This window comes from Schistocerca piceifrons, chromosome 8, assembly GCF_021461385.2.
Source record: "Schistocerca piceifrons isolate TAMUIC-IGC-003096 chromosome 8, iqSchPice1.1, whole genome shotgun sequence".
NCBI classification, from domain to species: Eukaryota; Metazoa; Arthropoda; class Insecta; order Orthoptera; family Acrididae; genus Schistocerca; species Schistocerca piceifrons.
Genome location: NC_060145.1, coordinates 24,619,811 through 24,763,989, shown reverse-complemented (window position 1 = coordinate 24,763,989; position 144,179 = coordinate 24,619,811). Strand labels below are relative to the sequence as shown.

The window sequence follows — 144,179 nt, the reverse complement described above, 5'->3', positions numbered from 1 at the left end:
GGGCAGATGTGGACTCTGACCACAATCTATTGGTTATGACCTGTAGATTAAAACTGAACAAACTGCAAAAAAGTGGGAATTTAAGGAGATGGGACCTGGATAAACTGAAAGAACCAGAGGTTGTACAGAGTTTCAGGGAGAGCATAAGGGAACAATTGACAGCAATGGGGGAAAGAAATACAGTAGAAGAAGAATGGGTAACTTTGAGGGATAAAGTAGCGAAGGCAGCAGAGGATCAAGTAGGTAAAAAGATGAGGGCTGGTAGAAATCCTTGGGTAACAGAAGAAATATTGAATTTAATTGATGAAAGGAGAAAATATAAAAATGCAGTAAATGAAGCAGGCAAAAAGGAATACAAACGTCTCAAAAATGAGATCGACAGGAAGTGCAAAATGGCTAAGCAGGGATGGCTAGAGGACAAATGTAAGGATGTAGAGGCCTATCTGACTAGGGGTAAGATAGATACTGCCTACAGGAAAATTAAAGAGACCTTAGGAGATAAGAGAAAGACTTGTATGAATATCAAGAGCTCTGATGGAAACCCAGTTCTAAGCAAAGAAGGGAAAGCAGAAAGTTGGATGGAGTATATAGAGGGTCTATGCAAGGGCGATGTACTTGAGGACAATATTATGGAAATGGAAGAGGATGTAGATGAAGATGAAATGGGAGATATGATACTGCGTGAAGAGTTTGACAGAGCACTGAAAGACCTGAGTCGAAACAAGGCCCCCGGAGTAGACAACATTCCATTGGAACTACTGACGGCCTTGGGAGAGCCAGTCCTGACAAAACGCTACCATCTGGTGAGCAAGATGTATGAAACATGCGAAATACCCTCAGACTTCAAGAAGAATATAACAATTCCAATCCCAAAGAAAGCAGGTGTTGACAGATGTGAAAATTACCGAACTATCAGTTTAATAAGTCACAGCTGCAAAATACTAACACGAATTCTTTACAGACGAATGGAAAAACTGGTAGAAGCCGACCTCAGCGGAGATCAGTTTGGATTCCGTAGAAATGTTGGAACATGTGAGGCAATACTGACCCTACAACTTATCATAGAAGCTAGATTAAGGAAGGGCAAATCTACGTTTCTAGCATTTGCAGACTTAGAGAAAGCTTTTGACAATGTTGACTGGAATACTCACTTTCAAATTCTGAAGGTGGCAGGGGTAAAATACAGGGAGCGAAAGGCTATTTACAATTTGTACAGAAACCAGATGGTAGTTATAAGAGTCGAGGGACACAAAAGGGAAGCAGTGGTTGCAAAGGGAGTGAGACAGGGTTGTAGCCTCTCCCCGATGTTATTCAATCTGTATATTGAGCAAGCAGTGAAAGAAACGAAAGAAAAATTCAGAGTAGGTATTAAAATCCATGGAGAAGAAATAAAAACTTTGAGGTTTGCCGATGATATCGTAATTCTGTCAGAGACAGCAAAGGACTTGGAAGAGCAGTTGAATGGAATGGATAGTGTCTTGAAAGGAGGATATAAGATGAACATCAACAAAAGCAAAATGAGGATAATGGAATGTAGTCGAATTAATTCGGGTGATGCTGAGGGAATTAGATTAGGAAATGAGACACTTAAAGTAGTAAAGGAGTTTTGCTATTTGGGGAGCAAAATAACTGATGATGGTCGAAGTAGGGAGGATATAAAATGTACACTGGCAATGGCAAGGAAAGCGTTTCTGAAGAAGAGAAATTTGTTAACATCGAGTATAGATTTAAGTGTCAGGAAGTCATTTCTGAAAGTATTTGTATGGAGTGTAGCCATGTATGGAAGTGAAACATGGACGATAAATAGTTTGGACAAGAAAGGAATAGAAGCTTTCGAAATGTGGTGCTACAGAAGAATGCTGAAGATTAGATGGGTAGATCACATAACTAATGAGGAAGTATTGAATAGGATTGGGGAGAAGAGAAGTTTGTGGCACAACTTGACCAGAAGAAGGGATCGGTTGGTAGGCCATGTTCTGAGGCATCAAGGGATCACCAATTTAGCATTGGAGGGCAGCGTAGAGGGTAAAAATCGTAGAGGGAGACCAAGAGATGAATACACTAAGCAGATTCAGAAGGATGTAGGTTGCAGTAGGCACTGGGAGATGAAAAAGCTTGCACAGGATAGAGTAGCATGGAGAGCTGCATCAAACCAGTCTCAGGACTGAAGACCACAACAACAACATGGCTCTAAGCACTATGGGACTTAACATCTGAGGTCATCAGTCCCCTAAACTACTTAAAACTAACTAACCTAAGGACGTCACACACATCCATGCCCGAGGCAGGATTCAACCTGCGACCGCAGCGGTCCCGCGGATCCAGACTGTAGCTCCTAGAACCGCTCGGCCACCGCGGTCGGCCGTAAGTACTGTACTCTTCAGTTATTAGCGAGCAAGTTGGCGCAGTGGGAAGGCACTGGGCTCCTATTTTAGGGATGACTAAAACTAAACTAAACTCCGCCCGAACAGGCCATGATGGTCCTACGGTACCGACCGGCCGCCGTGTCATCCTCAACCCACAGGCGTCACTGGATGGGGATATGGAGGGGCATCTGGTCAGCGCACCGCTCTCCCGGCCGTTTTGTCAGTTTACTCAATCAAGTAGCTCCTCAGTTTGCCTCACAAGGGCTGAGTGCACCACGCTTGCCAACAGCACTCGGCAGACCGGATGGTCACCCATCCAAGTGCTAGCCCAGCCCGACAGCGATTAACTTCGGTGATCTGACGGGAACCGGTGTTACCACTGTGGCAAGGTTGTTGGCTGTATTTTACGGATGACAGCAGGCCAAATATCCACGTTTAGATTTTCCCCAAGCCGCTTAAGGCATTTTCTGTATGACTCTACTGAATGAGCATGGCTGGTTTATCTGCGCTTGTACTCCGGCTCAAATGGCTTCGTCGTCGACGGGGAGGTGAAGCCTAACGTTCGTCCTTTCCTACTGTTATAAAAGATTTTAGTTTTCTGAGGAGACTGAGAAATCATGAAAGCTTGACGAACACATGAGTGGTGTGCACTTCCCAAGTTAATTTCCTGACGATGACGAAGACCATAAGTTTACAGTTCCTGAGTCATCCAGAGCTCCAGTGTCACAGAGTATACATGTCGCCTTCTCTGCTTTATGTTTTCGTTTATTGTCGTCTTATTCGTACCAAACCAACCTCCAAACCGAGGTTAGTCGACTTGGAGGTATGCCGGTTAGAATCTTGGAATTGGAAAATTTTCGCTGTCAGTATTTGGCCAAAAAGGAGAGGAGAGGTAGTGACTTTAAAGGGTCCCACACGTGCTATCTAAATTTTTGATTCGGACAACGTTCCCAGCGCAGGACGCTGTCCCAGAAACAAATTAAAACAGTTCCAATACCCCATTTCCGACCAATGATTTTTGGGAGTTTCCCTTGGCTGTCAGGTTCGTATCGGATCTAGTAAGCCCTTCCCATTTATTCCAAATTGCGACCCCTCTCTGCCTTACCATCAGCTCTTTTGGTAATTGGCTGAATAGAACTACTATTCTTTAATGAACTGAGTCTCAAACAGTCCGCTCCACTCCTTAGAGTAGTGAAGAAAAAGATACAAGAGAAAAAAATGTACACACACTCGCCAAGTCATCCACACAACACAGAAATACAATTGACACTAACAAGTTGGAGCAAGGCAACAGCAAATCACTTCCACTAGGGCTTACCTAGAGCGGATGCATGATTCCAGCGTCTGCACCCCTGAGCTCGTTTCCTGTGTACGCAACATTTATTAATTTACTATTCACGTTAAGCGACTTCTTCAGCAAATCACCTAGGATATGTGCTGGTTATACATCTACATCGAACACCGTAAGCCATGGGGGGGGTGTACTTCTGGTACCACTACTTGATCCCCCGTGCCCTGTTACACTCGCGGATGGCGCGTGGGAAGAATTATTGTCGCCAAGCCTCAGTATTAGCTCTGATTTCTTGTACTTTCTAGTTGTGGTCATTTTGCGAGATGTATGTGGGAGGAGGTGTATGTTATCTGACTCTACCCAGAAAGTATTCTCTCGAAATTTCAATATTAAACCCCACCGCGATGCACAACGCCTCTCTTGTAATGTCTGCCCCTGGCGTTTGTCAAGCATCTCTGTAGCGCTCTCGCGCCGACTAAACTATCTCGTGACGAAACGCACCACTCTCCTATTTGTCCTACCTGGTAAGGATCTCGTATCGATGAACATTACTCAAGAATCAATTGAGCAAGCGCCTTATAAGCTACTCCTTCGCGGAGGAGCTACATTTCCTTAAGATTCTACCTATGAACCTATTTTTCCAACTATATGCTTTTTGTGGTCATTCCACTTAAGGACGCTCTGGAGAGTTACTCCTAGATATTTTACGGAAGACACTGTTTCTTTTCCTACACATCCCCAATATGTTACATTTCTTCACGTTCAGGGTCAACTGTCAGAGCACGCACCATTCATCAGCCCTCTGCCGGTCATTCTGCATTTTGAGATTATCTTCTGGCGTTCCTAATTTGTTACAGACAACAGCAATATCTGCGAACAGACTGAAAGAGCTTCCGACGCTTTCCATTAGATGATTTACATACTTAGTAAACAGCAAAGGTCCTATTGGAGTGCTCAGTAAATTAACGTAAATCTGTCGATTTTTTCCGTTAAGGCCGTGTTGTTGAATTCTGTCTGTAAGGATGTCTTGAATCCATTCGCAAATTTGGTCCGATACTTGGCAAACTCGTATTTGTTCACTAATCGACGGTGCGGGGCAATGACTTTCTGAAAGTCAAGGAACACGGCATCAACCTGAGGGTCGTCGTCTACAGCGCTATTGATCTCATGGAGGAACAGAGTGAGCTGAGTTTCGCGTATCTCTGTTTGCAGATCTACCTGAATGTCACTCTTTCCACTAGAGAACAATGTTATATCATCTGCAATGTACGGGATGTGTCCAGTTTAGCTTAAGGCATAAAAAAAATAGGCGCTAGAATAGATCATGGAGGCACATCCTGTGACAACTCAAGTTTGTATGAGACTGTGGAGGTACAGGGAAGTGGTAGTGTTCGGTTGAGCTGTTAGAGAGCATAAAAATTTAACATTTTATTTAATACCATTTTCAGTTTACAGCAAACCTCAAATCACCCTCCAGAATGACAAATAAAAACAAATATTTAGTGACATAGCGAGGCTTACTCAGTCAAAGAAGAATGCAAAAGTGATTACAAGAATGATTAAAATCTAAGATGATATGATGAGGTCCCATACTCCAAGGAGCGTAGGGAGACGATGCGGGATACCCGCACCGCCGACTAGGCAAAGTCCTTGCGGAGGTGGTTTGCCGCCATTGCCTTCCTCCGACCTTAATAGGGATGAATGATGTTGATAAAGACGACACAACACCCACTCATATCGACCCCTCCGGGAATCGAACCCGGGACCCCGTGCGCGGGAAGCGAGAACGCTGCCGCAATACCACGAGCTGCTATGATCATATAATAAGCCCCGAAAGATGAAAGGGATAGTAACCACAATATTAAAAATGAGACGATTAATTTATTCCGGGCAAGGCCTAGGAATAAAAACAATTCAGAGAGACTGTACAAGATTCATAAGAAGCTCAAAGCAAACGGAACCAGAAGGCTAAATAAAAATCACACTCTAAAAGAGACACAAAATACGCAAATAAGTTACTCTTGTTGATCGTGCCCATAGGCCATTCCAAATTACAGAATGACAAGAAGCAGAAGTGTCAGTAAGACTAATTTACCCCCAAACGACTTTATTACACAGATTACATCGATGATTTCATCCGTAAATAGAAATATTAAAAAAAGGTAGGAAGATTTTTGTGTTTAGCAAAAGTGGCAAAAAGCAGATTTCAGAGTACTTGACGGCTCAACACCAAAGTTTTGTCTCAATTACAGATAGTGTTGAGAATCAATGGACAAAGTTCAAATCCATCGTACAATGTGCATTAGATGAGTATGTGCCAAGCAAGATCGTAAGAGATGGAAAAGAGCCACCGTGGTACAACAACAAAATTAGGAAACTACTGCGAAAGCAAAGAGAGCTTCACTGCAAGTTTAAAAGCAGCCAAAACCTCTCAGACAAACAGAAGCTAAACGATGTCAAAGTTAGCGTAAGGAGGGCTATGCGTGAAACGTTCAGTGAATTCGAAAGTAAAATTCTATGTACCGACTTGACAGAAAATCCTAGGAAGTTCTGGTCTTACGTTAAATCAGTAAGTGGCTCGAAACAGCATATCCAGACACTCTGGGATGATGATGTCATTGAAACAGAGGATGACACGCGTAAAGCGGAAATACTAAACACCTTTTTCCAAAGCTGTTTCACAGAGGAAGACCGGACTGCAGTTCCTTCTGTAAATCCTCGCACAAACGAAAAAATGGCTGACATCGAAATAAGTGTCCAAGGAATAGAAAAGTAACTGGAATCACCCAACAGAGGAAAGTCCACTGGACCTGATTGGATACCAATTCGATTCTACACAGAGTACGCGAAAGAACTTGTCCCCCTTCTAACAGCCGTGTACCGCAAGTCTCTAGAGGAACGGAAAGTTCCAAATGATTGGAGAAGAGCACAGGTAGTCCCAGTCTTCAAGAAGGGTCGTCGAGAAGATGCGCAAAACTATAGACCAATATCTCTGGCATCGATCTGTTGTAGAATTTTAGAACATATTTTTTGCTAGCGTATCATGTCGTTTCTGGAAACCCAGAATCTACTCTGTAGGAATCAACATGGATTCCGGAAACAGCGATCGTGTGAGACCCAACTCGCTTTATTTGTTTATGAAACCCAGAAAATATTAGATACAGGCTCCCAGGTAGATGCAAGTTTCCTTGACTTCTGGAAGGCGTTCGATACAGTTCCGAACTGTCGCCTGATAAACAAAGTAAGAACCTACGGAATATCAGACCAGCTGTGTGGCTGGATTGAAGAGTTTTTAGCATACTGAACACAGCATGTTGTTCTCAATGGAGAGACGTCTACAGACGTTAAAGTAACCTCTGGCATGCCACAGGGGAGTGTTATGGGACCATTGCTTTTCACAATATATATAAATGACCTAGTAGATAGTGTCGGAAGTTCCATGCCGCCTTTCGCGAATGATGCTGTAGTATACAGAGAAGTTGCAGCATTAGAAAATTGCAGCGAAATGCAGAAAGATCTGCAGCGGATAGGCACGTGGTGCAGGGAATGGCAACTGACCTCTTAACACAGACAAATGTAATGTATGGCGAATACATAGAAAGAAGGAACCTTTATTGTATGATTATATGATAGTGGAACAAACATTGGTAGCAGTTACTTCTGTAAAATATCTGGAAGTATGAGTGTGGAACAATTTGAAGTGGAATGATCATATAAAATTAATTGTTGGTAAGGCGGGTGCCAGGTTGAGATTCATTGGGAGAGTCCTTAGAAAATGTAATCCATCAACAAAGGAGGTGGCTTACAAAACACTCGTTCGACCTATACTTGAGTATTGCTCATCAGTGTGGGATCCATACCAGGGCAGGTTGACGGAGCAGATAGAGAAGATCGAAAGAAGAGCAGCGCGTTTCGTCACAGAGTTATTCGGTAAGCGTGATAGCGTTACGGAGATGTTTAGCAAACTCAAGTGGCAGACTCTGCAAGAGAGGCGCTGTGTTTCGTGGTGTAGCTTGCTGTCCAGGTTTCGAGAGGGTGCGTTTCTGGATGAGGTATCGAATATATTGCTTTCCCCTACTTATACCTCCCGAGGAGCTCACGAATGTAAAATTAGAGAGATTCGAGCGCGCACGGAGGCTTTCCGGCAGCCGTTCTTCCCGCGAACCATATGCGACTGGAACAGGAACGAGAGGTAATGACAGTGGCATGTAAAGTGCCCTCCGCCACACACCATTGGGTGGCTTGTGGAGTATAAATGTAGATGTAGATGTAGATTTCCGGATTGGTCGCCTTAAACGAAACATCATTCTCCTGTTTTAGAAGAGCAATGCTGATTGGCAGACAATATTCCTGACGCCTTGAGCTGAAGGAGTAATGGAAGAGACCGAAAGATATACCCCTTCACGTCTGGCGTGGAGAGGGGCCGTTCCATTGTCGCTCTTGGAGCGTGTGCGCTCGTACATGTTCTCAAAGAGCGAGGAACAAGTCTCTCCTCAGTACTTCACTGGGAGAGCACCTCTGTCAAGAGTGAATCGGAGTGCGACTCTATATTGAGTCCTTGTGATTAAGCGTTGTTCACTGTATTGGCCGACACACTTATTGTGCGGTCTGAACGGACAGAGTTATAGATAAATGCCTGCGAGCGAATTTTTGAGTGGCATCGCGGTGGACTGGTTATCTGACCGGTGTACCACGCCAATAGTTAGACTAGGGGCGAATAGGAGTCCTTGACTTCATAAAGGCGTAGGGAGAGTTTGAGTGGCGAAGGTCAATCCAGATAGAACAAGAGTTATTTTATTTGGCAGCAGCGAGCGACGCAGGCAGCAGTGATCGCAGCTTACGGTATTGTGTGCTACAGCTATTGCGAGCCCATATTTCCTCCACAACAGTACACTTCACTGCATTTCACATGCGACAGCCTCGACCGTACCTAGGAACATTCTAACGGATAATTACTCAAGTTGAGTAGGCGCGGCTCTCAGCCATTCTGCTAAGTCAATAACAATCTTAAACTTTGTATAGAAATTTCATTAGCGAATCCTATCCTTAAGAGGTAATTTCACATTCCGAAAAGAACCCGGAAATAACTTGTTCAGTTCATAACTAAAAGTGCCATTGTGATTTCTCAGAATTTTTGCAAAAAAATAATAATTTTCGTTAGTTTCATGTTTTTCGTACACTAACTAGCACTACTCCAGTACCCAAGTATCCCACTAGTTACGTAAGAAAATTTGTGAATTTTTGTGTCTCTTCCTTACAGCGGACGACTCCAGAAGATATTTATTGCTGAAAGTTTTTCAGGCATTTCTCTTTAGAACGTTAGGAGCGTCTGTCTGACTTCTGTAGTAGTGTGGGGGTGGAAATTGCATCTTGCAGGAGCCACATGGTAAAGGGTACATCTCAGATTAATCCGTTGCGCAGAATGACAGAATAGCACCCAGACGTTCACCACAGAACCTAGTACAGTGCAATATCGGTAGTGAAGTGGGTACACTTAAAAGCACGCCGGAGCCAAGGGAGTGCTGTACATAAAACACACACCTAAATAGCTCAAAACACTGTCCCAGTTGGTGCTCTCCAGCAACATCAAGGAACAGACTGTTATACACAGAAACATCACCGAACGTCGCGTACTCCTAGCCTTCGGACAGCACACTCGTGTTATCGGCCGCCGTTCTGCCGGCGGTTGCACTGGTGCCTCTGTAAGTCCGTCCTGTTCGGTTGCTGTCTTCCAGTCACAGCGGGCCTTCCTCGGAGAAGGGTACTGGCGCTGCACTGCTGCTATCGGAGAGAGAAATGCGTCAGCCTTGGCGCCACCGTGTAACTTCGCGACATTGTACGAGGTGCGTTCAATAAGTAATGCAACATATTTTTTTTCTGAAAACAAGTTGGTTGGCTTTGTTCAGGATTCCAGTACACCGTATTACACTGGGGTGACAAATGTCGTGGGATACCTCCTAAAATCGTGTCGGGCCTCCTTTTGCACGGCGTTGTGCGACAACCCGACGTGGCGTGGACTCAACAAGACGTTGGAAGGCACTGCGAAAATACTGAGTCATGTCGCCTCAGTAGCCGTCCATAAGCGTGAAGTGTTGCAGATGTAGGATGTTGTGCACGAGCTGACCTCTCGATTGTGCTCCATAAATGTTCGGTGGGATCACGTCAGGAAATCTAGTTCCATCGTCGGTTGGGAACAAATAGTCTCCAAGTAGCCAAAAACAACAATTTCGAGTCAATGGTCTGTTCAGTTGGACCAGAGGATGCAGTCCATTCTATGTAAACACAGTGTCACCATTATGGAGCCACCACCAGCTTGCACAGTGTCTTGTCGACAACCTGGTCCATGACGTCGTGGGGTCTGCTCCACACTCGACCCGTACCATCAGCTCTTACCAAATGAAATCGGGACGCATCTGACCAGGCGGCCGTTTTCCAGTCGTCTATAGTCCACCCTATGTGATCACGGGCCCATGAGAGCCGCTGCAGGCAATGTAGTGCTGTTAGCAAAGGCCCTCGCGTCGATCGTCTACTGCCATAGCCCATTAAGGCCAGATTTCGCGGTACTGTCCCAACGGATGCGTTCGTCATACGTCCCACATCGATTTCTGTGGTTATTTCACGCTGTGTTGCTTGTCTGGTAGCACTGACAACTATCCGCAAACGTCGTCGCCCATGTGTTATGCAATGTGTTGTCCGTGGTAAGAGGATTTGGTATTATCGGCACACTCTTGACACTATGGATTTCGGAATATTGAATTCCCTAACGATTTCCGGAACGGAATGCCCCGTGTGTCTAGCTCCAAGTACTATTCCGTGTTCAGAGTCTGTTAGTTCCCATCGTGCACCCACAATCACGTAGTAAACCTTTCCAGATGAATCACCTGAGTACTACACTGCCCCTTTATACGTTGTATACGTAATACTTCCGTCATCCGTATACGTTCAATAATGTACCCCAAGGCTTTTGCCACCTCAGTATATTCCCCGCTCTTTTGGCTACAAAATCGACTTTTCGACATAATATCCGTTGAATGTGATGTCCTTACGCCACCTCACTACGACGGCCTGTATACCCGCATGTTATCACCCTATTGGTCGACGTTGGAGCCAACGTCTTGCTGTATATAGGGCCAAACAGGTGGAAGTCGAAAGGTGCGATATCGGGGCTGTAGGCGAGGAACATACATTTTTGAATATCCCAACTGATGGATGAGTGTGTCAGCAGTACAAGCAGAGACGCCCAGTTGTGCAGCGAGGTGTCTGCTTGTGATCCGTTGACCACCTCGAATGAGAGTGTCCGCACGTTCCAACACTGCTGGAGTCACGGCTGTGGCTGTGCACAGCCGGCCGGCATGCAGGAGATGGGACAGGTTTGCGCGACCTCGTTGCCATGATGACTGACACCTCGCCCAACGGCTCACCGCGCTTTTGTACACTGTCGTGTCTCTGTAGACATTCTGCAAGCGCCTATGCGATGTCCTGGTTTGCTGCCAAAAGAAACTCAGTGACAGCTCTCTGCTTCGGATGCACCTCCGTCACGGACACCATTTTGAAGGCTACGTATAGTGCCAGCACCTAATGGAACTTCATCAAGCGGTGGGGATTGAAGAAGGGATACGAGGTGTGACTATAAAGTAATGAGACTGATGTGAAAAAACTGTTGCTTACCGTTTTAGTGAGGTTTAGTGTTGTCTCCTTCGAAGAAGTTCACTTCTGATTGCACACACTTTTCCCAGCGCTTCTGCCATTGAAGGTAACATTCTTGGAATTCATCTTCTGTAATATCCTCCAAGACCCTCGTCACAGTTTTTTGTACATATTGTGTTGTTTGAAAACGGTGCCCCTTGACCGCCGTTTTGACTCTTGAAAATAGAAAAAAGTCGCACAGAGCGATATCTGGTGAATAAGGTGGCTGTGGTAGTACTGAAATTTGTTTTGAGGTTAAACATTGCTGTACTGACAGAGCTGTATGGGATGGCGCATTATCGTGATGCAGAATCCAATTATCAGCAATGTTGGCACGTACATGAAGAACTCTTCCTAAAATTTCTTTGTAGTAATATTGGTTAACTGTTTGTCCCGGAGCCACCCACTCTTTATGAACAATTCCCTTGGAATCAAAGAAGCGCACAAGCATGCATTTCACTTTTGACTTTGACATGCGAGCTTTTTTTGGTCTGGGTGATCCCTTTGAGCACCATTGCGAACTTTGGCGTTTTGTCTCTGGATCGTACTGAAAAAAACGACTTTCATCACCAGTGATAACACGGCTCAACAGTTCTGGATTGATTTCCATTTTCTCTACCAGATCGGCTGCCACATTTTTCCGTCTTTCTCACTGTTGTGGTTTGACATTTTTGGGGACCATTTTTGCACAAATCTTTCTCATACCAAGATCTTCAGTTATTATTAGACGAACCGTCTCTCGATTGACGTTCAGTTCTTCTGCAATCATTTTTACGGATAATCTTCGATCAGATCGTGTGAGTTCACGCACCCTGGCCAAGTTGACATCTGTCCGTGAGGTTGATGGTCGTCCACTGCGGTCTTCATCTTCAACATTCGTTCTGCCTTCACTAAACATTTTATGTCAACAAAAAACTTGAGCTCTTGACATAACCTGCTCTCCTTCTGAAGCTTACCGTAAGTTGTCGTCGCGTTTTCGCCCAATTTAACGCAAAAATAAATGGCATACCATTGCGCAATATTATGCCGTGAAGAGAGACACAAACACGTGTTAACTTATTACAGCACAACTCACGACTGAGCCGGCCGGGATGGCCGAGCGGTTCTAGGCGCTACAGTCTGGGACCGCGCGACTGCTTCCGTCGCAGGTTCGAATCCTGCCTCGGGCATGGATGTGTGTGATGTCCTTAGGTTAGTTAGGTTTAAATAGTTCTAAGTTCTAGGGGACTGATGACCTCAGCTGTTGAGTCCCACAGTGCTCAGAGCCATTTGAACTCACGACTGAGCAGTTGCATCGATGTGCCACTTGGACTAGAAGCAGCTTATAGACCAGGGTCAAAGATATTGTGCCTACGCAAGCCTGCAGGGTTGCCACATCTTGCAAAGAAAATCAGTCTCATTACTTTATTGTCGCACCTCGTATTCCACTATGTTCTGCAACAAGTTCCGTATTTTTTTATCTGAAATTGGCAGAGAAAAAATGTGTTGCATTACTTTGTGACTGGAAGACAGCAACCGAACAGGACGGACTTACAGAGGCACCAGTGAAACCGTCGGCAGAACGGCGGCCGGCAACACGAGTGTGCTGTCCGAAGGCTAGGGGTACGCGACGTTCGGTGATGTTTCTGTGTATAACAGTCTGTTCCTTGATGTTGTTGGAGAGCACGAACTGAGACAGTCTTTTGAGCTATTTAGGTGTGTGTTTTATATACAACACTCCCTTGGCTCCGGTGTGCTGTTAAGTGTACCCACTGCACTGCCGATATTGTACTGTACTGGGTGTGTTCAATAAGTAATGCGACACTTTGTTTTCCTCGGTCAATTTCAGTTGAAAAAAATGTGTAATTTGTTATAGAACATTGTGGAATATTTGCGCTTCAGCCTCTATAGTTTCATGAAGGAGGCGGCGCTGTACACAGCCTTCAAAATGGTGGCTGTAACGGAGGTACTTTCCAACCAGGGAGATGTCCTTGAGTTTCTTTTGGCGGGAAACCAGAGCGTCGCAGATATTCGTAGATGCTTGCAGAATGTCTACGGAGACCTGGCATGGTGGATCGCCGGGTGAGGCGCCTGTCATCATCCCAACAAGGTCGCGCAAACTTGTCCGATCTCACGCGTACCAGCTGGCCGCATGCAGCTGTTACTCCTGCAGCATTATTATGTGTGGCGTCCGCCCCGGTAGCTGAGTGGTCAGCGTGACAGTCAATCCTAAGGGCCCGGGTTCGATTCCCGGCTGGGTCGGAGATTTTCTCCGCTCAGGGACTGGGTGTTGTGTTGTCCTAATCATCATCATTTCATCCCCATCGACGCGCAGGTCGCCGAAGTGGCGTCAAATCGAAAGACCTGCACCAGGCGAACGGTCTACCCGACGGGAGGCCCTAGCCACACGACATTTCCATTATGTGTGACCACTCTCATTCGATGAAATGATAATTAAATCAAGACCCTAACCTGTCGACAGGCGTTGATATACATCAACAGGGACCGTTGAAAATTTGTGCCCCTACCGGGACTCGAACCCGGGATCTCCTGCTTACATGACAGACGCTCTATCCATCTGAGCCACCGAGAGCACAGAGGATAGTGCGACTGCAACAATTTATCCCTTGCACGCTCCCCGTGAAACCCATATTCCCAACTTAATATCCACACACTACATTCGTAGTGCCCCTGCCCACCACACTCATTACACGCAGCAGATAATCTTAGCGAGTCCCGTAAGAGTTCGGGCAATGCGTGTGCAACCAGCTCAGAAGAAGAAGATCAATGGCCGGTTAGCCGTAACTATATGAGGATGGTGTCTGTTCTTTCGGCTCAGATGGATAGAGCGTCTGCCATGTAAGCACGAGATCCCGGGTTCGAGTCCCGATCGGGGCAAACATTTTCAACTGTCCCTGTTGACAGTTGTCGACAGCTTAGGGTCTTGATTTAATTATCATTTCATTCTAAGAGAGCTGCTGCATGGGGGCTTAACTAAATAAAATGCAAATATTTTTAGTAGCTGTAAGTCCGATTACGCTGTTTCGTAAACGGTTGGCCCTGACTAGTTTTTGTCCGCAATCTGACTGCATGGAACAACAACAAAGAATGAAATGAAAATTTTCGTTAATACAATTAATTAATTAAGTCCCCAGCAACTATAAAACCTACGAAGCCAACAAAGCACAAGTGTAGCTGTTCTGTGTGTGGAAGTGTGATTCAACGTACACATCTGGCACGGTTCTTCTTCACTAAGACAAGAAATTTTAAATATCATTTATACTGAAGTAATTAAAAAAAATAGAAATACTGTAATTGCGTAAGGAAACCCAGAATTACACTCTAATACAAGAACACACGCCAGATGCTTTGTTGACTGAACCTGTAATGACGCATTATTTAAGACATTGAGATAATAAAAAGAAAAGGAAAAGTTTTTTTCTTTTACCTTCATATATTGACGAAAAGCACTCTAATCATTACAATATATCTCCACACCGACTCGCTAGTACCACATCTCAACAAGAACTGACTACTATGACCTCTCGACAAGCACTCTTCACTACCACATCTCAACAAGCACTTTTCACTAGCACATCTCAACAAGCACTGACTACTACGAGTTCTCCCCAAGCACTGCCAGTGGAGGCGGCTGAATAATACTCTTTGGCGCAATCTCTGGCGCTGTGGCTCAGTGTAGCCACCTTTCACTGCATGGTCACCGATGGTATCTGTTCTTTCGCACATGTCCTAAAAAACAGATACCATCTTCATCCCGTGGTGATAGATGGGTTACAGTCAAACACCTCGCTGCATAACTGAACGTCTCTGTTGGTAGAGCTGACACACTCGCCCACCGGTTGGTTTACTCAAAGGTGTTTGACCACTGGGTTCCGCGCCGCCTAACAGAACACCATATACAGCAACTGACGACCATCTGTGCAGAATTGCTTGCACCTTACGAAGTGGTCGACACAATTCTTTGTCGAACATCGTCACAGACGATGGAACATTGGATCGTCACTTCTAGCCGGAAACAAAACGTCAATCCGTGGAGTGACGCCACACATTTCTCGTCCGAAGAAAAAGTTCAATGCCGCCCTCAGCCGGTAAAATAACGAGACGAACTTCTGGCATCTGATAAGATTATTCTGTTTGATGTCCTCCCTCATGGTGCAAAGATCAACTCGGAACTGTACAGTAGTATCCTCAGTAAATCGAAGAAATAACTTCAGCGTTTTCGCCGTCACAAAAATGCAAACGAACTCGTCCTTCTGCATGACAACACAAGGTTCCACAGAAGTCTGTGCACCCGAAAGGAGCTCACCAAACATCACTGGGCTGTTCTTCCTGCTCCACCCTACAGCCCAGATGTCGCACCTATCTACTTCAACCTGTTTGGTCCAATGAATGATGCACTCGGCGGAAAATAGTGCGTAGAAGCTGGGGAGATTATTGATGCAGAAAAACGCTGGCTCCGGCGTTGACTAGTGGAGTGCTAAAATGAAATGAGCACGTGGCATTGTTGGCCGGAAGGCCCCATCCGTGGAAGTTCGGCCGCCTTGTGCGAGCCTATTTCAGTCGACGCCACACTGGGCGAATTGCGCGCAGGGGATGAGGATGAAATGATGACGAAGACAACACAACACCCCGTCCAAGAGCGGAGAAGTCTCGAACCCGGTCGAGAATCGAACCTGGGCCTGCTGCGTGGGAGGCAAGCTCGTAACCAATCAGCTAAGCAGGCGGACAGCGGAGTGGTACTATGCGGACATATAGGTCCCCCAGTAAGGTGGCGTAAGGCCGTCTTATTGAACAGAGATAATGTTGAAAAATAGCGTTCTGTAGTCAGAGGAGTGGGGAGTAATATGCTGTATAGGAATCCTAAATAAAACCAGCCTGCTTAAAAAAAAAAAGTACCGCATTGCTTATTGAACGCCCCTCGCATTTGCAAGAAAGAAATTTTGGAAATTTGTGGTAAGATCTTATGGAACCAAACTGCTGAAGTCTTCGGTCTCTAAGCTTACACACTACTTAAACTAACGTATGCTAAGGAAAACATACACACCCATGTCCGAGGGAAGACTCGAGCCTCCGACGGAGGGAGCCGTGTGGGCCATGACAAGGCGCCTGAGACCTCGCGGCTACACCGCACGGCTGCAACAAAAAACACACGTTAGCACTGGGTGGCGTACATGGGCCGTAACTCCGTGTGGGGTTGACCATTAAAGCACTACACAGCCGTAACTGACTTGTCTGTGTGTGAACGCGGGCTAAAATTATTTCGAACTGTTCATACAGCAGTATTTAGGGAAACAAATTGCATTTATGGGTGGTGATGCGTGTGCACCTACATCTACATCTATATCCATACACCGCAAGCCACCCGACGGTGCGTGGCAGAGGGTACCTTGAGTACCTCTATCGGTTCTCCCTTCTGTTCCAGTTTCGTATTGTTCGTGGAAAGAAAGATTGTCGGCACATCTCTGCGTGGACTCTAATCTCTCTGATTTTATCCTCATAGCCTCTTCGCGAGACATACGTAGGAGGGAGCAATATCCTTCCTGCGTCGTCAGAGAAAGTATGTTCTCGAAACTTCAACAAAAGCCCGTACCAAGCTACTGAGCGTCTCTCCTGCAGAGTCTTCCACTGGAGTTTAACTATCATCTCCGTAACGCTTTCGCGATTACTAAATGATCTTGTAATGAAGCGCGCTGCTCTCCATTGGATATTCTCTATCTCTTCTATCAACCCTATCTGGTACGGATCCCACACTGGTGAGCAGTATTCAAGCAGTGCGCGAACAAGTGTACTTTAACCTACTTCCTTTGTTTTCGGACTGCATTTCCTTAAGATTCTTCCAATGAATCTCAGTCTGGCATCTACTTTACCGACGATCAACTTTATATGCTCATTACATTTTAAATCACTCCTAATGCCTACTCCCAGATAATTTATGCTATTAACTGCTTCCAGTTGCTGACCTGTTATATTGTAGCTAAATGATAAGGGATCTTCCTTTCTATGAATTTGCAGCACATTACACTTGTCTATATTGAGATTCAATTGCCATTCCCCTGCAACATGCGTCAATTCGTTGCAGATCCTCCTGCATTTCAGTACAATCCTCCATTGCTACAACCTCTCGATATACCACAGTATCATCCGCAAAAAACCTCAGTGAACTTCCGATGTCATCCACAAGGTCATTTATGTATATTGTGAATAGCAACGGTCCTACGTGTTCCAAAATTCTACAACCGATCGACGTTAGAGATATAGGTCTATAGTTCCGCACATCTGTTCGACGTCCCTTCTTGAAAACGGGGATGACCTGTGCCCTTTTCCAATCCTTTGGAACGCTACGCTCTTCTAGAGACCTACGGTACACCGCTGCAAGAAGGGGGCAAGTTCCTTCGCGTACTCTGTGTAGAATCGAACTGGTATCCCATCAGGTCCAGCGGCCTTTCCTTTCTTGAGCGATTTTAATTGTTTCTCTATCCCTTTGTCGTCTGTTTCTATATCTACCATTTTGTCATCCGTGCGACAATCTAGAGAAGGAATTACAGTGCAGTCTTCCTTTGTGAAACAGCTTTGAAAAAAGACATTTAGTATTTCGGTCTTTAGTCTGTCATCCTCTGTTTCAGTACCATTTTGGTCGCAGAGTGTCTGGACATTTTGTTTTGATCCAATTACCGCTTTGACATAAGACCAAAATTTCTTAGGATTTTCTGCCAAGAGAGTACATAGAACTCTACTTTCGAATTCATTGAACACCTCTCGCATAGCCCCCCTCACACTACATTTCGCTTCGCGTAATTTTTGTTTGTCAGCAAGGCTTTGGTTATATTTATGTTTGCTGTGAAGTTCCCTTTGCTTCCGCAGGAATTTCCTAACTCGGTTGTTGTACCACGGTGGCTCTTTTCCATCTCTTACGATCTTGCTTGGCACATACTCATCTAATGCACATTGTACGATGGATTTGAACTTTGTCCACTGATTCTCAACACTATCTGTACTTGAGACAAAACTTTGGTGTTGAGCCGTCAAGTGCTCTGAAATCTGCTTTTTGCCACTTTTGCTAAACATAAAAATCTTCCTACCTTTTTTAATATTTCTATTTACGGATGAAATCATCGATGTAATCTGTGTAATAAAGTCGTTTGGGGGTAAATTAGTCTTACTGACACTTCTGTTTCTTGTCATTCTGTAATTTGGAATGGCCTATGGGCACGATCAACAAGACTAACTTACATGCGTATTTTGTGTCTCTTGTAAAGTGTGATTTTTATTTAGCCTTCTGGTTCCGTTTGCTTTGAGCTTCTTATGAATCTTGTACAGTCTCTCTGAATTGTTTTTATTCCTAGGCCTTGCCCGGGATAAATTAATCGTCTCATTTTTAGTATTGTGGTTACTATGCCTTTCACCTTTTGGGGCTTATTATATCATCTTAGCAGCTCGTGGTATTGCGGCAGCGTTCTCGCTTCCCGCGCACGGGGTCCCGGGTTCGATTCCCGGAGGGGTCGATATGAGTGGGTGTTGTGTCGTCTTCATCATCACCATTCATCCCCATTACGGGCGGAGGAAGGCAACGGCAAACCACCTCCATTAGGACCTTGCCTAGTCGGCGGTGCGGGTCTCCCGCATCGTTCCTCTACGCTCCTCAGAGTATGGGAATGGCTCTGAGCACTATGGGACTAAACATCTATGGTCATCAGTCCCCTAGAACTTAGAACTACTTAAACCTAACTAACCTAAGGACATCACACAACACCCAGCCATCACGAGGCAGAGAAAATCCCTGACCCCGCCGGGAATCGAACCCGGGAACCCGGGCGTGGGAACTCAGAGTATGGGTCCTCATCACATCATCTTAGATGTTAATCATTCTTGTAATCACTTTTGCATTCTGCTTTGACTGAGTAAGCCTCGCTATGTCACTAAATATTTGTTTTTATTTGTCATTCTGGAGGGTGATTTGAGGTTTGCTGTAAACTGAAAATGGTGTTAAATAAATGTTAAATTTTTATGCTCTCTAACAGCTCAACCGAACACTACCACTTCCCTGTACCTCCACAGTCTCATACAAAGTTGAGTTGTCACAGGATGTGCCTCCATGATCTATTCTAGCGCCTGTTTTTTTATGCCTTAAGCTAAACTGGACACATCCCGTACATTGCAGATGATATAACATTGTTCTCTAGTGGAAAGAGTGACATTCAGGAAGATCTGCAAACAGAGATATGCGAAACTCAGCTCACTCTGTTCCTCCATGAGATCAATAGCGCTGTAGACGACGACCCTCAGGTTGATGCCGTGTTCGTTGACTTTCAGAAAGTCATTGCCCCGCACTGTCGATTAGTGAACAAATAAGAGCTTGCCAAGTATCGGACTAAATCTGCCAATGGATTCAAGGCATCCTTACAGATAGAATTAAACAACCCGCCCTTAACGGAAAAATCGACAGATTTACGTTAATTTCCTGAGCACTCCAATAGGACCTTTGCTGTTTACTAAGTATGTAAATCATCTAATGGAAAGCGTCGGAAGCTCTTTCAGTCTGTTCGCAGATATTGCTGTCGTCTGTAACACATTAGGAACGCCAGAAGATAATCTCAAAATGCAGAATGACCGGCAGAGGGCTGATGAATGGTGCGTGCTCTGACAGTTGACCCTGAACGTGAATAAATGTAACATATTGCGCATATGTGGGAAAAGAAATCCACTACTGTACAACTACACTATTAATGACAAACTGCTAGAAACAGTGTCTACCGTAAAATATCTAGGAGTAACTCTCCAGAGCGACCTTAAGTGGAATGACCACAAAAAGCATATAGTTGGAAAAATAGGTTCATAGGTAGAATCTTAAGGAAATGTAGCTCCTCCACGAAGGAAGTGGCTTATAAGGCTCTGGTTCAATTGATTCTTGAGTACTGATCATCGATACGGGATCCTTACCAGGTAGGACCAATAGGAGAGCGGCGTGATTCTTTACGAGATTGTTTAGTCGGCGCAAGAGCGCTACAGATCTGCTTGGCAAACGCCAGGCGCAGACATTACAAGAGAGGCGTTGTGCATCGCGGTGGGGTTTAATATTGAAGTTTCGGGAGAACACTTTCCGGGTAGAGTCAGACAACATACACCTCCTCCCACATACATCTCGCGAAATGACCACAACTTGAAAGTACAAGAAATCAGAGCTAATACTGAGGCTTGGCGACAATAATTCTTCCCACGCGCCACCCGCGTGTGTAACAGGGTACGGGGGATCAAGTACTGGTACCAGAAGTACGCCCCCCCCCCCCCCCCCATACGCCGTTAGGTGGCTTACGGTGTTCGATGTAGATGTATAACAAGCACATATCCTAGGTGATTTTCTGAAGAAGTCACTTAACGTGAATAGTAAATTAATAAATGTCGCCAACACAGGAAACGAGCTCAGGGGAGCAGACGCTGGAATCATGCATCCGCTCTAGGTAAGTCCTAGTGGAAGTGATTTGCTGTTGCCTTGCTCCAACCTGTTAGTGTCAATTGTATTTCTGTGTCGTGCGGGTGACTTGGTGACAGTGTGTACTTTTTTTTCTCTTCTATCTTTTTAGTCTCTACTCTAATTGGTTATGAACTGTAGATTAAAACTGAAGAAACTGCAAAAAGGTGGGAATTTAAAGAGATGGGACCTGGATAAACTGACTAAACCAGAGGTTGTACAGAGTTTCAGGGAGAGCATAAGGGAACAATTGACAGCAATGGGGGAAAGAAATACAGTAGAAGAAGAATGGGTAGCTTTGAGGGATAAAGTAGTGAAGGCAGCAGAGGACAAAGTAGGTAAAAAGACAAGGGCTACTAGAAATCCTTGGGTAACAGAAGAAATATTGAACTTAATTGATGAAAGGAGAAAATACAAAAATGCAGTAAAAGAAGCAGGCAAAAAGAAATACAAACGTCTCAAAAATGAGATCGACAGGAAGTGCAAAATGGCTAAGCAGGGATGGCTAGAGGACAAATGTAAGGATGTAGAGGCTTATCTCACCAGGAGTAAGATAGATACTGCCTATAGGAAAATTAAAGAGACCTTTGGGGAAAAGAGAACTACTTGCATGAATAACAAGAGCTCAGATGGAAACCCAGTTCTAAGCAAAGAAGGGAAAGCAGAAAGGTGGAAGGAGTATATAGAGGGTCTATACAAGGGCGATGTCCTTGAGGACAATATTATGGAAATGGAAGAGGATGTAAAGAAAGATGAAATGAGAGATACGATACTGCGTGAAGAGTCTGACAGAACACTGAAGACCTGGATCGAAACAAGGCCCCGGGGGTGGACAACATTCCATTAGCACTACTGACGGCCTTGGGAGAGCCAGTCATTACAAAACACTACCATCTGGTGAGCAACATGTATGAGACAGGCGAAATACCCTCAGACTTCAAGAAGAATATAATGATTCCAATCCCAAAGAAAGCAGGTGTTGACAGATGCGAAAATTACCGAACTATCAGTTTAATAAGTCACGGCTGCAAAATACTAACGCGAATTATTTACAGACGAATGGAAAAACTAGTAGAAACCGACCTCGGGGAAGATCAGTTTGGATTCCGTAGAAATATTGGAACACGTGAGGCAATATTGACCCTACGACTTATCTTAGAAGCTAGATTAAGGAAAGGCAAACCTACATTTCTAGCATTTGTAGACTTAGAGAAAGCTTTTGACAATGTTGACTGGAATACTCTCTTTCAAATTCCGAACGTGGCAGGGGTAAAATACAGGGAGCGAAAGGCTGTATACAATTTGTACAGAAACCAGATGGCAGTTATAAGAGTCGAGGGGCATGAAAGGGAAGCAGTGGTTGAAAAGGGAGTGAGACAGGGTTGTAGCCTCTCTGCGATGTTATTCAATCTGTATAATGAGCAAGCAGTAAAGGAAACAAAAGAAAAATTCGCAGTAGGTATTAGAATCCATGGAGAAGAAATAAAAACTTTGAGATTCACCGATGACATTGTAATTCTGTCAGAGACAGCACAGGACTTGGAAGAGCAGTTGAACGGAATGGACAGTGTCTTGAAAGGAGGGTATAAGATGAACATCAACAAAAGCAAAACGAGGATAATGGAATGTAGTCGAATTAAGTCGGGTGATGCTGAGGGAATTAGATTAGGAAATGAGACACTTAAAGTAGTAAAGGAGTTTTACTATTTGGGGAGCAAAATAACTGATCATGGTCGAAGTAGAGATATAAAATGTAGACTCGCAATGGCAAGGAAAGCGTTTCTGAAGAAGAGAAATATGTTAACTTCGAGTATTGATTTAAGTGTCAGGAAGTCGTTTCTGAAAGTATTTGTATGGAGTGTAGCCATGTATGGAAGTGAAACATGGACGATAAATAGTTTGGACATGAAGAGAATAGAATCTTTCGAAATGTGGTGCTACAGAAGAATGCTGAAGATTAGATGGGTAGATCACATAACTAATGAGGAGGTATTGAATAGGATTGGGGAGAAGAGAAGTTTGTTGCACAACTTGACTAGAAGAAGGGATCGGATGTTAGGACATGTTCTAAGGCATCAAGGGATCACCAATTTAGTATTGGAGGGCAGTGTGGAGCGTAAAAATCGTAGAGGGAGACCAAGAGATGAATACACTAAGCAGATTCAGAAGGATGTCGGTTGCAGTAGGTACTGGGAGATGAAGAAGCTTGCACAGGATAGAGTAACATGGAGAGGTGCATCAAACGAGTTTCAGGACTGAATACCACAACAACAACAACAACAAAGGAGTGGAGCGGACTGTTTGAGAGTCAGTTCATTAAAGAACAATAGGTCTATTCAGCCAATTACCAAAAGAGCTGATGGTAAGGCAGAGAAGGTTCGCAATTTGGAATAAATGGGAAGGGCTTACTAGTTCCGATACGAACCTGACAGCCAAGGGAAACTCCCAAAAATCATTGGTCGGAAATGGGGTATTGGAACTGTTTTAATTTGTTTCTGGGACAGCGTCCTGCGCTGGGAACGTTGTCCGAATCAAAAATTTAGATATCACGTGTGGGACCCTTTAAAGTCACTACCTCTCCTCTCCTTTTTGGCCAAATACTGGCAGCGAAAATTTTCAATTCCAAGATTCGAACCGGCATACCTCCAAGTCGACTAACCTCGGTTTGGAGGTCGGTTTGGTACGAATAAGACGACAATAAACGAAAACATAAAGCAGAGAAGGCGACATGTAAACTCTGTGACACTGGAGCTCTGGATGACTCAGGAACTGTAAACTTATGGTCTTCGTCATCGTCAGGAAATCAATTTGGGAAGTGCACACCACTCATGTGTTCGTCAAGCTTTCATGATTTCTCAGTCTCCTCAGAAAACTAAAATCTTTTATAACAGTAGGAAAGGACGAACGTTAGGTTTCACCTCCCCGTCGACGACGAAGCTATTTGAGCCGGAGTACAAGCGCAGATAAACCAGCCATGCTCATTCAGTAGAGTCATACAGAAAATGCCTTAAGCGGCTTAGGGAAAATCTAAACGTGGATATTTGGCCTGCTGTCATCTGTAAAATACAACGAACGGCCTTGCCACAGTGGTAACACCGGCTCCCGTCAGATAACCGAAGTTAATAGCTGTGGGGCTGGGCTAGCGCTGGGATGGGTGACCATCCGATCTGCCGAGCGCTGTTGGCAAGCGTGGTGCACTCAGCCCTTGTGAGGCAAACTGAGGAGCTACCTGATTGAGAAGTAACGGCTCCGGTCTCGTAAACTGACATACGGCGGGAGCGCGGTGTGCTGACCACAGGCCCCTCCATATCCGCATCCAGTGACGTCTGTGGACTGAGGATGACACGGCGGCCGGCCGGTGCCGTCGGACCATCATGGCCTGTTCGGGCGGAGTTTAGTTTAGTTTTAGTCATCCCTAAAATAGGAGCCCAGTGCCATCCCACTGCGCCAACTTGCTCGCTAATAACTGAAGAGTACAGTACTCCTTACATTATTACGTATTATATTACTGGAATGTCAACTATGAGCTACAGACATTGGGGCACTTTGCAGTTGCACGAACGTGATGTTGCTACACAAAAAGGCAGTGAGGATAATTAGATCTTTTTAACGGCCCATCGTAAACGAGCCAACGCCTTGCCACAGTGGTAACTCCGGACTCCTTCAGATCACCGAAGTTGAGCACTGTCGGGCTGGGCTAGCACTTGGATGGGTGACGGTCCGGGCCTGCCTAGCACTGTTGGCAATCGGGGTGCACTCAGCCCTTGTGAGGCAACTGAAGAGCTACTTGACTGAGAAGTGGCAACTGCCGGGAGTGTGCTGTGCTGACTACGTGCCCCTCCATACCCACATCCACTGATGCCTGTAGGTTATGGATGACACGGCGGTCGGTCGGTATTCCGAGGCGTGTTCAGCCAGAGTTTAGTTTTATTGCAAACCCATCTTTATTAAAAAGAAAAAAGAAAAAGATACGTATCTTGAGTGTTTTCAGCCAATGTGTTTCCACTGTTCCTCTGCGTCACATGCGAAACTGAACCATAATTTGCAGCAAGAGAGATAAAATTCACCACCATAACACTCAAAATAAGGACACTCTACACAGACCAAAACATCTATTAATGAAGACATAAGATGATACTGAAAATGTTTAGTGTATGAACAGACAATATTTTAGTATCATTGGAGATAGCAACTATTGTTAAGATTGAGAAAAATCTTCTCGGTTTTCAAACCGCATCAGTTTGAATACAATACTCAAGCTTTGGACGGCTATCTCTGCCATCGTCATCAGGAGTAAAAATCACTTACCCTCCAGACATTTTGCTAAGATACTAACAGCAACACCGAGCGAGGTGGCGCAGTGGTTATCCCACTGGACTCGCATTCGGAAGGACGACGGTTCAATACCGCGTCCGGCCATCCTGCTTTAGGTTTTCCGTGATTTCCCTAAATCGCTCCAGGCAAATGCCGGGATGGTTCCTTTGAAAGGGCACGGCCGACATCCTTCCCTAATCCCATGTGACCGATAACCTCGCTGTTTGGTCTCTTCCCCCAACCAACCACTAACAGCAACACCAGTGTTGTACACGTATGTTTGCAGAAATCTTTCCAGTGGCAATGCAAGAGGGTGGTGGTAGCCTGCCTCTTAAATTGCCATTTTTGTTATAGATTAGATGATCAGTTTCGAGCTCTTTCATTCCACAAAAATTAAATTTTATAGGTGACACAAAAAACTCATCATATCGCAGAGAATTGGTGGTTACCCATTCAGTAAATGAATTAAAACGCTGTATTCCAGATTCCTCCCCCCCCCCCCCCCCTCCTCCCCGCCATTCTTACCATGCCTTCTCCTTATGGCACCTGTGATTGTATTTTAAGTCTTTCTACAACATCAGGTTTATTGTTGAATTAATATTATGATTTAACGTAAGCCAGACTCAATTCATTTCGTCGTGGACTATTCAGTTACTTACCAATGATAATAAATGGCGACAGTAAGAGACCTCATCAAAGAAATTCATGATATCTGGGTTGTCCTGTTGCAATTTTCTTGGACTCACATATTCCTTGTTACCGTAGGTACAGGAGCTGGACAAAAATATGGAAAAACCGCGAAAAGTCCATGTTGAAATAAATGCAGATGTTTGGTTGTGCTGTTGTATTTGACCACGAACGGCATCTGTGCAATGTCTTCAATAGGTTGTGTCAGTCGTGCTCTGAACAGTTTTCTCTGCAGTTGTCAGTGCGTTATGTAGGAGCTCAGTGAATCTGAACGTAGGTAAATTCTTGATGCCCGTACGGTGGGTGCACCCGCAAACCAGGCTGCGGAACAGTTTGTACGGAGCCACCGCATCAGATTTATACCAGAGACAGGTAATGCACGGAAACATTAGACGATAAGTCACAACGCGGACAAAAGTGTGTGTCAGTAATAATGACAGACGGTCATTGAAGGAGACTGAGACGAAAAATAAGAGGACGACAGCTGCAAATCACTGCAGAACTGAATGTCGTATTCGCGAAGCACCAGAACAACAAGAAGGGAGTTCCATAAGCAGGGAATTTCAGTGTGAGCTGAAATTCCAAGACCACTCATCACTGATATAAACACTCGTAATTGGAAAACGTGGTGCCGAGGCTATTAAATCTGGACTATGGAACTGTGGAAGAGTGTCATTTGATCGGATCAGTCTCGCTTCACACTTTTCCAACTTTTGACCTAGTTTACGTCCCAAGAGTGAAACATGGCTGGGATTCGGTGATCATTTAGGCAGCCATACCGTGGTATTCCACGAGCATCATGGTTACTTCGCAAGGTCGCATTACTGCTAAGGATTGTGTGACGTTTCGGCTGATTAGGTCCATCCCATAGTACAAGGTTTTTTCCTCAATGGCGATATTGTGTTCCAAGACGATAGCTCGCAACGTCCAGGACTGGTTCTGTGAGCAAGAGGACGAATTGTCGCCTCTTCCGTGACCATCACAATCACCAGATCTCAATATTATTCAGCCTTACTAATCTTCGCTACACATTTCCCTCATCGTTGTTTGAACTTGCCACTATTTTGCAGAAAGAGTAGTATAAGATTCCCTTGTAATGCATACAGTAACTGTATTTACCCATTATGTGATGACTGGAAGCTGTCTTGAATGCCAACGGTTTTCCTACACCGTATTAGGCATGGCAATGTTTACGTTTGTGGCGTTTCCATCTTTTTCTCAACGCCCTGTACGACGTGATAAAATCCTGTTCTTATTAAAATAATGCATCTCGCAGATGCACTTACAGTTACCGGTACAATTTTAGTACTGCCGAATCATTACTATTCCAGAGTAATTTTTATACACGGAAAAACATACGAGTAGGTGCCTCTACTCTATGTACGGTATTTCAAATATTCAGTTGTGCTGCGGAGTTAGCTCATCATTGTACAATAAAAATTGCTGAAACAAAACACAATGTTCATTTTATTAATCTAACGGCATAACGTACCATTAAAAGTGTTATTTACATATAAAACTATTTAGAAAAACTAAAGAACCGCCGGCCAGGGTGGCCGAGCGGTTCTAGGCGCTACAGTCTGGAACTGCGCGACCGCTACGGTCGCAGGTACGAATCCTGCCTCGGGCATGGATGTGTGTGATGTCCTTAAGTTTATTTAGGTTTAAGTAGTTCTACGTGACAGATGACCTCAGAAGTTAAGTCCCATACTGCTCAGAGCCAACTAAAGAACCATTGCTTCTTACAGAATAGTAAATCACCTTGTGCTTAGAGTCATACTTCGCCTGAAGTGAATCATTTGTATAAAGAAAGAAATATTCCTTCGAGCTGGATGGTGAAAATCATAATTCTATTGTACACCTGCTATTGCTTATCTGTCTTTCATTCGGTAAGACTAACAGGCAATAACGAACCGTGCGCCTTAAAAGCTAGGAAATGTTCTGTTAGAAGTTACTGGTCCTTAGAGTAATTGTTACAGCTATGCTAACTATTACAAGTAATAAAAATAACCGTTTTCCAAGTGCAGTAGCCGCACAAGGCACCGTAGTATTGTAGTACTTTCTCCCGTCTGTCGTAAGCGTCTTATCAAGTTCCCGAATTCGCCACTGACAGCGCTGACTGCAAGCCACAGATTGCCGTCAGTGTTATTTTATTTTTCGTCGGCAGGAGTTGGTAATTTATCCGAAAACTTAAGGCTGGGTCACGGTGCGTTTGTGAGGTGGTCATTGGCTGCAGTGTTAATGCGTAAATATTTGCGTTGCGAATTTTGTTCTGTTGTTTTCTACTTGGTTGTAAGTGCAAGTTTTTACGCGAATGGTATGCAAACTGTTCAGCCATAGTGCTCTGTCGTCGACATGTGAGAAGGAAAACAAACGTAAATTTTAAATCACAGGTAAGGGGTGTATGTGTGATGGAAGTTGTGCTGAACAACATTGTTGACACCATACGAAGATAGTGTATTGGTCACGTTCCGTGCATGTACAAATGTATCGTGGCTTATGAAATGAATAATAGTTTATGAGGTAATCATTATTCATAAAGCTCACTAGCCTTGACCGTTCAGAGACTTAAGTCTCCGGATACTGTTAATGCTGTCACGTATCTACATTTCAATTGTTTTTTCCCGTCATGTATATCAGCAGAAGGCAGCATATTATTTATGACAGATTCATGCACATACTAGTATTACGTGGTATGAGCAGTATGGAAAGTAAAATCAGATTTCGGTGTTACTCCGTAAGTTTATTGCACCCCCCTGTGTCAGAAATTTCCGTGTTCTGGGAACAAGTACAGGACAGTAACTTTAGGATTCTGCCGCACCCTCTATATGACGTGACATCAGGATTGCTGATATATTTACACGGAGTGTAGCCCGAATGCATGTTGGTTGTCATTGCAAACGCCAGAATGTGGCTAAAATAAGTATAGCAGTAATATTGTTGGTGTTATTGAGTTTAGGGATCAACGTTTTGGTTTAGTTTATGAAGAAATAAAACAGTCGCTTCTATTTTTTTCTGTATTCAGAATGTAACATCGAAATGGCATCGGCAATAGAACAACAACAAGATGATGATGATACGTGTTCTGAGGCGAGCAGCGCAGTACACAATGGTTCAGTGATTTCCACAGTTCCTGATCGTCATGGATTTCTTGGAGGTTCACAGTACACACCTGATCCGTAAGTGTTTCAGATTCCCCGTTGCTAATAATTATTTGTGACTATGCATTATTTAGAAGTAATTTGTACATATATTCAGTCGGTGAACTTTATTTGTTGTCATCTAAGTTATTTACTGTTGTTCATAATCAGGCATCGAACAGCCCGTGTTCAGAACCCAAATAGGAAGGGGAGGGAGGACACTTACACCTATCTTTTGAAGATATTGTAATTTAGTCAGTTATTTTATAATTTGAAAAAATACCTTTATTATTTATGATGAATTCTTCTACCAGGTTCCATAAATGTTTTAAATTTTTCCATTAAAATTAGGCCAAAAATTTAAGTTTTATCAATAGATGTCACTTGCCACGATCAACGGCGCATGCAGCGTTTTCTGCTCATCAATGGCTCTTTAATGTGTTGTGTGTAAAAGTCGACAACAATTAATCTAATTCGCGTTTTGAATTTTTTGTGCTGCTCGTAAAAAAAAAAAGTGCTCCCAGCTGGATAGTACACATTATTGACAATGTCTTGAAATTGCAAGGAATGTGCTAAAAGATGTTTTTCAGGTTCTGGACTTACACATCAGTACTTCTTAAACAAAACCATGTCATTAATATAAGAGAACAACACTTGAAGAATTTTACCTTTTTGAAACTTTAGAGTTGGCATAAAGTATGCCCCCCCCCCCTTTATTAATGTGCATTATGGAAAATGTTTTGGTATTGCTAGGGTTAATGATTCTCTCTTTAAGTACAGATATATGACGAAATTTGCTGATGCTGTTTATTAGCCTAAAATATAGAATAGTATTTCATCATTACTCTTTTATGTTTATAGACAACATACACATTTACAATATGATATTGTATGAGTCCTAGACGTTACAATGGGTACAAGTTTCCTGATGATATCATGAATATTTTTTACAATCGTGAATAATGAACTGTTTACTAATTTTTTCAGCCTATTATTTTAACAGTTTTAGTACTAAAGTCTGTTGATAAGTGAGTAGGTACCCCTGAGAGTTACTGTTTGGCTACACACACACACCCCCAAGAGAAGAATTACGCTATTTATTATCACTAAAATAGGTCATATTTACAAAATATTTAAATTTTACAAGATGAATACATACATAGCATCTGAAAGGTCAACAACATGCAGCACTTTATGCCATAAAAAAATTCATCTTCGCTGTAATAGTTTGTTGTTAGTTAGTTTAGTTACTTATTGCAAAGCTTTATCCCAGTTTGCAGCTGTCCATCTTGCTTTACTTTTTACGTCTTTTGATTTGAGCGTGTAACTACAGCTTTTTGTCTGGTGGGTGATGTGGTTTCTGCTGTCATTTTCCTCACAAATATTGCCATCTCCAAAATGCGTGAGGAAGGCCATACAAGAAGTTTTTGTATTTTTAAACATTGGGTGATGCGAGTTTGTGAACATTGTTAACTTTTTGTTTTATAAACCAACTTTGGCCTGCAATAGTTCACATGTTCATCCCATTTTTAGATTATCATGTATCCTCAGACTGTGGAATTTAATGGTGTCCACAGTTTCAACTTGCTTTTTTAAAGCCGTGTAAATGAATTGAAACTGTGGCTTTTTTCTGCATCTATTATGAGAGTAATTTTGGACAAATTCTGTATATGCGATTCACATACTTCCATTTCACCATGTACCTTATTTGCAGTCTTCCTTCTTATTAGTAGGTTCATCATCATCTTCAAATTTAAGAAGTAAGTGATGTGGACTGGATGACTATAGACCACATAAATCATGAACAGGATTAAACATGTAACATGTTTCCTTCTTGTACATTGACTTACACTTTCTGTTGCTGTTTTGAAGATAGTGCAGTACCCATTTTTGCGTTGTTTCTGTATACTTAAAGTTCCAATTTTGTAGTCATTAACTCCTCATTAACACCTTTGTAAGATCTAATAATACAGACATTATGTGTTCTTTATATATCTGTGAAGTCAGGGCATCATTGGTAAAATGAAAGATACCACTTTTTGTAGATTTAACATTTCTGAAATTCATACTGCGAGATAAAAAATATTTTTTTTCTGTAAGTGTAAAAGTTTCTTACATAATATTTTAGAGAAACCAAAGAACAACAGGAATGCTCTATAACTTTTCAGGTCTTTCTTATCTTCTTTCTTTTACAGGACCCTCATTTCCCCACCACAAATTTTTCAGGAAATATTCTGAAGAAGAGGATTGCAGATGCAATCAGGACATTTGGCTTTCGCAGCTTCACTCTTCTGTGCAATAAAAATCAGCAATGTTATCAGTGATAAATGAAAACTTTGTACTTCTGTTCACACTGTTTCCTTCTTATTCTCCAAAATATTGAACCTACCGATACCATCCATATGCTTTGACCCATGCTAACATCAAAATGGTTATGTAAACCACCTGTAGGAAACCAGTATGCATACAATAACTACATCTGTATCTCTACTCTGCAAACCACTGTGGCAGAACGTGCGTCTCATTTTGACAGCTCCATTTCCGTTCCATTCACATATTGAGCACAAGAATAATTATTGTTTAAATCCCTTTGTTTATGGTGTAATTGATCTACTCTTGTCGATCACAGTCCGTCTGCAAGAGATTGTAGTATATTCCTGGAATCGTCATTTGAAGCCTATTCGTGAAACTTTGTAAGTGAGCTTTTTCAGGGTAGTTTACGTCTATGTTCAAAAGTCAGCCAGTTCAGTTTCTTCAGCATCTCTGTGACCCACTCCTATTGGTCAAACCAACCTTTGACCATTCGTGCTGCCCTCCACTGTATACATTCAGGTATCTCCTGTTAGTCCTATTTGGTGTGCATCCCATATACTAGAGCAATATTCCAGAATGGGTTGCACAAATGATTTCTAAGCAATCTCCTTTGTAAACCTATTGAATTTTTTGCAATATTCTACAAGTAAACCAAAGTCCACCACCTTCTTTACTCAAGACTGTTATTGTCCAATTTCATATCCCTTCAAAGTTTTGCATCCAAGTACACTGTGAGACCAAAAGTATCTGGACACCTGGCTGAAAATCACTTACAAATTCCTGGCGCTCTCCACGGTAACGCTGGAATTCAGTATAGTATTGGCCCACCCTTAGACTTGATAACAGCCTCCTCTCTTGCAGGCATCACTCAGGTGCTGGAAGGTTTCTAAGCCCATTCTTCAACGAGTGCTGCACTGAGGAGAGGTATTGATGTCAGCCAGTGAGGCCTGGTATGAAGTCAGCATTCCAAACCACCCCCAAGGTGTTCTGTAGGATTCAGGTCAGGACTCGGTGCAGGCCAGTCCATTACAGTGATGTTGTTGTCGTGTAACCACTCCGCCACAGACCGTGCATTATGAACAAGTGCTTGATCATGTTAAAAGATGCAATTGCCATCCCCGAATTGCTCTTCAACAGTGGGAAGCAAGAAGGTGCATAAAACATCAGTGTAGGCCTGTGCTGTGATATTGGCATGCAAAACGTCACAGGGTGCAAGCTTCCTCCATGAAAAACATGACCACACCATAACACCACCACCTTCGAATTTTACTGTTGGCACTACACATCCTGGCAGATGATATTCACCATACCCACACCCTGCCATCGGATCACCACATTGTGTACAGTGATTTGTCACTCCACACAACATTTTTCCACTGTTAAATCATCCAATGTTTATGCTCCTTACATCAAGCGAGTCGTCGTTTGGCATTTACCGGCATGATGTGTGACTTACGAGCAGCCGCTCGACCATGAAATCAAAGTTTTCTCACCTCCCACCTGACTGTCATAGTACTTGTAGTGGATCCTGATGCAGTTTGCAAATTCTGTGTGATGGTCTGGATAGATGTCTGCCTATTACACATTACAACCCTCTGTCAGTCAACAGAAGAGGTCGGCCTGTACACTTCTGTGCTGTAGTATCCCTTCACATTTCCATTTTACTACCACATCAGAAACAGTGGACCTAGGGGAGTTTAGGAGTGTGGAAATCTCGCGTATAGGCATATGACGCAAGTGACACCCAATCACCTGACTATGTTCGAAGTCCGTGAGTTCCGCGGAACATCCCATTCTGCTCTCTCACAATGTCTAATGACTACCGATGTTGCTGATATGGAGTACCTGTCTGTAGCTGGTAGCACAGTGCACCTAATATGAAAAACTTATGTTTTTGGATGTGTCCGGATACTTTTGATCACAAAGTGTACCTCATTGTGCTAGAACTCAGATTCAACAACAAATCGATATTGGGTGGTAGTTTTGTGGATCACTTTTACGAACCTTCTTGTAAACTGGTGTGCTTTCTTCCAACTACTGGGCATCCCCCTACCCCTACCCCTCGCCTTCCCCCCCGTCACCACTGCCACTAATACTGATTTCGCATTTCACTCATCTTTTCAGTGGTTTGAGAATTGAATTGGGGTTTCCCTTAAAAAGGAAGATTTTAATTAATGGAGTTAAGCATTTCTGCATTTTGGCTTTGCTACTTTGGTACTACTAACAGCCTTTACATACAACAGAATTTGTGAAAAATCATTTGATAGTATTCTGCTACGGTAGTAATTGAAGGTGCCACACTTCGCTTCCTTGACAGCCAAATGTATTTCATCTCTCTATCTATAGTCTTATACTTCGTTTTACATATGTTATACTGGAGTCAGTTTCTTAGCAATGACCATGGAGGGTCTCTTCCATTATAAACTGTTCTACTGGGTACATACCTGTCCAGTGCATTGCCAACTATTCTTTTAAACTGGAGCCATACTACTTCTACATACTCCTGCTGTGTGCTGAAAGTTTCAAGTTCCTCTTTGGTATATGACACTACTACTTTTTTTTATCTAATTTACTGGACATATATACCTTCCTGCTTCTTTTAGTTCTGTTTTGTACTGTGGTAATCTTTGTTCCATAACCTCATGATCGTCACTGGTACCAGTTTAGATACGGACATCCTTAAAGAGGTCATGTCTGTTTATTGCCAGTAGATCCACTATATTTCCATCCTGAGTGGGGTTCCAAACTATCTGTTCTAGGTACTTTCCAGATAAGGCACTTAGTAATATCTCAAAGTACATCTTAGTTTGCCCACCATTTACAAAACTGTAATTTTTTCCAGTTGATTGTTTGATGTTTAAAGTCTCCACTGCTGATTACAGTAAGATTGGGGAACTTTTAGGTACAAGCGAACTTTTCTCTAAAGTTTTTGGTTAGCCTACATCAAGAGATGAGTTGGTGATAAAAAGATCAAATTATCATTTTATGCCCATCCCTGATACTGAGTCTTGCCCAAACAATCTCACATGTGGCTTCAATTTATATCTCAATGGATTTGAGTTTCTTGTGTAGTGCAACAAGTACACAACCTTTGTTTCTCATTTGCCTATCCTTTTGACATACAATTAAATTTTCCCCAAAAATCTCATTGCTGTGTAATTGCGGTTTCAACCAGCTTCCTGTATCTAGTATTGTGAGCTTCACTGCTTTTCAGGAGCACTTACTTTGGCCTAGGTTGGAGTAGCATGGAGAGCTGCATCAAACCAGTCTTCAGACTGAAAGCCACAACAACAACGAATACTGCATCCCATATGAGCATCTTCTTGAAGTTTCAAAACTTTATAAATGATTTCCCCCATTTGCAGCTTTTTGGCTAATTTGCCTGTGGTTATTTGAAAGTTGGCAATTCACTAAGGGGTCTAAAAGATCTCTGCATGCATTATATGCGTAGTATGACAAAATTAATCCAGAAAATTGACTTGCTCAAATAATGTTCCCCCCCCCCCCCCCCCCCCCTTCCCCAAAAACAAAAAAAGTAAAATAAATTCGAAGATTGTACAGAGCAACAATTTTTGCGACACTTATTTGAAAAGAGGAAAGTTTGCTGGATCAAAAAGAGCTCACTTACGCATCCAGAGGTTAATGCTTGTGAAAAACCGGCTTTATGCGTAATAAGTACTTAGCTTAGGAATTATTTTCATCACATGATCTTTGCAGCAGCCTACATTGGAAATTTCCGCTGTGATGTAATCCAAATAGCTGCACTTACATTAAAGTCGCCTCATAAAATGTTGGAATGGATTCTAGTACTACGACATTTACATCTGAATAGGAACATTGAAGACACCTTTTGGTGCATACATGAGCATTGTCTTTACTTCAGTAGAACCATAATCTCGTTAGATGTAAGTAAATGCATATCAGACAACTTTACACTTAAGACAAACACTTAGGGCATTTTAGATTAAAAAATATCTACTCACCAAGTGGCAGCAGGGGAACACACACACACACACACACACACGCACACAAAAGGATTTAACTTTCACAAGCTTTCGCTTGGTGAGTAGATTTTTTAATCTGTCCATGTACATTATGTTATCAGTAGTTGATTATTTTCTTTGCTATAAGTTAGGGCATTTTATAACTTTCGCTTGATTAACCATATAAGCTGCCATTTTATAAACCAAACATTTCTTTGTTGAGTTGCTTTCAAAATCTACAGCATATGTTGTCATTTGGACCGGGTACTGTGGCGATGCATATAGAACACACACGCAGTGTTTTATTGATTACATTTTCCGGTTCCAAAACTATCTCTGTTACTGTTGTGACTTGGCGAGACAGCCAAGCCACTATGAGGTAGCCGAAAGGCACGCGTTTAAGCCCACGCTGGCTGCCGTGAGGTCTGGAACAGTTAAAGGAGTTGAGTCTAGTAAAAAAAAGTACGTAGCTTCTGGAATACTTAACTTTAATCCATAATTGGTGAACATCGGTCTGACGGTACATGCATCACAAGATAAATAGCAAATGATAGTGGCGCCTTGCTAGGTCGTAGCAAATGACGTAGCTGAAGGCTATGCTAACTATCTTCTCGGCAAATGAGAGTGTAATTTGTCAGTAAACCATCGCTAGCAAAGTCGGCTGTCCAACTGGGGCGAGTGCTAGGAAGTCTCTCTAGACCTGCCGTGTGGCGGCGCTCGGTCTGCAATCACTGACAGTGGCGACACGCGGGTCCGACGTATACTAACGGACCGCAGCCGATTTAAAGGCTACCACCTAGCAAGTGTGGTGTCTGGCGGTGACACCACAGTTACCTTGTTGCAAAAGTTTAGCTAAAGCCCACATTTGGCTTATATATGATGTCAAGGAACATTCACATACATATCTCAGTTTATACTGGAATATAACAACTGTTCTACAGGGACAAGTGCAAAATTGAGAAAGTCTGTTGCTGATGAATGATCATTGAAACCTGGGGACTGTATGACACTGAAATGACGTTCAAGTGTAGCCTGATTAAATTTTTTTGTCAGCGTATTTCTGAAACATTTTCTGTACCTGATCAGATCTACTTTCAAAAGTTACTCATAGAGACTGGAGACGTCTTTTGGGAGCAGAGTTGTTACATTTATCGGCAAGAAAGTTTCTAGATTTACTTAAGGTTTTGTGAGCCTTTGAGTTGTTACACAAGGCTCCATTAGGGAAATAAGTTATATAACGTCCAAGATGTTCATATCACTTGTGAATTCCTCTACTGCTTTACTACCTTCAAATCCTATACCTTTTATTTCTCTAAAGAATTTTATGCTCTTCACAACTGAGTGACTGAACAGAGCTCATCTAATGTTTGTTCATTGATATGATGCCTGACCCAAATGAGTGGAAGTTAACTTGTGAGAAATTTTCAGTCCTGCATATCTGGGGAATTATCATATGGATAAAAATTATAGTTAAACTTCTCATCATGAAAAATTACATCAGTTTTACCACAAAAATATCTGAAAATACCCATTTCTGCTGTTTTTATGTTTGGGTTTGGTATAGTCCAAGTAATTTTATATTTTATGCCACTAATTCCTATAAATATTCAATTTTTTGTGTAATTGACTGTCAGCTGCAATAATTTTTGTTCTTGCTTGCTCTAGCTGGATAATCACCTGAGTTAGTATCTATAAGATGGCAGCACCAGGGTTGTGTTAGAACCCACATCCACAGCTACTGGTTGAATCCATTTATGGAGCAGAGGAGCAAATGTTAACATTAGAGCATGATTTTAAAGTTTATCCTTACAATTACCTTTAATACATTCCCATAGATGAATAAAACCATATATCCTCAGTCAAGCATTATTGAACTACAATAATTTTTCTTGAAGCTTCATCTTTTTCAAAAATCAACTCGCACATGAATTTGTTTTCATATTGTTCTTCCTGAAAATAATTCAAGTTGTTTCCACAGCATGTGTATTAATTGTGTGTGCATTTGAGACTCTGTACTAAATTTCAGAGGTGTGTACCCCAAGAAAGTGGCAACAATTCATGCTTCGAATAATGCCTAACTTTTGGGCAACTTAATTTTTAGGAGTACACTGTTCAGAAGAAATTTGTCATACTTGATTCACTTGTTATTTTTCAGTTAACATTTACTTAAAATTAGGTCAGCCGGGGTTTTATGTTTCTTATTGTATTTCAAATGGTGCTGTGGCATGTTGCATTTTTCATATGTGAGCTACTTTCGCAGTAGATCGATTTTAGTGTAGCTTCTCAGTTTATTTTGTAATTGCACAACTTTTAATTCCTTATACTTTAGTATACTTTCTGATCAGACTATCACTGCATCTGGTACCGATTCATTGCTGCTCATTTCGAGCAGAATAAACACTGGCAGACATCACAGTGTCTTCTAATGTACAATGCCCTCTGCCGTAACTTGTCTTTAGTAAATATTTTACTGGTTATTGTATTTATATAATCGTTGGAGTATATAGTTTGGTAAAATGAGGAATATCTCTTGCTTTGAAAGACCATCATCCTCTAGTGCTGGAGGGACCAGCTTTTCTGAACTACCCCAGATGCAACACATTCTTCACTCCTGTAATCCTTCTTGTCTCACTCTCTGCTAACCGTCTGCAACCACACTTCAACTAGTGCGCGCACGTGTGTGTGTGTGTGTGTGTGTGTGTGTGTGTGTGTGTGTGTGCGTGTGCGTGTGCGTGCGTGCGTGCAAAATTTTCATTCTTTTTTTGTGTGTATACCTGTCCCTTTTTCCCCCCAAGGTAAGTCTTTCCACTCCCGGGATTGGAATGACTCCTTACCCTCCCCCTTAAAACCCACATCCTTTCGTCTTTCCCTTTCCTTCCCTCTTTCCTGATGAAGCAACCGTGGGTTGCAAAAGCTCGAAATTTGTGTGTGTGTTTGTGTTTGTTATTGTCTCTATCAACGTACCAACGCTTTAGTTTGGCAAGTTATAGAATCTTTGCTTTTAGATATATATATGGAGTAAATGAATGAGGCAGATGTAACAAAAAAGACTACCACATATTATTAAGCTGTTGAACTAAGTCCGTCATCCATCGTGGATGAAACCAAACTTGCACACAAGCACAAATCTGACACTCGTGATTACTGTTGTATCTGGACCAGCTGGATCAGGATCAACTGCCCAGATTTTTTTTTCCAACACCTTCTGTATGTTGTGACCAGCAATTTATACTTTCCATATTGTTGTATATGTAAATAATGTTGTAAGTTTGAAGGTTTCGTGTTATCCAACTTTGTAATACAGCACTATACTGTATGTGATGTTGCACATAGATTAATCAGTGTAAAATGTAAAAGTACTTCATAGTGGAAGCCATTATCATTCCCAGTCAGTCATCAACTGATTGAGCATGGACATTTTATTATAGTCTCCTAGTTGTATTATTATCAACAACATCTAGGAAATGTGGTTTGTCCTTGCAACTGAGTAAAAGGCTGTTTGTTTCTGTGCAATAATCATTTTGCTGCTTCTTATTTATGAAGCCTTCTCAGGGGCGTGGATTGAAAGTAAATGAATTTCTACCCTGTGTAAGATGGAAAATAGTTTGTAATTGAAAACAGAGTAACTGTAAGAAAACTGCTTAGTTACTTGACAACTTTGAAATCCATGACAATACAAATTATCTTTCAGTTACCACATGAATTTTCTTACAGTGTACCATAAAATATATTTGCTAAGCTCTGCCAACTTAATAAATAATTACAGTCATTTCAAATAGTGCTCATTTTTTACACTTCTTAGGATGTAGAGAGTCTTAAAAAAAGGGAGTGGTTTTCAAAATGCTCAGTCTTAAAAACTCCTTTTCATGGATGCTATTTTACCAAAATTGCTAACAAGGTTCTTCTGTCACTTTTTCTAAATGACAGGGTTGTTGCCAGTCAATTTTTACCAATATACATCTGGCATCAGATAATGTATTGGCCTTGCAGTGTCACTAGAATGCACCCTCATCTGCTTCCTCATGTTTTCATCTACATCTGCATCTACATGGAAAATCACATTTAAGTGCTTGGCAGAGGGTTCATTGAACTACCTTCACAATTCTCTATTATTCCAATCTCGTATAGCATGTGGAAAGAACGAACACCTATATCTTTCCGTACAAGTTCTGAATTCCCTTATTTTATTGTGGTGATCGTTTCTCCCTATGTAGGTCGGTGTCAATAAAATATTTTCGCATTCAGAGGAGAAAGTTGGTGATCGGAATTTCTTGAGAAGCTTCCGTTGCAAGGAAAAAGCCTTTATTTTAAAGATGTCCAGCCCAAATCCTGTATCATTTCAGTGACACTCTCTCCCATATTTTGCGATAATACAAAACATACTGCCCTTCTTTGAACTTTCCTGATGTACTCCGTCAGTCCTATCTGGTAAGTATCCCACACCGTGCAGCAGTATTCTAAAAGAGGATGGACAAGCATAGTGTAGGCAGTCTCCTTAATATGTCTGTTACATTTTCTAAGTGTCCTGCCAATAAAACGCAGTCTTTGGTTAGCCTTCCCCCCAACATTTTCTGTGTTCCTTCCAATTCAAGTTGTTCGTAATGTATTTAGTTGAATTTACGGCCTTTAGATTTCACTGATTTATCATGTAACTGAAGTTTACCAAATTCCTTTTAGCACTCGTGTGAATGGCCTCGCACTTTTTGTTGTTTAGGGTCAACTGCTAATTTTCAGACCACTCATATATCTTTTCTAAATCGTTTTGCAATTTGTTTTGATCTTCTGATGACTTTATTACTTGGTAAACGAGCGTTGTCTGCAAACAACATAAGATGGCTGCTCAGATTGTCTCCCAAATCGGTTATATAGATAAGGAACAACAAAGGGCCTCTAACACTACCTTTGGGAACACAAGAAATCACTTCTGTTTTACTCAATGACTTCCCGTCAATTATTACAGACTGTGACCTCCCTGACAGGAAAACACAAATCAAGTCACATAACTGAGACAATATTCCATAAGCACGCAATATCACTACAAGCTGTGTGTGCGGTACAATGTCAAAAGCCTTCCAGAAATACGGAATCGATCTGAAATCCCGTGTCAATAGCGCTCAACACTTCATGTGAATAAAGGGCTAGTTGTGTTTCGTATATAAAAGCGAAAGAAAATAAGTTCACAAGACCAAAAATTACTCACTCCTAGAAAAATCATTACAAACATCATTTAATACCCTGTAATTCCGCTCTTGTACTTAATAATCAACTGGAATCAGGTAGGAGGTGAGCCCCCAAGGCCGTGCAGGTGCATCACATCCAGGTTACGCCACTCACTGGGGATATGATCATGTAATTCTAACATGTCTCACTGATTTTTCTATAGGTTGGTTTTGGTGAATTAATCAGGCCACTCGAAATGTAATAGGGTGGGCGAGTGTTCAGATGGCCTCACATTCTTCCATCCCAGTGAACTTTACTTTAGTCATCTTTATGTGCGAGTGTGAGCAATGGCCTCGTGCGGGGTGGCAGACTCCAAATGTTCGTTGCAAGCAGTTCCCACTGCAATGTGCAGTTCCCATTGCAGTGTCCTCGTTTGGGGTGGACCTTCTTTCACTGTCAGGTTTGGAAGTGATTTTGATTCACAAGGCGTGAAATGCATCTCCGGTTCCTCTGTACCAGGATCTTTTTCCAACCAAAATTCTGATGTCATGTTTTGTGGCCTCGTGCATTACGATACGTTGAATAGTCTGGTGCAAAACACCTACCAATCCAGAAACTTCACACACCATATGGCCAAGGGCGTGGTCAAATATGATTACCCCTTTTTGCAGTTCTATCATGTTTACCCACATTTATGTATAATTTCTAGTGAAACATTAATCTGTGATTGCTGCTGCCTTACACTCACACGGAGGAAGCCCACGCCCAGTTGAGCACATGACTCGCTCGCTGTACCACCTGTAAAGGGTTAACGATTCATCTGTGTGTGCCCACTGGTGTATCAAATCTTTTGCCAATGAGTTTATAATGTCAGTATATGCTCCTGGTAGCTCATCCCTCTACTATTAAGGTTCTTAACTCACCTCCAGTAATAAGGCTCACAAACAGCCGACAGTCTGTATTTACCTGACTATAAGATATTTTCCCCCCAAATTTTACATTCCATTTTTACATAGGGCAATAGCTTAATACAGAAGTTGTCTTACACTTACAGATGAATCTGTGATACATTAGGTCCTGCACATGTTTAGTTTGAAGAATTCGTAATGGTGTGAGGAGGAACAGTGTTACCAGGTTGGCTGAGTTCTAGGATGTATGTGAGGAGAGGAATAGTAAGCGAGCAACAGATTTCATCCTGTTGCCACCCATGTGACAGTATACAGCACACCTTGGCTGTTTATGAGCATCTGCCATGCTCACCACTCTTCGGTGAGTCTGTGTTGGCTTCCATGGGGCCTCAACCTTTGCAGCACTTTTTCCCTTCCTTGCAGCATGTCTATCCTCCTGCTATTCTTTTTTCCCCCCTTCCTTGGGGAACATGTCTGGTATATTCTTGGGAATATGTTCTCAAGTTTTAGTAGCCTGATACCAGAACAGCCCCTCCTCTGGTTTTTCTTTCTTTCTTTCTTCATTCTCCATTTACTATCCTTCCTCCACTTTGGCACTTGATGTTCCTTTCTGTTTCTTCTTTCTCCCTGTGCACTCCTGAAGACTGGCCCACGTATCCTATACGTAACAGGTGGCTAGAAAACAAATAATTCCCAACTGTGGGTTGACCGGTAGGGTTCGCACATAGCCCCTGGTACAGGTCAGGCCCAGCGAGGGGTAATTGCATGAGTTGTTACCTCCACAAATCACCAATTGGTCCCTCTGTCAGGAGTTTGGAAGGTGTGACGTGAGGTGTAAACAACCACCCAAGGTAGGTGAGCCTCCGTCTGAGGGGGACCCCCCCATTTGGAAGGAACGCGCCATCGGAGACACCCGCAATCAAGGGAAATTTTTTTGCAATGAGCCAATAACCATCTCAGTGTACATCTACTGCATGTAAATGGAATGAGGCTAAAGATTCCAAGACCCTCCTATCTGCACCTCGGTTCCTCGTGGTGTCATGTACTGAAGGAGGTCAGTCCTTTGCTACAGTTAATCTGTATATTATTCAGAAATACGTTGATGCAATTGCCGGCCCTGTGAAATCCTGCCCTTGTTTACATAATGGCACTTTATTTTTGGAGACCAATTGTGATTCTCAAGCCCAACAACTGCTTGCAGCTTCACTCCTCCATAGCTATCTGTTCGTGTTGAGGCCCATCGAGCACTGAATTCTTTGAATTGTGTATGTACACTAGGCTTCTTGATGATATGAGCGAGAGAGAAATTCAAACTTACCTCTCCAATGAGGGCGTCAATGCAGTCTATCAGATAATGAAAGGGGTTTATGCAGCTTTAGTGCCTGCACAACTCTTGTTATCATGTTTGATAGAGCAGTGCTGCCATCAAAGATCCAAGCAGGGTATGAAGTCATTACGGTCTGACTGTACATTCCAAACTCAAAGTGCTGCTACCAGTGTCAATTTTAGGACCACACTCAAATGTCGTGTCGAAATGTGGCCAAATGTGTTACTAGTGGTAGGGATGCTCATGGAGGATGATCACTCACCTCCTTCTACCTGCTGTATCAATTGCAATGGTGACTATGCAGCTTCCTCTTGAGAATATCTCGTACACCTCGATGAATGGGCCATCCAGGAGATCCAGCTGAAATAAAAAGTGCCTTACCCTTCACTCACAAGTTGTTGGCTAAACGGAAGCCTAGTGTTTTACCATCTGGCACTTACACTACTGTTCTTGCAACACCTCACTCCACAAAGAACATGGACACGCAGACTTGCCATCTCAAATTCAGCACCACAGTTGTAAAATCGCCCAATGTCAAGGTAGCATCTCAGTCTCCTCCTCCTCCAGCTGTGCAACAAGCCACCAAATCCAGTGGCAAAATCGCCTGCTGAACAACTGTCAGACTGGGAAGAACAGAAGGAATATTCCCACAAAGACTTTTCACGTCTGTCCAGCCAACAAACATATGACTCTTCATTTGCCACCTGCAAAGGCTCCAAGAGATCAAAGGCAAACAATCATCTCCTTCGCCGACTCTGAGAGAGATCCTTGTCAACAGTGTTGTCGTGGTACCCTCACCAGATCAGCCTCAGTTTCACCAGTACACACCATCAACCGTTTCTCTGCCCTGGAATCTGCAGGCTGACTCAGTGAGAATGCTGATGCCTCTTGTAGATCTCATGGAACAGTACCGTCCCCTCCAGCCTCTGCGCCCCATAGCAATGAGTCGTTGAAGGATGGCACTCGACAGTCACCCTCGCCCCCTCTCCTGCGGACAGCATTCCATCTCGGGGGGCGGGGGGGGGGGGGGGGGGGGGCGCTCATACTGCTCATCCAGGATGACATTCATAGCCAAACCATCTTGTTGAACAACCAGCTGCAAGTTATTGCAGTTCCCATTGTCCTTCCTCGCTTCACCTTCATATCGTCTCCATCATTCAGTGTCACCAGGGCAGACTTCCTCTTGGCTTATTGAGCAACTCACTCACCTTTTTGCTGCTCTGTGACTTTAATGAACACCATTCCCTTGTGGGTTCATTCAGAACCTGTCAGAGAGGTGCTGTCTTGGCTGCCCTTCTCAATCAACTCAACCTCATTTGCCTTAACACTGGAACACCTACGTTCTTTTCAGACTCCGTGCACACCTATTCCCAATTGGACATCTCACTCTGCACTGCCCAGCTTGCCCATTGTCTCGAGTGGTCCATTATCTGTGACACATACTCGAGCAACAATTTCCCGTGTGCTGCCCATTTGCTGACTCCTACCCCAACTACGTGTAAACCCAGTTGGCAGCTCTCTAAGATCGACTGGAGGCTTTACTGTTCCCTGGCAACCTTCAATGAACAACCAAGTAGAATACCTTACAAATATTATCCTTACTGCCATAGACTGTTCCATTCCTCACACTTCATCTTTATTACATCATGTCTCAGTCCCTTAGTGAACTGAGGCGTGCTGCATTGCAATTTGCATACGGAGACATGCTCTTTGCAGTTTTAACAGTCATCCTACAATGGCGAACTGCATTCATTATAAACAGTTGCATGCGCAGTCTCGTCTCATTCTTTGGTGTAGCAAAAAAGCTGTCAGGATTTCATTTACTAGTTCTTTTCAGCATTTCCACTCCCTCCTCCATTGTGGGTCTGCAGCCACTTTTTTCTTTATTTTCAGAAAGGTTACGACACCTACTGGAGGACTAGTATCCTCCATGCTCTCTACACTTGGTGCTTCTCTGTGGCTGTCTGCCCCTTTTTTTGTGGGAATTTTTGAAAGATAGGTTTTCAAGGTACATGTGGGTTTTGCCTTGGCGGACACCTTTATCCAGGAAGATGGGGTGCCTCAGGGCTCCATCCTAAGTGTTAACCTGGTTATGGCCTGTCTTCCACCAGGTATCTCCGGCTCCCTTTTCGATGATAATTTTGCAGTCTATTGCAGTCTCCAAGAACCTGTCTCCTTGAACGGCATCTTCAGCGATGTCTCGATTGTCTTTATTCCTGGAGCATCAACAGTGACTTGCACTTTCCCAATGACAAAACCGTCTGCATGAATTTCTGGTGGTGCAGTGAGTTTCTTCCACCGTCTGTTGCTCTTCCGTTCGCTGAAACTGCAAAATTGGTGGGGCTCATGCTTGATAGGGAACTTTCTTGGTCCTCCATGTGTCTTACCTGGCCACACACTGTACCTGGTCTCTCAGTGCCCTGTGTGTGCTAAGCGGTACTTCCAATGGAACAGATCAAACCACCATCGTCCATTTGTACCTATCCCTTATCCGTTTGAAATTAGACTACGGGTATTTTGCTTACACATCTGCACGTCCATGTGTCTTACACCATCTAAATACAATCCACCATCATGGAACCCGTTTGGCCACTGGTGCCTTTTACTCTAGCCCAGTTGAGAGTATGCAGAAGCTACCGAACTATCACTGTCATACCGATGTGATGCTCTCCTCAGCAGATATGCCATGCCCGGCCACCCATCCTTTGCCTCCTCCATTGCTGGCTCCTTTGACCACCAGGATGGGGCACATCCCTCTTCTCGGAGTTCTCTTTTGGCTATTGCTCCGGCAGCTTAACTTCGCACTACCTGCCATCTTTGTGACTGTGTTGTACGCAGTCCATCCCTTAGGGCAAAGGTCGAAGAAAGCTTCCAATTGTTCACTCTTGATGGAGCCACTGTGATGTTTATGTGGTTCCCTGGTCACGTCTGTCTGATGGGAAACGAGGCTGCTGACGCTGCTCCCAAAACTGCAGTCCTCCTTATCTTGACCCACTAGTTCTTCCATTCCTTCCGATGATCTTGTTGCTGACTGTCAGCAGGTGGTGTTGCTTTGTCATGATCACTGGTCTTCCCTCCATGGGAACAAGCTCCAAGGAATTAAACCTCTCCCAGTGGCTTGGTCAACCTCCTCTCTGCCCTCTTGCCATGAGGAGACCATTTTAGCTAGGTTACGCATTGAGCACTGTCGTATTAGCCATTGCCATTTGTTAAGTGGTGATCCTCCACCACATTGTGCTCATTTTCAGCCTTTGACAGATTGCCATCTCCTGACTGAATGCCCGTTTTTTGACTACTTATTTTCTAATGTCTATCTGCTGTCTTGAGTTATCAGCCATTTTAGTGTACACTGCACAGGCTGTTGACCACGTTTTACTTTTTATCTGTCATAGCAGTACGGCGAAGGACATTTAATCTTTAGATCTGGATCTCCGTTGTCTCTACCTCATATTTTGTGGCCCTTTCTCCAAGAGGAAGCCTTTGCTCTTAGCTCTCTGTCCTTCCATCAATTGGAATTAATATGTAGTTGCTTCTAACTCCTTTTTTCGCCGTAGTGGTACAAGGTTTTGACATGGGTGCATATGGCCTAAAACAAAACAAACAAATACCATGCTTAAATTGCAGTTCACCTGAATCTACTTGCAGTTGGAACTGAACTGAGTTTAAATTTGGGTAGTTACTCAACAATAACAGCCTATATGTTTCTACAAATTATTACTGAAAAAGAAAATGTTTTTGCTAAACACTTGAAATGCAGCACAAAAAATGAAACTTAGGCTTTGACAACAGCAGTAAAGCTGCCACTGCTCTGTAGTACGTTGAGTTTATAATAGTGTTACTCCGAAGTGGCACAGTTTCTGTCAATTCAGCTGTAAGGAGCTATGTGTTGTCATAGAGTTTGCTTATATTGTCAGTACTGTAAAAGGCACTACGAACATGTCAATTTAGTGCCCGGTCAACCAAGCAAACAACTAGTTTGGTGGCAGCCTACACATATCCCAACAAAATGCACTAAACAATTGCAGTGCTGCCCTGTTACTATCACTGGTTGCAAATGTTTATAGTGAGTTCATTGGGGACATGTTCTACAAGCTGCTGCTACTGCTCTTACGAAAAGAAAAGCTAGAAACAGAAACTGGGATTTGCCTTGGCTATTTTAGATGTAACGAGGCCAAGAAAAGCCGAGCGAAAGCTGTGGACAAGAAAGTGGCTTATGCAAAGAAAGAAATTCAGCCAGGCTTTGTTACTTAAGGTGCTGGGAGTCATTGATTTTCATAAATATGTAAGAATGGATGAAATGTGCTTTTCAGAGCTGCTGAATGTCATGAAACCATTCTTAACAAAAAAGAATACAATCGTGAGAGATGCAATAAGTTGTGAAGAGAGACTGTTAGCTACATTTGGTGTCTAACCACTGAAGAAATTATGAGGATTTCAAATTCAGTGCTGTTGTTCCTCCATACTTGTTATCAAAAATGATTCCTGAAACCTGCAGTGTGGTTTACAGGTGCCCGAGGGAATATATCAAGGTAATACAAAACAGATAAAAAATAAAACAAATAATATTCAAGTAAACTTGATTAGCACACATTTGTACCATAAATCATCGTCATTTTGAACTGTTTCCAGCGACATGCTGGTTCTGTTTGGAACATATTTTCCCACCGTCCTGTGTTCACTCTGGTCTGTCCTTGCCTCTTTCTTCCACACTTTTTGGCCATCTGTCCCTCAGCCTTCCTCTTGGTCATTTCCTTCACGTTTCCATTTCTTGTATCTTCTCGTGACTCCTCTTGTTTTCCGTTCTTTTTAAGTACCCATACCGTCTCGTCTTTGGTGTTCTTATCATGCTCTGCAAAGGTTTCTCTTTCACTATTTCCCTTGCTCTTTCATTTCTCAACCTCTCTTCTTGTTACTCCTGTCCTACTTCCAAGGAACTTCATTTCACATGCTTGTAATTTGGTTATACCTCTTTCCTTGATTACATATGTTTCAAATGCATAGGTTAGTATAGGGATGTGGTAAAGTCTGTATATTACTTTTTTTTTTAATGTGGGATAGCTTTGTTCCAATCAGGCTCCTAACACTTTGTATGATGTTTTTGCCTGTCTGCCACATTCACTGATCTCTGTCACACTTCTCAAAATATTTGATGCTTTCCATCTTCTTCAATTGTTCACCTTCAATCCTTATTCCATTAGTTGACTTAGCTTTCTTTCTAGTTGTGACTAGGATCTCACATTTGTTAACATTATATTTCATTCCATACCGTCACTGTTTGTTCCCAAGCATCCACCTGTTCCTGAATCTCCTCCTCTCCGTCTCCTTAAATCATCAAGTCATCTGCCAACGCCATTGCTGTAATCTTGTCTTTGTAGTTTTTTCTGACATCTTAACCATTATCTATTTCAGGACCACAGTGAAGAGGAGAGGTGACAGTTCACTGCTCTGTTTCACACTGCTTGTTCGCTGGAACCAATCCATCCTTTCGTTTCCCACTTTCACACAACTCTGCAATCCTTTCTGTTCCCTTTCTCGAACTCGGGGACAGTTAGCGCCCTCTTCCAATCTTCTGGAGTCTCATTCTACACCACCCTTGTCACACAGTACACTGTTTCCCAACCTCCCCTGCTGCCTTCACCACTTTGACAGCTACTTCATCCATACCTGCTGCCTTTTCTACTTTCATCTTGTCCAGTGCCATTTCCATTTCTTTCTATGTCAGGTCCTTTTCTCTCCAAGAGATTACTTCTTACTCCTATAGTCTACCGGATGTAGAAGTATGAAACAGAATTTCTGTATATATGGTGTCAGCCATCAGTGTAGGGCGTTGGAGATCGCATCTGCAACGCCACCTGCTTCCTCTAATGGCTGATGACAAGTGTCAACACACACAGTAACCCGAGTTCCATACATTGATATCTGTTTCGTACCTGTAAGCATGTAGTGTGTTGTGTCCATGAGCTACGATTTGTGGACAGCATTGGTTTTCTGTTATTGTTTGGTTATTATTAGAAGAAAAATGCTGCAGAGTCACAATGAAAGCTTGTCGAAGCTTTCGGTGAACATGCTCTTGGGAAAACACAATGTTTTAGGTGGTTCAAAAAATTTAAAAAGTGGTGATTTTGACATGAGAAACAACAAACACGGGAAACCAACGAAAAAGTTCGAAGACAACAAATTGCAGGCCTTATTGGATGAAGATGACACTCAAACTCAACAGAAACTCTCTGAACAATTGATTGTGGCACAGAAAGCTGTTTCTCTTCAGTTGAAAGCTATGGGAAAGGTGCAGAAAGTGGGAAAATGGGTCCCGCATGAACTGAATGAAAGACAGCAAGCTAATCGAAAGACCACTTGTGAAATGCTACTCGCCAGATACAAAAGAAAGTTGTTTCTTTATCAAATAGTGACAGGTAATGAGAAAGGGATATATTTTGAGAATCCTAAGCATTGTAAATCATGGGTGGATCCAGGCAAACCATTGACATCCACTGCAAGACCAGATCGCTTTAGAAAGAAGACAGTGCTCTGAGTTTAATGGGATCTGAAGGGTGTCATCTATTATGAGCTGCTAAAACCTGGTGAAACTGTTAACACTGGTCACTACCAACAGCAAATGATCAATTTAAATCAAGAATTATGTTAAAAATGACGGGAACATGGGAAAAAGCAACCCAAAGTAATACTGCTCTATGATAACACCCCATCACACACAGCAAAACAGGTCAAGGAAACGATCGAGGAATGCAGGTGGGAAATACTAGGGCATGCGGTTTATTCCTCAGACTTGGCTCTGTCTATGTATCATCTGTTTGCATCACTGGGGCGCGTTCTTGAAGGACATTACTCTAATTCATGTGAAAATGTACAAAAATGGCTTGCTGACTGGGTCGCTTGAAAAAGAACAACTGTTTTTTTGGTGTGGCATTCATAGCCTGCCGGAGAGGTGAGAGAAATGTATGAGCAGCAATGGAGATTATTTTGAATAAAATGTTGTTTATCAGTTTCAAACAACAGACATGTAATTATTGCAACCAAATTCCGGTTTCATACTTCCCCATCTTCAAGCCTTTTCAGATTTAGCACATGCTCAAAGTACTTCCGCACTATATCCAGTGTCTCTTTATTATTAACCTCATTCCCATTTCTGTCCATCATTGTTGCATCCTCTCTCAAGCCTCTCTTACTTTTGACCATTCCATTATACTTTCCTACTTCCTCTGCTTCCTTCCTCCACCATCTTTGGCCATTCTTCCATTGACTTCCTTCTCTCACGTGCCACTGTTTTATTTGCCTCTTTCTTCTTTTTCTTATACTCTTCTCTTGCTAATTCAGTCTTTTGTCAGAACAACAGTCTGACAGCCTTGTTCTTCCTTCCCACTACCTCTGTGACTCTCTCTATCCACCATTGTGTCTCCTTCCACTATTTGCTGCCACTTGTCCTTCCATATACAGCTACTGCAGTTTCTACCATAGCACTTAAAGTGTCCCCATTCTCTTCCTAGCCGGCCGCGGTGGTCTCGCGGTTCTAGGCGCGCAGTCCGGAACCGTGCGACTGCTACGGTCGCAGGTTCGAATCCTGCCTCGGGCATGGATGTGTGTGATGTCCTTAGGTTAGTTAGGTTTAAGTAGTTCTAAGTTCTAGGGGACTGATGACCACAGCAGTTGAGTCCCATAGTGCTCAGAGCCATTTGAACCATTCTCTTCCTGTTTCTATTTCGTCCTTCGGTAACCTTTCCCCTATAATCCCCAGGTATTCTTACTTGACGTCCTTTTTCCTTCAGTTTCCGTACTAAGTGTTTCATCTCTTGGTTCTCTGTCTTCTTCTGTTCCTTCATAATTCTCATGCTCATCACCAGTAGCCAGTGGTCACTGTCCAGTGCCTCAGATTGTAGTACCTTCATATCCGTTACAGTCCTCTTCATTTCCCAGTCGTAGAACATGTAATCCCCCCAAAGATTTCTGTGCTAGTTTCGTGCTGTACCACTTTACTTTATGGCAATCTTTTTTTCCTAAACCACTTAATGGGCATACACTTGAACCACCTCCATACTTCCTTTTGATATTATTCTGATCTTCATTATCCTGTTGCTTATCATCTGTACCTCTTCTTTTAGACCATCCCTCACTATGACTCACACTTCCTTTTGTCTTCCTTCTTCATTTCCATGCCAATAAAATTTTTGTAGCATAACTAGTCATGATAAATGAAGAAACAGAAGATCCCTGTCTAGAAACACTATCAGATCTGTATTTGCCTTGCTATCTGCTGTAGTAGCCGTATTCAACAATGTATATTTTCGTGTGAACATTATTCATCAGCTGGGAAGTTGGCACATGTACAAGAACTGTAATTGTAGCAAGTGATAAAGGATGCAAATAACAGCCTCTATTGAGGAACTTGTATCCAAGAGTTCACAGTGAGCTCATACAGACGATACGACACTAATTTTAAGTTAAGAGTGACATGTGTAGCAGAAACAACAAGCAGCTGTGGAACATGAAGAAAATTTAGTGTCGCAGAAGCAAATGGTCATAGGTGGTGTCAGATGAGGAATAAATTAAAGAACACCATTTCTACTTGCCAGACATTCAGTGGTCTTGAAGGTTTCATTAATTGGAGCAGCAGGTTGTTTAGTACATGTGAGAGAAACACAATGAGGCTTCCTGATTACGCGAAGTTATTCGAAATAAGGCGCTAAAGGTAGGAGGAATTTTCCAACTGCATGCTTTGTGGAATTCAAAGAAAGTATTGGCTGGTGCATAAAGATCATGAAGAAGACAGGGCTTACTTTACGAGAGAGAACATCGCTAGCCCAGTGACTTACGTCATTTGACTAAAACCTACTTGCTTATCAATGTTGTGTGATCATTCGAATAACAGGGTGTGACTATTTGCTAGGCCACATGATCAGATGCCTGTTTATTTTGACATGCCCTTCAAAATTTATTGTCAACATGAAGAACATTAAAAGCATTCCTATAAATTCTGACAATAAGGAGATCAATATAACAGTAATTCTGGGGGCACTAACAGATGGAAAACCATACCAAAAGAAAATCTGCCTGCAGGTGTTATCTTCAGAGGCAGAGAAGTGGGATGGATGGCAAATGACCCAATACTAGACTGCCTAAAAGTTATTTGTAACAGAAAACAAGACATTTTGCTTAACAGAAGGAAAATGTTTGTGATGGATTCTCTCTGGGGACATCTCACCAGGTACATAAGAATTTGATCAAAGAACGGCACAGATACCTAGTGGCATGGTCTCACAGCTGCAAGTAATAGATTATGTTGTGAATACACATTTTAAGCCTCACCTGCAACAGCTTTACAGTGACTGGCTTCTTCAAGGAGACCAGCCCCTCACACCAGGGGGTAAGTCAAAGAAACTCTCAGTATCTATGCTGGACCAATAGATCTTTACTGCCTAGCACACAATCCCGACTCAATTTATAATGTAAAGATTCAAAAAGTGTTGCATATCCAGTGCTATGGATGACTCAAAAGATGACATAATATGGGAGGAGTGGCAGGAAGGAAGAAATGACAGTAGGCTTACAAATGAAGATGATACAAGTGGTGATAGTTAAAAAGTAGTAGTAACACAGACTACTCACTTAAAAAGTGAGCAGAAAAGTAATTGAAGATGAAAAGTAGTGTAAACTATTTCTTTTTGTTAGTTGAATTCTCCTTGTATTACCAAGATGTAGAAAATCAATAATGGCATAAGTTTAGAATAGGTATAATTTTATTTTTTTTAGACCAATGTTTTATGTCTATAAAACAGTTTCTAATTTTGATTAGTAAGACTGTGTTAAAAATAAATATTTCTCAAAGATGTTTTAAAAAAAAAGGGGAGCCTGTCATCTCAGATTCAGGACTGTCTGTTAGGCAGGTAAATTGGTACAAAATCAGTTACTAGCCACTAAAAAAAGTCATGCAAATAAGGTGAAATGAAGAGAGTGATATGAATTTAGCAAATTCTGACTTCGCAGTACATGATAAAAATTTCAAAAAACTTGCAAGTAGAACGAATCAGTGATTTAACCAAGTGGTCCAAGAAAAAAAATAATTGGTTGCTTGACCATCTCAGAAAAATTTTATATTTGCTGGGCAAATTCCCCAGTGTTTAGTAGTCACAAAAATATTTTTTAAAAAAGTTTATTGTTTATTATTTTAAAATGGTGGCCACATTTGTTCCAGGCCGCATGCATTTTTTCGTATTTGCAAGCATCTACATTTATACAATTATTCAGTAGTGGATTGCCCTAAGGCTTTCAGATAAAATGCATTTATTTCAACACACTCTGGGCTACAAATTAACATCATTATCACTTAGCTGAATGTATTCTGTAATATATTTTTAATAGTTCAAAGTTATCAGCCACAAATTAAAAAGACTCAATTTTTGAACAGTAGTTTTCCAAAGAAAGATTAATTTCTCAGCTTTAATATTTTTTCTGCTATTACACTGTATAGTATAGTTACTTTTTATAGAGTATCGATGGTGATACTTACACTTAAAAAATACATTTTTCTTTGTCTGCAATATCTTTGTTGGGGACCAGATAAAAATCTGAAAATTTCACAGTTAATAGACCTTTATGATATCAAACTTCAGTATAAATTTCAACTTTGCGATTCAATTGGAAGTTATGGAAAAAAAAATCACAAACACGAGTCAAAAATACATTTTTTAACATCTGTGATATGTAGACTTATGGAATCAGATGTATCAGTTGCAGTATATAATTTAATCATATCTATGATTACTTACTTTTTTATTGAAAATAAGCCTACTAATTACATTATATTGTTCTCTTGTTATTTTTTTTATTACATTGCTCATTGATCATTTGAGATATTTGTTCATTCAGTTTGGGTGTTAGATTATAAGTTCGCCCAGCCACAGTTGTAAATTACATGGGGGACAGCTTCCTTAGTACATTTTTAAGTAGCATCTAAACTTGATCCTTCTCAATTTTTTTAAAAGATGTCCTTGGTCCTGGATGGTGATAAAATACAACATGTACATCTTGGTTTTGACAGTCAATATTATCAACTTCTCCAATCCACCACTGTTCATCGTAAACACAAGCCACTGTGTCTTTATTTTCAAGAACTAATTGTACAAGTTTTTCACACTGATGTTCACTATCAGGCAAACTTGATGTGATCTTACACGTCAGTTGTTTGAATGGGATACAAAAAAAAGGAAAGGTTGAGTGCCTTTAATCTTCTGACAAGTGTTGCACCTTTCCTTCAAGACACCGTCGCAGTCTTCCTGTATTTCCTCAAATTGTACAAAAACATAGGTAATTCCTTTGATATGTTTTTTACAGAATTCAAACATTTCTTGAGGTGTTATGATATGATTGTCATCGGTCCACTGCAGACTTTCTTTCGTGACAGCTCGCTTTGTTGTACCCCCGACACCATCAGAAGCATTCTTCCCATGGTATGAAGTGAAAAAGTGCCATTCTACATCAAACCCAAAATCTTCTTTATGAAATGAGATGTTAATAAATTTCTTTTTGTTCTTATATCTAAAAACAAAGATGTTGTAACTTACCTAACAAAAATGTTGGTATGTTGACAGAGACACAAACAAACACAAACACACACACAAAATTCAAGCTTTCGCAACCCACGGTTGCTTCATCAGGAAAGAGGAAAGGAGAGGGAAAGATGAAAGGATGTGAGTTTTAAGGGAGAGGGTAAGGAGTCATTCCAATCCCGGGAGCGGAAAGACTTACCTTAGGGGGAAAAAAGGACAGGTATACACTCGCGCGCGCGCGCACACACACACACACACACACACACACACACACACACACACACACACACACATATCCATCTGCACGTATACAGACGCAAGCAGACATATGTAAAAGCAAAGAGTTTGGGCAGAGATGTCAGTCGAGGCGGAAGTACAGAGGCAAAGATGTTGTTGAATGACAGGTGAGGTATGAGCGGCGACAACTTGAAATTAGCGGAGGTTGGAGCCTGGTGGGTAACAGGAAGAGAGGATATATTGAAGGGCAAGTTCCCATCTCCGGAGTTCTGATAGGTTGGTGTTAGTGGGAAGTATCCAGATAACCCGGACGGTGTAACACCGTGCCAAGATGTGCTGGCCATGCACCAAGGCATGTTTAGCGACAGGGTGATCCTCATTACCAACAAACACTGTCTGCCTGTGTCCATTCATGCGAATGGACAGTTTGTTGTTGGTCATTCCCACATAGAAAGCTTCACAGTGTAGGCAGGTCACATGGGTGCTTTTACACGTGGCTCTGCCTTTGATCGTGTGCACCTTCCGGGTTACAGGACTGGAGTAGGTGGTGGTGGGAGGGTGCGATTGGACAGGTTTTACACTGGGGGCAGTTACAAGGGTAGGAGCCAGAGGGTAGGGAAGGTGGTTTGGGGATTTCATAGGGATGAACTAACAGGTTACGAAGGTTAGGTGGACGGCGGAAAGACACTCTTGGTGGAGTGGGGAGGATTTCATGAAGGATGGATCTCATTTCAGGGCAGGATTTGACGAAGTTGCATCGCTGCTGGAGAGCCACATTCAGAGTTCGATCCAGTCCCGGAAAGTATCCTGTCACGAGTGGGGCATTTTTGGGGTTCTTCTGTGGGAGGTTCTGGGTTTGAGGGGATGAGGAAGTGGCTCTGGTTATTTGCTTCTGTACCAGGTCGGGAGGGTAGTTGTGGGATGCGAAAGCTGTTTTCAGGTTGTTGGTGTGATGGTTCAGGGATTCAGGACTGGAGCAGATTCGTTTGCCACGAAGACCTAGGCCGTAGGGAAGGGACCGTTTGATATGGAATGGGTGGCAGCTGTCATAATGGAGGTACTGTTGCTTGTTGGTGGGTTTGATGTGGATGGATGTGTGAAGCTGGTCATTGGACAGATGGAGGTCAATGTCAAGGAAAGTGGCATGGGATTAGGAGTAGGAGCAGGACCAGGTGAATCAGATGGAACCAAAGGAGTTGAGGTTGGAGAGGAAATTCTGGAGTTCTTCTTCACTGTGAGTCCAGACCATGAAGATGTCATCAATAAATCTGTACCAAACTTTGGGTTGGCAGGCCTGGGTAACCAAGAAGGCTTCCTCTAAGCGACCCATGAATAGGTTGGCGTACGAGGGGGCCATCCTGGTACCCATGGTTGTTCCCTTTAGTTGTTGGTATGTCTGGCCTTCAAAAGTGAAGAAGTTGTGGGTCAGGATGAAGCTGGCTAAGGTAATGAGGAAAGAGGTTTTAGGTAGGGTGGCAGGTGATCGGCGTGAAAGGAAGTGCTGCATCGCAGCGAGGCCCTGGACGTGCGGAATATTTGTTTATAAGGAAGTGGCATCAATGATTACAAGGATGGTTTCCGGGGGTAACAGATTGGGTAAGGATTCCAGGCGTTCGAGATAGTGGTTGGTGTCTTTGATGAAGGATGGGAGACGGCATGTTATGGGTTGAAGGTGTTGATCTACATAGGCAGAGATACGTTCTGTGGGGGCTTGGTAACCAGCTACAATGGGGCGGCCAGGATGATTGGGTTTGTGAATTTTAGGAAGTAGGTAAAAGGTAGGGGTACGGGGTGTCGGTGGGGCCAGGAGGTTGATGGAGTTGACTTGCTGCCCCATCCAAAAAGTAAATCAGGTTTTTTTTAATGGAAAGGTGCTGCTGTTTAATGTAGTTCGTTAATTTTAGTTGAAAAATGTGCGCTGCTGTAGTGTTGTGTTCAAGGTAGCCTCTTATGACACAAAAGCTGTGGCTCATTAGTTTATCTTCATCTTTATAATAGAATAGAAATGGATGAACTGTGGCCTGTTTGTTTACCCAGTGGTGTCCTTGTACTTGATCTTGAACAACAAAGGAATAATTTTCCGAAAAGTCAGCAAGAACTATGCATTCATCAGCTGCCAAGGTTTGCTATTTTCTTTCAAAAATTTACTTTGAGCTTTTGCAATAAAATTTTTAAGGTTAGCCAGCAACACTTCAAAAAACTTTTCTCGTGATTTTATGACTGTCACCATTTCAGTTCTGTCTTGTGTCACCCATTGTTTATATTTATATTGTCAGGCATCAAATCATCATCTTTGGATTCTTCAAACATGTCAAGTAAGGCTTGTTTGCCGGAACAATTTTCACATTTTCCCTTGATCATACAATTGTAACTGTCAATATTGCATACTATAACTTCCAAAAGGTCTTTATTGTCAACTCTAAGATTGACTCCATCTATCATCAAATTTACATTCTGATGGTACAAACACAAATATTGTGGGTGCCAGATGCCCTGCAACAATACACCATCTTGGTCTCAACTCGCAAAACTTTGATCTTCCAATTTTAATGTCAGGGTTTTCTTTTTTAAATTCAGTGAATAGTTCATTTAAATTACACAATATTAACCTTTTTTGTCTTTGAATCTTAGAACCATTTTCTTTCACAGAAACACAGTCTTTTTTGCCAGACATCAAATGGCTGTTATTGTCATCATCATAATACATAATAACTTTATTAATTGAGTTTTCACCTACCAAATTATGTGCACTTTTCTTCTGTAATGCTGGTAAAATTCCCTGTTTTTTTACTAATTGCCTTGTTAACTTGACAAGACATTCTGACACATTAAATTCGTCACTAACTTTTGCTCGACTCCAAGAATTTGACAGTAAACTGATAATCTTAATTTTATCCCCTTTGTTTGAAGTACTGCATTTAGTTTTTTAGTTTTTCTATCAAATCATCATATTTGGCTGGTGAAGTTTTAGAACTTCCATCTGTTTTAGTACAAATTGTATTTTGAAATGAAACTTCCAAATTCTTTTTGACTGTAGCTACCACGTTCTCAATTTTTATATTCAGGGCACTTGGTCTTTTATCTCGACTTAGTTTTCTAATTTTACTAGCAGGTGATACACCCAGGATTTCACAAGCTGTATCTACTTTTTTAATGGTTGCTGAGAAGTCACAAAATTCTGTATCTGAGGTTTCACCATCCTTTCTCTTGTGAATTACAAATATCTTAGAATAACATGTTGGATACAATGATTTTCCTGGTATGAGATTGACAAAAGGGCTTTTATTTTTAGAATAATGATAAAATTTCTCGCAGACCTTTTGTAGTAGGTTTCTTATGTTTCTCAAAAGGATCCATACATTTCATGGTACTTGCATGTTGATTTGATCTCTGGGCCGACTTGTTAGTAAAACAACACTTTTTCTTCTTCACTGTAATCTTCTATTAATGTAATGTCTTTAGGATACACTCCATACACACTTTTATGACATGCTTCATTAATAACACCAACAGAACACTGAGACACCATTTTTCAACTGCACACTTCAAGAACTTCTAGCTAAATACTGTAAGTGTGAGTAGACAATTGTTGGTGTAAGGGGGAAGACAACAATCAGACTTGTATAGGCTTGCAGATGCAATTGTTAGTCTGCTGAAACAATTACCATAGCATTGTTTCGACAAATAAGCATTGGCTAATGTAATGTGGTGTGTTATATTATGGGTCAGGCCATGATATTGTATGCCACAAGTACTGAAATTCAAAAACCTTTTAATCACCATAAAACTTCTGCTATTTGTGCTATGTAGTTTCATATGCTATTGTCATTTTCGTTTTTAAAAAATTATTAGTGTGTTTTTTTTTTTTTCACACATTTCGAAAATATAAAATATTTTCTGTTACAGAAGGACATATCATTTTTATTATTTGTATCACACACATTGATGATCCTGTGACAAAATCTATGTGGGCACTTAAGTTAGCCTAACAGGAATACATTGGTATTAAAAGAAGGAATTTGGTATGTTTATCAAAGACATAACATTTCCCCCAAAGTTGTAAATGTTCTTCCGTAACAAATTGTTGACATAATTTCAATATAAAGTATAATGAACAGTTAATATAAAATTTTCTTTTCCGTAACATCCTAATATAAGAGTATTAAGATGTCTTCAGTACCATAAAGCCACATGAAACATGACTATTTAATAAATATTTATTTTGTAAAACTTGTTACAGAAGAAGGATATTTTTTGTTACGGAAGGACATTTGTTATAAATGTCTATTTGAGTTTCCCTCTAAAAATGAAACCAGCCACTCACAGCATGTCTTTACCTCGCTAGCCAATGAATCAATTCTGTCAGATGTTTTCCCTCCAGTTTTCTGTTCTTTCTCTCTCTCTCTCTCTCTCCATTGTTGTATAGGTTTCAAGTGGCTGTTCATGTTGGAAGTGTAAATTTGCTGGTTATAAAGGTTATAAACAATTTGAAAGTAAGTATTAGTTTAATATAAACAAAGTTTGTTTACTTATGCATAAGTCTGAAACTTTTTTTTTTTTTTTTTTTTTTTCAAATAAGCCTGATTACTTCAAAAGCCTGAGTGAAGAATGTAGGCTATAACCCCATGTGCTACATAAGCAAGTATATCAAATATTTACATGCTGAGGCATCTTGTTAATATTGTTGGTATTTATCTGACAACTTCCAAATATTTTTAATAATTATTAACAGTGAACGAATATCGTAGCCTACTCTGCAAAGACTAGGTAACAGTGTTATGTCAGGGTGTATGCGACCCGGGACATCCGGGAAAATCCCGGGAATATTTTCGTCCGGGAATTTTTTAGAATTCCGGGAATTTTTCATACCCTATAAAAAGTAACTATACTGTACAGTGTAATAGCAGAAAAAATATTAAAGCTGAGAAATTAATCTTTCTTTGGAAAACTACTGTTCAAAAATTGAGTTTTCTTAATTTGTAGCTGATAGCTTTGAACTATTAAAAATATATTAAAGAATACATTCAGCTAAGTGATAATGATGTTAATTTGTAGCCCAGAGTGTGTTGAACTAAATGCATTTTATCTGAAAGGCTTAGGACAATCCAGTACTGAGTAATTGTAAAAAGTGTAGATGCTTGCAAATATGAAAAAATGCGTATGGCCTGGAACAAATATGGCCGCCATTTCAAAATAATAAACAATAAATTTTTAAAAATATTTTTGTCATTACTAAATATAAAATTTTTCTGAAATGGTCAAGTAGCCGGTGCTTGAACCACTTGGTATGGATTGACCCTTAGGGAACCTACTCTCCAAAATGTTTTCTTAAGTAACAATAAGAGAACAATGAAAAAACTGTAATTTAGTAGCATATGTGAAAACATAGCACATTCATTATATACATACATACACCAAAAATGTATTATAGGCCACTGAGGACGCTTAATAAATAAAAGTAAGCGAAATGTGTGTGGCATAAAATCAAATGGCTTTCTGTTTAGATGTATAGACAGATCATACCTTCAAGGTGATGGTGTTGATAACAATTAGCTTTAGTTTTTCTGTGTATTTCATAAGGGGAAACTTCGTAAAAAAATAACCACAAAAACAGTTTATTCATTGTACGAGGGCAGTTCAATAAGTAATGCAACACATTTTTTTTTCTCGGCCAATTTTGGTTGAAAAAAACGGAAATTTCTTGTGGAATATTTTCAAACATTCCCGCTTCGTCTCGTATAGTTTCATTGACTTCCGACAGGTGGCAGCGCTGTACGGAGCTGTTAAAATGGCGTCTGTAACGGATGTACGTTGCAAACAACGGGCAGTGATCGAGTTTCTTTTGGCGGAAAACCAGGGCATCTCAGATATTCATAGGCGCTTGCAGAATGTCTACGGTGATCTGGCAGTGGACAAAAGCACGGTGAGTCGTTGGGCAAAGCGTGTGTCATCATCGCCGCAAGGTCAAGCAAGGCTGTCTGATCTGCCGCGTGCGGGCCGGCCGTGCACAGCTGTGACTCCTGCAATGGCGGAGCGTGCGAACACGCTCGTTCGAGATGATCGACGGATCACCATCAAACAACTCTGTGCTCAACTTGACATCTCTGTTGGTAGTGCTGTCACAATTGTTCACCAGTTGGGATATTCAAAGGTTTGTTCCCGCTGGGTTCCTCGTTGTCTAACCGAACACCATAAAGAGCAAAGGAGAATCATCTGTGCGGAATTGCTTGCTCGTCATGAGGCTGAGGGTGACAATTTCTTGTCAAAGATTGTTACAGGCGATGAAACATGGGTTCATCACTTCGAACCTGAAACAAAACGGCAATCAATGGAGTGGCGCCACACCCACTCCCCTACCAAGAAAAAGTTTAAAATCATACCCTCAGCCGGTAAAGTCATGGTTACAGTCTTCTGGGACGCTGAAGGGGTTATTCTGTTCGATGTCCTTCCCCATGGTCAAACGATCAACTCTGAAGTGTATTGTGCTACTCTTCAGAAATTGAAGAAACGACTTCAGCGTGTTCGTAGGCACAAAAATCTGAAAGAACTTCTCCTTCTTCACGACAACGCAAGACCTCACACAAGTCTTCGCACCCGAGAGGAGCTCACAAAACTTCAGTGGACTGTTCTTCCTCATGCACCCTACAGCCCCGATCTCGCACCGTCGGATTTCCATATGTTTGGCCCAATGAAGGATGCAATCCGTGGGAGGCACTATGCGGATGATGAAGAAGTTATTGATGCAGTACGACGTTGGCTCCGACATCGACCAGTGGAATGGTACCGTGCAGGCATACAGGCCCTCATTTCAAGGTGGTGTAAGGCCGTAGCATTGAATGGAGATTACGTTGAAAAATAGTGTTGTGTAGCTAAAAGATTGGGGAATAACCTGGTGTATTTCAATGCTGAATAAAACAACCCCTGTTTCAGAAAAAAAATGTGTTGCATTACTTATTGAACTGCCCTCGTAGTTGCCTGGTTATGTTGTTTTTAGAATTTTAAACGTGTTATCGTATTTGTGTGGAAATTTTAAGTTCTACCACAGAATCCAACTCTTCTTTTAAAAACCATCTTTCAATTTCAGGAAATTGACTGTTCCTCCAAGTGTCATACTTCGCCGTGAAAGAAAATGGCTGCGCATGCTCAACAATTGGGAGAAAATGATGAACAAACACTATAGGAAGGTCTGTACTATTAATGCTTTTTTCAGTTTGTGCCAGCTTCTTATACTGCTTCACAATTTGCAAATGTATTAATAACTTTATAACCTATCATCTCATTTAAGATAGTTTCTCAACATCAAAGCATGCATCTGTACTCTATAAGTCACCATACAACCCCACTCCCACTCAACACACACAACTATCATCATTATATTCTATTTGAAAATTACGTCATAGTGAGAATGGTTGTTGATGTGCCTCCTTACAAGTCCACCTTAGGTCGTTCCACCATAACAGTCATTGTGCAAATTGTATACGGCAGAGAGAGACTATTTCTTGACTCTTGGAACAGTCATTTTTAGAAATTTAAAGTTAAGCCTTTATGTAGTGCACTCCCTCCTTCCTGTAGTATCTTATGCTAGCTACATAAACATGCCAAATTGCACAGTTCTTCTTTCATCCAAATATATACATGTCAAAGATTTAGAAACAGTACTGAAGTATTGATAAGGCAGTTTTGTAATTGAATCTCATTGGGGCGAATTTCATTTCCTTTGGAATTTCCCAATGAATATTCGGTATTTACCTTGCCAGCAACAAATCTTACATGTACTTCCACTTCCACTGTGTACCACTAGATGTTTCGCAGTCGTGACCAGTTCCGGTGATTCATCAGCAATGATTTAACCATTTCAGCAACTGAAAAATGCTTGCAACCTCTTTGCAGTTACATGCCAGTGAACTTCTGATCTGTCCAAATCCGTGCATTGCAAGCTTCGAAAGATGTTCTGAGAGAAAATAAGTCAAATTAAATCTGATAAGTTTTTTTTATTCACTGACATTAATGGACATTGTGTATAAAAGAAACTAAAATAATTTTCTGTTTTCAGTTTTTCGTAATGTACATAAAGAGTTTAATACAACTGGCTAATCATAAAACTGTATTGTTTTCTTTTAATATGAGCAATTTTTATTGTATAAATTGGATCTGAAAAATAAAATATGTAATGAAGGTTATTTGGTATTTAATTGAAACGAAGGTTAGGGGTTGTCTCTTTCATAAATGACATCTCAGCTGAAGAGCGAAGCAGCTGTAGCATCTTTTAGAAAATATCCCAGCAATTGCTTATAACTGTTTGAGGAAACAATGTAAACCTTAAATTTTGGATGGGTGCATGATTTGAATACTGTTACTTCCAAATAAAATGTCCCAATTCCCACTGACACTTCAAATAAATAACTTAAAATATACGATGATAGATTGATCGGCAATTTTGGTTTTGACAGGCATAATTACAAAGAATGGTATATTCTACAGGGACTGCAAAAGAACTATTCATATTCCTTGTATGTATATTTTGCTTCAAACCTTCTTTCTCACCCATTTCCCTACACTTCTGTATGCACATTGGTCAACACAGTGTTTATGAAAAAACAGTGATCATGAATTGAATAGTTCTGAAAGTTACCAAACTTCTTGTAAGGGTAGTTGTTTGTAAATGGTGTGTTTTGTCGAAATATTATGAGATACAAAATGTGAATGTGGTTTTCTACAGCTACTATAATTGAATGCCCTAGTGGAAATAATGGCCTTACCTCTTTCGAGTACTTTTTTCTGGAATACATAATTACAAGTGATTTTTAAAATATACTTTATAACAACACTTATTTATGAAATTAAGAGTGAATTAGTTCTCAACATGCATGTTACAGAGCATGGAAGCTGGTAATATCGTTTTTATCAGTTTATCCTCCATTCAGAGGCTGTTGCACGCAGCGACCGTTATTTTGATTTGGAAATAATAGATTTCAGCTATCAGTCGTCCTTTGGAATATTTATTGGCAGATCTAGATTTTGGCTAGCAACTAGCCATTCTCAATGCACTATCCTTTCTGGTCAATGCCTGTAATGCCTGTTGGTCTGGCTTTGTACATCACGACTGATAGCTGAAATCTATTATTTACAAATACAATATCATTTTTATTTGCCTTAGTAATCTCTCATTATTAACATTTCTTTTTAAATGTTAATATCATTCGTGGAAATCAATGATATATGTTAAAAATAAATATGTAGTATATACATTCAGTAGATGTCTATAGCATAAAGCATTGGTAGCATTGTTACTCATACGTGGAGAAATGATTGCCAACTACTGCATTTTCAGGTGAGAGAGCGCTGTCGCAAAGGTATCCCTCCATCAGTCCGACCACGTGCCTGGCTCTATCTTTGTGGTGGCAAACTAGTTCAAGATCAGTGTCGAGAGCAATATGCAGCCCTCATTAAACAAGAAGGAGATCCTAAGTGGGTTGATGATATACGCAAAGACCTTCATCGGCAGTTTCCATACCATGAGATGTTTGTTGACCAGAATGGACTTGGGTCAGTATATCTATGTCTTTTGTGTTATATTATATAGAACACTGTAACATCTTTGATACATACAAGCACAGTTTATAGGTGTTACACTTGCTGAATATGTCTATTTACCATGAGCAGTCCTATTTAGGTAAATAGTTCTCTAATTTGTGTAAATCGATGCCTCTAAATAAACTACATTTCGTTTCAGTAAAGAGAAAACTTCATTCTGAGTTTTTCACATCATATTTCACATTCATTGTTGTTATACTATAAGACATTGTGGCTAAGTCCTGTATTATCATGGGGGGGGGGGGGGGGGGGGGCAGTTTTTGTGTAAATCGTGAACATTGCCTCTGTGTGTCATGCTCTATTTGGGAAAACACTGTGAATTACACTGTGCTGCTACTTTCTTTCCAGATGCTGAAAATTATGTAGCTCTTTGGAGTGTTTTGAATTATGATGCTTTGTGTTTTGTTACTTGTGGCTTTTACCAGCTTCATCTCTGTGTTACCAACTATTTGTTCATACATTTAACAGCTTGAGGTGGCAGACATTTATCTCAGCAATTTGTTTGGAATATGAAGTTGTTTTCTGTATGTCACAAAGTTCAAAACTTGCTGTTGTAAGACACTGAAGTATAAGAACTGTTTGTACCATTTTTCTTTTCTAGTGAGAGTATTGCTTACAAGCAGCTTGTGAAATTAGAAAGTCTTTAGTAATAGAGACCATGGCTAAAGGTTCTCATTTAACTTACCATGTCAGGTTTTCTCATATCTGCTATTAGGAAGGAGAGTCTGTGTATGACATAAAATTCATCTTGCAGTTCATGTTTATATGATAGTTCTTCCACCATTCTTACTGCTCAAGAATCATCTGACAAAGCATCTAAGAATCTGCACTCAGTCTGAAAATTATTACTATAATCCGTTCACCATAAGAATAACCCCGATGTAAATAAACACAAACGCGATGATGGGTCGAAGCCTTAGCACACGTAAACCAGTGTTGTTACACTGTTGGAAGTAGGTCATAATTATGTATTAGATATCTTATTACTAGGTTACGTTAAATGAAACTTTAAGATATTCAAATTTATTAACAGCCATCAACATTTTTCTTAATCACGCTTTAGCTACATAGTTTTTATTTCAAAATTCGTGTACAGTCGCAGCCTGTGCAGCGTTGTGCTCTGATTGTCATGCTGTTAATGCACAGAATAAAAATGCTGAAGCTGCTTTCTGTTCTGTAGTAAAACACACACGTGGAAAATGGTTAAAAAGTGCCGAGAAATAGGCTGCTCTTAATGTTTTTCATAAATTTACGGAGATAATCGGCTTTTAACTTCTACCAGAGTTGTATCTGATGCAGTTGATTGCATTAAACATGTAGCCCAGTTGGTAGCGTAATGTGATGTAACCAAATGTGATTATTTGTCCATTGGTTCAAATCTCCCCAGTACCATATTTTTATCATTCAATTTGAAGTTCCTACATCTCATTATAAGACTCATAATCATTTTTATGAATAATGCACATCTTGTTTCTAATTACATACTGAATGCAAAATTCCTCTTTCCATTTCAAATACAAATTCTTAATTATCAATGGTTTATGAAAGACAGTTCATAAAAGTTGTTTAAATTAAGAAAATGTAACAATTTAATTTTTTAAGGCAAAAATCAAAAACCATATTGTCTCTATTTGGACTATGTCCATCGTTTTATACCACAGAGGTAAATAAGTAACGAAGAAACATGAAAAACAATCATTTTCACGGCATCAAGCACATCACACACATACTGCATTTTTACATTTGCTGCTGTACCATTACAATATGAACCCAACAGAACTGATCTGGAGCCAAGTGGCAGGATTGGCCCGAGAAGTAACAAGACTGTTAAGCTGCTAGACGTACTGGAACTAACACACACAGCATTTTAACACTTCACTACCAAGCACTGGCAGGATATAGAACAGCTCACGATAAAAGAAGAAGAGAAAAGGCTGCACCTGTTGGCTTTGTGGATTCTGTTGTTGATAGGCTCGTTATCAACGTAGCAGGTGACACTTCCAGAACTGAAATGTATTTGTCGCATTCGGATAAGGGAGGAGCTAAGAGATTAACAGATGACTGACTGTAAGTAATACCTTCAGTGGCTTCAATATTTGATTGTATGGTGAAATCCTTCAATACTCTTACGTTACACACTGCTTATGCAGAAAAATTACCCTGTAGTTAAGTCAGAAATTTTCATCCGTCTTGTTTTTCATTACAATAGTACGTTAGCTAAAAACAATAACATGTTGCGGTTTTCGTCTAGTTGTCTAAGGAGCGTGCTGTGGGAGATTTGCAGTGTATTATTTCATTCTGCTTAAAAATTAAATGACATTCGAAGCTTGTCTCTTTTATCATGTGAACTGCAGCTGACCACGTCACTGCAGGCTAGCTTTACCAGCTGACCAACCAGTGCTGTCCAAGTTAAATGTGCTGGTAAAGCTGTTGTCCCGTATTATCGCTAGGTCGATGTGCACGTAACGCACAGCACAAAACATACCCTTATTACTGTACTTGACAGTACTCGAAACAGCTTGGCTGCAGTCCCGCGTGAACCGGAAATCCAATGAGGTTCCAGCAAACGCGGAAAAGCACACAGTGCAATATTTACATCAGGTTTCTTCTTATGATGAATGGATTATAATAAGCAGGGCTGTTTCCAGTCAACTGTATGTATGTGTATTATGACAGGAGCTTTTTTCTGGATTACATTAATGCAGGATTCTCTCGTGAATGAATATTCCTCTTTTAATGTTTCACAAACTCTAATCTCATGCAGGTCACATGTTTTAAATACAGAACACAGATTCGAAAATGCATAATCAATCATATTTTATTCCATCAAGCCACAACACAAATTTTGCATTGTCGAAACTTTGCATCACAGTGGCATTGTCTGTCTTCTCAAGAAATCAAGTCGGCAAAACCTGGGTTTAATTTGGTCTCCATTCAAGGGTTCTCACTCTAATATTCAATAGAAATCTGTTCTGCTTGTCAATTGCTCCATCTAAAATACAAAGGATCATCAGCTATTACTCATCTGACTTGTGCCATTTTGTCCTCCATGACCTGGTAGAATTTCTGTTGGACTCTATACCACATTTGCAGCTAAGTTAGAGACTGTCTTTAACCATTATATACCATAGATCTCTTGAACACAAAAAGCATGCCCAGTGTTTGGAAGAAAGCACAGGTCACAACGATCTGAAAGAAGGGCAGCAGAAGTGACCCAAAAAATTGCCATCTATTATCTTTGATATCAATTTACAATAGAATTTTATAATATTTTCTGTGCTCAACTGCAATAAGGTATCTCGAACAGAAAGACCTCTGTGCCAACTAGCATTGATTCCAAAAACTGTGAAACCCAACTTGCGCTTTTGTCACATGTCATCCTGAAAGCCATGTATCAAGGCAACGAGATGGATTATGTCTTGACTTTCAAAAAGCATTTAACTCAGTACCACACGTATGCTTATTATCATAAGTAGGGTCATATTGAGTATCAAATTAAGTGTGTGACTGGATTGTGAATTACTTGTTAGGGAGGACATAGCACATTATCGGGGATAGAGGGTCATTGGCAGATGTAGATGTAACTTTGGTGGGATCCTTGTTGTCCATGTTGCATATTAATGACCTTGCAGACAATATTAATAGTAACCTCAGTCCTTCTGAAGGTGAGACAAGGTATCCAGCATCCTGTAGAACCTGGGCATTTTATTGCCTTCTGCTTGGCTCGATACAACACTGTGCTCACCATTCGTCAGCTTGGTGCTGTGTGAGTGCCTGCCTCTGGCGTTTCAGTATCCCTCACTCCGTTCCCTCACTCTGCCCAATGCAGTGCCCAGCCGCCCAACAGGGATGCGGGCAGACAAGCTGAGTTGTGCATAGGTTTGTTGTTGTTGACATGGAACAGCCTGTCACTGAAGCCAGGGCACACTTCCCTGGTTTCTTGTTGTACCCAGTGGTGACCACTGAGGCCTTCCATTGGCGGTGCAAAAAAAACATAGTTTAGTAGCATCGAACGTCAATAATTCATCAGACAAAATGTATAGGGAAACAGAAATAAACACTTACTACAACAGCATATATCTCATGCACAGTGAGAGTTTGATATATTCCTGAAGAACATGATAGCAAACATTTGTGTGTGTGTGTGTGTGTGTGTGTGTGTGTGTGAGAGAGAGAGAGAGGGGGGGGGGGGTGCTTTAGCTATCTTTTTTTCCGTATCTGCATGAGAGATAAAATGTAATGACTCAGAAAATCTCTCTCGCACACACACATGCTTGCGTGCGCACACACTCATACAAACAGCACAATTCTTCACTGCTCACAGGGTTTGTGTGGTCACTTTTACGACGAACAGCACAATTCTTCACTGCTCACAGGGCACGTGCGGTCACTTTTACATGGCAGACGTAAGTAGGGGGTGTTTTGATGTGTGGTTGCTTAAGATTTGGTGTAAATCAGGCGTGAACTGCCATGTTAATGACACTGCCAGTCTCAGCTAACAATTGCACTCTATCAGTTACCGAATGATTTATGTGCTCTGCTTTGTGTTGAGTTGTGCTTGCTGGTTGTTTCCTTTTCTTATTTTGAAATGAGTGCAGAGAGCAATCCAGGGTTCGAATATGACTCTCACAACACCAGAAGGAATCAGTGATGTATGTCCATTTTACATCGGTTCTGCCTTTCCAGGAGCAGAGAATGTGGATGCAGGCTGCCAGCCCTGTGAAAGGGAGGCATGGCTTGTCCTCCCACATCGCTCTTCTCCCCTCGACAGCTAGAACTTCTCGTTTGTTTTACATTCATGGCCGACTGCCAGAAAAGTGTCTGCTACAACATGAGTGCCAGTACCGGAAATAATAGAGCATGTATAAATCATTCGAACTTGTAATCTGGATTTTGCGAAGCAAATTTAATCAAATTACTGACATTTAATACTAAAGGCACTGTACTCATCTAAAGCAGCGGATTGTGATGACCTCAACCCACAGGAAAAATAATTATCAAAATCTGAACTGTGAAGTCCAAGATTCTAGTTGGAAAACCACACTCTTTGTTATACTTCTCAATTGGTCACGATCCCACTTTGTTTATGAACTGAAAACTCTAATAGTCACAAGAAACTGCTCTGAAATTAACCTGAACCGACAAAATTGTGTATATATTCTCTGAAACTTCAAAGACATCTAAGACAATATCTGAAAGGAATTAGAAAAAGTGCCAAAATTTCGTGAATCACACACAATACTGTTAATAATCACATGAACACTGGGGGGGTTTCACCATACATATACCCACTTTAGAGTATAATCAGTGTCTCTTAATACTACGACTCGTAGCAATACAATATCAAAAACTTTTTATTACTGGGTAAACAGTCCCTACGTGATTTGACAGCTGACATTTATAATTCCCACTCACGTCAGGAAAAGCACCAATACGAGAATAGCAGCTTTTACGTTATTGGTTAGAACGCAAGCAATTATGGCGGTCTCCGTAATTTTCGCGTGAAGCCATATTTCGCGACAAAATACTCTTATTAGTCACTATCATATAACTAGTCTCATAACAATACATAAAACTACATAAAATAACTACAATAATTTTGACATGCAAGGAGAATTAGTCCTAATGAGAGGAAGAAGTTTATGTTTACTGGTGTTTCAACAATGACTACCAGGCAACTTTTAATTCACTGATTGTAATTTTATTTTTGTTAGCAGAAAGCAAACATAAACTAAACAAAGAATTTATTTTAATAGAGTCTGTAATTCTTTTACTTTTAATAGAGAAATAAAGTTTCTAGGTCAGGGGATAGTGTTCGGCGAAATCTCTTTAACTTTTTGTTGCATACACAGCGTTGCATTGAGAAGCACGATGTCGGCGGGTTACAACGACGAGAGCAGGATACAGACAGTTCCGCTGGTTAATCTTCTCTGGCGAAATGCAAATAAAGTTCTGGCACAGCTGTATGATTAACCCCGTGGTGATTAACAAACCACAAGACGCCAGTATACGAACGTTGTTGACATGTCCTCTCTTTCAAAGTACATGACGTAGACATCGCTCGTTTTTACACTTTATGCACTGTCCGCGTTGCTATCGTACGTAATTACAAAGTTCGTCACATTCATATAGTCATAGCCACAAATACACAGTTCATAGAATTGTTGTTGTGTGGTAAACGAAATCACACCTTAAACAATGTCCACTCTGTTCTCGCATTTCAAACTTCGATGACGTCACTGAAAGTCATTTATATTGCACAGTTAATTAAAGTCTTCACTTTCACGGCTTGATAGAATGTGATATACAACAGTTCCACCACCCAAAACCAATACCAGCAAAGTTCATTTGAATAAAAGCACGGTTCGTGTCGGCCACAACAAAGTAATGTTAGCGGCACTTTCACAGTCCGGTTTATTTGCTCTTAAAGTTTGCTGGCGATGGCATTACATACCACAGTGGTAAAGAGAATTAACAATCTGATAGTTCAGTATCATTGTCCATACAATTACATATGCTTTTCATGAACCACAGTACTATTTTTCCCGCGCACGCTTCAGACACACCATCCACCATCCCTTCTACTACACAACCACCTTTCGACTTGATATCACTATCGCTGTCCCCTGTCTATAGATGTTATATCATTATTGTAAATTACATAAATCTTTATAAATTGTTATTGTGTGCATTTTTCACCATTAATAATATTCCAAAAGAGAACTTTACAAACTTTACCACAGGTACAAAGCAAGAAACATATTTATCCATTGGGAAACGAAATAATCACAATTACATCTTTACATTTAAAAACCACAGTAGAATGTTACATAATCGCAATTAAAAATGCCCATATGAACAAAAGAAAAAGAATAGAAATCTAAAGAAAATCACGAAAAAAATTGTATGTGCGTAATTAGCAATGACTCACAGGATCCAAGGGTTAGAATAGGCCCGAGGTATTCCTGCCTGTCGTAAGAGGCAACTAAAAGGAGTGTCTCACGTTTTGGCCTTTATGTGATGGTCCCCTGTAGAGTTTGACCTACATTTTCTAAATTTTCCCGAAGAGCGAGCCAATTGGGGAAGTGCACCTAACACGGTGCATCGTGGTCATCATGTATTGAGATATTTAGTCCACTTTCTCGTCGTGGCATTGCAGTCCTGCTCATTCTCCATCTCTTGGGTGAGGGACACCTTCCTGGGTGTGTTTACCTCCACCCTCTGTGCAATGTCATTTTCTGCGCCGACGATCACCATGGAATTCTTCGCACCTCATATCCAGCAGGGTAGCCAATCTGTTGTGGTGGGGCTGCCATGTACCGTGTTGGTTGTAGCCCCCTGCTTACACAGTGATCGCTCTGCTTATGCCTTCACTGTTAACTTCCACGTATGCCAAGGAGTAGATGCCTGTCTCCCTGGGGCATCGGGACTCTCGGCAATGGCCATTCTGCCAGGTGGCCCTTGCTGAGGCTGGAAGCGCTCCTTTGGTGAGGTCCCCTGGTCAGAATGGGTGGCATCAGGATGGATGACACGCCATGAAGCGTAGTGTGTCATCTCTTGCTGGTGGTCCTACACCAGCAGTCTCTAAGCGGTCAAAGTCTAACTTCAGTGTTAAGAAATATGACCCCAAATTGTTTCCCTCCCTGGCCACACCATGGGAGGAACGCCAGGCTAAGGATGGCAGTGAAGCTTATTCGCCCCGGTACCTCGTTTGTACGAAAGTTGACGGGGAATCTTTCATGCCAATGAACCTTCAGATTTTTGTAGAGCATTTAGAGGGCAAGTTTGGGGAGGTGGAGGGCTTGTCCAAAATGCGATCAGGATGTCTTGATAAAAACAGCATCCTCTGCCCAGTCAAGGGCATTACTCACTTGTGACAAGTTGGGGGATGTATCTGTTACCATTTACGCCCTATAAGAGCTTAAATAGGGTCCAGGGTATTATATCCCACAGGGACCTTCTTTTGCAGTCTGACGACGAGCTGCACGCCAATTTAGAGTGGCGAGGTGTTCATTTCATGCGGCGCACCCATCAGGGTCCGAGGGATAATCTGGTTGCCACCGGTGCCTTCGTCTTGGCCTTTGAGGGTACTCGAGAAGGTCCGGGTGATGGTCTACTGCTGTGATGTCAAGCCATATATCCCTCCCCCGTTGCGGTGCTTTAAGTGCTGGAATTTCGGCCATATGTCTTCCCGCTGTACTTCCACCATCACATAGCGAGATACTCCATGTGCCCCGCCTCCCATCTATGTCATCTGCGGAGAGCATCATTCACCTTGCTCACCAGACTGCAGGATCTTACAGAAAGAGAGGAAAATCATGGAATACAAGACCTTGGACCAACTGACCTACACTGAGGGAAAGCAAAAATATGAGAGGCTACATCCTGTGCATACGACATCCACTTACGCTGCAGATATGACAGCGATTCTAACATCTTCTGCCCCACCGCGCGCAGTTGGCTCTGAGCTGTCAGACTCCACCTGCCCCCTTGATGGTGGGGGCACTTCCCTCTCTGTTGCTCCTGCACCACCTACTCCAGGGCAACCCCCCCCCCCCCCCCCCCCCCCTCCAACCATCGGGACATCAGTCCCCACTTCTGTCGGAGAAGCAAAAATCTTCTTCAGCTCCTCTCGTTAGGAAGGGTTCCCTTGGAGCACGCCCTTCCAAACGTTCCTACCAGTGGCAAAGCTGACACCCGCCCGTGGCCGAAGCAACCACAGGTAGCTGGTGGAAGGGCTTCACGTTCCTCCTCCGTCCCTGAGACTGACTCAGTGAAGCCCTTCCAGCCAGTACAGCCAAAGGTGCAGCAAGAGAAACCAAAAAGAATAAAAACCCCAAAAACCCAGACTTTGCAGTGACACGCATACCACTGCTACCTACAAGCTCTGTGTCTGTGGATGAAGTGGAGATTCTTGCGTCCGCTGAGGACCTAGATCTCTCAGGGCCCTCAGACACAAATGGATTTCAATCACACAGGTACTCATCCGCTGGCAGCAGGTGACCCTGAGGAGTAGACTGCCTCAATGAGTGTTTCGTGCCTTCCCAATCTCGCGAGCACGTCATCCTCCAGTGGAATTGCGGCAGTTTTTTCCACCACCTGGCTGAGCTACAGCAACTCTTAAGCTTTACACCTTCTTTCTGCACTGGTTCCCTGCAATGTGGACCCCTGCCCTCCATGGCTATAGGGGATATTACAAGAACCATAGTGAATATAATAGTGTCAGGTGGAGTTTGCGTCTCTTTTCTGAACTCTGTATGTAGTGAACCTGTGCCCATTCAAACTCCTCTTGAAGCTGTGGCTGTCAGGATAAGGATGACGCAGGAAATAACTGTCTGCAACGTATATCTTCCTCCAGATGGTGCAGTACCCCTGAATGCAGTGGCTGCAGTGATTGATCAACTCCCTACACCTTTCCTACTTTTGGGAGATTTTAACGCCCATAACCCCTTGTGGGGTGGCACCGTGCTTCCTGGCCGAGGTAGAGATGTCGAATCTTTACTGTCTCAGTTCGACCTCTGCATCTTAAATACTGGGGCCCCCACACATTTCAGCGTGGCTCACGGCACTTACTCGGCCATTGCTTTATCCCACTGCAGCCCAGGATTTCTCCCATCTTTCAGAGGAGAGCACATGATAACCTGAGTGGTAGTGACCACTTCCCCATCTTCCTGTCACTCCCCTGGCGTCGTGCCCATGGACGCCTACCTAGATGGGCTTTCAACAAGGCAGACTGGGAAGCCTTCACTCTGATGTCACCGTTGAATCTCTCCCACATGGTGCCATCGATGTTGTGGTTGAGCAGGTCACTACAACGATCGTTTCTGTGGCAGAAAACGCGATCCCTTGTTCTTTAGGCTGCCCACGGTGAAAGTCAGTACCTTGGTGGTCACTGGATGTCACTGAGGCAATTGAGGAGCTTCAGCGACATAAGCGGCACCCTTCCCTAGAGCACCTAATAGCCTTTAAATGGCTCCATGCCCACATTCACCAGCTTATAAAAAGATGGAAACAGGAGTGTTGGGAGAGATAAGTCTCAACCACTGGGTGCCATACGTTACCTTCCCAAGTCTGGACGAAGATCAGACGTGCTTTTGGGTACCAGAACTCAACAGGTGTCGCTGGCATTGACATCAATGGCGTGTTATCTACAGATGCAAATGCGATTGCTGAGCACTATGCTCGAACCTCTGCGTCGGAGAATTAACCTTCAGCCTTTCACACCCTTAAATGGCAGATTGAAAGGAAAGTCCTCTCGTTCACCACACACCACAGTGAATCCTATAATGCCCCATTTACAGAGTGGGAGCTCCTCAGTGCCCTTGCACATTGCCCCGACACAGCTCCTGGGCCGGTTCGGATCCGTAGTCAGATGATTAAACATCTCTCGTCTGACTACAAGTGACATCTCATCCTCTTCAACCGGATCATGTGCGATGGCATCTTTCCATCGCAATGGCAGGAGAGCATCATCATTCCAGTGCTAAAACCCAGTAAAAATCCACTTGATGTGGATAGCTATCGGCCCATCAGCCTCACCAACGTTATCTGTAAGCTTCTGGAACGTACTGGAGTTGCTGAGCAGCACGTACAGGGAGCCATCCACAAGGTGCAGCCATGGGCTCTAGCCCACAGCTTCCAGTTTTCGGCCGTGAAGTCGTGTGTTATGCACTTCTGTCAGTGTCGTGCCATTCATGGAACCAGAACTTTACCTTAATGACAATCCACTGACTGGATTGGTTTTTGATGGGATTGACTTGGCTTCTTCACCTTCATAAGCTTAAGCAGAAGTGTTGACAGCACCTCAATGCCCTCAGCTGCCTGAGCAACACCAACTGGGGTGCAGATGGCTCTACACTGCTGCAGCTCTAGACAGCCCTTGTTCAATCCTACCTTGACTAAGGGAGTGTGGTGTATGGTTCAGCGGGGGCCTCAGCGTTGTGTTTACTTGACCCAGTGCACCACTGTGGCGTTTGACTAGTGACGGGAGCTTTTAGGATGTGTCCAGTGACCAGCTTCCTGTTAGAGGCTGGAGTCCCTCCATTGAAGGTTAGGTATGCACAACTGCTCGCCAGTTACATTGCACACATTCGTAGTTCTGCGCATCCAAATTACTGTCTCCTCTTCCCAACCACGATGGTTCATCTCCCGCATCGACGGCCCAGGTCAGGGCAGAACTGGAGTCCTTACCTTTACCACCTATACGTGATGTCCATGCAAGTACACCTCCATGGTGTACACCTAGGCCGTGTCTTTACCTGGACCCTTCACATGGCCCTAATGACTCAGTCAACCCCGCACTTCTCCGCTACCACTTCCACTCAATTCTTGACATTTACCGAGGTCAGAAAGTGGTTTACACTGATGACTCGATGGTTGATGGTCGTTTCAACTTTGCGTATGTCCATGGAGGACGTATTGAACAGCATTTCTTGCCCAGTGGCTGAAGTATTTTCACTGCAGAGCTGGTGGCTATATCTCACGCTCTTGAGCACATCCGTTCATGCCCTGCGGAGTCATTTCTTTTGTGTACTGACTCCTTGAGCAGCATACAAGCTATCGACCAGTGCTACCCTCGTCGTCCTTTGGTAGTGACCATCCAGGAGTCCATTTATGCCCTGGAACGGTCCAGTCATTTGGTGGTGTTTGTTTGGACCCCAGGTCACGTCGGAATCCCAGGCAACCAGTCTGCCGACAAGGTGGGCAAACAGGCAATACGGAAATCGCTTATGGAGATTGGCATTCGAATAGCTGACCTGCGTTCGTTTTTACGCCGCAAGATTTTTCATCTTTGGGAGACGGAATGGCATAGTCTCGATATGCACAACAAACTGTGTGCCATTAAGGAGACTGTGAATGTATGGAAGTCCTCCATGTGGGCCTCTCGCAGGGACATTTTAATTCTGTTGAGCCTTGAAAAGCATCTCTCAGCTTCTAATGTCGAGATAGGTGTCGTTATTAGCAGTTTCAGAACATTTTAACAGTCTCGTCAAATGTGTCACAAAGTTCATCCTCTAGAATGAGTGAAAGAAATGGAACTATGCCAGAAACTGCTCTCAACTCAAGCTAACATAGAAGACTTGAAGCTCACCCCTCTAATTTCTTTTTTCCAGAAATGTATATGTGTATGTAATTTGAAGGAATTCGTGTGGAAAATTTGTGATGTATTTGTCAAACTGATTTACATCAAATAAGTTGGCTGCAGTGAAGTGTCCAGTGAACTGAAAATGTAATATTGTTTCAGAATGGATGGCAACGCACACTTCCAAAGCATCTCTCTTTTTTATGCCCATCAAAAGTCCGTGGATTCTTGGCAGGCATCATTTCATCATTTTTGAAACTAATATCATTAAGGATTGAGTCAGTGTCATCTCTCTTGTTTTGCATTACCACTTCAAAGTTTTGGGTGTCTTGTTCTGCTTTGGTCAGTTCGGTTATCTTCTTCTGGAACTGATTAAAAAGTACGTCTGCATGAGGAATTATCTTATAGAAAAATGATAGTCAGAAAATGAATTCGTTATCCTGCAGTCTTTGTTTGTATGAACCAACTTTTTCAATATTAGAAGATAGTTTTATGCTCTCAGTTGTTTCAGTGTCTTCCATAACAGCAGTAGTATCTTCCCTGTTTTCAAAAACATCTTTTACCACTACTGAGTGGTAATTCCATCTCGTGACACACAGGACAAGCTTTTTTGAATAATGCTATGCACACTTTTGATGTTTGTGGCGAGTAAAAAAAAGAACAAAGAAGTACCTGAAAGATGTGCAAAAAATATACAGGCTTTGCAATTAACAGAGGCTGCCATAGATATAATAAAGTTGAACTGATGTGCATAACAATGGATGTATTTGTCTTTAATTAGTTTCTGGGCGAGATTCGACTTGCCACTCCTAATGTTTGCACCGTCGTAGCTGTCAGCTATTAGTTTTGCTGAGTCATCGCCAATTAATGGTTCAATTTCTTTCACAGTATTCTCAGCTATAGTATGAACATTCTGACTTCCTGGCTTAACAAAGTTCCAAAATCTTTCAACAGGTTTCCCCTCAACACTATAACGCAAAACAATAACCAGTTGAAATTTGCAAGTCACATCTGTATTTTCATCCGCGATGATTGCAACATAATCGGCACGTTTTATCTCTTTACGAACTTCATCATGGTACACTTCCAACATGCATTGCAGTAGTTCATTCTGAAGAGCGTTAGAAATGCCTTTGAACACTGATGCTTGACTAAGATGAACGTGAAGATCTTTATCCTGTTCCGCACTGAAGTGAATTAGCTCACAGAAAATACCCTTATTTTGGGAGGCATCAGATTCATTGTGGACCCTGAGAGCCAGTTCCAAAGCACCACAGAATTGAATACATTTTACAGTTAAATTCAATATATCTTTTGCTGTCAGTTGTCTGTCTATATTGCGAATCTAATTTCTGCTGAATGTTGGTTTTGGCTAGAAATGAAAGAAAAGCACATTATTCATGTGTCACTTTGACATTTCATGTACTTTTATTTTAGACCATATATGCCCAATATCAGTTATTTCAGTCTTACCCCAATGAACATCTCCCCCCAAATAACATACAAGGAAAACAGTTTTTCTTTCTTCACAGCCACGAATCCATTTGCTTTTTGGTAAATTTCCAGATTGAACTTATGGCATCGATTTTTTGTTTGCTGCTGCAGATTCAGATTCGGGAGTGGACTATCTAGTGTTTTTATCTGAATTTTTTTCGCTGAGAGTCCTGTCGCTAACAAGGGAACCTCCCCATCGCTTCCCCCTCAGATTTAGTTATAAGTTGGCTCAATGGATAGGCCGTGAAAAACTGAACACAGATCAATCGAAAAAAAAGGAAGAAGTTGTGTGGAACTATGAAAAAAATAAGCAAAATAGACAAACTGAGTAGTCCATGTGCAAGATAGGCAACATCAAGGACAGTGTGAGCTCAGGAGCGCCGTGGTCCCGTGGTTAGTGTGAGCAGCTGCGGCGTGGGAGGTCCTTGGTTCAAGTCTTCCCTCGAGTGAAGAGTTCAATTTTTTATTTTCAGACAATTATTATCTGTTCGTCCGTCTGTCCGATACGAGGTAACTGCGCCGTAGTATTGGGACGCTACACCTAAACAATTAGCACACCCACAAGAAAACCTAATTCAGGCAAGGTAGAAGAATCTTTTTACCCATTCGCCAAGTGTACAAGTTAGGTGGGTCGACAACATATTCCTGTCATGTGACGCACATGCAGTCACCAGTGTCATATAGAATATATCAGACGTGTTTTCCTGTGGAGGAATTGGTTGACCTATGACCTTGCGATCAAATGTTTTCGGTTCCCATTGGAGAGGCATGTCCTTTCGTCTACTAATCGCACGGTTTTGCGGTGCAGTCGCAAAACACAGACACTAAACTTATTACAGTGAACAGAGACGTCAATGAACGAACGGACAGATCATAACTTTGCGAAAATAAGAAAAGTAAACTTTTCACTCGAGTAAAGACTTGAACCAAAGACCTCTCATTCCGCAGCTGCTCACGCTAACCACGGGACCACGGCGCTCTTGAGCTCACATTATCCTTGATGTTGCCTATCTTGCACATGGACTACTCAGTTTGTATATTTTGCTTATTTTTTTCATAGTTCCACACAACTTCTTCCTGTTTTCTCAATTGATCTGTGTTCAGTTTTTCAAGGCCTATCGACTGTGCCAACTTATAACTAAGTCTGAGGGGGTGCGATGGGGAGGTTCCCTTGTAAGTGACATTTTTAATAACTTGTTTACTTTGTTCACATTTGCTATTTTCACAGTCAACTGAATTTTCCCTTACAGATAACACTGTGCACACAGCTATATAGGGTCAATTACATGATCTCACAATAAGAACAACATATTCGGACAGAACTGTATTACATGAACGCAAAGAGTATAAACAGAAATACTACACCGTTGTTTGAAAAACAGATGCTCAACAGGTGGTGAATACGTTAGATTTTTTGTTCTGTTCCTATAGCCCTGCTGTTGTGAAATATGCCAATATTGAAATAATGCCTCTTAGTTTCAGAATCTAAGGGCATAATTATTTCACATTGTATATAACTATTTATAATGATAATTAATTTCATTATTTCAGTGTTTGATTTAATTAAGCATTAATTTACATTTAGGAATGCTTTAGCATTAGCTTGCAGAAAGATTATGGAACTAGTTTGCACCCCGATGTATTCTAACGTGATCACTAAATGGCAGATCATGCTTCTATAGTTCTACACTGTAATGCTCTCTGGCAGAAGGAACATAAAGCTCTGAGCCAGAACAGCTGTGGCTCCATTCACCGCCATAAGAAGCGTATAGAAACAGACCGCCGATCCTTTCGCACAGTGCTTATTAGAGCAGGTGGTACCAGTGTGCAGTTGACTCAAAGCTTCAGAAAACCACTGTGAGAGCGCGCGCAGCGAAACGTACCTTTTCAAATCAGAATATACATACTCTGGAACAATGTTCTGCGCGCAATTCGTATAGATTTCTCTTTCTTTCTTTTTCATACAAGTGGGGCCACATCACAGTGACACTACCTCAGAAGCCGCCCCTGTTTGTATCACTGTGTGTTTACCATGCAATGTGACCAGCAAGGATCTGTGAAGGCTATTTGGCATGGTTTACATTTACGCTTGCACAGATGTAAGTATTGCTTTGTGTACTAGCATGATGTGGTGGGAAAGATATGTCTTTTTAGGGGAGTTCACAGCTTATTTAAATGCGTTTATTTTGAACCAGGTGTAGGTGGTACCGAGTGATAACAGCTCTCTGTTGTCAGGATGGTGTTGTGGAACCTGTAGGGTATCTTTCAGTGCTAATAAAACACGGTTAGCGAGTTAATATTTATTCATTCAGATATACAGTTTTGTGTCTTCTTGTCAGCCTCATCTGATGCCTCGTGTCAATGACGCAGATGAATTCTGTTGACTCCTGTTGTAGGCTCAGGTGCTAAGCCTCCCGCTCCAACAATCTGGCCGAAGTCTTGTGGTCTGAAATCCGCTGTCTGCAGGTGAAGCCATAGCAAGAGATTATGTCCTCACACTGTCGTTACTGTCCTCACTCCCGCTCCAGAAAATGATGATGATTCACGGTAAATGATTGGTATGTATCACACTGTCGAAAACCGTGTAGTTGGCTGATCCAGACCCCAACAGACAGGTAGGCCAAGACACCCAGAAGTGCCTTTAGCAAGGATCAGGAAACAGGCACTAGACAGCCATCTTATCCAGCAGTGATGACGAAATTAGTGCGGCAAGCACTGCAAGATGTACTGGCGTTGGAAGACCCTTACTTGCATGCTATCATCTTGGAAACAGCAAGCATTGTGTTCATGAGAGGTGCTGGAACATCTAATACGTGGGTGTCACTACACCGTAATAATCATTAAATCTAGGGCTTCGGTACAAAAGCCATCAATCTTGATGACCAATTGAATTCAGAGCTGGAGAACTGCAGTATTTATGAAGACAGGTGGGAGATAATGACATGAGACTCTTGTCTGTTATGACTGAATGTGATCTGCTTCTTTACTAATGGTGAGGAGTCCTTATTCTCTTGTGTTTGTTTGATGATTTGTTACAGGCCATTAACAGCACTGGAACTGTCAACTCTGTGAAGTGTGTTATTGCATCTAAAGTATAGTTTATTGCTCCATGTAACAAGAGCTAATAAATCTCTCGACTCTTCGTCAGTAAAAAAGACACACACACACCATTCATACACACAAGCAAACACACCTCATGCACACATGACTGCCAACTAAAAAACTGAAATAACTGATGTAAAATTATGCTGGCGTGGCATTGGACATCACTTAGCTTATACAAACTTTGCATGGTTAAGTTTCCTGACACCAAGTTCGTGCTCTAACACAACACATCTGAACTGATAAACAGGTCACGATTCGTACCATATCTCCTGCCGCTGCCAAGTTCTACTCAGCTTGGCGGCTGATGGGAGTAATGAGGATTGTTTGTTCGAATAAAGGTATCATGACCAATCACAGTCATTTCCAAACTGTCTGCTGCGCATGAGCAGCTTTGTGGATGTTCTGATCATCATGACATCTTTGTCGAACCTTATTTAGCATGTTTTGTCGTTTGGCCACTTGTAGCATTAGCTGACACCTTTGCCCAGTTTTTGATTTAAACTCGGTGCTCGTAATGTTTTTTTTTTTTTTGTACTTAGGAAGACATGTTTCAAGATTTTATTCTTCTTGTCAAGCGCAATATTTATGTAAGTATTTTATGTGACATTTCACAAACTAACAATTTGAGTGAGATATTGTGTGTGAGTGGTTTTCTGTGTAATTGGGGGACACAGTACCAGATAACTTCAAAAAGACAACTACATTGCAAGAGACACAGAACAACACATATGCCAGTACTGCACAGAATACTTAAGTAAATATTTTCACTAGGCAGTGAGAATGAATTCTCGAAATAGGTCTTGCTAAGCATGAAAAAATAAGTAACTGTTGCAGTGTTTCATTATTCAAATAATGAATGAGAGCTACATGCTTTCCAAAAACATTGATTATGATGTATGGAATTAAGTCAAACATTTCTATTTCCCAGACAGTTACTAGTTCTAGTTATATCAGTGGTTTTTATTGTATAATAAACCTTTACATGTAACTTTTACCACTTAAAATGTTTTTTCCTCATTTTACATTTTCCAACATTTATTGGTCAAATAATAGGGAAGTGCAGTGTCTGCAAAAGAGATTGGTTGCAAAATATTTGTGTGACCCACCTTAAAATATTGCTCAGGTGAGTGGAACCTATTCTAAGCAAGACTAACAGGTGATATGGAATGTATACAAAGTATGGCAGCACAAAGTTTATTTGACCAATAGGAGATCTTCATGTTGATACTGAAAGAACTTAACTGGCAAACACTTGAAGGCAGATGCAAGCTATCTGTGAGAGCTTACTAAGTAAGTTTCAAGAACCAATTTTAAGTGATGAATCTACGAATATACTACAATTCTCTATGTATCACTCCTGTAGAGAACACAAAGACCATCCTAATTACAGTGTGCACAGATGCATTTAAGCAATCATTCTTCCCACATTCCATACATGAATGGAATGGGAAAAAGACCTAATAACTTGTACGATGGGAAGTACCCTCTACCATACAATTCACAGTGGTTTTCAGAGTATTGCTGTAGGTAAGTGTACCTTTCGTGAAATACTCTCATTGGGAACAGATTTGCCAGTCTACTTCTTCAGATATGATTTCATAATGTTGTTGTCTAGTTTGGGAAAGGGGAATACTAAGTGCCAATATTGCTGCAATGGTGTCGCCATAAAAAAATTTATTTCTACTTTTTTAACTTACAGATACCAATGCCTCAGTAATACACAATTGTCGTTGTACTGTTACCATGTTGTAGTTCCTTATTCTTGGCATGGCTGGCACTTTATATATTTTTGTTGGTGCTTTTTATCAACTGGATTGAGACGTTAGAAATGCTCCACCTTACAGTAGATTTGTCGTCCTGAATACTATCACTGATACAGTCCTCTAGTGCTCATAATCTATTTTGGCATCTTGGATGCAGACAAAAAAAAATAAATAAATAAGCAGAAGGACACCATAAGTCATACAAACTGAACTCAATACTGTTTGAGATGTACTGAACCTCATGGAGTGGGCACGAGACTGCAACCACATGTTTAATCAGCATAGCAACCATTGCCATACTGAAGTATTTCAGTAATCTAACTTGCATGTCTGCCCTACTTTTTGAAAATCAAAATACTGGACAAACTTTTGAATGCATGTCTTCTGTGAGAAACTCTTTCAGGCCAAAATTCAAATATTGAGACTTGGTCTCAAAAATAGGGTAAACAAAATACATTATGAAAGGATTACAGGCGGAGAAGAAGAAAAATATGCTAGAAAATGTGTTTATGCCGCAAAGAGGTTCAACTGAATCACAGTTGGGAGCATTTATTTCGTGTTTTCTTTGCAGTATAAGTCATATAAAACCATTTGTATAGCAAAAAATGTAAAAACATGTAAAAGCCCTGGATCATTGCACAGTATCGATCAGTTGATCCATCAGGTCTATTTTTAATATGAAGTGCCCATCGATTATTGATAACACCTCTTTTTTTGTACAGGTATTTTCTTCAGAGGACTTCATTTCTTAGCTTTTATCGCATTAAACCGTTTATTGGAATTACTACTTTCCGTAGCTTTGTTGAAGTTTGGTGGTTCAAGCTTCGTTTTTGTCAGGCAAACTAATGTGTTTGCTTCTTGAGACTCCTGAAGGTGTTATCCCAATTATAGTTACTAAATTTCACTTGGGGACGTATTTTATGAACTGGTCGACGATTTGGCAACTTATTCCAATATTCTTGGTCACTAGTCACAAGCTGATCAACAGTAGATCCACTTTGTTCTCCAGTTTCTTCAGGTATGGAATAAAATTCCAATTATATCAAATTTCCAGTTGCACATAGCTTTTCTGGTTGAAAATCAACATTGCACAATTTTGTCACCCAATGTTTCGATGGAATCCACATTTTGTAACGATTGTTGTCAGTCACGTAGCCAATGAAATGGGCAGGCATAGCTTTGTCATCAAACTTTGAATGAAATTCTTTTGCAAATAAACATAGCATTTGGATCCAAAAATTTGTAGATAGCTGAAACACTTGAACATTTTGCCAGACCACAATTCGAAAGGTGTATTACCTTCAGCATGTGACTTCCCAGTACAATTGAGTAGAAGAGCAACTGTGTCACTTGCACGAGTCCAAAATGATCTAGGTAATGTGCTAGATGTTAACATTGAGTGAGCTAATTCAGCTATATTTTTATTTGCTTGTTCAGCAGCATCATTTTGCTCACACCCAAACCTCCAGATGTCAGCCAATCAGATTAGTACCAAGCATTGTGTGTTGATAAAGTATCTACCAAAACACCGATTTAGTTCATGCTGTGTGCTGTTGTCAGGCAGAAGGTGGGCAAACAGTAATTAAAAGTAACACCAGAACTATGGAGTATAGGCAAAACGTATAAAGATCTCTGGCAGGTGAGTTGGTAGGGTGTCAGATTGTCATTCTAAAGATCCTGAGTTGAAAACTCGCTGATTGTAGTGTTTTTTTCCCAGTCTGTTTTTGCTTCGTTGGTTGAAAGTAACAAACCTAAGAGTACACTTATATAGGTAGGTGTGGTGTTATCTATACAAATGTGTGCTATAGGTTTGCTACTTTCAACTAACAAAGTGAAAGCAGACTGCCAAAAGAACATTGCTATAAACTCAGAAACGTCCTTTTACATGGCAGAAAAATGTTCTCCCATATAACAATTTCACACGTAATCTGTTACTTTTTAATTATCATTTATGCATCTTCTAGTGGACAACAGTACACAGCACAAACTAAGCTGTTGTTTTGGTTGATACTCGATTGATGCACAACATTTGGTACTGATCTGAGTGTCTTGACATCTGGACACGTAAAATAAAACTTAAAACCATGCTCTTGTAGCACTGCAGCTACCATGTTACAATTACTCTCTCCTCCACCATCAGACCAAAGTACTTATACCTTATGACCAACAGCATCACACTCCTTCAAAAATGTTTTCAAATTGTCAGCTGCTTTAGATTTATTTTGCATGAAATATATCCAAATGAAGCAATCATCTCTCAAAATAAGATAGTAACGAAAACCATTTATAGAGTTAGCAGACATTGGTCTATTAACGTCTGCATTGATCAGCTCACTGAAAGTTTGTGGACAATCTCTGGTGTGGCGAAGTGGTTTGCGGTGGGATTCCCAAGAACACATCCATCACAAAATGATGTAGTATCAGAACACTTAAATGATATACCAGACTAAGAGAGCAAATTTTGTACATGACGTTTATCTTGATGACAGTCTCTCATGCCAGCATTGCAGTTGTTCTTCTGAAGTTCATAAATTAATCATTACTTGTGAATCTGGAGGACAGACTCACATGTTTGTAATAAAGGCTGGACACATAACTCTTCCTGTTATGACTGTTTCACTATGTTGTTATCGTAATTCACATTATATCCACGTTGTGCAGCTTGATGCACAGAGAAAAGTTGGTGTCTGATATTGGGTACATACCAGTCACTTTCAAGCAAAGCAGTTGTCCCTCATTTGTTGAGGAATGTTTGAGTATGAATACTGCTAGCCCTATGTGCAAAAATAATTTCTTTGCCAGCTGTCTGTTACACATTGCGGAATCTGAAACTTTTCAAATGTATTGAAATGGTGTTCATTTGGTGAAATGTTCGAAATCCAAGCATCTGCACTATCACAATTAACATGAAGCAACAAGCTAGTACCTGTTTGGTTTGCTGCTCATTTTAAACAGGAAATCAAATTGTTATTGTTGTTAGCTGTCGTTTTTACTTCTGTGGCCATGTGCTTTCGACAGTTCGCGACAATATGTTCAGCTTTCTTGCAATACAGACATGTACAACTTTCTTTCTTTCTTTGAATGTCATAACTCAACTGAAGCATCATGCCTGCCATTCCACAAATCTTTCAGTCTCACGAATATCCTAGTAAATAAAAAAATAGTCTAGTGAATGAATACTATAATTATCACAATCTGAAACGTTCAAACCTGGTCCCATAATTTGTTGTGGTCAACTTAGGCTATAATTCATACAGTAAAAACACGAAAACAAAAGGAAACTCTTAGGAGCAAAGAATGCCACACAACACAAAACTAAGCACTGCCGTAGGAAAGGACAGGAGCCGCCACTGCAAAAAAAGAAAAAAAAATTCTTTCAAGAAAATTATTTAAAAGTATATTTCATAGATTTTTTAACAGGGTCAGGCCTGAAACTTTTTTGTGGCTACTTAAGTCACCATTTGCCTTCCAAACAAACTATCATATGGCCACCCTTGCATCTAGATGTATACCATACTTTTTGTGTGTGTTTCTTGTTTAGGCAGGAAAGTAATGAGGGCATAGTCATTAACATTTTCAATTTCTTTCATTGTGTTATATAATTTTTGAGTGCTGTAGCAAATATTTCCTTTGTATTTTACAGGCAGCAAGAACTTTTTCAAGTACTGAAGGCATACTCAATCATGAACAAAACTGTTGGCTACTGCCAGGCACAGGCTCCGATTGCAGCTTTCCTGCTAATGCACATGCCAGCTGAACAAGCATTTTGGTGCCTAGTCTCCATTTGCGACAAGTACCTTGTGGGCTACTACAGTCAAGGAATGGTATGTATAGTGCTACTGAGACTTCTGGCATAGAAAAGAGTTAACAAAAACTAAAAGCATGTTGGAAATAAAGATTGGGGGACTTAGATTCACACACTGTGAATAGGTTAGCAGATTATAGTAATGCGCCTATGAAACCACCTGGAGAAAATTATTGTTTCATTAGATTTTTGAAAAAAGGGAGAGGGTTATTTTGGAGTCAGTCCCAAAGAAGAACATGAGAGGCACTGATAAGAGATGGAAAAGCAAGGTGTTGAAGATAATGAAGTAAGTTTGGAAAGATCTTCTGTTAATCAGTAATTGAAGTGAAAAAGGATAATCTGTATCGTCACAAAACAAGCTCTTGTGTTACGCAACATCGACAATTAAATATGAAAAAGCACATGTATTTACTGTAAAAATAACAACTTTATAAGTTGTGGATGTGTCTCAGTAGAACTTTTGACCATGCCTGTCAATTAAAATTACTTTCATTGATTTGTAGAAAGTTTCATTTACATTTATACTCCGCAAACCACCCAACAGTGTGTTTCACAATGGAAAAGTGGACTGTAGGTAAAGAGGGAGAAATTTTGAAGAATATGTTGACATAGAATCTTTGTAGAATGGAAATTGGAAGAACCAGATAGGAAATGACTTTGATAGTCCTGTAAACACAGCATGGCAGATAATCCATAACGTTGACCAACTACAGAGTTTAGTGTTACATTCATTTCTTTAGGCAATAGCGTGGGATTTGCCAGCGGGGAGGGGGAGTGTGGAATGGAAAATAAAGTGGATTAGAATAAATTTAGTACTAGCTAAGATCACAATTTTCCTCTAGCACACCAGTGATTTGGGTTTTGTGAAAGGAAATTCTGCATTAATGTCAAATCATAATAAAAATTTCCATGCTAGTGTCAAAGATATTATCTTTACATAATTCAAATTTCACTTGAAGCTGTACACTATAGAAATGAGTAGATGTGCCTTTTAGGTGATTTTGTGTCCAAGAGATGCTATAGCTACAACTATTAAATGTTTTCATAGTGGAAAAACCTTTGTGGATCATTAATCTCATTTATGGTTAAATTTTCACTGCTAAATTTTGGCAGTACCTTTTCTATCTGTACCATGACACAATTTTTAGTTTTGTAGTAGGCAGGTCCTTCAGTCCACTTATACTGTGTTGTATTGTGATCACTTTATTTGTTCTGCTTATGCTTTTGGAACTATAAGGACCATCCACAAAAGAGACGTAAAGGTAGTAAGGTTGTGGAACAGAGCAAGTTTTGTGATGCCATGAGATAGATTTTCACATTACAAATCATTCACGAATGTGAACAGTGCTTGAAGTCTTGTTGGATTTTAGCAATGTGCTTTAAAACAGAAATCAGTACAGTGTGAAATGCCTTTCAGCTTTATGGGCTGAACTGAGCAGATACTATATTGTGATCCAACTGACATGCAGTATTTGGTGCTTTTTAGAATTTGTAAACAATGAAAATGTAGTGTTTCAAGGCACTGGACATTATAGAGACATCAAAACCACATTGTGTTAGATTCAGTTTGTTATGAGGGTGACAGATGGTATAGGATGTAAAGATAAACATCTCCAAATGCTTTACTCAACCAATGGTCATGTGTATCTCCACTGCTCACAGAACAGTGAAAGCTTGGTTTTTTGTAAGCTTGGAAGACATGGACATGAAACTTTGATGGCACCTCTGTTATGTACATGTATAGTACATGATGTCTCAGATTTACTGACCATGATTGATTAATGTTGTGCTTCTGAGTGTTCTGTCAAATAGTAGTTTCCATTGTATGCACTAACTGACAGGGCTTGTTTCACGATCGAGAAGGTTGACATGATAAAATGTATCAAATGAACAATTTTGTATGACTGACGTAACACTGCCTTTGAAAATGGTGTAAAGTCAAAGTTGTTGGAAAAATAAGTGTGCTCAACACATAAGAAAAGTTATCAAAAGTACATCCACATGGCTGCATCGTCTCTCAGCATTTTCATGCATATTGCAGTTGTTGTAAAGATACTGTGCATAAAAAGGAAACAACTCATCAGAACACATTAATGTGTAGCATGTTTGGTAGAGAGTTGTTTTCTTGATTTGGGGATCTAAGTTTGATTCCCAGTCACACACAAAATTTTGAACTCCTCGTGATTGTTTTAAGTTCTCTGTGTGTTCAAATAAATTATCTGTAGTAGTTTATCTAGAAGGAAATTGAAAATGTTTGTAGTTCTGTTTTCCAATTTGTTAAGTACCTTTGAACCCATAGACACCTCAACAATATTCTTAGTTTTTCTTCATGCATTTTTGAAAGTCACTAATGAAGTTAAATCATCCATTTCTATGTGTACAGTTTTTGGAAGTAAAATGTGTGTGTATGGTGTACAGTGCACCACTGGAGCATGTTATGGCTGCAGATCACAGGGGTGGACATGTCACTTGTGACCATTTCTGAGCACTCACCATCCATGTTGGGAATTGTGTCCATGTTTCTGTTTCATTCTGTGTGAGGACAGCTTTAAAATTTAAGGTGATTTTCTCATGTTCATGTGTTAATAAAAGAATGTATTAATGTGGTTTCTGGTATTTTCATAGCGGAATTTTTTTTTTATTTATATTTTTTTTTTATTTATATTTTTTTTTTTTTTTTTTTTTTTTTTTTTTTTTTTTTTTTTTTTTTTGAGACCTTCCAGATTTATGATTTTGTATTAATGCACACTTTTAGAGATTGATCTAGTTGTTAAACGATGAGCACATAGATTAATTTTATTTTCGTAATTCTTTGACGTGGCACTTCCATATCTTTACATCTTATTCTTGCCGTAACTTGGTTTAATAATGAAGTATGCTTACAAGCGCTTTGAATAACATGTTGATACTTTCTTGAAATGTCTGTTTAGTGACATGAAGCATGATTAGTGACATGAAGGAGATACATTTTTTATGTAGTCCAACAAACAGGTCTATAAAGTTATGAACTGGCAATATTGAGAAGGTAGACTACAACTTACCGCCTAGGTAAAGTGATTTGTGGTGGGTAAGAATGTAAAAATTTGTGATAACTGCATCTGTAGGCCTGTAAATTTTATTATTCCTTGCAAACAACAAATATGTATATACACTTCTTGGATGAGGAGTTGAGGAAACCAGGAGAGTTTGAAGAGAGAAGTACTGCTGTCCAGGGAATAAGTATACAGTGGAAGTAACAACAGAGGGAAAGAAACCTAAAAACAAACCAAAGTTGAATAAGTTATGTGAAATTAAATAAATAATGAAGCAAGAGCAGAGCATTTGCAAAGTCAGAAACCAAGCAGAGGGAACATTTTAGGACATGGATAGATGAGTCTAGGGCAGTATAGTGGACAGGAGGTATAGTTGGGACGGTGGAATTTGCTTAGATGATTGTTGGAACCAAGGGATACACAGGATGAGAGTTCGGAAGAGCTAATATATGGGGAGTGCCCAGGTGCTATTAGCCATAAAGTAAGAGTTGAGAGTGGCTCTCTGGTGTGGTCTGATACATCCAGGCAACATTTTTTGACTGGCAATTAATTGGAATGGACAACAGGATCATTGTGCATGGTGATTTCAATAGGTCCTTTTCATTTGCTAGAGTAATAAATAATTGTTATGAGACAAATTTAAGAAGTAGTGGGTAGATGGCATGGGCTGGACTTGTAAGTTGTTCAAATGTACATGATCAATGGACCATTGGGTTGGAAGCAAAAAGGGTATAAGCATGAACCAGTAATATTGTACGGTATGGTGGAGGAGAGGCAGATTAACAATTTTAAGGATGCAAGAAATATATTAGGCAGAATATTCTTATCCTTTCAGAGTGTGACAAAATGTATACGAAGACCAAGGACACAGATGAATAGCGCGACTGCAGGGACTTATCCTTTGCACGCTTCGCATGAGACCCACATTCTCAACTGTCCACAATCTACATATGTAATGTTCCTAATAGACCTTTGCCCATCTACTCATTATTCGCGCACACTAAGGTGACGATTTCCGTAAGAGTTCGAGCAACCTGTGCACATTCTCGCAGACGAAGGTCAATGGCCAGAAAGCGCACAGGTTGCCCAAACTCTTACGAGAATCGTCATCTTAGTGTGCACGAGTAATGGGTAGATGGGCAAACACCTATTAGGAACATTACATATGTAGATTGTGGACAGTTGGGAATGTGGGTCTCACGGGAAGTGTACAAGTGATAAGTCCCTGCAGTCGCGCTGTTCATCTGTGTCCTCGGTGGCTCAGATGGGTAGTGTGGTTTGTGGGATTAAAGGGACCAGACTGCTACGGTCATCGGTCCAGATGGGTAGTGTGTCTGCCATGTAAGCAGGAGATCCTGCGTTCGAGTCCTGGTCAGGGCACACATTTTCAGCTCTCCCCATCGAGGTATATCAACAACACCTGTCGGCAGCTGAGGGTTTCAGTTAATTATCATGTGACCAAATGTAATTCAATTTCTGCAGGATGGTACATTTAAGTTGTTGAAGTCAAAGGTGGTATTACATTTTGGCTCTTACCGTCTGAGGCAGTGCAGTGTTTTAGACTCCGAACTCGTATTCAGGAGCAGCAGGGTTCAAATCCCAATCCAATATTTTCAGTGAATACCCTAAATTTATAATTTTAAAAAGAACACAGCTTGTTTTTTTCCAATTCTCTTGAAATTCATCTTTTGCTTTATATGTGATAACCATGTTGTCGACAGGACAGTAGACCTTAATTTTTCGTCCTTTAATTTTGACTACTGCAGTAAATGTGAGAATTAGTAGATATAACAAGTTTGTTGGAGATAGAGAGGATCCATTCTGTGTGTATAACCTTTTCAAACTCATTATAGTGGGATAGTGACTTTGTGTACAGTGTATGAAAGTATCCAGACAATAAGGAAGAAATTTTCATTGATGGGGAGTTTGCAATTGTTGAGGTGGAGAGACTGCCAAAAATATGTCGGGACCACGTCAGAACTTGAGAATTTTGGGTCAGTGGCTATATCTATTTTGATACCATCCTTTGGTTTTCATTTTTAATGTTACACTAGAAAGCATCAGGAAATATGCTTATCAGAATAGAACTACACATGACATTGTTCAACAAAGTCTTGTGTTTTATTACATAGACCACTTATTGTGAGAAAAACCATTTGGTAGCAGTGGTGGAGTCAGAAAGCTTAATACTGACTACTGTAGGATTACAATATGTATTACAGGATTATAGTATATACATTACAGGTATTAAAGCAAAGAATTAAAAGCTGTATGATTATGAATGATAACCCGTTGCTTTTTCCAGGAAACATTGCAGCTAGATGGTGACATTTTGTTTGGACTACTTAAAAAAGTTTCTCCAAGTGTTTATAAACACATAGTAAGTATGGTATAGCAGTTTTTAGTCATAGCAATGGTGTAGTCTGATAATACATGTTATTTACTTATTTTCAATTTTTTTTACAGAAAAAGCAAAAAATTGAACCTATTTTATACATGACTGAATGGTTTCTTTGTGTGTTTACAAGAACACTTCCATGGGACACAATCCTTAGGGTGTGGGATATGTTCTTGTGTGAAGGTAAGCAAACAAAATGCTGCACCACTTAGAAAATAATTATTAATTTGTTTCCATAATGTCACCTTAAAACATGCTATATGCCTTTATTTAGTTCATTATAGCATCCCTAATTTTAACTTACACTTTGCTTGAAAATAATAGGATAGGCTACAGAAATTTCGAGCAATATTTGTTATAGATCTCTATGGAATAACAGTAGTGATATACAAAGTTCCTTGTCTTCCAGCAGGCACCTCCCCTACTAGCAGGTAGGGAATTCTCGCCCAATATGGTGGGTACCAGGGAAATAGAATACAGAGGGTGGACCAAAAGAAGCAACTGCTGTTTTCTATTATTATGTCGGTTTATGCGAGCCTAAAGGAAGAAAGCCTTGAGAGTAAATTAAATGGTCCTCCAGGTTTGGGATTGTGTAGCAGGCCAGCTTCTCGGCACCTAAAAAAATGAAATGCTTAAAAACCCAATAAAATGCGTTGGAAAAGCTGGAACTTTGGATGACAGTCTAATGATGGAAAAATGAGATTTGGATGCTGGCATATGTGAGGTATTTTTGTTAAACTGAATGAGTTAACCACAGAACGTAGTACACTCAAAATTGATGTTACTATATTTTCTTAAACAAAGTTGAAAGATAAAGGAGAGAAAGAGCTTGGTAAATACACTCCTGGAAATGGAAAAAAGAACACATTGACACCGGTGTGTCAGACCCACCATACTTGCTCCGGACACTGCGAGAGGGCTGTACAAGCAATGATCACACGCACGGCACAGCGGACACACCAGGAACCGCGGTGTTGGCCGTCGAATGGCGCTAGCTGCGCAGCATTTGTGCACCGCCGCCGTCAGTGTCAGCCAGTTTGCCGTGGCATACGGAGCTCCATCGCAGTCTTTAACACTGGTAGCATGCCGCGACAGCGTGGATGTGAACCGTATGTGCAGTTGACGGACTTTGAGCGAGGGCGTATAGTGGGCACGCGGGAGGCCGGGTGGACGTACCGCCGAATTGCTCAACACGTGGGGCGTGAGGTCTTCACAGTACATCGATGTTGTCGCCAGTGGTTGGCGGAAGGTGTACGTGCCCGTCGACCTGGGACCGGACCGCAGCGACGCACGGATGCACGCCAAGACCGTAGGATCCTACGCAGTGCCGTAGAGGACCGCACCGCCACTTCCCAGCAAATTAGGGACACTGTTGCTCCTGGGGTATCGGCGAGGACCATTCGCAACCGTCTCCATGAAGCTGGGCTACGGTCCCGCACACCGTTAGGCCGTCTTCCGCTCACGCCCCAACATCGTGCAGCCCGCCTCCAGTGGTGTCGCGACAGGCGTGAATGGAGGGACGAATGGAGACGTGTCGTCTTCAGCGATGAGAGTCGCTTCTGCCTTGGTGCCAATGATGGTCGTATGCGTGTTTGGCGCCGTGCAAGTGAGCGCCACAATCAGGACTGCATACGACCGAGGCACACAGGGCCAACACCCGGCATCATGGTGTGGGGAGCGATCTCCTACACTGGCCGTACACCACTGGTGATCGTCGAGGGGACACTGAATAGTGCACGGTACATCCAAACCGTCATCGAACCCATCGTTCTACCATTCCTAGACCGGCAAGGGAACTTGCTGTTCCAACAGGACAATGCACGTCCGCATGTATCCCGTGCCACCCAACGTGCTCTAGAAGGTGTAAGTCAACTACCCTGGCCAGCAAGATCTCCGGATCTGTCCCCCATTGAGCATGTTTGGGACTGGATGAAGCGTCGTCTCACGCAGTCTGCACGTCCAGCACGAACGCTGGTCCAACTGAGGCGCCAGGTGGAAATGGCATGGCAAGCCGTTCCACAGGACTACATCCAGCATCTCTACGATCGTCTCCATGGGAGAATAGCAGCCTGCATTGCTGCGAAAGGTGGATATACACTGTACTAGTGCCGACATTGTGCATACTCTGTTGCCTGTGTCTATGTGCCTGTGGTTCTGTCAGTGTGATCATGTGATGTATCTGACCCCAGGAATGAGTCAATAAAGTTTCCCCTTCCTGGGACAATGAATTCACGGTGTTCTTATTTCAATTTCCAGGAGTGTATATATACATTCGGAATGGTATAACCAAAGCAGGAGTTTCTATTATGATAGAGAAAATTATAGAAGAAAAGAATCGGAAATCGGTAATTTATTAGCAATGTGTTGATATAGTTCAAATGACACTATTTGCTGGGAAAGTTGGGATTATTGCAGTATGTGCACCCAAGAGTGATATAAATGACCAGAAGAATGGGACAACTCTCAGAGAGACACAGAGAAACTAAAAATCCCAGGAAGCAAAGAGCTGATTATTATGGAGAATGCAAGAGTAAGAATGAGGAATCGTGTAGGATAGTGGGAAAATGCGAATAACAGTATATAATGACAATAGAGAACGACTGATCAAAAAATTTTCTACACAGTTTTTTTTAATACAAGTATTCGGTAGCAGAATACCGGACAGTGTGAATCTATAATGGATTATATATCCATTTGAGGAAGAAGTACTTGTGAGGTAGCTGAAATGAGACTTTATGGAGAATACTAGTGAAGATGAATCTTCCTCAGTAACTGTTTACTGAGAGAGAAGTGTTTCTGGCTTTGGAAAACAGCAACAAGATTTGTACCTTTCTTAAAAGTCCTTAAAAGCTCTTAATTTTTGTACTAAGTAGAAGTGCTTATTTTGTCTTTTTTTTTTGTTGCAGTCCTGAAAGGTCATTATTTTCATCTTGGCAATTGTATTCATACTTAAAAAAAGTAACTTGTGAAGTTAAAAAAGCGAAAAAAGGATGGATGCATGTGTCGAAGGCCAAAGCAGTTATGATGGTCACTCAGCTGCATGACGTGTAGGCCGAGAGGGGCGGGCTGCCCCTCCCCCCGCCCGCCACCCCCCACCACAGGCATGTAGAACAGAGTGGGGGTATGATTACATGCGGTACTGGCAACTGACACTGCTTTCTGTATGTGAACTCATTACTGCAGTGCTTGTGCAGGAAAATACTATACATAGGCCGCAGTGGTACTATACATTGGCTGAAATGGCAAGGGGCACGGAAATCTTAACTAAATAGTACACCTGTGACAAGAAAATATATGTGGCAAAGTATCAATCTGCAATTTAGCGGCCATTCCTACATGTCACACACATTTGGTTTCTATTTAAAATTGTGATTAAAATGTCTGGAAAGTGTGCATTTAGCCAACTGTGGCAGCGACAGGACAATTATAAACAATGATATAGGGATGATGGGAGAAGTTCAATTAAAAGCCCATATGAAAAGTAAATGTTATTTCACATCATATACAACTTGATTAGAATGATTTGAATCGTTAATGAGTTGGTAATCCGTTTCATCTGTAACTACTTGCATAATAATGCTATTTAGTATCTGCGAAAGTGAGTGTTAAAATATATGGGAAAGGTGAGGTATAAATGAAGCAAACATTAACAATAAAACAAATGGTAAAAGATTAGTGTGCAATCACGATCACTCGAAACTGTGAAAATTTATCGGAAAGATGAGGTACTTTACAATCAAAAGAATAAAAATAAAAGTAATGAAGGTTGAGGTAAATTATTTGTGCACTGCACTTACCGTATTTACTCGAATCTAAGCCGCACTTTTTTTCCGGTTTTTGTAATCCAAAAAACCGCCTGCGGCTTAGAATCGAGTGCAAAGTAAGCGGAAGTTCTGAAAAATGTTGGTAGGTGCTGCCACAACAAAGTTCTGCCGTCGAATATATGTAGCACTACACAGGCATGCTTTGCAGGCACAAAGATAAATACTGGCTCCAAAACCTCTGCATCAGTAAATAAATTTAAAAAAAAAAGGGTGGAATACGAGCTTTTTTTCTCCGCCCCGAGTTTCGATCGTTGCATTTTCATACATTATCCAACGAAGTAAATACAAATTCCATATTGTTCATCTTCGAATGTAGCACCATTTCAATGTACTACGAAAATCCGACTGGCAAGACTGTTTGGGATGTTTGTCAATATGGCCCACTCTACGTTCTGAATTTTTTCCTACCTGTGAGAAGAGATGGTTGCTAATAGGAACTTTTATGTATTGTGAATCACATGCAGTATTCTCTTCACCATAAGAATAATACAAATATAAACATTTTGCCAGGTATTGTTTCGTGTTTGCTGCTATCTTATTTAAATCCTGTCTGCCTAATAAACTACGAAACTACAGTGAGACAACAGCAAACACAGAAGAATATACATATCATGTCATGTTTATATTCGTATTATTCTTATGCCTAATAGTGGTACAATCCAAAATGAAGCACGGCAATTGACTAGATTTTTAAATCTAATATACTCTAATTTCTGTGCAGAATGTTACGTACTACAGAGGCATCTGCAAAGATTTTCAAACGGAGAAAAATTTTCACTAAACTCTCGTTCAGAACATCTTCTATCATACGCAGTCTATTATTTGGTTCTTGTTGATCATTATCAAAGAAAGCAGCAGTGTAAGTAACAACAAATAGCAGTCTGTTGCCATTGTTTCGCTAATGAGACGATTCCTCTCTTTTGTTTTTTTTTATTTTAAGCAGCGGTAGCGTGCACAAAAGCAAGCCATGCCACGAGCGGCGACAGGTCGTAAACACGCATTGTCAGAATGCGACAAACAATGCATTACACAGTACAGTAATGCATTTTCAGCTGAGAGTGACATAAACACCTATAACAAAGAGAACGGCACTTATCAGATCAAAGAAAAATAAGCAATCAATTCAAACCAGGCGAAGCACGTGAAAAAGGAAGGGTACCCGTATAAATACGGACGGAGCGCCTGAAGCATAGCAATGGCTACCTGGTAAAGCTTAACTGCTAAGCTTACGACTCGAACCAAACTACTGTAGCTGTATCGTCATTCATTCGACCTAAATTGTGACTCATATTACAATGGATCAACTTTGTTTCGATTTGGAGGTGCGGCCTAAAACTGTGTATGTGCGGATGGGTATGAGTGTGTGTGCGAGTGTATACCTGTCCTGTTTCCCCCCTAAGGTAAGTCTTTCTGCTGTTTGTTTGTGTGTCTATCGACGTGCCAGTGCTTTCGTTTGCTTTTTATATATATATATATATATATATATATATATATATATATATATATATATATATGGGGGGGGGGGGGGGATGACCTCACAAAATTAGTAAACCATTGTCTCCTCAGTTTTCATATACTGAAGAAAGAGGATATGAAGTAAATGGATTCCTCAGATAAGCTTGGCACTTATGAAGTGAAACCATCTTTCACTCTGTGAATTAAGTAAAATAGGTTTAGGCTCTATTGGAGACAATATTTTGTTTAGCATTGTTAAGGAGGAAAACATTACCAGGGAAGATGTCCTAACCTTAAAATGCAAAGCACAGTCATTTATTATGAAAATGGTTAAAAGTATTTTTGAAAAATCTCCATTGCATATTATTCCTTTGTACGTAATTAAGTGTGTCTGGATCCAAAAGTTATTCTTGAAAATGAAGATGGTTGCATGATCAACATGAAATTAATGCTGCAAGTCTGGTTGGAAGTGGCCACGTTTTGATGGGAAATTGTGATTCCCTCTTATTGGAGTTTGGAGATTTTGCATAGCAAATTCCATATCAAGAATGTAGAGACTTTGATGTTAAAATTTCAAGGTTACTTCCTGTACAAGAATTATGTATTCAAGAAGTTCAAAAAAAAAAAAAAAAAATGGAAGGTTTGGAAGAAGATTTTAATCTGTTCACATGGTCAGGCAGCAGTAGAGAGTAGATTCTCAATCAACAAGGCTCTAGAAGTAGAAAATTTGGAAGAAAGATCCTATGTTGCTATGCGGCAAGTTAAAGACCACCTTAAATTTCATGGGAGAGTGCAAAATGTACAACTTACTAAGGATATGTTGGCATCTGCATCTCCTGCAAGAAACACAATACATGGCTTATCGTGAGGAACAAAAACGAGTGCAGAAGACCGAGACACTACTGGAAAGAAAGTAAAATTGTAAGAGGAATTGGAAGGTTCACAGCAGAAAAGAATGCACCTCAGTTCTGACATTCCTTCATTGCACAAACCTGCTGATGAACTTTCAGAGGTTGCAGAAAAGGCAAGAATCATTTCGTGCTGCTTACAATAATGCAATAAGGAAAAAGACTTACGAAAAGAAAGAAGAGGTTCAAACATTAGACAGCCAAATTAAGGAAAAAATTGACAAACTTAAAACATGTTATGTTTTACTGTTTATAAGTTTTTCTTATTGACAATTCTCAATTTCGTTAAAATTCACACGTTGGAATTACTTTTAAGCTTTATTGTTGGATGAAAACTGCAGAGAGGGCTATAAAATGTGATGTACTTACTTTAACCACTTCAATAAGAAAAAACATTATCAAAGATCAAGCAAACATGTAATGAAGTAAATTGTTGTAACTTGTTAGAGAATTTGCCTTATATCTATTAAGCTGATACTGCTGAATTTTAATATAGTGATACTATATTGAAGTTATCATCTATTTGTGCATGTTAATTTTATTCTTGACATTGCTACAGCATTGAGTGCAACTATTGTCAGTAAAGAAGAGGTACTTAAAAGTCCTCGATTTTTATTTTGTAAATTCAGTACTAACCCTGTGTAAGTAAAAACTAGTGCTGTAAAAATGAACCACACTGAGAAGAATGAAAGTAAACATTATAATATCGACCATACAAAATGAAAGTATAAGAACATTGCTTGCTACCAGAATGAGAATGATTCATCCAGCATCATTTTGAAGAAAGAACAGAAGAAATGTATGAACAGATAAATACCATTGTTTAAAATAGCAGCAGAGGTATTGGGTGTACAGGAAAACAACCACAAGCAGAATGGTGGTCAGAAGACAGAGAGATAGCAAAACAGAAAAGGAACACACATTTTCAGTGTTTGCATTATAAATTGGAAGAAACTGAATCTATCTATAAGGAAAACAAGAATGAAATTGGAAAAAATAAAGATAGCAAAGAATGAAAGATGGGAAAGAACATGTACCAATGTCAATAATAAGCTGGGATTTGAGAGAGTGAAAGAAGTGTGGCCAGTATTAAAAGGAGCTTGACGACAGATAAAATCCAAAGCAAATCTACAGATTATAACACAAAAATAATGGGAAGAATATTTCAAAAAATTACTAGAGGAGGATAGAGAATAATAGATCTGCCTGGATAGTGGTCTGTTAGCATGCCACTTCCTGGAATCGGGGAGGTGCATCAGCCCTAGATTATATCCTGCACGGCGTGTTAACAATGAGGGCCAGTGTGGCAGCCAACCTGGATCTGATTTTTATGTGGTTTCCTACTCGGATTATGTGAATACCAGGCTGGTATCCATGTCCTGCCCCAGTCAAATGATTCACACACACAAATTCATGTGGGATCACACTGCATGCAGATAGAGAGCTTGCACAAAATCCACCCAAGGGAAGGACGGGGTGTGACAGGAAGGGCATCTGGCGGCCATCCGCTGCCACTAACATTACCAAATCCAGATTAACATGCTGATCCTGTGAAGATACATGGTAAAGCCAGCAGTGAGAAGAAGAAGAAAGAAGGATAGAGAAGACTGTATGGAGGAAGGAATAATAGGGATAAGTGAACACAAAGGCGATGAGTTCCAAATTTCTGAAAGTGAGTGCTTTATGTATTAAGAACAGGAAAGATGGGCAAATCACCTGGACCAGGTGATACCAATCTGGGACTTTGAAAATATAGTGGCAACAAAGTTTAGCATCACAGCTACTCAAACAAACATTAATGGAGACTTAATATCAAAGGAAAGAAGAAAAGTTATACTGCTACAATATTTAAGAAAGGAGATTGCAACATTTGATTGAACTATAAAGAAATTTTTGCTACACACTCATTAGTGAGAATTTTAAGAACAATAATACAGGGGGAGAGGGAGGGAGGAAACTAATTTTAGGACCCAAGAAGAACGATGTGGTTTGATAGGAGATCGTCTATAAACCATATTTTCATATTACGACAGATTTTGGGAAAGTATAGAGAAAAAGTAAGAAGTATTGGACTAGTTTTAGAAAGCATTAAATATGGCAGACATAGAGGCTCCCTTAATTAAAAATACTGTAAGACATGTATTAAGGGAATACAATGATCAGTCAGAACATTATGGCCACCTGCCTAATAGCTAGTATCTCCACCTTTGGCACAGATAACAGAGGTGATGCATCGTGGCATGTAAGCAGTGAGGTCCTGCTGGGTTTAGGTTGCTGGAAGGAGTTGGCATCACATCTCTTCACATAAGTCACCTAATTCTCGTAAATGCCTGGGAGGATTTGAGCTGTAACACCACCATCAATCGCACCCCTGATGTGTTTGATCAGGTTCAGATCTGGTGAGATGGGGGCCAGCACATCAATTGGAACTTGCTGCTGTGTTCCTCGAGCCACTCCATCACACTTCTGACCTTGTGACATGGCGCATCATCTTGTTGAAAAATGCCACTGCAACCAGTCTACAATTGTCCTGGTGCCTTGCATGAGCTCCATTGGACCCTTGTATGCCCATGTGAATGTTCCCCAGAGCACAATGGAGCTGCCACCAGCTTGTCTCTGACCCACAGTGCATGTGTAAAGGAGCTTTTCCCCTGGAAAATGACGTATTCGCACCCTCTCATTGGCATGCTGAAGAAGGTCTCGGGATTGAGCAGCCCATGCAATGCTCTGCCACTACCCCCAGAGCAAGTGCCGATGGTCACGTGCCCATTTCGGTCGTAGTTGCCAATGTCATGGTGTTAACATTGGTACATGCATGACGTGTCAGCTGCAGTGGCCCCTCATCAGGAGTGTTTGGTGCATGTGTGTTCAGACACACTTGTACTCTGCCCAGCTTTAAAAACTGATGTTAGTTCCATCACAGTTTGCCGCCCGTCCTGTTTTACCAGTCTGCCCAGCCTACGATGTCTGACATCTGTAATGAGGGGTGGCTGCCCAACCCCATGATGTCTGGACATGGTTTCACCTTGGTTTGGCCATGTATTGAAGACTCTAACCACAGCATTCCTCGAACACCCAACAAGCAGTGCAGTTTCAGAAATGCTCATACTGAGCTGCGGCCCCTTACAATCTGCCCTCAGTCAAACTTGGGTGGATCGTGTGCCTTCCCCATTCTACATACAGACAGCACTCTCACTGATACTGCACAACCGTGAGCGTGTCTTGCTAGCAGTCATTCCTTGTTTGGTGTCACGGCTATCAGCTGAACAGGTTTGTATTGATAGTAGGTCAGTGATCATAATGTTCTGGCTTATCAGTGTATATGCCTAATAAGAAGTGGTAATATACTTTCATAGTAATTTAGAACATGCTAGGACTTCTTACAAGCTCATGTCACCAGTGCTATTAAATGTCAGTCAATGGATCTTCTCATTTTGCTGTCAGTCAGAAGCAAGATGGCATTCACTCAACAGAAGACTTTTTGTGTGCTGCAAATACGCAAAGAGTGAGTTAATGATTTCAGTAGAGCATTCTTTTTGTTGGCGTTTTGGTATTGATCAACTGCACTGAAAAACATTCGTCATTGGTATCGCCAATTTGAAGAGACAGGGTGCTTGTGCAAAGTTGAGAGTCCAGGTTGACCTCAGACTTCTGATGACACAGTGGAAAGAATTTGGCAAACTTTTGAATGGAGTACATGAAAGTCTACTTGCCACACAAGCAGAGATTTGACATAGCCTTACATAACTATCTGGCGAGTGTTACGACATCGGTTGGACTGTAAACAATACAGACTACAATTAGTGCAAGCTCTTTGAGTTGGTGATAAAAGGTAATAGATTGACTTCAGCAGTGCTTCACTAGAGAATGTGGAAGATGATACATTTTTACCACACTTAATTTTCAGTGATGAAGCAACATTTCCTGCTAGTGGTAAAGTAAACTGACGAAACATGCACATACAGAAACTTTAGAACCCTCACAACATTATTGACCATGAAAAAGACTCACCTAAACTGAACTGTATCCAGATGCTGCAAAATTTGCTTTTTCCATAACTTAAGGACTTTTATGACTTTAGTTTCCAACAGAATGGAGCTCCACTTCACTGGGACAACAACATACATCAGTTTCTCAAGTGACACTCTGCCTCAACACTGGATAGGGTGCATAGGACTCCAAGATACTGCCCTGCATTCTTGACCTCCAGTATCGCGAGACATCGTCCCATGCAATTTTTTTTCTTGTGGGGTTGTGTGAAGGGAAGTGTGTTCATCTCACCTTTACCTCGTAACAGCAGAAGTGAAGAACAGAATAACAGCTGCCATAACTTCTGTAATAGCTGATATATTGTGTAAACTTTATGACCAATGTAGCTATTGGCTAGATGTTGTTCGTGCTGCTGCTGCTGGTGGTGGTGGTTGACACACAGCGCATTTGTAGTAATATAGCAAAAACTTCGATTTTATGAGTATTTTGCAATTTACCCTATATGTGAGGTGTGTTTTTATCATTAAATACAGAATTTTGAAATCGGGTTGTTGATTATGAAATACACTGTATATTATAGAGTACATTCCTGCTTGGAACAGAGACGTGGACACCTATTATCAGCCACACAAAAACAAGCTGAAAGTATGAAAATTGATTTCTGGAGAAAATCCTCAGTGATCTCAAGGAAAGACTTTGCAGGGAACACTGAAATGATGATGGAAGTGGAAAAAGGAATATGTGATGTTACGGATCAAAGTAAATTGCAGTTGTACAGACATTCCGAAGAATGGAGAAAACAAGAATACCTACCAAAACTGATACTGGGGCAGGAAACTGAACAAAGAAAAAGGAAATGACCAGTGACTACCCAGCTTCAAAATGTAAAGATGACAATGAGAAAATATGGCACAGAATAAAACCCACAAGACCGAAGTACAAGGAGGAGCATCTTGAAGAGATATTATTGCGTAATACTAATTTTAATAAGTTTTAAGGATATTATTGTGATGGAAAGGAACCTCTGTTCTGTGGAAAGTCTGAATAAATGAAAAATAAAAAATGGAAGTGGGAGTGAAAAGGGAAGTAGCTGTAAATGTGTAAATATTTCTTTTAAGTGGCTGTTGTGGTCTTGCTCAAGAATTCTCACAGTTTGTACTTGAATTAATCTCTCTCTCTCTCTCTCTCTCTCTCTCTCTCTCTCTCTCTCTCTCTGTCTCTGTCTGTCTGTCTGTCTGTCTGTGTGTGTGTGTGTGTGTGTGTGTGTGTGTGTGTTTGTTTGTTTGTTTGTTTGACAAAGGCCTTGTTGGCCAAAAGCTTATTTTGTGACAGTCTTTTTGTTGTACCTATCTGTGACTCAGCATCTCCGCTATATGGTGAGTAGCATCTATCCTTTTCATAATATTGTTACATTCCATTCTGGGATTTTCCATTGTTTCATTGTGATCTTTGCTGTGACGAATGTGGTACCTTTTAAAACATTTGTGGTAAAAACCATATATGTCTCAAAATGAAAAGGCATCAGTAGCTGTGTTGTGTACCAGATGAGATATCTGTTTTTGCTGCAGGATTATGTATCATCTGTACCACACTGGAGCATATCAAATTTACTCGTAATGTGGAATCTTGCATCTGCTATAGTGTCATTCAGTCAATCCAACACATGTTCCCAGCAGATAAAAAGCCAAGAGTATCCAGTACATAACTCACTGGGAAAGCAAATGTCATTCTGCTAGGTTGTGTCACAATTCCGGGAAATTTAGCATATTCAAGGGACTCATGGGCTCATGCTCAAATGTGCTTGTAGTGTAAGGATTTTAGTACACTGGTCTCAGTGTTTGTATTTAGATGAGAACAGAGTTTGCTTTACCATTCCATTTTCTTCTGTACTGGCAGATAGACGTACTTTTAAGGTATGTCCAATTTGCTTTTGAAATTATGAGAGACAATATTTTATGTATTGTCAGGGTGGATGATGTAGCAGACTGTACTATTCAACTTATATATTCACTTTCTGCCCATCATTTTAATGGTTATTAAATCACTGACCTTGTAAACGGTTTCATTATTCTGAATGGTAGTATGATTTTGTGGGTGAATGTGAGTGAAAATGGGAGAGTGATTGGTATTTTAACAGTTTATATTTTATTTTGGCTCACTTTAACAACATTTGCCTTAGACTATTTCATCAGAATGTTCAGTTACTTTTTGTGAAAGCTTATGAACAACATAAACCAGTAAAATCTGCAAACAAGCATATAAAAAATTACCTATAGAATATATATCAATCTAAGTAAAATTAACATAATTTAAATAAACTTTTTGTATAAAATCTTGCTATTTTGAATGTACAAGGTTATTACTGTAAATAAATGAAGTGATTTCACTGATTTGATGTACCTATATTATTTGACATTTTGTCACAGGGCTTTGCACACACATAGAACAACTCAAAATGCCCCCCCTCCCCACACTCAAGCACTACACGCACACCCCTACTCATTTGGTGCAACCTATCCCTATTTCTTTTTATTCTGTTGGTGGATTTTAATTTGCCACGTAACTAATTGGTATGTCTTTTTACTGATCTGTGCTCAGATGTTAGTGATCTCTCTGTTGTGTACACCAACAATTAAATCTCTAATGTATTCAGACTTGATTGATACATTTCTTCTACTCTTGGTAACTCCCCCCCCCCCCCCCCCCCCCCACACACACACACACACAAATAAATATATGGATGACACCTTGAAGTTTCAGATATTGTGACAGATACCAGTGTCGTTCTTGCACAATATTTCGACAACATGACTTGTTATCATTTGGAGTCAACCCTTATGCTTCCTTCAGGTATGTGGATGATGTCTTTGTGATGTGGCATCATGGTAGGGATTAGCTCAATGAGTTTTTGGAACATCTTATCTCAAGCCACCCAAATATGAATTTCACCGTGGAGCCAGAAATGAATGGTCAGTTGCCATTTCTGTATATATTTGTCGAAAGGAGAGCAGGTTGGTGGTTTGATCACTGCGTGTATTTCAAACCTACTTGTCCTGATTTACAACTGCAAGCCAGCCACTGTCACCACCCGATGCAGAGGAATGGACTGCTGAAGACATTGATCCACAGGGCACACACCTTTTCAGACCCAGATAGATTGGCAGTAGAAATAGATCATCTCAGATCAGTGATTTGCAAGAATGGATACTTGGCCAGATTCAGAAGGCCCTTCAACCAGCCACTCAGCCACATGATGTAGAAGAAGAAGAAGAAGAAGCGACAAAGACTGTGGCATACAAGCCATATGTGGGATCCATTTGTGCCAAAATCAGAAGGATTCTCAAGAACCATAACATCAAATGTGCATTCTGTCCACCTACTAAAGTGAGAGAACTACTGAGGGTGGAAAATGCGCAAGATGACCTGGGACAATGAAAACCAGGAATTTACAATATACCTTGCCATTGTGGCATGTTGTACATTGGCCAAACAATTAGGACAGTAGACATGAAGTGCGAAGAACATCACACATGCACTCGACTAAGACAACTAAATCAGACATTACCAAGTATTGTCTGGAACTCAGTCAGTCCATGATCTGTGGTGAAATGAGGATTCTGGCACAGACCCCTAGATACTGAGACAATGTTTATAAGAGAGTCTGTAGAGATGAAGTTGACAGAAAAACTCATGAATCATGACACCTGGTGTAAAGTTCAGTAGAGCCTGGGATTATGCACTGGAATTGCCGAAAATGTAGTGGGGGTCAGCAGCAAAACCCCACAAAAAGAACTACTGAGGGTGTGGATATGGGGAATGAACCTCAGATAGAGCACCAGACCGAAGAGGAAACATTTAAGAACACTGCTGGTGGAAGAAGGCGGCATAACATGTCGAACTGACCTTGGAAGAGGAAAATTGTAGGTACAAATACTGGACCTTTACCACTTGAGGAACGTTCTTGGGTAGCACCTGATGAAGATAATGGGTCATGTCAAAAATATTGTGCAAGAACAAAGCCGATATCTGCGAGAATATCTGAAACAAAGGTCTCAACAGATCGCCAGGAAAGTCTGTACATGTAAAAGTGGATAGGTATTCAAAGGCATTAAAGATTTTATTTTCAGTTCGCTTTGTTCATTCTTTTCATATATTTTAAACTACTGATTATTGTGTAGTAAGGAGAATTTTTATGGTTTCAGGGGTTAGGTGATCTTCAAGACTGCACTTGTACTTTTGAAATTCAGTCTTGGAAGACCAGGTGTTATAAAAAGTTGTCCAACTATGTACGAAACCTTGGAAGTACTACGCAATCCACCAATTGAAGTCGTGGAAGAAGAATTTATGATCAGCCAGGTAGGTCTGAAACCCATTTAAGGTCCAGAAATACTATAAGAATGTATTGTACTAATTCCACACATAAGATTTGTAAATAGACAAGGTGTTTCACTTTAAAACCTACATTATGCAAAGAGGCAAAAAAATGTGAAGAATGTGTTTTTTGTTAATTGCAGATACTGCGCTTGAATCTTTCTGAAGAAGATTTTGATTATGAGCACAGGCGACAGTTGGCAAGAAGGCGTGCAAGTCAAGAGAATGGTCACAAAAGCAAGAGATAACAAGAAACTGCAGTACCAGAAAAGGCAAACTCTTTTTAAAGTTTTTCATGTAAAATGTGCAATGCTGCATGAAATATAAATGCTGCATTCATTCTCAAGGGTGAACCACATTTTTCACGTATTCTAGTGCAGTCCTTATTTTTTGATAATGATATACTCAGGTATTGCTTCACAGTTTTTTGGTCCTTTTAGAAGTATGATCCTAAAAGCAAAAAAAGTGTGAAGTTGAATAATGAATCTCTCCTCTTTGCTCTAAACCATTGTTTCTCATTAAAATCACATGCTCCAAACTAAGGTTCTGTGTAAATTATATAAAAAGTAGTTTTGTAGTGTGGTACTGTTAAATGTGTTATGGAGTATAAAGCACAAAACACTCATTATTAGAGTTTGCAGCTATGTACTTTTGTAAAATTGCAAGATCCAGGAAAATGTGCATTGTGCACAAAGGTTTAGAAACTGTTGACTTGTGAATTGTTAAACATTACTGTATTTAAAATTATGTGAGAGTGAGTTGTCTATTAATGTTTTCCTTGAAACAAGACAGAATTATAGGGTCATATCAGTCACAGATTAGAGGAAGACAGATAACGCAAATTAAATTTTAAAATACTTCTCACGTACCGTGGTTTGTTCATAACTATTCAGGTACTTCCATAAGTTCAATATGGTACGCACAGCATAACACAAAAAAGATCTTTCTGAGTACCTGCTCTAAATTTCGCTGTTTTTTAAATAAATACAATCAACCAATCAAGTTTGGTTGCTTTTCTTCTGAATTAAATTTTAAGTTATGTTTAAAATGTTACTGTGTTCCTAAGAAGATAGTTGTGCTACATGTACAGTGAAGGTTGAAGAGCAGAGCTCAAACAAAAATTGCTGTGCACCTGCTTAGAACTATGTGTAAACAATCAAAAAACTTATTAATTCTGTACTACTTACTCTATTCTGTGCCTTAATGAAGAAAGGACTGTACAATGCAGGTTTTATAAAATGTTTTTAAATCCATTTATACATAGTTAGAGGTTTTGGAGTGTTCACAGCATTAAGCAATGGTGGAAAATTTTGAGAAGGTCCAATGTGCAGCTGACTGATACAACTTATACCAGGACATCAAAGTTAGTTTTTTATTAATTAAAATTCTTCAGAACAGGAAGATCAGAAAAAAGATGGACAAGAGTCTTCATTCTGTCTTTAATCATTTCTTTAGTTAAGCCAAAGTGTTACTTGCCATTACTTTTGTGAAAGGAATAGGAATAAGTTTGGTGGTTTTTTTTTTTTTTTTTTTTTTTTTTTTTTTTTTTTTTTTTTTTTTTTTTTTTTTTGCGAAGTTGGATGTTGAAATGTCTTTGCGTAAACAAGAGCTTCAATAAACATCAGAAGTGTATGAAGACATGATTTATTTAAAAAAAAAAAACATTTTAAGCAGTGCTTTAAGATATACAGCTGAGGTTATATTCCTAAGTTAAATATATTTGCTGTAATTTTTACAATATAATCACTTTTCTTTACCAAGTACTGATGTTCTAATGAACAGATTTCGGATTTCAGTAGGAAACAAGTTTTGAACACTTCCAAATCCTCAGAAGTATTATAGAATTGTATTATTGAATGTGTATCGGATGCAGAGTGATGTTTATGCAGCATTATTTCTATTTTTGATACTCAAAAGTTTAGAGGTGTGTCTTCCCTTGACATAAATGACCTTTGTTACATATCGTTCCCCACGAAAAACAAATTTATGAAAGTAGCTGCTGTTATGTGTGTAGAATATACTGGTGCTTTTTTTATGTGACACACAATTAGCCAAAGCAAGTGTACCTATTGAATTTTATTTTCATTTTGTTAAAATCATTTACTTTCCAGATAAGTATGTATCTTTATTCAAAATACTTGTATTAGTTAATTTATTTATTACAGAAAATATTATATTCTTGCACTTGTTGTTTTGTGTGCACAGAAATATAATTGTGTACATAGATAGCACAGTATAATGTGTTCTGTGTATATATTGCAATGATCAATGTTTTGTAGTTTAAATTTTCATAGTATACATTCTTGTATTTGCATTTATCTACAGTATTACTTTGCTGTAGGCAACAGACATTTGAATATTATTTGATTTGACTGTTCTTTTTTTAAATAGCATATACTACGAAGAAATATTGTCCAAATGCTGAAGTCATTTATTTGTTGCTGCATAAGTTGATTTTATGAATTAACATTTTATTGCTGTTTGGACATTCCAACTTTTATTGAGACAGCCATTTCATTTGCTATTATGTTATCTGTCAAGTTACTGTTTGTTGAAAGTATTACTTCTTTTTATAAGAATAAAGAAAGGCTGTTAGATTGAAGTCAGTTATTTGTTTAATGTAATACTTCCCTTTTCATAAGTAAAATAAAACAAAAAAGAATGTTTTGTTAGTAATACTCTTTAGTCATATTAAATATTTAATCGAACTAAAGTAGCATGTTGTATTTAGAAAAAAGGCAGTTGGAAAAAGGGACAGATTATTGCCATAGATTTTTAACTCTGATTATAATCTACTACAAAAATCATGAAACAAACATTTTGCTTAGACATTATGATGTATTTGAAGATTAAAAAATGTCTCTAGCGGTCACCATGGATTTGAAAACCAGTGGATCTGTGAAACTAGACATGCTCTCATTTGTTCATAGGCTTCTGCTACGTGGCTCAATTTCCAAAAAATTCTTCCGAGTTGTAGAACATGTCCTGTTATAAAAAGATAAACTGTTTCATATACTATTACAAACACTGATGTAGGTCATTTGCAGTAATGATAGACGTTGGTCCATCATTTTAGAAGATGACACTGTCCACAATCCAGAAAAAATTGTGTGTAAAAACATCAGGCTGCTCTGTTTACATATGGGGTCCAAGCAGCAGTATATATACACAGTGGTAACCAAGGTGTTGCTTATTTCTTGAACTCCTCGAAGGTCCCACGTAGTTGCGTAATGGACAAAATACGAGATTAAGGAGCCTTCAAATGTGAAAGACCTTTTTATATGCACTAAAGGAGTGTCTTATGACTGGGAATTAATGTCAGAAGCCACATTGTGCTGACTGCAGATGATGTTGTTGTATTCAGTTCAGGAAACTTACAATACCACAAAAGTATAGAAAAAATGCAGGAAGATATACAGTGGTATCAGCAGTTTGCGCAGGGACTGGCAGTTGAACCCTTAACACAAACAAATGGGATGCACAGTTTGGGGTGGTAGGATACATTGTTTGATAACCATTAGCAATCAGTCACAGGAAATAGTCACAACCATATACCTAGAACAGTTTCAGATGGAACTGCCAAATGAAACTACCTGTACGAATGGAAGATGCCAGGCCAAGATTCATTGGAAAAATTGCAAGAAAATTTACTTTAGCCGTAAGAGCAGTCGCAGCTTAGAAATCCCTCATGCAGCCAGTTGGTGAGTTGCTCGATGGTCTGAGGCTGTAACTGCACAGTATTAATAAATGTGATTTAAAGAAGAGCTCTTTGCACACTCATTGGATTTGTTCAATCATTGGAAGAGTGTCATGGAGAAAATCTGCAAAATCCTGGGAGGAGGGGGGGGGGGGGGCGGCAGACACCACAAGAAGGGCAGTTGCACTGATGATAGTTTATCAGTAAAATTTATAGAATGCATGTGCTTAGAAGATCAGGACAGTTATTGTCCTCAAGTTCCATTCACAAAAGTAACAGGAATAGTGGCAGATGATGTACCCTGTGCTGCACATTGCAGGAAGGTGGCTGGCAGAGTATAGAATGTAGGCATAGATGAAGTTTCACAGTTACATGCATTTTCGTCTTACAGTTGGGACAAAATGCAAATGCATCACCAGGAACAAAACCGGTTCAGTAAGAAACTGTTCAGGGACAGACTGGTACTGAGGAGCAAGACATACTCCCCTAAACAGCTTAGGATCACTGTTCTCACCAAGAACTTGATAGAGATAAAATCAAAACTTAGGTACTGGGAATGTTTCAAGATATACTTGCTACAGCTGTCTCTCAAGATAATTTTGGGATCATTTAGTGCAGCATAAAACCTTTTCTCCCTCACGTCATAGTCCAAAATAGTTAATTGATATTTCTCTCCTATTTAGAAATAACAGTGTGAAAAGAAGGGACTTGAAATCCCAGAGGGAACTATTCCCTGCCAAAATGAAATAACAGTAAAGAATTTTATCACACTCCGAACAAACAAACACACCACATAAAAAATGTCGCTGCTCACTTATTACACCCCAATAAGGATCTGCACACAAGTAAGAGCAAGGAGTTAATGTTGTTTTGAAGTATTTTGAACCATTTTCGTGAATTGTTTTTCCAGAGAACTTCTTTTTTCCTCTTCAAAAACTGAACATTTGTGAGCTATAAGCATCACACCTACTTTGATCTATCACCACAGTGTATAAACTGCAAAACTCCATTAAAGAATTCCACAGATTTCAGATTTATGCAAAAGGAGCAGTTAGTGTAAATAATTCAATGAATGTTGGTATGTGTCACATAACAACAGTATTAAAACATTACAAGAGTAATAGTCTTTTCATATATCGTCACATTGTAACCACAATCAAGACTAAATCCGAAAACAGGGTCATCAATGAAATACAACACTTATCCTGAAAGCACATCTATTATATGCATCCATGTACAAGCACAACAGAGCTGCCTCATGGACGCAATGTGCAGCTATTTATACAAACAAAACATATTTCAGAACTTGCAAACATAGGTAATTTTGAGAACCTTCTTGAAAGATATAGGCTAAATAACAAATACCTGCTGGTGACTATATTTGAAATGGTCACCCACAACACACCAGCCAGTGACACTAAGTGCTACTTCACAATGCATATAGCACAGCACAGCATTGCTCAGTCACCTGAAGAAACGGTGACTGGTTGTTTCTGAAGTTCTCATTGCAGCTGATTACAACCACCTACTTCTAGATCCTCTCACTGATTGTCTGTATGGTGTTTGGATCTTGTTGTTGCATCCTCTTTGCTAGGATGAGCATCGAAGATAGCCAACTGTCACAGCTTCGCAGTCATCGAGTGAACCTTCAGCTTCATTGAATGAGAAGCCCTAATCGTCAGTCTGTGCCTCAGGACTCTCAGGGCTTCACCCGAGGACATGGATGACATCTCTGCACTTTTGTCGCCTGGTTGAAGGTCATAATCCTCGACTTAGTATGTAATGTCGGACAAGCAACAAAAGGTGTCATATGGCCCAAAGGTAGTGTTTTACTAACTTTCCCAATAATCCCACTTTTTGCATAGGTGTAAAAATCCACACCAAGTTCCCAAGCTGTGTCTTACTGGCTGGTTCTTGGCATCATTGTGCTTGGTCCTTGGGCATCCAGGGACCAAATGTGAGCCAGCTGTCTTGCTTCTTTGGTCCAGATGATATGAAATCACCTCCTGTAATAGTCTTGACTGGAAATCATTTCCATTGTCAAAGGTCACTTAGGGTGCTCCAAGCTTCGAAATGATTTCTTCTACAAAGAACCTTAAAACTTCCAGAGCTCCAGCAGTTACATCTTTGGTGACAGTGCAGCAAGTGAGGTATTCAGTGCAAACTATTACCCATGGTATTCAGTGCAAACTATTATCCATTGATTCCTCTTTGTCGTTTTTGGGAACCTTCCAAAGCATTTGATTCCAATATGGTAGAATAGTGCTGCCACAAGCGGTATTAGTATCAGATGGCACAGAGCTAATTGCGGCACTTGCTTCCCCAGCAATCCTTGCAAAGGCTCACAGATATAAGCTCTACTTTGAAAATAAAGATTCAATTGCCAAAACTGTGAAAAACAGGGATTTGGTGCAATGCCCCCTTTAATGGGAAAGACAGCATCTGTTAGATTTAGGAAGTGCCATTGAATTAAATCACTGGGCTGAACATTAGATATAGCATTGGCACATGTGGTAGTAAGTACATAGTTACAGTGCAGCCTCACAGGGCGAGCATAATTCATTCCAGAAACTCGTGGTGCAAAATACTCTATAAACGAAACAATTTATCCCGCATAAATTAATGTAAAATACGGTAATGCGTCCTATGCAGAAAAAGTACTAAACGGATTATCTTATTCATGCCAATTATTCAAAGAGAATTATACATACAGTATTAAGTACTTTATATCTAAAAACAAAGATGATGTGACTTACCAAACGAAAGCGCTGGCAGGTTGATAGACACACAAACAAACACACACACACACACAAAAATTCTAGCTTTTGCAACCAACGGCTGCTTCATCAGGAAAGAGGGAAAGACGAAAGGATGTAAGGTAAGTCTTTCCACTCCCGGTATTGGAATGACTCCTTACCCTCTCCCTTAAAACCCACATCCTTTCGTCTTTCCCTCTCCTTCCCTCTTTCCTGATGAAGCAGCCGTTGGTTGCGAAAGCTAGAATTTGTGTGTATGTTTGTGTTTGTTTGTGTGTCTATCAGCCTGCCAGCGTTTTCGTTTGGTAAGTCACATCTTCTTTGTTTTTAGATATATTTTTCCCACGTGGAATGTTTCCTTCTATTATATTCGTATTATGTACTTTATTATTCACAATACATAAATAATTCTTTTTTACTAGGAAGCTATCTATAGTCATTTGTTTCTGTCGACACTTCAACACTTGGCGAAAATGCGACATAGCAATATCATCAAATAAATTTGTAAATGCGTTGTACTGCTTTATTGGAATGATGATTTTCAATGTACGATGCAACTGATGCCCACGCTTTCAGCATTTCTCTATTGCACAAGAAGATTGCTGCTGTGCTGTTACTGCCGCCTCCTCTGAAGAACTCCTCTCCACAACTTTCTGTTCTGAAACACACTGCAACTCCATAAGCTCTTTGGTGGTCGTTTCATTGCTACGATCTTCTACAAGTCCATCAGTACTTTTGTTATCCACTTCTAGTCCCATTGCTTGGCCAAAGATGCAATCTTGTTGACTACAGGCTCCAAAGGGTACTGACTCAAATGCCTGAGAGTCATATTCGACAACACACTTCACCCAAAGCCGCTTCCAAGCAGAAGTGAGAATTCTCTTGGTAACCCCTTCCCAAGTCTTTTTGCAACCATTTTGATGCAGGCAACAATGTTGAAGTGATGTTTCCAAAACTCTCTGGGATTTAGATTGGTAGCTTCAGTTAAAACACCAAGCAGTGCTTGAAGAGTGCTTTAGTGTAGAGCTTCTTAAAGTTAGAAATAATCTGCTGGAGTAACTGATTGGTGTTGGGAGGCAGAAATTGGATCTTGACAAATTGAAATTCTTCAAGGAGGCGGTCTTGTGGGCCTGGAGTACTGGCAGGAGCGTTGTCCATAACGAGTGACAGATTCATCTCAAACAAATATTTCTTCACTGAAGGACCAAACACTTCATTCATCCAATAAAAAAAAAAAAAAGTGTCACCCAAGCCTTTGTTGTTTTACCTCCATATCACATTTAAGATGGTCTCCTGGACTTTACACTTCTTGAAATCTTGTGGAGTTTCTGAATGGTAACCAAGCAGTGATTTAATTTTCAAATCTCTGCTTGCATCGGCAGAGAATAGCAGTGTGAGATGGTCTTTCATTGGCTTGCGACAGGGCAATGCATTCTCCTCTGCTGTTATAAGTGTATGCTTTGGCATCTTTTTCCAGAATAGACCTGTCTTGTCACAACTTGCCGATGAAGTTCTCTGCTGCCTTTCTGTCGGAGCTGGCTTATTCGATCCCAGTTATTCTCATAAACTTCTTGAACCACCCACAACTTCCCTTAAACATTTCAGCCAATGGTGATCCTGGCGTCGTCTTAAGGAGGTCGGCGAAAATCATTCTCACCCTCTCACAAATGACATTCTCATTAATAGTGTCACCTTGCAATTGCTTTTCATTTATACATATAAGGAGCAATCTTTTGACATCATCCAAAATACGCAACTGTTGTTTAGATACTCTTGTCACTCCCTTTGAAGTATCTGTCTTCTTAAACTTGTCTTTGTTCTTGAGGATAGTGCAAATAGTTGATCTAGAACAATTATATGTGCATGCTAATTCAGCAACACTCACACCACATTCGCGTTTTTCAATGATTTTTACGTTTCATTTCTTAGGTCATTTTCTTTCTCTTATCACTGTCTTGTTGGAGCTTTATCTTTGGGGACATGGTTATTAAAACTTGCACACAAAAAAAACAATGTGTGAACACAAGTCTAGAAAAATATGTGATCAAAATCTGCATTAAGATGGTAACAGAAAGAGCAGTAAATCCAGACTGTAGTACGTACTAAAGTCATTGCTCATACGTTGCTTTCGACAATGAAAGGTGTCCATATTGTTGAACGTCCCCCCCCCCCCCCCTCACACACATACACACACACACACACACACACACACACACACACACACACACACACACACACACACACGAATGGCTGATGTGTCACACTAAATCGTTGTCATTCGTTATGCGAAACATTGCTCTTCAAGCGAGTCATTTCTTTTACAGTTTCTTTTGCTCATTATGTGAATTGTACGTTATGTGAGATGGTCGTTAAGCGAGGTTCCAGTATATATTGAATCGAGTGTAAAGTTGCTTTGCCAAACCAAGTGTTTAGTTGTTGGTAAACAACAGCTTTTCTGTAAACAGTTTCAGATAATTAATACAAAAGAAGTGTTTTTCTTACCATGATGTTCAAGTAAGATGTTGATTGTAACAGATTGCTTATTACTTTGGTAATAAAATATTAAATATCATGACTTAGTGTTCAAGTCTGGAATCTTAGCTATGCTCAGGACTATATAATTAACTATTTGCGCCCCCTTCCTCATTTGGGCATAGTGGGCAGGAAACCTGGCAAAACTGTGACAGGATTGTTAGACATTAACACTTTACAAGTGACATATGTTATTTTTCACTGAAAAAGCATAACATGATTTGCAGATAGTAAGATTGTTAAGTACAGTTCTTTAAAAGATAATCAAACAATGAAAAATACAGGATGGAATGTGACAGTATTATGAGAAGGAAACTTGCTACTCACCATATAGCAGAGATGCTGAGTTGCAGATAGGCACAACAAAAAGACTCTCACAGTGGGGGTGACGGACATTGAAGTGCTGCAGGTTAGACGGAAGGCTGGGGAGGGGGGGGGGGGGGGGGGTGGAAAAGGAAAAGGAGAGAAATAAAAAGACTGGCTGCATTGCTGGGATAGAGGGCTGTGTAGCGCTGGAATGGGAACAGGGAAGGGGCTGGATAGGTGAGGACAGTGACTAACAAAGGTTGAGGCCAGGACGGTTACTGGAATGTAGGATGTATTGCAGAGAAAGTTCCCACCTGCGCAATTCAGAAGGTGGGAAGGATCCATATGGCACAGGCTGTGAAGCAGTCATTGAAATGAAGGATATCATGTTTGGCAGCATGTTCAGCAACAGGGTGGTCCACTTGTTTCTTGGCTACAGTTTGTCGGTGGCCATTCATGTGGACAGACAGCTTGTTGATTGTCATGCCTACATAGAATGCAGCACAATGGTTGCAGCTTAGCCTGTAGACCACATGACTGGTTTCACAGATAGCCCTGCCTTTGATGGGATAGGTGGTGGTGGGAGGATGTGTGGCACAGGTCTTGCATCTAGGTCTATTACAGGGGTATTAGCTATGAGGTAAGGGATTGGGAGCAAGTGTTGTGTAGGTTCGGTGGACAGCAGAATACCACTGTGGGAAGGATAGTGTGCAGGACATTTCTCATGTCAGGGCACGACAAGAGGTAATGGATCCTTCCCACCAACATGAGCTTTTCTGATTTTCGCAGGTGGGAACTTTTCCTGCAATACATCCTACATTCCTGTAACCCTCCTGGCCTCAACCTTTGTTAGTCACTGTCCTCACCCATCCAGCCCTTTCCCTGTTCCCATTCCAGCACTATACAGCCGTTATTCCACCACCACACCCAGTCTTCTTATTTCTCTCCTTTTCCACCACTTCCCCCACCTCTCCCCTGCCCACCGTATAACCTGCAGCACTTCACTGTCCATCAACCCCACCATACTACCCCTCCCCCTCCCTGCCCCAGCCTCCTCCTTACCCCCACCCAGTCGCCACTCCCACCAAGCACTGATGCTGCTGCTTACAGTGTGGTTTCAGTTGACTGAGACTGCAGTCGCGTGTGTGTGTGTGTGTGTGTGTGTGTGAGAGAGAGAGAGAGAGAGAGAGAGAGAGAGAGAGAGAGGGGGGGGGGGGGGGGGGAAATATTGCTGACGAAGGCCTTAATGGCCAAACGCTATAATTGTGTGTCTTTTTGGTGTGCCTATCTGCAACTCAGCATCTCCGCTATGTGGTGAGTAGTAACTTTCTTTCTCATAATATTCTTTAAAAGATAGTTTTTCATTATGTAGGATTTACCAAAATTGTCAGTTTTCTGCTCTTGTAGTTCAAGTTCCTGTAATTAAGTCTTTGTTTAGGGTAATAGCTTTATGTACTTTTAAACAAGGCAAATATTCCTCATTTCAGTTCTCACTGACAGTGTAAGTTCAATAGTGTATGATCAACAAGGCAGAAACAGTAGTATAATGATTGTAGTTTTCCTCCTTTTTTCTCACAGTAAAGTGTTAAAATTCAAAGATGGTGGATTGTAGAAATTGTTGGATGTTCCTGTAGGCGATGACCAATTGAGATGGCTCCAAGGGCAAGGTGTGGGCGATGATGTCAGTTGGGATTACACCACTTTATTGTTCAAGGTCCTAACAGAAAGGTGGTTGACTGGAACAGTAGGCGAGAAATGTCCATATAGTTCTGGATGCATTTAAAGGTAGCATCAGAGTGACTGTCATCACCAGCTTACACGAAACAGTCGTGCAACAGAATAATAAGTACATAGCATATGACCTACATAGTTTGTTCTGAAAGAATATTCATTACTAGTATAAAATAACATTTTTATACAAATAGAAATCACAAAGGATAAATTAAATACATCAAATGGATCCTTGTTTAGTGTAGGGGGTCTTTTATATATTTCATCTACTAAGCATTGCTCAGCGTCATGTACAGGGTGGTTTAGTACATCGTGATTTAAACCACCAAAGTTTGTGATGAGCAAGTTCATAGAGTCGGAATCACTTTTGTTATTAATGTCCATAACATGCACTATGTAAGTGTCTCTGGCAGGCAGTTTTATTTGAGTGTAAATATACGGTTCAAGAGGGTTAGTCACACCATTGCATCACAGTGCTTATGGCACATCAAACATCTAAGTTCCTTAGCACATGTGAAAGTGTACGAAAAATCATTCCATCTCACATGAGGAAAACTTCATCATCTTGCCACTGTTCCAAGAATGGATAGCAGACTACTGAATTTATCTAAGGTAAGTGCAGGATACGTCAGAAAGCAGTAACTGCTATTTACACACACATATCAGTAAGTGTTTAAGTAACATAGGCAGTGCAGTGCCTAGCAATCAGTTCATTCGACATGTATACAACTAGTGAGTGAAAAATTTGCTCCATCTAGATGGTAAAAGTCTACATTTTTCTCTTTCTAATAAATGACCTAGTACTAATCACATAGTATTCTTTCAGTCCACATGCATACTTTGCCTACATGTGACTCTACATATCTAAAAGATTCTGCAAACATCTCTGGTTAAGACAGTTGCTAGATCGCAATTGATAATTTAAGCACAAACAGTCATTCATGTAAATATTTTTAAGAGCTTGGTGCTCATATAATTCCTTAACTTTATTGGTTTTAGGATAGGCAAGGAGGTATCTTCCTTCTTGGGGAATCCTGAGTATTTTGAAAGGACCTGTGTACAATAGTTGTCACTTACAATTACTTTTGTGAAGAAGTAAAGATTTTGGGAAACATCCTGCCTGATATCATTGCATTTGCTGTAATTTCTTGTCGTAATGGGCTTTTCTCATATGTGCTTGTTCAATGAGTGTGTCTAAGCTTTGTCTTACCTTTGTGACCACCATTCTCTTGGTCCATGGGCTGGAATATGTATTCTAACAGTATATTTCATGGGGGTGAATTTTCAATTGATGTTGGTACACGTTAATAACACCAGGTTTTTCTCATATACATCTACTTACTTTAAAAGCAATTTCTTTAATTCTGCCTGTTGCAAGGAGTCAATAGTTGTGGATGCTGTAACCTTACCTTTTCTTCATTTTCAATGCTCGCAGCTGGATTACCGTGTGAAGGCGTACTACCGGTGCACACTATGCTTGTCTTAAGGAACTTGACCTTCAAGCCTTGGCAGTATTTACCATGCTCTATCATTGTTTTTGCCAGGTCAGTTACAATACTTTGTATTCTGCCATCAGTGTTTAGAAAGCATTTTCCTGAGATGTTGACCACTGTGCCCTTCTCCCTTAGGAAATCAATGCCAAAAATGTATTCACTGACTAACCTGCTTACTATTGGGAACATGCATTTTATAACTCCATTTCCTATTTCAACTTCCACCTGTATTTACATTTTGACATCTCATGACTTAACACCAATAGCTCCAATAAACTTACAATTCTGTGGAGGAAATGTGGATACTTTTGTGACCTCACAAATCTTGCAGAATAAACTGCACAACTCAACATTCACTATAGCACACATGTCCAGAACAATTGTAGTCGGCACAGTTTTTATGATAGCATGTACAGTAATTTGAACAATCTCTTCACTATGGTGACAGCATGTGCAATGGTCAGTTGTAAATTCTTCCCTAATGTCATTGTATGGTAATAGATTTACAGAGTTAGTTACATTGTCCCCGGGCCACCCCATGGCTTACAGTTTCTTGTTACATTTAATTTGTTAACCTTTGATTATGGGGCATGGCTCTTCCTCCATCTCAATAATATTTATGATGGGATTCTGTGATTGGCAATTTCCTTCGATCATATGGTTTTCAACGTGACCTTCGTGCAATTGTGTTTTGTTTACATTCCAGTGATTGTTTTTCTCATGTCCTTGGCACTGTCCTACTCCAACACAATGGTAACCAGTTTGGTCTGTTACCATCACTCCTTATCTTAATAAGCCTAGGTGGGCCACATTTAGCATGTATAGCATTCCGTAATGGAGTGTTGCCAGTTACGCCACAGGATTGACGTGATAGTCTTTTGATCTGCAACAACTGTAAAATTCTATGTGCACCAGAAAGAAGTGAGATGCATCCTGTTGTTATTTTTACTGGTTGTGAACACCTGAACTTGTTCATTTTCAAACACATATTCATGTAACAAAATTGACTGTAAATAAAGTACTGCCCCCACTCCACAGGATAAGTGCATAGATGACAAACCTGCATGATTTGTTTTTTTTTTACTGGTTATTTCCCCAGGTGGTGCATAACTAATATATTCATTGGTGATTTTAACAACAAAGGATGGTGTGTCGTGTATTATTTGCATTATACTTGATAGCTTGTGTTGTACATTGCTGCATTGTAACATAAGACTACCTTGCCACTCCAGTAAATATTTTCATAGGGCAGTTTTAATTTGGCTCAGGTCTGTGTTAATTACTTCTCCCAAAGCACTGTCCAGTGATAACACATCAGTAACTGTCTGCTGAACAACACACAGTAGATCTTAATCTAATCATTCATTTATATTTGTTTCCTTAGTTGAAGTCCTCCTGGAAAAATCTATAGAAAAACTTTCTCTTCGTGCAGCAAACTGAATACTTGTCTTTGTCTCTTGCTAAGCAGTAAAATCCTGTCCTTTTATAACTAGTTTAAGAACAATTCTTTTATTTGTGCTTGTTTGTCAGTTGACTGTTTTATAAAGTCAGGAATGCTTTGATACGCAGTTTTCAATGCGGTGGTTTCAGTAGTTAATGCACCAGGTTGAAACATGAAATTTGATTTAATGGATGTTAAGTTTGTTAGCTCAGAGGACATCTCATCTTCTTTGAATGACATCTCATTATGTTTAGTGGACATTTCATATTTCATCTTGAGTGGATGAGATTTCATTAGGCATTTCATCATATCTGGATGACACTTCATTATGTGTAATAGATATTTCTGTTGGCAGTTCATATTTTATTTGTTGTGAACTTGTCCTCATCATATCTGCTAAACTGTGATACAAGGCAGTATTTCGATCTTGTATGGGGTTGATAGTTTCATTAATTTCCTCGCTCTGAGCAACTGATTCCGTTTCACAAGGTGAGGTTTTATCATTTTCAGTGACCGCTTCAGCGAATTCGCTATTGCCGGAATTCAGTTGTATTTCACCTCATATTTCAGTTTCCATATTTGTGGCTCTTCCTATTTTTACCGTAATATGTAAAGTGGCTCGAATTACATGTGTAAAATCGTGTATTTCAATTTAATATCAGCAAGCAAATAATAGTACTGCTGAGCAAGAATGTTCTGGAAAGATGACATTCATTGGCTAAAACAACAAAGAAGTGCTGTGCCACGCAAAGTCAGTCATCTTGTGAAAACTTGTTTACCAACAACTAAACACTTGTTTGGCAAAGCAACTTTGTACTCAGTTAAATGTAACTATGTACTTACTACCACTATATGCCAATTCTACATCTGACATTCAGCTCAAGTACTGCAATTGAATGGCACTTCCAAAAATTGTAAGAGATTACCATTGTAGGGAGCATTGTAATGGTTCCCTATGTTTTTTAATGTCACTGATTGAATCATTACATTTAAAGTAGAATTTATGTTATCTGTTCTAGATTTTCATTCATCTAAATGTACATCTACATGGCTACTCTGAAAATCACACTGAAGTGCCTGGCAGAGCGTTCATCGAACCACCTTCACACTAATTCTCTATTATTCCACTCTCAAACAGCGCACAGCAAGCTCTGATTTCCCTTATTTTATTACGAAGATCGTTTCTCCGTAAGTAGGTCAGCATCAACAAAATATTTTCGCATTCTGAGAAGAAAGTTGGTGATTGGAATTTCGTGAGAAGATCCCACGAGATACGGCTTTGTTTGTAATGATGTCCACCCCAAATCTTGTATCATGTTTGTGACACTCTCCCCTATTTCTTGATAATACAAAATCTGCTGTCCTTCTTTGGACTTTCTTAATGTACTCCATTAAGTCTATACGGTAAGGATCCCACACTGCACAGCAGTACTCCAAAAGAGAACAGACAAGCATAGTGTAGGTGGTCTCTCTAGCAGATCAGCCGCATCTTCTAAGTGTTCTGCCAACAAAACAGTCTTTCGTTCACCTTCCCCACATTTTCTGTGTGTTCTCTCCAATACAAGTTGTTAGTAATTGTGATTCCTTGGTATTTATTTGAATTTATCGCCTTTAGATTTAATTGATTTATCATATAACTGAAGTTTAATGGATTCCTTTCAACACTCACGTGGATGACCTTGCACTTTTCATTATTTAGGGTCAGTTGTCAATTTTTGCACCATACATATCCTATCTAAATCTTTTTGTAATTGATTTTGATCTTCTGATGACTTTACTAGACAAACAACAGCATCATCTGTAAACAACCTAAAACAGCTACTCAGATCATCTCATAAATCATTTATTTAGATAAGGAACAGCAGAGGATCTATAACACTACCTTGGGGAATGCCAGAAAACACATCTGTTTCACTTGATGATTTTCCATAAAATGCTACGAGCTGCAACCCCTCACAGAAGAAATCACAAATCCAGTTGCATAACTAAGACGACATTCCATAAGCAAGCACTCTGATGCCAGCTGCTTGTGAGGTACGGTATCAAAAGCCTTCTGGTAAGCAAGAAATACAGAATCAATTTGAAATCCCCTGTTGACAGCACCAACATTTTGTGTAACGAGCTAGTTGTTTCACAAGAACGATGTTTTCTAAATCCATGTATCAATAGGCCATTCTCTTCGAGGTAAATCATAATGTTTGGACACAATATATATTCCAAAATCCTGTTGCAAATTGACGTTAGTGATATGGGCCTATAATTTAGTGGACTACTCTTATTGTCTTTCCTGAATAATAGTGTAACCTGTGCAACTTTCCAGTTTTCGGGTATGGATCTTTCATCAAGCGAGCAATTGTATATGATTGTTAAGTATGGAGGTATTGCATCAGCATACTCTCAAAGGAACCTAATTGGTATACAGTCTGGACCGGAAGACTTGCTTTTATTAAGTGATTTAAGTTGCTTCACTACTCTGAGGATATCTATTGTGTTCTCTCATAAGTTTGTTTGTTTCGCTTACCTGTTCCATCTATAATGCATACAAACACTGAACCCACTGTGGCCCCCAGGTTAAGACAGTTGCCTAACTGCCCTTTGATGTAGAGGTCTACAACCTGATGTGCCATTGCATACTTCAGTGTGTGTTTGTGCCTGGCACTGGATGAACAGCATGAATGTGTGTTTACAAGCTATGGAAAGCAAGAAAGAACATTTACAACATCTTATGCTGTTTTACTATCACAAGGGGAAAACCACCTCACAATTCTGGAAGAAGATTTGCACTGTATATAGGGACAATGCAGCAGCAGCTCAATCATGTCAAATGTGGAATGAAATTTTCAATCTACAGCGGAATGTGCGCTAATATGAAACTTCCTGGCAGATTAAAACTGTATGCCGGACCGAGAGACTCAAACTCGGGACCTTTACCTTTCCCAGGCAAGTGATCTACCAGCTGAGCTACCCAAGCACGACTCACGCCCCGTCCTCACAGCTTTAATTCCACCAGTACCTCGTCTCCTACCTTCCAAACTCCACAGAAGCTCTCCTGCAAACCTTGCAGAACTAGCTCTCCTGGAAGAAAGGATATTACGCAGACGTGGCTTAGCCACATCCTGGGGGTTGTTTCTAGAGTGAAATTTTCACTCTACAGTGGAGTGTGTGCTGATATGAAACTTCCTGACAGATTAGAATTGTGTGCCGGACCGAGACTCGAACTCGGGACCTTTGCCTTTTGCGGGCAAGTGCCCCAACAACTGAGCTTTAATTCCGCCAGTACTTCGTCTCATACCTTCCAAACTTCACAGAAGCTCTCCTGCGAACCTTGCAGAACTAGCACTCCTGGAAGAAAGGATTTTGTGGAGACATGGCTTAGCCACAGCCTGGGGGTTGTTTCTAGAATGAAATGTTCACTCTACAGTGGAGTGTGTGTTGATATGACGTTACCCAAGCACGACTCACACCCCATCCTCACAGCTCAGTCGGTAGAGCACTTGCCCGCGAAAGGCAGAGGTCCCGAGCTTGAGTTTCGGTCTGGCACACAGTTTTAATCTGCCAGGAAGTTTCATATCAATGCACACTCTGCTGTAGAGTGAAAATTTCATTCTAGAAACAACCCCCAGGCTGTGGCTAAGCCGTGTCTCAGTAATATCCTTTCTTCCAGGAGAGCTAGTTCTGCAAGGTTTGCAGGAGAGCTTCTGTGGAGTTTGGAAGGTAAGAGACGAGGTACTGGCGGAATTAAAGCTGTGAGGACGGGGTGTGAGTCGTGCTCGGGTAACTCAGTCGGTAGAGTACTTGCCCGTGAAAGACAAATGTCCCGAGTTCAAGTCTCGGTCCAGCACACAGTTTTAATTGGCCAGGAAGTTTCATGTCAAAAGTGGTTTAGTCAATTTCAAGCTGGGAATTTTGCCTTAACACATAAACCTTGATCTGCACAGCTAACAGTTACAGATGTAGACGGCTTAATGACATGATAGCCAACAAGCCACGAATGACAGTGCTGGTATTGGCATTGGTGCTCAGTGTCAGTCGTGCTACTGTAGCCTGGAACATGAAGAAGCTGTGTTATGTAAATATTCCTGATGTATAGATTCCACATTAACTGAATGAAGCAAACTGATTCAGCAAATGTCCATCTGTGACCCCTTACCGAGACACAATCCGAATGCTCCTTTTCTGGAATGGATGATAACTGGAGAGCTGAGAAGTGGATCATGTATAACAATGCATGGAAGAGTATATTGTGCCAGAAGGCAGGGCAGCCACCACTATTGGTTCCTAAAACTGGGCTGCATCTGAGATAGGGTTCTGCTAAGCATCTGGTGGGACTGCAAATGTGTCCTGTATTAAGATCTTCTTCTGGCTGAGACTATCACTCCCAATACCGTTTACAGTTGGACCATCTCAAGGCAGCCATTGATGAGTAATGAGTGGATCTGGGACACAACATTGTCTTTCACTACAACACTGCCAGACCACATACATCTATGGTGTCCTGTCAAAAGCTGTGTTCTTTTGAGTGGGATGTGTTACCTCAGACCCCGTATTCACCAGACTTTGCCCCTTCTGACTTTCATCTATTCCGTTCCCTGCATAATTTCCTGAATGGCTAATGCCTTACCTCCTGGGAGAACTGCAGACTGAACCTCGAAGAGTTCATCAACATGAAAAACCCCACAATTTGGAAGAATGGCATTTATAAGTTTCCAGGGAAAATGGCAATAGATTGTTGACAATAATGGTGTATACTGCACGGCCTTATTTATTTATATTGTGCATGATCTTGTGTGTGAAGTGTGTAAGCAGGCAGGCTCGCAACCACTCTGTTGTGTCTGTGCTGCAGGGAGGTGCATTTCCAGGCATTCTTTGTGATACCACTGAAATACAGGGAGCGAAAGGCTATTTACAATTTGTACAGAAACCAGATGGCAGTTATAAGAGTCGAGGGGCATGAAAGGGAAGCAGCGGTTGGGAAGGGAGTGAGACAGGGTTGTAGCCTGTCCCCGATGTTATTCAATCTGTATATTGAGCAAGCCCTAAAGCAAACAAAAGAAAAATCAGAGTAGGTATTAAAGTCCATGGAGAAGAAATAAAAACTTTGAGGTTCACCGAAGACATTGTAATTCTGTCAGAGACAGCAACGGACTTGGAAGAGCAGTTGGACGGAATGGACAGTGTCTTGAAAGGAGGATATAAGATGAACATCAAAAAAAGCAAAACGAGGATAATGGAATGTAGTCGAATTAAGTCAGGTGATGCTGAGGGAATTAGATTAGAAAATGAGACACTTAAAGTAGTAAAGGAGTTTTGCTATTTGGGGACCAAAATAACTGACGATGGTCGAAGTAGAGAGGATATAAAATGTAGACTGGCAATGGCAAGGAAAGCGTTTCTGAAGAAGAGAAATTTGTTAACATCGAGTATAGATTTAAGTGTCAGGAAGTCGTTTCTGAAAGTATTTGTATGGAGTGTAGCCATGTATGGAAATGAAACATGGACGATAAATAGTTTGGACAAGAAGAGAATCGAAGCTTTTGAAATGTGGTGCTACAGAAGAATGCTGAAGATAAGATGGGTAGATCACATAACTAACGAGGAGGTATTGAATAGAATTGGAGAGAAGAGGAGTTTATGGCACAACTTGACAAGAAGAAGGGACCGGTTGGTAGGACATGTTCTGAGGCATCAAGGGATCACAAATTTAGCATTGGAGGGCAGCGTGGAGGGTAAAAATCGTAGAGGGAGACCAAGAGATGAATACACTAAGTAGATTCAGAAGGATGTAGGCTGCAGTAGGTACTGGGAGATGAAGAAGCTTACACTGGATAGGGTAGCATGGAGAGCTGCATCAAACCAGTCTCAGGACTGAAGACAACAACAACAACCACCACTGTAACAAAAAGCAAAATAACTTATGAGAAAACTCAGTACTTCTAAGTTACTCATGTTGACAGGTGTTCTTGTTTTGAATTCTGGAATATTTACTTCGTCGTCTTTGGTGTAGGAATTTCAGAAGGCTGTGTTTAGTAACCCTGCCTTAGCAGCACTGTCATCGATAGTATTTCCATTGCTATCACACAGAGAAGGCATTGATTGTGTCTTGCCACTAGCATACTTTACATACAGGCAGAATTTCTTTGGATTTTCTACTAGGTTTCGAGACAAAGTTTCAGTGTGGAAATTATAATAAGCATCTCGCATTCAAGTCCGCACTAAATTTTGAGCTTCTGTAAAAGATCACCAGTCCTGGGGATTTTGTATTTATTTAAATTTGGCATGCTTTTTTCATTTTTTTCTCCAACAGTGTTCTGACCTGTTTCGTGTTCCATGGTGTATCAGCTCTGTTGTTTGTTAATTTATTTGGTACAAATCTCTCAATTGCTATCAATAGTATTTCTTTGAAATGAAGCCACATCTGGTCTGCACTTACATTGTTAATTTGGAAGGAGTGGAGATCATCTCTTAGGAAGGCGTCAAGCGAATTTTTATTTGCTTTTTGAATAGATATATCTTTCGTTTATTTTTGGTGTATTTTGGGGGGGGGGGGGGGGGGGTGTTGTTTGGGGAAGGAGACCAGACAACGAGGTCATCGGTCTCATCGGATTAGGGAAGGACGGGGAAGGAAGCCGGCCGTGCCCTTTGAAAGGAACCATCCCAGCATTTGCCTGGAGCAATTTGGGGAAATCACAGAAAACCTAAATCAGGATGGCCGGACGCGGGATTGAACCGTCGTCCTCCCGAATGCGAGTCCAGTGTCTAACCACTGCGCCACCTCGCTCGGTGTATTTGGGAGTTACAGTATTCAGTTTCGCTACAATAACTCTATATTCACTAATCCCTGTATCCATTTTGATGTTCGTTATTAGCTCAGGATTATTTGTCGCTAAGAGGTCAAATGTGTTTTCACAGCCACTTACTATTCGAGTGGGCTCATGATCTAATTGCTCAAAATAATTTTTAGGGAATGCATTTAGGACAATTTCGGATGATGTTTTATACGTACCTCCAAACTGAAATATGTATTTTTGCCAGCATATTTAGGGTAAATTGAAGTCACCATCGACTAAAATTGCATGTGTCACCGTCCGCGGTGGTCTAGCGGTTCTAGGCGCTCAGTCTGGAACCACGCGACTGCTACGGTCGCAGGTTCAAATCCTGCCTCGGGCATGGATGTGTGTGATGTCCTTAGGTTAGTTAGGTTTAAGTAGTTCTAAGTTCTAGGGGACTGATGACCACAGATGTTAAGTCCCATAGTGCTCAGAGCCATTTTTGCATGTGTCAGGTACATGTTTGAAATCAGATTCAAGTTTTCTTTGCACCTTCCAGCAATTGTATCATCTGCGCTGGGAGATCGGTAAAAGGATCCAATCATTATTTCATTCCTGTTGCCATGAATGACTTCTCCCCACACTAGCTCACAGGAACTATCTACTTCAATTTCACTACAAGATAAACTGTTACTAACAGCAACAAATGCACCATCACTAACTGTTTTTAGCCTATCCTTTCTTAACATCGTTAGATACTTTGTAAAAATTTTGGCTGAACTTATCTCCAGCTTTAGCCAACTTTCTGTGCCTATAATGATATGAGCATCAGTGCTTTTTATTGCTGCTTGGAGCTCTGATTCTTTCTCAACACAGCTACAACAATTTACAACTGTTACACTGATGGTTCCTAGATCCACATTCTTCCTGTGTTCAACCTGCACACTGTGAGACTGAAGCCTTTTTTCGTGTTTATACAGTTATCTTGCAATAAAGTCTTGGGAAGACAGTATTGTCTGAGTTTATTCAGGATGTTACCTCAGTGTATGATAAGTGAATAGACTATTAATGAGTTCTTGACTGTATCATTCTTAGAATTAAAATGCTTAGAATGAGTGAATTTAAATTCAAAAGGTGCATAAATAACATTCAAAGATGTTCTTTCGGGAACAGATACTACCGTCATATATAGTTAAAATATGGCTTCCCGGCCATTGACCTTCTTGTGCGAATGCACACGCTATGCCCGAACTCGTACGGGACTTGGTAGATTAATCTGCCACGAGTAGTGAGTATGATGGGCAAACATCTATTAGGCACACTATGAATGCAGTGGTGTGGACATGTTGGGAATGTGGATCTCACAGGGAACGTGCAAGGAATAAGTCCCTGCAGATGCGCTATCCTCTGTGCCCGCGGTGGCTCAGATGGATAGAGCGTCTGCCATGTAAGCAGGAGATCCCGGGTTCGAGTCCCGGTCGGGGCACACATTTTCAACATGTCCCCAATGAAGTACATCAACACCTGTTTGCAGCTAGGGTGTCCATTTAATTATCATTTCATTCAAAGATGTATTCTGTTTTGAGGGAAAAGAGTATTGTGATTGACACTTTCATGTATTGTGACCAATCCTGTAACTTAAATTAATTTTTTTAACAAAATGTACAATCCTTCAGAAATTTTTGTGGTAAATGTATTAGGTGTATCTGCTGTAGCAAGCATGAAGGCTGCCATTCAGAAATCGTCTTTAGGAAAATGGCAGGAGCGTGTACAAATGCACAGCACTTCACAGTTGAAAGTACGCATTTATTTTAACGTATATACAGATTTCTCCCTTTACAATACATCATAACAAGAAGACAACAGTGAGTACTCCAGAGTTTGCAAGGTAGTCCACATCACTAATGCTCCTCTTGGTCTTTGGTCCCCATTAACTTCCGATGAGTTCAACATGATTTACGGCAAGGTCGGGTTGACGGAAGAGATAGAGAAGATCGAAAGAAGAGCGGCGCGTTTCGTCACAGGGTTATTTGGTAAGCGTGATAGCGTTACGGAGATGTTTAGCAAACTCAAGTGGCAGACTCTGCAAGAGAGGCGCTCTGCATCGCGGTGTAACTTGCTCGCCAGGTTTCGAGAGGGTGCGTTTCTGGATGAGGTATCGAATATATTGCTTCCCCCTACTTATACCTCCCGAGGAGATCACGAATGTAAAATTAGAGAGATTAGAGCGCGCACGGAGGCTTTCAGACAGTCGTTCTTCCCGCGAACCATACGCGACTGGAACAGGAAAGGAAGGTAATGACAGTGGCACGTAAAGTGCCCTCCGCCACACACCGTTGGATGGCTTGCGGAGTATCAATGTAGATGTAGATGTAGATGTAGATTGTCAGTGAAAATCTTCATACAATGGGACAGAAAACAGTCTTGACCAATCTTACTGAAAAGCTGTTCATCCACTTCATTTCCGCTACACATTCATTCAACTCTGATTCGACAGTGCTTGTGCTTAGAGCCACTGTTCAGTGTTTCTGATGCTCCAACTTATAACTGCACTCCCAAAACCTGTCAAATATCCACTAAAGGATATATGATGATTTGGATCAGCTTCCCAGTCTGCACTGAATGCATTTCAATTTTCTTACCTATCTTGCGGTAACCATTTGCATCATTATTGTTCTAACAAATAACATAGTATGTGTTTGATGACACTGCTTCTCACTTGGATTGCTGTCGTACCAGCATTAAATAAGTTGTTGGATGGGCTAAATACGGCCTTGTACCCGTAGCCAAGTACAGAAGACTTCCAATTATGGTTCTGTGTTTTGATACCCCCTGTCCACTGAGCTTGTTGGCATCTCTTCACACAACATTATATCATCCACATACACAATTGCTATGAGTTTATGCTGTAGCTCATAGTAAAGAGATTGAAGAAATGTATGATGGGATAAAAGAAATTATTCAGATAGTGAAGAGAGATGAAAATTTAATAGTCATGGGAGGCTGGAATTCGATAGTAGGGAAAGGAAGAGAAGAAAACGTAGTAGGTGAATATGGAATGGGGATAAGGAATGAAAGAGGAAGACGCCTGCTAGAATTTTGCACAGAGCAAAACTTAATCATAGCTAACACTTGGTTTAAGAATCATGAAAGAAGGTTGTATACATGGAAGATGCCTGGAGACACTGGAAGGTTTCAGATAGATTATATAATTGTTAGACAGATATTTAGGAACCAGGTTTTAAATTGTAAGACATTTCCAGGGGCTGATGTGGACTCTAACCACGATCTATTGGTTATGAACTGTAGATTAAAACTGAAGAAACTGCAAAAAGGCAGGAATTTAAGGAGATGGGACCCGGATAAACCGAAAGAACCAGAAGTTGAAGAGAGTTTCAGAGAAAGCATTAGTAAACAAATGACAAGAACAGGGGAAAGAAATACAGCAGAAGAAGAATAAGTAGCTTTGAGAGATGAAATAGTGAAGGCAGTGGAGGATCAAGTAGGCAAAAAGACTAGGGCTAGTAGAAATCCTTGTGTAACAGAAGAGGTATTGAATTTAATTGATGAAAGGAGAAAATATAAAAATGCAGTAAATGAAGCCAGCAAAAACAAACACAAATGCCTCAAAAATGAGATTGACAGGAAGTTCAAAATGGCTAAGCAGGGATGGCTAGAGGACAAATGTAAGGATGTACAGGCATATATCACTAGGGTAAGAGGAAAATTAAAGAGACCTTTGGAGAAAAGAGAACCGCTTGTATGAATATCAAGAGCTCAGATGGAAAACCAGTTCTAAGCAAAGAAGGGAAGGCAGAAACACTGAAGGAGTGTATAGTGGGTCTATACACAGGTGATTTACTTGAGAGCAATATTATGGAAATGAAAGAGGACATAGATGAAGATGAAATGGGAGATATGATACTGCTGAAGAGTTTGACAGAGCACTGAAAGACCTAAGTTGAAACAAGGCCCCAGGAGTAGACAACATCCCATTAGAACTATTCATAGCCTTGGGAGATCCAGCCATGACAAAACTCTTTCATCTGGTGGGCAAAATGTATGAGACAGGCGAAATACCCTCAGACTTCAAGAAGAATATAATAATTCCAATCCCACAGAAAGCAGGTGTTGACAGGTATGAAAATTACTGAACTATCAGTTTAATAAGGTACGGCTGCAAAATACTAACACGAATTCTTTACAGATGAATGGAAAAACTGGTAGAAGTCGACCTCGGGGAAGATAAGTTTGGATCTGTAGAAATGTTGAACACATGATGCAATACTGAGCCTATGACTTATCTTAGAAGATAGATCAAGGAAAGGCGAACCTACATTTCTAGCATTTGTAGACTTGGAGAAAGCTTTTGACAATATTGACTGGAATACTCTCTTTCAAATAATGAAGGTGGCAGGGGTCAAATACAGGGAGCGAAGGCTATTAACAATTTGTAAAGAAACCAGATGGCAGTGATAAGAGTCAAGGGGCATGAAAGGGAAGCAGTGATTGGGAAAGGAGTGAGACAGGTTTGTAGCCTATCCCCAACATTATACACTCTATATATTGAGCAATCAGTAAAGGAAACAAAAGGAAAAAAATGCATTGGGAATTAAAATCCATGGAGAATAAATAAAAACTTTGAGGTTTGCCGATGACATTGTAATTCTGTCAGAGACAGCAAAGGACCTGGAAGAGCAGCTGAACAGAATGGACAGTGTCTTGAAAGGAGGATATAAGATGAACATCAGCAAAAGCAAAATGAAGATAATGGAATGTAGTCGAATTAAATCAGGTGAGGCTGAGGGAATTAGGTTAGGAACTGAGACACTTAAAATAGTACATGGGTTTTGCTCTTTGGGTAGCAAAATAATTGATGATGGTCAAAGTAGAGAGGATATAAAATGTAGACTGGCTATGGTAAGTAAAGCGTTTCTGAAGAAGAAAAATTTGTTAACATCGAGTATAGATTTAAGTGTCAGGAAGTCTTTTCTGAAAGTATTTGTATGGAGTGTAGCCATGTATGGAAGCGAAACATGGACGATAAATAGTTTAGACAAGAAGAGAATAAAAGCTTTTGAAATGTGGTGCTACAGAAGAATGCTGAGGACTATATGGGTAGATCACGTAACTAATGACAAGGTACTGTATAGAATTGGGGAGAAGAGGAATTTGTGGCACAACTTGACTAGAAGAAGGGATTGGTTGGTACAACATGTTCTCACACAAACAAAGGATCACTAATTTAGTATTGGAGGGCAATGTGGAGGGTAAAAATCATAGTGGGAGACCAAAAGACGAATACACTAAGCAGATTCAGAAGGATGTAGGTTGCAGTAAGTACTTGGAAATGAAGAAGCTTGGACAGGATAGAGTAGCATGGAGAGCTGTTTCAAACCAGTCTCTGGAATGAAGACCATAACAACAACAACAACAACAACAACAAACACATGGGTCAGCTACTGATGACAGGATCCCTCGTTTGCGAAGGAATTCATCAAGTGTTTCATTCCATCTTCTGCCTGACTGGTGCAGCCCATAGATGTACTTTCCAGTCTGCTTATCCAGTCACCTTTGTTCAGTTCCTCTTGATCTGGTATGCCATTGAATTTTCTTTGTAGTTTCTCAAGTGGCATCTGTGAAACCAATGGGTAATTCCACATAGTCTGGATTTTTTATGTCAGCCATTGTGGGGCGGCGGGTGAAATAATTGTTATTAAAAAATGTAATGTAGAAAAGATGCATTTCCCGGCCGATTAGCAACATATGTGGGGCGGCGGGTGGAATTATTGTTATTAAAATGTTCCTATTATTTATTTAATGCTGTTGTTTGCCATTCTCAACACTGGCTCTCTAACTACAATATTGGCAACCAGAAAGTGATTAGCAAAACGTGAAGCCTGTAATTAGAATTCCTAGTGCCACTTCATCTGAGAAATACATTTATAGCTACAGCTTATAGCTCTGAGGAATTAGGAGATTGTCTGGGATTCATAATCAAAAACGATTCTCTCTAAAATGTTCACTATATTCTGAAAATCACAGACCAAAAAGGAATCCACACAATCAAACTACCAGAGCAGTTCAGAGTCTAATGCGCTGATGCAACTATAACTGTTCAAATTAAATGTTTAAATGAATGATCTCCATAATTTGATGATAATGTTCATCAGCCACCTGAAATCTCCAGACAGTGCTAATAAATACACTGTTTTCCATCAGAGCATTCAAGGCTTATTAAGTAAACTAGATAAGCTATCCATAACATTCTAGACAAGGTCTTTATTAATAATCTGATGTAATCTATTTTACTGAACACTATGAAACTTGGTTCTGGCACTCCCTGAATAACTATAACCCAGCAGCTCTTTATTCTCTTTATTGTAGACATACTTTAGATAAAGGTGGAGTGGCGATTTATGTTGAGAACAAAATAGCTTATAGATATTTAGACTTGAGTGAGTACTGTATTGATCAACATTGTGAGGTCTGTGGAGGTGCAATCTGTAATGACTTTCTGAAATTACTGACTTCTGATTTTACAGGGCTTCTAGAGGCAAAATTTGTATTTTCCTAAAACAGTTGGGATCTCTGTTAACTCATTTTTTTGCAAAAACAAAAGATATTATAATTTTATGCGATTTTAATGTTGACTTCCTTACTGATAATATGGGAAGAAATGACTTACCACATTTAATGAACTCTTTTAATTTAACAGCACTGGTGAATTTTCCCACTAGAGTCACACCTAACTGCATGAGTCGAATTGACAATATCTTAGACAGAAGCAGAAATCTAAACATAACTGTAAAACATATGAGTATATTAAATGGTTAATGGGTCTCAGACCATGATGGTCAGCTACTTTCAGTTGAAGGTGTTAGCCCTCTTAGTAAGAGCAATTCCTGCAGTAAAACCTTCAGAGTAATTGACACACAATCTATCAATACCTTCTGTAATTCCCTACAAGAAGTTGACTGCGACCAGTTTGAGCTCTTTGACAATATTAATGACAAGTACAACGCTTTTCTAAATGAATTTATCTGCCTATTCACAGTGGCCTTTCGTAAAAGGGCTGCCAAATTCAGACGTGAAACCCATTCTAATAAAAACTGGTTAACATTGGGCATCAAAACTTCCTGCAGAAGGAAAAGGAATCCGTGTGTCTCACTCAAATCCAGTTACAGCCTAGAAAAGGAAAAAATTCTCTAATAATAAAATTAAAACCACATGGGACATAATAAAAAATGAAACAGGTAAAATCCCTGCTGGAGAAAACATCATAGAAATTAAAACAAATGATATCATTCATAAAATTGCTGAAATAATTACTGACATTCTTAACGACCACTTTTTGGAACCAGCAGCCCAAACTGGAAAAAACATGTTCTCTTAATGAAGCCATGTTATCCCTTCAAAATGCTATTTTTAAAAAAAAGGAGATCAAAATGTCTCCTGTCACAGTACATGAAATTGAGAATATAATTAGAGAGATGAAAAGCAAGAATTCTGTTGGTACTGATATCTCTTCAAGATTACTGAAGGAATGCTATCAGCCAATGAGCAAAATGCTGTGCCATATATTCAATGAATCCATCCAGCAAGGGACTGTTCCTGGGGGATTAAAGTATGCTAATGTCAAACCTCTCTTTAAAAAAGATAATAAAACTGACATTACCAACTATTGGCCTACATCCCTTTTAACAACTTTATCTAAAATGGATGAAAAATTGGTTCACAAAAGACTTATTGACCACCTCATTCATTATAAGGTGTTAAACAGTAGCCAGTTTGGATTTCAACAGGGTGTTTTAACAGCTATTTTCTCCTTGTGTCTTTTAATAAAAAATTATCTCCTGTTGATATCTTCTGTGACCCTTGTAAGGGCTTTGATACTGTTAACCATGAAATCCTCTTAGCAAAGGCTGAATATTATGGTATAAGTGGATCAGCTGGCTCATGGATTAAATCCTACCTCACTGGAAGAAAGCAGAAGGTCATGTTGAATGAATCTGAGGGGCTCTCTGTGTAACCTAGCTGGGGCTCTACTGGCTGTGGTGTTCCTCAGGGCTCAGTACTTGGCCCCCTTCTCTTCCTCATCTTTACAATGACCTTCCCTTGTATACTAGCTTTAAAACTCATTTTACTCTTTTTTCTTATGACACTTCCATCCTCATCAACAAAACTCCCAACAACAATCTTGAGGAATCAGCCAATATTGTCTTTAATGAAGTACTTAATTGGTTTGAAAATAATGGGTTATCACTAAATGTTAACAAGACCCAGTTTGCTCATTTCCAAGTAACTTAAAAAGTGGAGGCTCAAATAAGTATTAAATGTAATGGTAGTGAGTTACTACAAGTTGAGTCCTCCAAGTTCCTGGGTGTACCCATTGACAGCAATCTAAAATGGTCTGAACATATTTTACAACTTCTCGAAAAACTCAGCTCAGCAACATTCACTATTCATTTTATTTCCACTGTCTGTCACCGAGACACTAAAAAACTGCTTATTTTAGTTACTTCCATGTGCTGTTGTTGTATGGCATAGTTATCTGCGGCAATCAGCCACGTTCCAGAAAAATATTCATTGCCCAAAAGATAGTTATTAGGATAATGACTGGAGTCCAGCCTAAACATTCATGTAGAAACCTTTTTAAAAAATTAGGGATCCTGACAACTGCATGTCAATATATCTACTCCCTGTTATGTTTGTTTGATAAAAATGAGCAACTATACAAAACCAATGATCCATACCATACTCACAATATGAGGAGGAAAATGGACCTCCATCATGAATTAAAAAATTGTAGTATTGTACAAAAAGGCGACCATTACATGAGCTGCAATATGTTCAATGCTCTCCCCCCATCACTGAAATCACTTGTCCACGAGCTTCCCAAATTTAAACAACAGTTCAAATGTTATCTAATAGATAATTCATTTTATTCAGTTGAAGAATATTCCAAATGTGCTAACTCTAATTGATTTTTCTTTTAATTAAATCTAATGTACTTTTATGCATTACGATAGTTGGAATCATTGTTAACATTTCTATGCCTTTTATGTAGCTATTAGGATCTACTTTTATTTTAACATCTTTAAGTGTAATTTTGTCTATGTCTACTAATGTGTATTTTGTCTCATATCTATACTGCCTCTTGTAAGAGGGTTCTTTGTGTGTTCCTTTTGTATAATTTGTAATAATCTGACACGTCCTACATCCATGTGAATGTCTCACTGTGTTGGATTTATGGGATCTAAATAAATAAATAACATATTTGTTTGATTTTGCAGGAAAGATTTTTAATCAAATACAGCATCCCTGGCAATCACTATATATTTAATGATTTTTGAATATCCAACCATTACATGAAGTTGCCCTTCAGGTTCAAATTTTCCACATCTGTTTTCCATGACATCCAAATAATCGCAGACAGACAATCAGTGTGTGTGTGTTATCCATGCCATCATTTGTAGGGACTTTATCATTTGCTGTTGTCAGACATCTATTTCGCAGGTAATTTACCATTGCTCTTGCTTCGTCCTTGAAGTTTTGTGATGTTCCCCCTCCAACAGCATACATCGTGCACTATTTCAAGGGTTTGGTTGAACTGTTCTGCAACACTATTTTACTGAGATGTGTCAGAGACAGTCAATTGCCTCTGAATTCCTTCTTACAGCAGATGATGCTTGAAGTCTTTTCTCATACATTGACCTCCATTGTCCATACATAGCGTTCTTATTCTTTTCTGCTGAAAATTTTCTGCATACACTATCTAATTTTTGAATGACTGGAACACTTCACTCTTGACTTCTAGTAAAAAGCAAATACTACTAGTTTATTTTGAATAATCGTCAATGAAAGTAACAACATTTCGCTCCACCAAGTGATTGTGACCAGAGAGACTCATTACTTCAATGTGTATCAAACATAAGGTTCATTTGTTCTGTTTTCAGTCTGTTTGGGGCAATGAGTTTGAATTTCATAGAGTGGCTATACATTCTCCATATCTGAAGAAAACTGAATTCTCATTTGCCATTTTATCTGTAATCAAGGGTGTTTGCTGCATCACAATCTCTTGAAATTGACTAACCTCAAACAGTTCATGCTAGCTTTATTTTTTTCTCAAAATAACATTAACCAGCAGTGATTTTTGTGTACAGTAGCAGCAACAGGGAAAGTTTTAGTAGAAATGTGAATAAACTTATCACTGTAGGTAAAATTGAAGGTGACTTAAAATATTTTCATCCACCACAATAACTTCTTATTGCACCCAAATTGAATGTAAATTAATCCAATTTTAGCAGGTACCACCAGAAGATTTTGGAGTAAATTCAAAATGCATTGTGGTTAGCTAGTAGAAATGGTGACTGGCGCTGAAATTCTGTACCTTCATTTGTATGAAAATATGTACAAGCAGTGTAAATATTAAATTACATACTTACTATGTGCTACTCATGACTCATTAAGAGTTTTATTGACCAAATTGTTAAAAGTTCACTTTCTGGGCCCTGGCTGAGCAATTTTTTTCTTTCTTTCTTTTAATTATGTTGTGGAAAATAAAAGAGAGTTGGGACTGCTGGACAAAATGTGGCTCTGACCTCATGTGTCTTCAAAGTGATGTGGACAGATGTAGTTCATTTTAGTCGGAAACCATTTGTCCCATTTCATATTTTTAACCCGTCTCTTCAGTAGCTCCTGTCATTTTGATTCATGCAATTGGCACGTTTAATTCATATTTCATTAAACAAATTGCAACAAAAAATTAAATGATTCACCAAATAAAGCAATTCACTTTCCATACAGACAAACAATAGGCTGGCTTCTCTCAGTGTTCTGGCCACCATAAATATGGCAGCCGAGTTAACGTTAGTTGCCACAAGGAGTGCTGTAACTTGAATGTTACCCGCTCTATTAAATTTAAACTCATTGATTTGGGAAAGGCTTGGCTTTCATCTTGCCCCCCATCGCAAACAGTACAAACAGATTTGTTCGGTCATCTGATGCTTTGAGAGTTATTCCACTACATTTGACATGTTTCTTAGCTTTATGAATGTGTACATGGCTTAGCCCTTGGTGCCATAAATCCATTTCCCGACTAGTGATAAGATTTGACACACAGCCACATCCATGCATTGAAATTCTTGAGTTTTCTTCCCTAAAGTAGTATGCATTGCCTTTCTTTGGACCTTTTATAATTATTTTCTTGCTTTGTTTTATGATTCTGGCTTCAGCTTTTATTAAAGATAACATCTCTCTTTCATCAGTCATCTGAGACACTAATATAAAACTACGCATGATGCCTGGAATGTACAACATATTGTACAAGCTGACTGTTTGTCTTACACATTATTCTGATACAATGCCAAACCAGTACTTTACAAATGTCAACCACCAATTACTTTTACTGACTCCTCACACTCAGTGAAAGTGACAAATTTTTCATGTAAGTCATTTAATCTGTTGTTTGACTCTCCAAAATCCACACATTATTTCTTTCATTTTCTCAGAAAATGGTGGATAATACACAAGTGTCCAACATGGCTGCACTTAATTCATTGCTAGGATGACATTTTGTATCATTGTGTTTCACTGTCTGTAACACACTTTTGCTAGCAGTTGGCATCACAGTATTTGAAGAAGTTTTACCTGCTGTCTTCCTGTGGTTTGCTCGGTCATTGTTTGAAACCTGATCATCAAGTTGTAGGCAATATTTTCCAGTATGTCTGTAGTCTTGATAATGAATTTACTCTGAAAACTAGCAAGTTTTCTTTCTTTTTGAGTCTGTCTTTTTGTCAACTCAACACTTCTGCTTTTATTTACCTCCCACCAGAAATTTCCTGCAACAATTACACAAACTCGATGTGTGCTATATGTTGATGGAATGGGTGACTGATGAGGTAATAAATGTTTTAATGGGTAATCTCAGAGGCACCACCTACACTCCAATTGTGTCAGGCTTACTTAAGCACTCAGTATTCTGCCCGAGTTACTTTATGTTTTCTTATCTTCTCATGGAACTCACAGATTTAAATTTAAAAAAAAAAAGTCCCAGCAATTTGGTCACACGTCCAGGGAAAACCAACAGCCACCATCGTAAGAGGACTCAAATATGTAGTCCTTGGATTGATGCATTATCAACAATAAAAGGAAATAGTAATAATAACATAACTCATATTGTATTCCAGAATGTGTTTTTTACAATGAAGAGTATGGAAGGTATTTTCAAAAAGCATTTTTCATTCCATATCCAATTGAAATAGCAACATCACATCAGGCAGCAAACTCACTGAGAATACTCTGTAAGAGTATCCAATACAATATGAAAAACACAATCCATCTCTGCTATATGGTGAGTCGCAATTATCCTTTTCATAATATTGTTACAATATATTTAAGGATATTAAGAATTAATTATTACATACTGTAACATAATGTCAGTTGGTGTTGAACAGGAATGGGATAGTGACAGAGTTATGCATGTATGAAACATACTTAAATAAATGTATGGGGAGCATAAGGAGCAGACATTTTCATATCCACCAGTTAATCGAGCTAACCAAAAAATGTATCAACACCTTCAACTAATAAATGTATGGAGAGCATAAGGAGCAGACATTTTCATATCCACCAGTTAATCAAGCTAGCCAAAAAATGTATCAACACCTTCAACTAGCATAATTTGTACAATGAAAAGTTTATCCATAAAAATACATCATCTAGCATACTGTGATATACCATGTACTTATTATTGCTGATCTTGTATGTGTGTTTTTTTAGTCATATTTATAGTTCCCCTTAATTCATAGGCTGTCACAGTGTTGCGGCAGGGCTCCTCCATGAAACTAAATGCCCAGGCACCTTATAGTTTTGGTTATTCTACTAATAGAACATCTCCATGTTTAATGAACACATATTATTATTGAGTTCCTGGAAATTCTAAGATGAAAATAAATAATAAAAAATGAGTAAAGATAACCACAGTCCTATGATAGGTGGTACACAGGACTTCTGACAACACTAAATCTGACAAGACCTCCCACAGTAAGATGGCGGTGATGAAAGGTACACGAAAATTGAGTTCCACAAAAAACGCAAAAAAGAATGAGTCTTTATGTACTCAGTGCAAAAAAAGTATCATGGTTTGACCTGTAAAATGTTACAGCTGCGAAGTTAAAGTGAAAAACGCAAACGAAATCATTACTACAAGATCAAAATCTAGTGAAAAAACCGTGGCAAATATAAATTCAATTTACATCCATATGTAAATCAGTGAACTTAAAAGGACTGTTGTCTCACTGGAGAAACAGCTGCAACACTGGAAGAAATATTGGCTACTGGAGATATAATCAAAGAAAGAGCGACTGTGGAAACCAGCACAAAACTTGTAAATAATAAAGTAAGTGCATCAAATAGTTATAATGACAAACATGATTCTACAAACAATGTCACTCAGAAACATATGAGTCCAGATAATAATTACAAACAACAACAGCCGTGCACTGTAAATTTTTTGTGCTTGTCATATTGTTAACAATAAAATATGATTAAAAAATCAGTCGACTGGCCACAAGTGTGCAAAAAAAAAAAAAAAAAAAAAAAAAAAAAAAAAAAAAAAAAAAAAAAAAAAACAAGTCTTGATTTTTACCAATAATCATGGGTGTCAGATAGCAGAAAAAATAGCAGATACACAAACTAACACAAATGTCCAAGCCTTTGTCAAACCAGGAGCAGGCATTGCAGAAGTGACAAAAACAGTGGTAAAATCGTGTGAAAACCTTAACCCAAAAGACTGTATCGTATTTTGTGCAGCTGCACATGATGTTTCCAGAGATAAAGGTAGTGAACTCACCACTGTTCTTCAAATTAGGCAACACCAATGTAGCTATTGTAAATCAACCACACAGATACGACCTACCTCCTTGGTCATGTGTAAATAAATTAATAGGAAGAGTAAACAAAGAGAGAGATTATGTATGCAAAAAATTTCTGTGTGTGAACTTCATAAATGTAAGCATGCTGGACAGGTTCATGCATACCAACCACGGCCTTCATTTAACCACAGTGGGAAACAATTTTTGGTTGAAGAAATCTGTCATTTAGCAAATTTGACTCACAAGAGGCATAATATGGGTCATAAAGAAAGATATGATGTCTTATAAAAAGGGCTAAAGACATTTTTTAGGGAAGTAGACTGTATCACAAAAAAATGTGATGCAGAATTAAATTGCAAATACACACTGATGAGTGTACACCAGAATGTACAGTAATTAACAAACAAAGTTGATGAAATAAATATACTCCTCAATAGTGAATGGAAAGATGTGTCAGTTTCATGTTTTGTTAGCTTTGGTTACAAAACGAGTATTTTCAATATATGGGAAACAGGAATACGGATCACTGTATACCAACAAACTGTTCCCATAATTGTCTATACACACATATATTTCAGCACAATGAAAGATACATGTGTACACTGTACAAGGTACAAAGGCTGACTGGAACATTAACATGGTGGCTCATCAGAGCAGTTAGAGTTCATGCTTTACGTGGTCAATGTGACCTATCGACACCACACAGCTCCTTTGATGTAGCATACGTCTGTAATAAATTGAGAGACCAGGTCAAAGTGGCGGAAATGCCGAGGGGATGGGTTCTCGGGAGGGTTAAAGAAGGCATCCGCCAATGATTTGTGGTCAGAAAGGATGAAGAAAGAACGACCCTCAATGTCAGAGCGAAAGTGTTTGACAGCTTCATAGACCTCCAGAAGTTCTCTATCAAAAGTGGAATATTTCTTCTGTTCTGTAGACAGTTTTTTAGAGAAGAAATGAAGGGGTGAAACCATGTCGCCTTTGCGATGCTTTAATACTGCCCCAACTGTGATGTCGTTGGTGTCTGTAGTGATAAACAACTCAGCAGACAGATTGGGGTGGGCAAGCATGATGGCATGAGCTAACGCTGTCTTTAGAGCTCTGAAGGCCTCTAGCATAGGTTCAGTCCAACAGACTGGCTTAAGGCCTGAGGTCTATTTGCCAGACAGCGAGTCCATCAGCAGGGCCTGCACTGCGGCAGCAGAAGGTAGATGTCAGCAGTAGTAATTTATAGTACCCAAGAAACATCAGAGTTCTTTGTATGTAGCTGGGGGAGGCACTGACGTGGTAGCCTGCACACGGGATTTGAGAGGCTGCATTCCGTCTGTGGAGGCGGTGTAGCCCAAAAATTTCACAGGAGACTGGCACAACTGGAATTTATCTTTGTTGACCTCAACACCATTTGAGTTCAAGGTCTGGAGGACCTAGCATAAATGGTCTTCATGGTCCTCAGTCGACTTGCTGAAAATGAAGATGTCATCCAGGTATGCGAAACAGAACTCGAACTGTCATAAGATTGAGTCAATGAAACGTTGCCACATTTTTACCGCATTGTTTAAACCGAATGGCATGAAGTTGTATTGTAACAAACCAATCAGCATGATGATAGCAGTCTTTGGAATGTCTTCCAGCACTACAGGAATCTGATGATAGGCATGTTTACAGTCAATCACACTGAAGATTGTGGCGCGCGATAACATATGGGTGAAATCGTTTACGTTCGGCACTGGGTAAATGTCCATGACAGTACGAGCATTTAAGCATCTGTAACCACCACACATTCGAAAAGAACCATTGTGTTTGGTGACGAGGTGAATTGGTGAAGACCAGTTGCTGTCTGATGGCTCTAGAATGCCTGCCTCCATAAATTCGTTAATTTGCTGCCGGGCCGTGCGCAACTTAATGGGGTTGAGGCATCTAACCTTGTGCCTAATAGGAGGGCTGGCAGGGATAATTATCTTGTGTGTCATTCCGTCACTGACGGAAGAGACTGAGAACTGCACAGAAGGCTGAGTAACATCCCGTCATGATGTTTTGGGACGAATGGGACGCGATGAGCTGTAGCCATTAGTGCAAGTGGGAAAAGGCAGCACGAAAGTCACTTGCCTATTATGTGAGTGTGGCGTGTGCTTATTTGGAGAGTTCAACTGCGCATGCAGCACGGAGCGGATCAGGGTGTGCAGTGACCTTCTGTTGTTAGCTTGGCCTTGAGTAACTGGTGTGGGCGAGAGAAGCATTGGCATCGCGCGGGAAACGGCGATGGCCGACGAATCACGTGGTTGGCGCATGAGAGAGGGGGAATGTTTACCAACACGCGGCGTGGCTGCCTGCGCTGTGGGCGCGTTTGCATCACATGTGCGACTGTCATTAGAAGCGCTGTTTGAAATACATGGCACTATACGTAGCGGATGTGTGGCGGGTGCAGAGATCACTGAACACAAATCGTCACACACAATGAATGTTTTTGAACTAACCTGATGAGTGTCCATACTGGTATCTGCTGATAAAGGTCAATCAGGTGACGTATTAGCCGCAGTGAGCTCATTGAAAGTGTGAGCAATGCATTGTTTCAACTCGTCATTTTTCTGACAAGTTGTGCCGCAGCGTCGTACTCTGACAGTAGTTAGTGACGCAGGTCACAATTTTGTCCGCAAGGGTGGAGCACTCGCAAACCAAATCACATGTCGCAGTGGAACTGGAATGACGAGCATAAGTGCCTGAGCACTTATCTGGATGTCAGAAGGGTGATGTAGCACTGAACCTTGGACTATGTTCTGGGAGAGTTTGTAATGGGGCAAGAAATCCATACCGAGAATTGGTTCATCAATCTCGGCGATGTAAAAAGTCCACGGGAAACGTAGAGTAGGAGATAGATGCACCATAACTTTAGCAGAGGCGACAGTTTGTAATGTTGATTCGTTGACAGGACACAGAAGCGACTTCGTCGGTGGAAAAATGGGAGGAGCCAACGATGTAGGTATGATGGATACGTCAGTGCCTGTGTCGACTGGGGAAACAAGCCATGAGGAAATGTCACGTATAAATGAGTGCTTGGCCAACAGGACGAGTGGACAGAGTGCAATGTTTGAGGATGCCTGTGAAGTTCCCCGCAGGACTCGGCGTTTTTTAGATCCTGTGGTTGGCGTTTGGGTGCTGTCAGGGTAACCTGCACTTCTTGGCCTCATCACCGAAAATTTTGCGGTACCAACAGTACGGATGAGCCGGATGTGGCGGTGGCGGTGATTTTGACAGCAGAGGGGGTTTGTCCTCGTTGATCTGTTCCAGAATGTAAACAGGGACATATGGTGCGTGTACAATTGTT

At 40.6% G+C, this 144,179-nt stretch overlaps 1 protein-coding gene, 1 non-coding gene and 1 pseudogene across 2 annotated transcripts; 2 read left to right on the top strand and 1 right to left on the bottom strand.

Annotated features, from left to right (window-relative positions):
• Window positions 1–2,646: 2,646 nt before the first annotated feature.
• On the bottom strand, window positions 2,647–2,764 carry LOC124712569 (annotated as a pseudogene).
• Window positions 2,765–27,938: 25,174 nt separating this feature from the next.
• On the top strand, window positions 27,939–107,778 carry LOC124711540 (TBC1 domain family member whacked). Its single transcript, XM_047241674.1, has 10 exons — window positions 27,939–28,203; window positions 28,836–28,989; window positions 61,524–61,623; window positions 63,771–63,985; window positions 86,121–86,301; window positions 91,620–91,694; window positions 91,781–91,895; window positions 92,962–92,969; window positions 106,099–106,245; window positions 106,404–107,778. The coding sequence occupies exons 2-10, from the start codon at window positions 28,850–28,852 to the stop codon at window positions 106,506–106,508; spliced, it is 1,086 nt and encodes a 361-aa protein (XP_047097630.1). The 5' UTR covers window positions 27,939–28,203; window positions 28,836–28,849; the 3' UTR covers window positions 106,509–107,778.
• Window positions 107,779–128,394: 20,616 nt separating this feature from the next.
• Window positions 128,395–128,469, top strand: Trnat-ugu. Its single transcript has one exon. It is a non-coding gene; the product is annotated as a tRNA-Thr (tRNA).
• The last annotated feature ends 15,710 nt before the right edge of the window (window positions 128,470–144,179 follow it).

What these genes read in the sequence shown, in the direction of transcription:
- LOC124711540 (XM_047241674.1), top strand. Translation starts at nt 28,850, where the DNA reads ATGGCATCGGCAATAGAACAACAACAAGATGATGATGATACGTGTTCT. An exon ending in GCTACTACAGTCAAGGAATG is followed by an intron (nt 86,302 to 91,619) that starts GTATGTATAGTG and finishes TGCTTTTTCCAG; the next exon opens with GAAACATTGCAGCTAGATGG. An exon ending in CAAGTGTTTATAAACACATA is followed by an intron (nt 91,695 to 91,780) that starts GTAAGTATGGTA and finishes TTTTTTTTACAG; the next exon opens with AAAAAGCAAAAAATTGAACC.